This window comes from Atractosteus spatula, chromosome 15 (genome assembly GCF_055471065.1).
Source record: "Atractosteus spatula isolate fAtrSpa1 chromosome 15, fAtrSpa1.hap1, whole genome shotgun sequence".
Lineage (NCBI taxonomy): Eukaryota > Metazoa > Chordata > Actinopteri > Semionotiformes > Lepisosteidae > Atractosteus > Atractosteus spatula.
Window position 1 is genome coordinate 22,659,306 of NC_142720.1, and position 143,187 is coordinate 22,802,492.

Genomic DNA, 143,187 nt, shown 5'->3' on the forward strand with positions numbered 1-143,187 from the left:
GCACAGCCAATACACTCAAGTTAATCCCTTTTTGAATGGCTGCATTCATTTTTCATTATGGTAAGCAATAATAACCACATTCATCTGCTTGGGAAAGCTGAATTTCTGTCTTCAGTTAGGTCTGTTTGATGGTTAAAATGTATCGGTTGTGCTGTGTTTTTTTTATTTCAATACAATGGTATTTTTTAATCATTTTCCTCCTGTTGTCAAATAAATCAGTTTTTGTAAATGTTACCCTTGAAAGAATAAAGTTGCGGAGAACTGGTTGTGGAGAATTGAGGGACAGGTTTCAACAAGCCTATGGCATTTCAGAGTCTGTCATTATGAACAGATCCTCTGAGGGTTAAAAGGTATGGGTAAAACAAAATTGCTTGTTGGCATCCCAATCATTTACACAATGTCCAGAGAGTGCTACTGTGTTGCAATACTGTAGGCATGTTTGTGCCAAGTACAAGATGATCAAATCAAGCTTCTGGCCTTTGGAATGAATTTGCAGAACTGCTTTAAAATCAGTACTGAGATTTTGCATTAGACTGTTCTTTTGAATATTAATACTTTTACCGTGAGGATCTGTTTAACTTTTGTTTTTATTGCTCTTTAAGTAGAATAAGAGGCATTAGTTTCTTAACACTTCTGTTGATGTCTATTGTCCGAAAAGGTTAGACATTTAGAAGAAGAACCGACAGGTCAAATCAATACCTACTGAGAGGCACTAAAAACACAAATTTTCCAATACTAATTTTTTGCATTTTTGATGCCTTTCTGTATACATTTAGTACCAGTTCTTGCTGAAACAACTCAGCCATTAAACTGTGATAGAATGAGATTCTGTTTGTCACTTTAAGAAATTTTTGAGTTACATCTTAAGATTTTTCACTTAAAAAAGTGAAAAATCAGTTTCAACTTTCAAATCAGAGAAGTTTCAACAGTGGAAAAAACAAATCATGTAGTAATACAAAATTCATAACCTTTTCATTGAAAACCTTTTCATTGTTCCATGTTTTAGTTTATGGAATAAAAGCGTTGTGGATCTTGCAGTTATCAAATCAGACAACATATCTGGATGACTAACATAATAAAATGGTTTAATATGTGAGCTAGGAAATGCACCAAACTAAACAAATACACCTACAAACATTTGCAATATCAAACACTAAATAAGGACAAAAGAACTGCTGTTTCATTTCTTTTTTCCAACATTTGATTTTTGATTTTCCATAACCTAAACTATGAAAAAGATCAAATTGTGCATCAACACAATTTTCTTTAGCAGTTTAGGCTTAGATTCATGGAAAAAACATTCCTCTTCGGGGAGATGGAACTTTTCAATGTCTATTAGCAGTCTTGAATTGACATGCTATTTACACTTGTGCACACAGCAGGCAGACATTTTAAAGATGGTCACGTTTTTAAATACATATTATTACCCACTTGGATTACAAATTACTGTGGCAGTTAGCCCTTGTACCTCACAGGTGTTTGGTCAAACTGTGGAACCTCCGTGTGGAGTTTGCATGGTCTGTCCATGCTTCTGTGGGTTCTAAAATCATACTGGCTAGGTTACCTGGTGTCTGTAAATTGACCTTATGTTTATGTGCATGTGTGCCCACAGCTTGTGATAGACTGGTGTCCCATTCAGGGTGTAGTCCTGCCTTGCTCCCTGTGCTTGTGGGATCAGGCCAAGTTACTGTGACCCTTACTAGGAATAAGTTGCTTTCTAATAATAGATGGTTATAGTGCACTCACTAAAATAAGGATGGATTTTTATTAAAATAAATAGAAATGGCTACAGAGGTTGCACAGTACTAGGGCCTGGGTTCCAGATCTCGGGTGCATGGAGTCTGTATGCTCTCCCTGTGTTCACGCGGGTTTCCTCCAGGTGCTCTGGTTTCCTCCCACAGTCCAAAAACATACTGCTAGGTAAATTGGCTTCTGGGAAAATTCACATCAGGTGTGAGTGTGTTTGTGTTTCTGCCCTACAATGGACTTGTCCGTCCACGCTGCACCCTGTACCCTGTCTTGTGACAGCTACAACTCCACTGCAACCTTAATCTGAAAGATGCAGAAATGATTTATGCTTTCAAACATGCCTAATTACTTGTCATTATTTTTACTTTTTAATTATTTGTCATGAGAATTATTTGTACTTGCACTTAGCATCTGTACTGCTCAAGCCTGTCACCCGACTGGCATCCTTCACCCTGCGGCTGCTGAGCCCACATGATGGCTGCAAGCAGCCAGGTGCTTGCCTGTGAACACCACTCCCAGGCCTGGCTCCAGGGGTGGGTCCCAGTGTTCCTGATCCGGGTTTTTAATGGAACCAACATGGGAGTCTAGTTTGGATCACTGTTTGTCTGGCCCTTCACCTTAGACCAATTTGCCGAGGGTAATCCTAAGAGGAGTGCAAAGCTGCCAACAAAATGCCAAAGCTCTAGCCTCCCTGGGACACTACAGCAGGACCACAATCCCAAGGGGACACGGGAGCTTGCCTTCCCTGTCTACACATGCTTTCTTGCAACTATGGTCACTAGCTTTGGGGAGTGACCGAAAGAATGAGGTACAAGCAGTGGAAATGAGCTTTCTCTGCAGGGCTGCTGGGTTTACTCTCCATGTCAGGGTGTGTAGCTAACCAGTGCAGGAGGAAATTGGAGTAGAGTCCCTGCTCCTCTGGATTGAGAGAAGCCAGTCGAGGTGGTTTGGGCATCTAGAGTAGATGCCCTCTGGGTGCCTCCCACTGGAGATGTACCAGACACAGCCCAATGGGAAGAGACCCCAAGCAGACCCAGGACAAACTGGAGGGGTTTTATCTCTCAGCTGGCCTGGGAGCACCTGGGAGTCCCCCAGGAGGAGCTGCTGTTTCTGGGGAAAGGGCAGTCTGGTCTGCCCTGCACAGCCTGCTACCACCATGACCCTCTCCAGGAGTGAGTGGTTAGGAAATAAGATGAGATCAGATTTATTTAGAGTATAGCACCACCAGATTTATATAGCACCACATTTCATTTAGATTTGCATCTCTAATAACTAAGCAAAGTTGATTACATTTTCAGTGTTTCTTTGAATTGTCTTGATCTTTCCTTGTCAATTTTTCTTTTGAGCCATTTTAAGTTTCTTTTATTAACCAGGCACATTGAATGTGTCAAAACAAGATCACAAGATCAAACAATTTTATACGTAATGCAAGACTGCATGCAGAGTTAAAAAAATAGAGAATGAGTTAAAATACAAAACCTGCTCGATGATGACAGCTGCCTCTATGAAACAGATATCTAGTATTGTGTGTACAGAATGTGGACTTTAACCATGTGCTGTATTGCAGCTGTAGATGGTATTTGAAATCTGAAAAATCTACTAGTGTTATCACTGTCTGTCGTTACTTAATTTCCTTCAATATATCCAAACAACCTTGGCATTATCATTCTGTAACTGCTAGATCAGCACTGTGAAAGTTACCCTTGCACCAGTTTAGATCAATATTCAAGTAACCCATCTAGTGCATCACATGTGAATAATTATATTTCTTAGTTATGTCTGCATATGACATTATCCAGCAAGATCAAAAAACCTTCTGACCTTCTGGAATGTCTCCTATTTCCAATTACAACATGCAAGTTCAAAACAAATTGCAAATCGACATCATTAATCTAGAATGGATTTTAAAAGCAGACCAAGCAATCTCCAGCCCAGGTCTTGGAGAAACCCAATCAAGTTAGTCTGACGAATTGATGGAATCAAGCAAGATCTGTTCAATTGAGAGAACTCTTAAGCTTAAGAGATGAAGAGCCCTTAGATTTCAATCCCAAACAATATCTAAATAACTTAATTTAACAACTGGTTTAATGTTAATCATAATGGAATTGTTCCATCTCTTTAGAAACTGGCGATTTGATTGGACCTACAAAACCTGCTGGATTGGGACTGGTTGTCTAGGAACAGGGCTGGAACAGTCTGTAAACTACACAGACATGAAGTGAACTCCTCATCTCTTGGTCAGCCTTGGCAACGATTGCAATCCCAAGACTTCACTGCAGCTAATTCTTTACCAGGTCATTGGTGGCACCTGTGTTAATAAGTGTCAACTGAGATGTCATTTACTGGAAGTTTCAAAGTCCTGCAATGACATGGAATCCACGATTGTGCCAAGATTGACTCCCTTGTCTTGAGATCATGTAACATGGGTCTGATACTTGTTCCAAAGGCACCAACGTAAGTCAACTGTAACCAAATACCAAAAGCTGCTGTGCTGCTTGCCTGCAGGACAGAATGTAGAAAGCCTGGGTTGTTTTAATCTGAAAATCTACAGCACAATCTGAATATGTCTTTCTTTGTTTTGACGTATTGTAAACGCAGTACATTCTTCTCACCGACCTTACCTTTCATTATCTAAAGCGTGCAGGGCATGTCCAAACACAGAGCAATGTGGACAACCACTACGATTTTTAAATTATATTGCTTTGATCATAAAATCATCACGGTGAATAAAAATCAGGAATTGCAAAAACGCAACCACAAAAAAAGATCTCCATTCTCACAAGAACTGTCACAGACCAGGGTACACTGCGTGACCACTCTGCTGGAAAGGCGTGGACCAACTCCCCAGCAACTGTCATCCGCCCTTAGCAACCAGCACCTCAGGAAGCCACGCCTTAACCAATCAGCGCCGTCGATATTAGGACGTGCAGCGACGTAACACTTCCAACATGGTGTCCATGAGGAGGCGTGTGTGACTTTGTAGCAGGGAGTTCTTGGGGGTGTAAAAAATAAATACAAATAAATGTAATCGCGATTATTACTAGATTATAGTTGGGGAAAACAGCTACTTCTTTGTGGTGGGGAAAATGGGTCGGTATTCGGGTTTGTGTAAGACAGTATTAAAGTAATAATTTTTGTGATAACTTGTCGACTTCCATTATTTAAATCCATGGTATTATATTCTCTTTTATAAAGATTGTATTTTAGTTAGCTTTGCGTAGGGGGACTCCGTACGAATGCATATGTGAGAACAGCTGTGGGTGGACGGAAATTAACTGTCTCCATGTCGTTTAATAGGGTCTCTTCGGCGTGATCCTGGCTGTCAACTTTTCACAGTTCAGATAAGCCGAGACGAGCGAAAGGGAGGGCGGGCGAGTTTGGCTTCAGGAGATTAGGGTCAGGGTTGTTTCAGCGGTAGAGGAGCGCAGCCGGGCAGTTGTCTCTTGAAAATGCTGCTGTCCTTGGTTGTCCACACGTACTCTCTGCGGTACTGGTTTCCCGCCGCGGTGATGCTGGGGACTGCCCCCGCTTACCTGCTGTCCTGGGTCGCCTGGCGACTCCTGTCCTGTGTCCTGCCCTGCCGCTTCTATCACGCCATAGACGACCGGATCTACTCCGTTTATCAGAGCATGGTCCTGTTCTTCTTTGAGAATTACACGGGGGTGGAGGTGAGTTTTGAAATGATTGATCCTTCCGTTGATCTATTTATTTTTTTTGTCTTGTATCTTCATCTCCAGTATTGTGTGGACAGGAGGAGTACTTTTTGCGTCGCGTTGTGTTTAATCTATAATGTAATAATACCGTAGGAAGGGTCTGTTCATTTTCAGAAGCGGATTAATGCTGTTGCCGAAGTACCTAATCACAATTTAAAAGTTAGCCCAATCTGTAGTCGGGGTCTGTGAAAGTGATTCTGGATTTTACTTTTAAATTCATCTTGGTTTACCAAGAGGAAATGTATTGTCGACTAGTCAACTTGTAGTCGTAATGGTAAATCAAAAGTACAGTTTGCGATTACAGTTCCTGACACACCTAAAGCAACTATCTAGACTATGTAGGTGTGAGTGGAATAACGCAAACATTACTCAAGATGTATTCTGAGGGTGGCACACTCAGTCCGTCTATACAATGTGTGAACATGGACAGGGATTTGACCATTACGGTCTATTAATGATACGATTTTGGAAAACCAACTCGTTGTGTATTATATGAAGTTAACCTGCTTCATCGGAATCTCGCTAAATCTGGCCCTTTGATTTAAAGAAGAAAGAGCACCTGACAAGGCCACTCCATAGTCAGGACTCTTAGGCCTAATTACTGTCCGCCAGGCCTGTGTTGTGGAAACACAGCACTGAAGTTGCAGCCCGGCTAGGAATTCGTCTTTTTTTCTAGAAAAAAAAACTGTACCTAAAAATAAGTGTGAAATATTAAACTTGAATTTCACAGTCTACTAAAAATAGTTCACGGCGTGGGGAAATCGAAGTGATTTCTGAACCGCCTTACCTCTGTCCACTCTTGACAGGAGCCAAGATGTGTGGGCTTTGAGTGTCGTTGTTGTGCGGGGTCAGTGCTAATAATCCCTCTGAGTAAGGAGCCCACAGTTATACTGGCCAGGTGTAGGAAATCTTCACCGAGCTCAGATTTGTCGTTTTGGGGTAGTTGTAGTTACATTCGTCCCCTCCCCAGAAGCTAGTGAGCTACTACTCAGAGCAGCACTTGCAATAGAAATAGTGCATCTGCTTTGGAAACTAGGCTACCGTGTCTAATGCAGTGCCTGTCGGTTTTTCAACTTTGAGAAGCTGAAGGGGGTATACTGTACTCTCTGTTTTGAGTCGCGTCAGTTATTCCACATCTATGTTTAGTTAACATACTGTACATTTTACTATAGTTAGATCCACAGACTGGCAGGCTGTAGATGGTCTGTACATATGACAGCATCCCATCAAGTTTGCCTGCTGTTGGAAGACGTCTGTGGTGTTCGGCTCTTCAACCACGATTTCTTCTGTGCTTCGCGCGTTCATGTGTTACAAGTCCCCTTCGCGCGGTCACGAATTCGCCTGCGACTCTGAGTGGCTGTACGGACCTTGATGAAGTTTAGTCCTTTTTATTTACATTTTTTTTTTTTGTTTTAGAACATCTCTTAAGTTTAAAGAAGTTATTTTGAGTTATCCCGTGCGTATTGGCTACATGACATTGACATTCATATGAGTTTTTGAAGGGCTTAGTATGAGAGGTGCTATTCAGAATAGGGTGAAAGTACAGAATATTCAAATCAATTATGCAAAATACTAATAACGATATCTATGGAGGGGGCGTCCGTTATATCCAAATAAGACAAGTAGCTGTGTCCTTTGTACTATACAGTGAAATTGAATAGGTTGTTATTCTGAACCCCTTGAGCATAGGATTTCAGAAAGCTAGTAACTAGTAATAAGCGTTTGGCCTGCTGTATGCCATCACAACTGCTCCTGGCGAGCTTCAGGGTTGATATGTAGCTGTTGCTTGAATGGACTGACTCTAATAGGAATCAGAAGAAAAAGTCCATCTTAAATTCCTTCTTCGACTGGATTGCAGGAAAACCAAATGCCAATTATTCACACCTTACATCCAAGTATTCGTCTTTCCCGATATTAAGTGTTCAAATGTTATTAAATTGTCCTTTTATGGTTTGTGTGAGCCTGCTTTAGATATAACATTAAATTAACCAGTTTTATAGCCTGTTCAACACACTGGAATCTTAGAATAATTAATTCAACATAAGTTATTCTCTCCTGCGTCAATAATGTTTACGTTTTTTTTTCAGATTTTTTGGAGGGAAGACGGTTAGTACTTTGAATTGGATTTTAAAACAATAACCAAAAACTCATCAAAATGAAAAGAAAACGGGAAAATGTAATCATTTCCATATTCCCAGGCTTTGTGGCTTGGAGTTTGTAGAACAAGATTGAGTGTTGTAATTGAGTGTTGGAATTATTTGCTCACTAAGAAACATTTAGTATTTTCTCTGGTGTGGCTGTAAGGTATCTCTTGGTAAATAATGTAAGACATTGAGGGGGAGCTGCTAAATCTGTCCCTTTGACTATGTAATTAGACCAGTTAAAATGGTAGAAGATGATGTTACCTTCCAAGAACCGTCTCCTGCAACAGGAGCTTAAGCAGTATCTGTAGTGCGCTGTGTTACCTGTACAGCAGGTCTGAGATACTGGTGAGATTTCTGGTAGATACAAACATGAAGAGAAAAGGATTAATTTTGCCTAATATCCAGGGCAAATTCTCCTCAGGCTCTAGCTGGGACTCTGAAGTGGTGGCACGAAAACAGCTTTTCAAGGGTTGATTGTCTGTAAACATAATAGAAGCACCTCCATCCATTTTCTGAATGCTTCTTCCAGTTCCGAGTCGCAGGGCAGCCAGTGCCTATCCTCATAAGCAGTGGGCACAAGGCAGGAAACTCCCTGGAAGGGGCACCAGTCCATCGGGACACCAGGGCTATGTTCCTAAGAAGTCAATTACTCTACCAGCATGTTTTTGGAGTGTGGGAGGAAACCCACGCAAGCACGGGGAGAACATACAAACTCCACACAGATAACTTCCTACCGTCCAGAATTGAACCCAGGTTCCCAGTATAGCACCACAATATAATTATGTAGCTCACCAGAACATTTGAGCTACTACATTCTGGTATTAATTTAAGTTGAATGCATTTTGCAGATGTCTTACTGACAAGAAAAATTTAACAAAACATTCACATTTATTGCATTCAGTAAACTAGTAAATAGTTGTTTCAGACAGTGGGGCGTCAGTGTATGTGCTTGCAGCTGTATTTTGATATGCTAGGATGAGAGAATGTCCGGTAAGGAGGCATGTCATTGTTGATTAAGTATATTTTGACAATTTGTTCCACTTAGATTAGGGCATAATGTTATGAGATATCAAGTTTAGTTCCAGGTTTTGTTTTTCACCTTTGGTACACCCTTTTTATTCTTTTCATTTTTCTGAGTCATGGTAACTGGTACACTACAGGACTGAACAAAATCAAAAATGTTTCTATCTGGATAAACAGGATCAGCAATAGCAGGAAAAACGAGTTTGGAATGATGTGCCTCAGTGAGATCTCAATCAAATTAGTAACAGCATGATTGCTGTTTAGATTTGTTTTAGGGTACGTGTCCTGCATTCAAGACAAAAGTATAGTGGAAATTTATTTTTATTATTTTAAGCATAGGAACAGTATTTGTAGAACAGATGTGGATTTAAAAGAATGGAAAATTAGTCCCAGTCTTCCCCATCTTTTTTTTTTTGTTTAGCCTTGTGTCACCTCTGTCAGGGAGCATATTTGGGTCAAACAAGCATGATCTAACACTGGGCTTGACTTTACTTGATTGAATTGAGAGCCAGTTTTTGTGATCATCTTGTATCTAGAATGTCACTACTTCATATTCCCTGATGGTCAGTGAGTGGTATGTTGAAAGATGTTCTCCTTTTTTTCTAGAATGAGACCACTGGTGCATATGTTTAGAATTTGTACAGCTGCTAAGTCTTACGTACTGCTAAGGACCCAAACACAGCTGTGTTTCTCCATGTTCAGTTTTGGGATTTGGAATGAAAAATGTATTGCCCTGGCTGGGGAGGGGGAGGGCTTCTTAGGCAAGAAAAAGCTGATTGTCCTGAGACAGTGAGGACTAGATCTGTTTCATAGTCCGCAAATCTCTTCTGAGTACAGCTCAGCCTTTAAGGTGTGTGTGGGAGTCTAGGTCATTCTCCACAGAACACTTGTAAATTAATCTCGTATTCCACTGGTCTTCAGTTAAATAGTTTGCCTCAGTATTTACTTTGTGAAGCAGATGTTTGTTTCCTTATGATGTATCCGAGACGCTGATCATTGAGGATTATATCGTCAGTTCCACACTTTCGTACACGTTTCGATGTGTACTTGGTGGTGTAAATTTTCCTAACACTTTAATCTTGAAATGTGCAGTGGCATTCAGCAGTTCCACCAACCAGTTTAAGCTTTGACAAACAAAAGAATCATGATAGATGTGTAATGCCCGTATTAACGTATTGCATCAGTCCTTACTAACATTATGAGCACATGTACATAAATGATCTAATGATAAATTGATGTTTTAGTATAGTAAGGAGTATTAGTTCTTAATTTTGCAACAACAAAATGTATTCCAAGGCTCACTGTCAGCTGCAATAGTGATCACAGTGCACATCTGAATGGCCATTCCTGTTTCCTCTTGAGTTGATCTTGCTTAAGATGGGTAGACATTATGTTTGGCAGTTTGTCTTGCCACATGTTTTTGTCTTTTGTACCAGTTTGTACTGGTAACTCAGAGTACCAGTAAATACTACGCAAAGCAATTCATTCCTGGAAATTATTCCCAGTTGTAAAAAGTAAATATGGAATCCAAGCACCCATTGACTTCCAAACCTCAGCAGCATAGCCTTGCTGGAGATGAGCTCATCATCATTATTTGTTTAAGAAAATATACCTGGCTATGTATAAAACATTTTGAGGATTCAAATCTGCATTTGTGGGTTATTATCCGTAAAGATATTATTTCTATCAGTGAAGCATTCTAAATATTTGCTGTAACATGATACTGCAAATGTATTCCATCTAACCTTGTTAGGGAAGACAAGCCCTTCATACGGCCTGTAGTTTTGGAATGTCCAAAAAAGTATCCTGTTTTTTCCATTTTTAGTCATTTTAGACATTTTTGTGTCGAGTGTTGTTGAATGCTTTGGTTTCAGTGTTCATTACTTTCTTGCCTACAAGAGATGTTGAGCTATTTAGGTTTAGTGGTAAGTTATTAAGCTGCAGTTTCAGTCTATTACACAAGCTTTCGTATTGCTCCATATTGGAATGTTTTTTAACACACAATTTTTTATTTTATTGTAGGTGGTTATATATGGCGATATACCAAAGAAAAAAGAGAATGTGGTCTACCTGTCCAACCATCAGTGTACAGGTGTGTGTTTTAGTTCTTCATTTTCTCAAACTGCCTTAAACTTGGAAGCAGTTTTGTTTTGAGGGTTTTCAGACTTGTAATTTCCATACATTTTTGCTTTCCAGCCATGTGGCGTTTTGCCTGTATTACAGCTTGGATGTTTAAATCCTACTCAAATGTCTATTGAAACCGATCTAATAAAGACAAAGAGGTGTTTAAACTAGCTGAATATACTGTGACCTGTTTTTTTTTGGCTTTTTCACCTATGAATTTCTTATTTTGAAGACTTAATAGCGAAGGGCAAGTATTTTTATCTATTGGAGCAGAGAAAAAATAGGACTTTTTCATATTAACACGAAAGGCTTACAGTCCAGTACGTCCACAGTGCATTTTGCTTTTGAAGAACAATAATTTGGTCTCATTAGCGCTCTTAAAAGCTGACTCCATATTTTAAGGTCTGCATACTTTCCATCTTCCTTTGCAATAGTATTTTAACCAACACAAAGTTAAGTCTGTTGAGTGATTAATGTTCTTTTTAAAATGCTGTTTCTGCATATAATGGCATAAAGAAGATTCTGCCCATCTTTTCCTTCACTGTCTTGTGTTTTCTTTTTCTGGCAGTTGACTGGATAATTGCGGACATGCTAGCCATCAGACAGGATGCCCTGGGCCATGTGCGATATGTTTTAAAAGATGGACTGAGGTGGCTTCCTCTGTATGGATGGTACTTTTCTCAGGTATGCCACGCGAGCGATGTGCTGTATACAGAATATTCCCGCCGAAGAGGGCAAATGGCTCAGTGACAGGTGTTTTGGCCAGTGGGAATCCCTGAAATGTTACACTGTTATAGTGAAAATCAGGACTCGATATGTTGCAAAGACTCTGTGTAATGTTTATTTCTTGTTTCCCAGCATGGAGGCGTGTATGTGAAGCGTAGTGCCAAGTTTGATGAAAAAGCCATGAAAAACAAGCTCCTATCTCAAACAAAAATAGGAACTCCTGTAAGTATTCATGTTTGTTTCACTATGGCAATTCCTTAGCAGGACGTTGATTGTGTTTTTACAAATCAGGTCTTCATTCTTAAATGAGAAGCACAAGGTTATGCTCTGTGGGGTGTTATATTCCAGAAATCGTAAAGCACAGATCTCTTTCTGCCAGTTATGGAATGTACCAGTTTTTAGTAATGCATGCTCTGGCTGGAATCTCTCAACATAATAGAAATTCAGGCTTTTGCTACTTTCGAAAATTAAACATTAGCCATTTATGGAGATGTTTTTTTAAAAAAATAACCCAAAGCATTTTGTTTTAGAGGAATCTTTTTAATTTCATTGTTACCAAGGATTCCAAATTTAAAAATTGTTTCTTGTCTAAGTAATTAGAAGATTGTTTAAAAAGCATGGTATTTATAAATGAGGTAGTACAGTTGTTACTCAGATGTCAATCAGATTAATCATTGTGAATGTTGGTTTCGTGAATTAGCAGACATGCCTTCTAAAGATATTATTTTTTTCTATTTGTAAAAAGGTATTTCTTGCCAAATGACTTTTTCCCATGACACTTGGTGAGCTCCATGGCTCAATGACTGGGGACCTCTCCAGTGCGTTCTGCTAGATTACAGCCTTGTGTTTTCTATCTTGGGCTTACAATTTTACAGTTCATGTGACAACACTTGATGTATCCCAGTTGTTTCGTTTTTAAATAACTTGTTTGATTCGTAAGACATATAGGATATATTGTTTAAAAGCCAAGTATGATTGAGCTCAGTTGTTTGGTTTTATCTCAGTTCAGATCTTTTTGTTTTTTTGCACGTGATGGTAGGCTGGGTTAATCTTTACTGTATATGGATTTTCACATGGTCCCCTGATTTAAGCTAAAATTCTGAAAATGTAGCTAATTCCTTATTTATTTTGGTGATGCTTATATCCAAAGCAACTTGTATACATATATCATCCATGTGAAGTGCCCTGGGCAAGGGTATAACATCAGTATCTCCCCTGGGCTTGGATCTGATGAAATATCATTGAAACTTTACTAGATAAACTGATCCTCTAGATTTTTTTTGTTTACGGTGAATACACAATATTACTTTCTACAGTGCATAGAAAGCTCCTGGGTACTGTCCTGTAGAGCAACTATGATGATGTTTTTTGTATCTTTCGTAACCCTACAGATCAATATTTTGGAACACAGCAGTGCCGTTCATCTTGTGATTTAAATTTAATCCAAATGTCTGGTGTAATTCATTTCAACAGGGTACACAGTAGCTCAGCAATCCTTTTTTTTTAGTGAACATGTTCACACTCTATACTGCAGAGGAATTGCTAAATTCCTTTTACATGCAGACTGAAAGATTTTTCCAGTGTGACATGTAACATGAGTTCTAAAATTTCGTGTCTATTTACTGATATTTTAATTACAGTAACGTAAGTCTTGATTCGATATTATTGGTCCCAGGAAATAAATCCTGTCCACTCTCTTAAACCTGGGATCGACATGTATAAGCACTGTTATTTCTGCTTTTCTTTTCCTCCTAGATGTATCTTGTAATTTTCCCAGAAGGAACACGTTACAACCCAGACCTCCGAAAAGTGATAAGCGATAGTCAAGCTTTTGCAAAAAAAGAAGGTATGTCCTTAAAATAGTGCGATTCAAAGTCTCAGTCCTAGTTTCATTAATGAAGTAAGTGTAAAAATATTTTTTTCCCTTTTGCATCTTCATTGTGGAGCCAGTAAGTTGTAAATAGAACTTCACCAAATCTCCTTCAGCACCAAAGAACAATCCAACAATTGCCCACCTCAGTTTTGAAGGTCTATGCTGATGTAGTATTTTCATAATCAATTTCTCAAGAAGAGCAGGTCTGTGGTTTGACGGGGGCCTGACAGGGTACTTTCTATTTAGTTGGTTGGAAGGATTGATTTTACTTCAAAGACATTAAATTCCTTTTCTTGGTGTGGCTGGAGTTATCATTTTTGGTCATCAAGGCACATGTCGTTATACAGGATATGTCTGTACTGACACTGCACCCCCAGTCATAGTATGAAGCTGTTTATAAGTGGTTCCTTAGTAGATTTACAAATGAGACTGTGACATACAGTACTGGATATGATGTTTTAACTGGCCTCTACAATTTAGTGACCCAGTTGCAAATAACAAAATTGTCGTTTTCCCAGAACTTGGTACTGCAGCAGGGAATTGGGTGCAATTTATGTAGCTGTGGAGCAAGGTAACATTGTTTTAGTTCTAGTTTGCTTTGCTTGGCATTCGTAGCAAAATCTCATGACCTTAATGTTTGTTGATAGTGTTAGAATGAAACCTCTGTCAAAATTAAAACCAGTTTATGGATTTTATTCTTCACTGTTGTCAATGCACTACAGGCAGTTTGCCAGATCTCTAAAAGATCTCTCAAAACTTGAACCAGTGAATTGGTCTTAGTATAAAATATATATAAAATATATACTAAGTATTGACTTAAAATTATTTTGATTACTGACATGAGGAACAGTGTGATACATGTATAAATGTGACCAGAAGACTGGTAAAGTTAACGTAAGTAAGAGTAAGTTGTGGAATGTGTAATGTATGTGCTCGTACTCTAAACGTATTAATTTTTTCTGTGCGGAAAATGTTTTATCTTCTGAAGATCACACAAGTTTAAAACTAAAACATATACCACCTAACTAAATTTAGGCCATTTTAAAGAATTACTGTAAGACAGATGCACTGAGTCGGCCAGTACCTACACCTGCATGTAGTGTAAGATAGATGTTTTAGTAGAAGGCGAGGTAACGAGCGCCATAAATTTAATCCTTAATGTTGCTATATAGGGCTGTAAAACCTTTTAATCATTACAGCCATATAGGCTTTGAATGCCAAGTTCTATGTACAGTAATTAGAGTATATGTGAGATTGTCTTTGGAGCTGTTGTATGTCACATGATTGTTGGAGTACTAGATTGTGTGCCAATACGTAGAAGAGGTAAAATGTTTGTCAAAAGCTTTGAAATGTCCTCAAGTAATCATGTAACAGTTAAAGTTGCAGCTTGCTTTTGTGGTTCCAAAAGTGCTTTTGTGAACTTCCTGTTATTTTGTAATGGAGGGATATATGTAATTGTGAACATTGCTAAGACACTGAGCAGTGTATTAAGATTATTATCGCCACTTTTTCAGTATGTGTGCTGTAGAAAATGTACATTTGGAAGCTTGTGTTGACGTTGTTCCCTTCTATGATGGAAATTTAAGCAGCATGATACAACACGAGTCTGGCTATGTGAATCTCAGGACAAGTATTATCTACACCTTTAGTGGAAGTGTTTTTTTGCGGAAATTCAACTTATTTAGAAAAATATTTTGTTTGTATTTCTGAAAAGATTTTAAAAATATGCCATGTCGGTTCCATCAACATCAGGATGTGGTTGCTAGTTACAGTTGTCCCTGAGTTTGCTTGGCCCCCAAAATTTGTGGTTCTTGGCCTGAAATCCAACTGATAGTTTGTCCATGGAGAATAACTGCGCTACTAAAAAATGAGCTGTCAATTATGCACAGTGTATTTAAATCATGTACGCAGTGTACATACTCTGCGATCTAAAAAAATTTGGATGAAATGCAGAAATCATTATTCATTTGAAACAGGCTGGTGAAAAGTTGTGAATTTGCATTGCAGCACTGGGAACCACATACAAGACAGGAAACAAGAAGGTTTCCAAAGCACATTAATAAACCTGACAAAAATGATTGGACAGAAAGCAATGTATGGTAGAACTTAGGGGTAACGACTGACTTTCCTGTGTTGTCATTAAGACTCCACAGGGTACGTTTTTATTATCAGCTATATTTTCCAGATACATCCAGCCACCTCTGTCAAAGTGCTCATTAAACTTACGCTTGTGACATGCTGTGCGTCTGTTATATTCCACTCATATGATTTGTGTTCGGGTGTTTTTCATGTGAAGGACTTGCAGTTCTGAAGCACGTACTGACCCCCAGGATGAAAGCAGCCCATATAGCCATAGAGACGATGAAGGGTCACCTGGATGCTGTTTATGACGTCACCGTCGCGTACGAAGGAACTGTAGACGCCAGGGGTCAGAGGGGGACTGCACCTTCCATGCCAGGTAAATGCCTTGGAGAATTTTGATGACCATTATAAGTTTCTTCTGAGCTTGTCTTCTTTCTGGTGAGCACGTTCAATTTGTCATCATTTATTTCTGGTTGTTACAAGAATACATTGTTTGTTTAGCCTTTTCTTTGGTGGAATTGCATTAAACCTCTCACCCAGAACATACTGGGAAAAAAAGAGAAATTCTGTGGCAGTATTGTACACAATTCTGTGAGCGAAGAAATGATTGGATGCTGTCTGACTGCTGTCCGAAGGAACAAGAGGTTTTTACAGCAACAGTTTTCTTTTCTCCTTTATTCAGACATTTCCTGTGTAGCCTCAATGTTCGTGTATTCCACACACACTGTCCAGGGTGACAGCCCAGCGCTGAGTATACATTATTATTGCAGTAGTCAAGAGACTGTGTATCTTAGTTCCTCGGCAGCTGACAATGTATGCAAAGTTTATGTTAAGTACATGTACAAGGGAAATGGTAGATACAGCATGAAAGTACAGTAAAATTATAATGACAGTAAATCACATAGTTTGGTTTGTTTCTGCTGAATAAAATGTGATCTGTACAACTTTTTGGCAAAAGTTTTGATTGTTCCATTTTAAAGTATTTTTATTAGCTCCTTCTTTGCAGTGTATTGGAATCACTGCCATGTGGAAAAGTGAATGAATTAGAAAATTTCCAGATGGAGTTATAGTTATATTGTCCATCAGTATGTTTTTCTTATTTAGCATCCTTTCTGTGCAAATTATTTTTCTTACTTCTAAGGCTGAGAGACATCCTCAAACAGTCTGCAGTCCATTCCTTTACTTCACCCGTGTCTACAGACTAGGGTGATAGTCCAAATAATTCTGACTTTACCACTACAGTAAGTTACTAGATCAATTAAAAAAGAAAACTTGAATGGTCTATAGCTCTAAAGGACTGCAGTTCCTGACTTAATTGAACAAATTAACATCATTGCTGAAAAGCTCACATGAGCTCCCAGTCTTGATTAATACTGTAACTCACAAGAGGTGCTGCAATGGTGCCTTCCAGGACCAACAATGTAATGTTCAACCAATCTTCTCTGAAAATGTTTTCATTCACTCTTTTATTTTTATTTTATTCGTTTGGATGATATATCCAGAATGCCTGGATACGGTAATATGAAATTTCCTATGACATGGTAAAGAAGCAGGCTTGTCTGCTTTTCTCTTTTATTCCAGTAGAAATATTGCTCTTGATTTCAAGACGGCTTTGCCGACAAACACTACTTGCTAATTAACTTTGCATGCAGATCACGTTGGAACATTTCTGCGGTGAAATGTCTGCTGCACAACCTGTACTTATTCACTCGTACATCACAATTACATTAGTCATGACAGTGACTAGTGAGCAGGAAGGACCACATCCCATCACAGTTCGTGGGAACTCTTTCTCGCCATGGCGAGACCGGGGGTTTGCGACAACATAGCAACTTACAGTACTTTCACAAAGTTCACAATTTTGTGCTTAATTGGAAATTTGTAAAAATTTTCTATACTGTCAATTTACTTATTGTGTTGCTGAGATTTAATAACCGTTCTTAGGAATTGGGACTACAGTTCCCCTTTTAGTACAGTTTTTAATATTTTCATGATGTATTGAGATAACACACTGGATTGCCGCTTGAAAGCAAGGACTTCAGAGTTTGTGAGTGAGCTTTGTGATGCTTACTGGACTTTGATTGTCATCTGTTCCAAAAAATTGGGAGCTTTAAATATTGGTTTTGGCTTTAGAGTTGTTTTGAGTGGCATCCCTGTTCTTTTTTTGATCTTTGAAAAATGTGGTTTCTTTGCAGCATTGCAAATAAACTCCTAAGCTGTTTCCATCATTATCCAGCCTTCGTAAATTTCAGAATTCTAAAACTTTTTTAATGTGAAATTTCGTTCTTCAATTAGAATGATTGGGGTTAGTTCTGTGATTGGCTCCTGGTTTAATTTATCAAGCATTTTTAGTGGTTTCTAAGTTCATTATTTTGTTCTCATATATTGCAAATAACTGCATGAAGAATAAAAATAAGTGATCAGCAAATATTTATGCAACTTTTGTTTCCAACTTATATAAAGTATAAAAGCAAATTCATAATATCTTCTAATGGCATCATGATCTGATATGCATGTATTTGCGTTTTGTACTGCAAAGGCTGCATCATCAATAAAACCAAACGAGGACGGCAAGAAAGTTTTCCTTTGGTAAACCACTAGCCCAGAAAGATTTATACTTCAAGAGGTCTCTCAAGATAAAGGAAGAAAATCTCAGCTTTACCCAAAGCTACTCAAATCATCTCCAGTTCACTGGCAGCAATCCTATTTGCTCAAAACCTAGAATAACTGCTACTAAGAGTTTAAAACGTGCTTGAAACAAGCATCAAGGAAGCTTGAAAATGAGCTTGCCTAAAACTGCTGTAAATTGTGAAGTTTTTTTTATTAATGTCTTTAGGCAGAAAAAGGTCAACTGTTATGTGTACTTTGACTAATTGATAGCATTAACCAGAGGTTAGAAATAAGACTAACACCATGCTGGCCCGCTTTTGGGAAATTAAGTGTGATTCTACAAGGGGAGAGATGCCTTTTAAAGGATAGTCTTTGACTTATGTGTGCCACATGATTAGCATATAGCTGTAAAACCTGGTCTCCGTATGCAAAAATGATACAAAAGGTGGAGGCTGTGAGTTGTTAGATGAACCCAAATGCAGGACAAGAGGGAGAACAACAAAGTTGCTAGTTGCATTGCAGAGCAGTGAGGAGCATGCAGGCAAGCGAGGTACAGCTGAAACAGTTGATTCGAGGTCAAGGCAAAGTGTGATACAAACCCGGAGAGAGACTGAGCACAGAGCACTGCAGCACAGTGAAGGCGCGAGGGGAAGAGGTGTGTTGATGTACTTCGTCATCAAGCTGGAGTTCTCAGTGTAATTATGAAGAGAAGCGAGACCTTGTTTTGCTTCTTAAACCTAGTTAAACCCTTAAGCTACAAGTCACATATCAATATAGCTGTACAGGTTCTGTTGCAATGATACAAAAATGTGAGAAAATTAGTCAAAGTGTTTGGCTGTAGTCTCTTGGCAGCTTACTCTGGCTGGCTGCTGAAGTGTTAATTTCTTTCCGCGTATAAAATAATTGCTTATCGTTTATTTAGATTCATAGTTAAAAAATGGGATCCTAGCAGTGGAGATCCATTTCTGGTGATGTGAAAGATCAGGATTAGAGTTTTTTAGTAAGCACAGTGGGGGAGAGTAAGGTGTATTCTTTTTCAAAATAGTGTACAAATTAATGGAAGCTTGTTTCCTGTGCTTCTCCACATCTGGACACTCCCAAAATATGTAAAGTTTCTTTATTGCTTTGTGAGTAGAGTATACAAGGGACTACAGATAATTTTGAGATAACATCAGCAAAGTTCTATGCATTCTGTGGAACAAAATTTAAAGTGAATCATCTGACATTAAGAATTTTGGAAGCCACATCTGCTGGGACCATATACATTTAATTAATATTCACATCCCTGATCCAGAGAGTAATGTGTGTGCGGTTTACTGTATATGAAGGCTCTCATAGAAAAATGTAACTAGAGGAAACCTATTGTTTTCTTTTGCCCCTGAAATCTAGCAAATTATTCATTGGATGTGCAGATGACACAGGGATGTGTAGCAGAATAAGCTGAAAGTTTAAAAAAAAGAACGCCTTTTAAGATTCAGGATCTTGGAATAAACAAATGGCCATTCTTAAAGAATATCTGATTGTGTATCCTTTGTTAAGAGGCAGGTCTTGGGACTTGCTTGACTACTGCAGTGCTTTGCTGTTCAGTTGCTATCAATTGTTCTAAGTAGAGTTCTGTAGTCTGTTAGTGCTGTTGCCCAGACTTCCCATTAGCAACCCTGCTGTGCACACCAATCAACACATCTATTTGCATGTCAGACTTAGGGATACCTATCAGAATGGTTTATGCAACATTTTAATGCATCACTAAAACATGTTTCCACTTGAGGTGACTTTGTTCAGCCTTCAACATTCAGAATACAAGGAGGTGTCATTGTCCTGATTAGAGAGACTTATTCATTTCAGTGTTTTCCTTTCCTGATCCTCAGCACACTACGTCACCAGATCACCTGAGCCTGGGCAGCTTGCTCAAGTGAGGTGATTTTCTCATGATCAGAATGAATCGGAATAAAGCCAAGAACATTTAATCCATTTCCAAAATAGATATACGGGTTCTAACAACCTAGATGTATGAAGGATTTAGTTGAAAGCCAGAGTATATATACAGTCATGTATGTATACTGTAGATGTCTTAGTTGTATATTGTATTTTAATGTCCAATAAATTAACATTTGGCATTATAGTTAAAAGAAAAAAATCTAAATTAACTTTAGCATATACAGGAATTGCGTCAATGTCGTTAACAACTTTTTTTTTTCTTGTGGACCTTAAGGAAAACTGATGTAATCTTGCTTTTTAAATTACTGTGGTTGAGATAACCAAAACATTCTATACAATAAGCTTTGCTGAGATTAGCAGTAATTATATTCCTCGGAATAATTTAGAAATTGTAGTGGAGTAATCAAGATATTACGTTAATGGCGCAATGTTTTGTAAATCACAGGCTGCTTGAATGGTGTTTTCAACTAAATACAAAACAGTTCACGTCTCTTGCTTTGTACATTTAGTATTTAATAACCATTTCTTGATGGAAAAGTTTTTAGAACTAATTAAAAATAAACAATTTTAATATGGGAATTTTAATTTCATTCAGCTTCCTGTAAACAACGTTATGACGTGATGTTTTTGTGTAGTGTGAATTCTCACAGAGCTATACCGAAAGTTTTGAAGCTAAAAATGTGAAAACATCCTGTTATTGACCGGAATAAACATCAGTGGCATGCAAGGAAGAGAGAATTCGAAATTCTTTCTCACTCTTCCATTCATGACTCCCTTTTGTTTTGTATCTCTGTACAAAAGCCTTCATTTAATCTTGCATTGCATGACATTGGCAGGTGGTTTTTTGGTTTAATTACTACTAAAGCACTCTGTAATCTAAAGTGACACCCGGTGGTTAAAGGAAAAAAAGGCAGATGAGCTCAATCCGTATCAGTCCAGTCCTAATTAGATGGTAGGAACATTGTGGAGGTACTGATTTCCTAAGGTTGTTCAGCATGCATAAGTACACATATAGCTAGTTTAACAGCTTTGGTATTATTTATCTGCAGTATTTGCATTCATATGGAATGTGCAGCTTTCTTAAAATCTTCTTTTTAAATCGGCAGAAGAAATGATGGAATTGGTCAGCGATAACACTGATGTTCAGTTTTTATGACCAAGCTACAGGAGTAGTATTGCTGATCTTCTGAGTCAGGTCTTTGTGATTCCATTGTTTGCCCTTTTGGTCTGTTGATTTTTCTTTTTTTTAAAAAAAGAAATGACCTCCCAGTTTAGCCAATACAGTAATTAACTAATCGGAATCATTTTGTGAGCAAAAATTGCCACTTGGCCTGCCATGGTTTTTATGCAGTTTAACTGTATTATCTATAGAATGCTGATGATAGGCCAAAGGGTCATTGATGAGGAGGAACTACGTTTCCAGGCTTTGCTTCACCGTGAGGTTGGTGGCCTTGTGTGGGCAGGAAACTTAGTGCAGTGTTTCCCAACACTGAGGCAGTTTAAGTTGCGAGAGCAACCCAACAGGTGTGTAGCCATCGTGGTTTATGACAGAGCGACTGTGGCTCGGGTATGAATCATAGTTTGCACACAGTGATGTTTACCGTCCACGGTAGAAATGGGAGGGATTCATCCTGTAATGCGAACATTGACGGTGACCGCAAAGAAATGGCAGTCAGGTGGCCATCTCGTTTCCACAGAAGCCCGTTTTCTCCCACATTTGTCCTGTTGACACTATAACCATACTGATCAACTCTTGACTGGGAGCAGTGTGTCGTGGGTCACAATAGCCTTGAGTCATGTCATACTTGAAAAAGCTATTTGAGTAGGGAGCTGCGTCAGCATGTGTAGGGTTGCAGAGGCACAGGTGAAGGCTCATTCCCTGCAGTGAACGCGGTGTTTTGGCTCTGGGGCCTGGAATGCTCCTTTACTGTTCCTTTTGAAAAATGTATGGTGGATGAGAATAAACCTTTACATTTTCTTAACAACATTGGTTATCTGTCTCGGTATGGCCATGTGAATTGAATTAATTTTAAACTGCAGAAATTGGCAAACCTCTGTACCAGAGTTCTATTCCATGACCAGGACAGGGAAAAGTTTTGCGGAACGGCATGGCCTTGATTTATTAAAGCAGCTAGCAAGCAAAGTGGCTATAGCCTTTATTTTATTCTAATGCTAATTAGAATTTGCTAAGGAGTCCAATATGAAGACGGGATATAAAATTGCTAATAAAAAAAAGAAAAGAAGATCACTCTTTTTTCTTTTGTACTGCCAGCATGTACTTTATCCGGTCAGCAGTCCCTGTTCAGTTCATTCTGTTCTACTGCACAGACGAGCCAGGAAGTTGCAGCAGATTTTTTTGAACAACAGCAAAGTGTTGAAGTCGCCATGACCTCTGTCCCAAGTGTGGACTAGGTGGAGTGCAAATTGCAGGAATCTGTCACCTTTTATTGCAAGGCTTCAGCAATTAACCATAGGAGCAAGTCCTGACCATTTATTTTTTGATTGTAAAATGTTTTTGTAGAAATTGAAACACTGTCAAGTCAGTGTCGGTGTCTTCTATACAAGTAGATTCATAATGTCTTACTGCCTATACCGTGTTTGTAATAATACACATAAAATAACCAATACAGGGAGCTTTTATTGGAACATCCCCTAAAACAACTTTAGATTTTGCTTTGTCTGGTTAAGGAGTATCCAGATAGCAGATAGCTCACATACCTGCCACTCACTGTGGGTGATTGACCAGTCTCCTACTGTAGGTACTACTAGTGGGACATGTGGGCTTAATAAATACCATTTAGTTTACTTTCCTGGGAAACATCATCTTAGAGAGCAGAGCTTCGTGTTTTTCAAGGCCTATAAAATGCACTGGCTTTCATGGGAATGTAATCTATAAGAACACCAGTTTTGAGTTTAATATATCTTTTTAAAGAGGTATTTTTACTTTCAATAAACATCCACATTTTGCATATTTCTTGAATGTATTAAAATGCAGATTTAAGTGAAGTTCACCTCCAATGCATCTCCATTGAGGATGATTTGCTAGTACGTTTGTAGTGAACATATTGCTGCTTTAGATTCCTTCAGTGCTGAATTCATTTGTAAATTGGTCTTATAAACTGTTGCTAGTTCTATTCAGACATTTAAAGCAGTGCTACGCATTTGATATGTAAGTTTAAAGGGCAGATTGTTTACAGTTGAGTTTTGTTAGCCTTCCAGCTTAATATATGAAGTGTTCATTTAAGTTTTGCATTTTTTTGCAATTTAGAAATTCTTTTCATGTTGACATTCTCGCTTTGTGGTTTACAGAGCCATAGTCACAGAATGGCTGCAGCAAGGTTTGATTTTCTTAGCGTAATTGCTTGACCTCTGGGGAGGTTCAAGTGATGTGATGTTAAAGTTTATGGGACTGCCCTGTTTCTCATGAGGATATTGTGATAAAATCCAGCTGTTTCAGCTTGATACCATGTAACAGAACAAATTGCCCCCATCCACTAGGATGCATTAATGATTGTCCTAGAGATTGGATTAGTTGTATTCAAAATCTGGATGAATTGGATAATTAAAAGCATTTCCTTAGGGTCTTCACAAGAAACCTATGCTTTGTAAGTGAAAATAAGAAATGACCTAATTGTTTCAAAAACTGACACTAATTGTTAGGCGGTTTGTCATCCTTTCATTAACCAACTAAAATAAGCGGTGAAATGAACTAAAAACAGACTTCCTAAGATAGCCATCCGATCATACGTGACAAGTTTTTTGTGTGATCTTTTAATCTAACCTACGTCAAGTTCTTGATTCTGGCAGTCACAGAAGAGTGACCAAAGATTTGGTGTGACTTAATCAGTGTTTGCAGTGGTTCACAAGTTGATGATTTTTTTCGTGTCAAGGTATGTTCTAGAAACAATGCTAAATTGTTTTTGCTTTACTGAGCACATTTTCATATGCTGATGATTTGTCTTCAAAAACGGAGTTCTAATGTTTTTTTTTCCATGTTTTGTCAGAATTCCTGTGCAAGGAATGCCCCAGAGTTCATATTTATTTTGAAAGGGTGGATGTGAAAGAGGTTCCTCAAGAAACGTTGTTCTTTCGGCGATGGCTGCATGAGCGATTTGAGATTAAGGACAGGTGAGTTTATCTAAAACATTTACACAAAACAATGACCTTTATTTTACAAGATTCTTGTCTATGTGCACAGTTGTACAAACTAAAACCCCATTTTCAATCTGAATGGGAAACTGGAATCCTGAGATTAAGGGCAAACGTGTTTATTTAAGAAATATTTACACATAATGGTGACATTTATTTTGAAAGTTTACTAACTGCCTTGGAAAACATTCGCACAAACTAATCCGAAACTCCCATTTGCAATACACGTGTGAATGTGGAAGTCTTATTTACCTTTTTGTCAGATGTTGGAGTCTAGCTATGAAAAGATGGTGATACAATTAAAAAAGAAGATGTTAATATCTGTCAAGAAGGCTTTTGTGAGTGCAGTTTAACTATAATTTTATACAATCTTGAAATATAAAAAAATGTAATCTAGAACAATTGGTTTTCACCATATTGCTGTTCCAAATCTGCACTACTGAGGAAACTATCAAAGAGTCTATTTAGCAGTTTAAACTTCAAAAGCATTAGTTTGTTTTCCCCATTTTTGTCATGTTTCATTTCGCACTTCTCATGACTAAAGACCATAACTTCCATTATGGTGCATGTTTATATAACCCTTTTCCTGGTGTCACAATAGCTGGGATAGTTGTCTGAAAATCACAGTATTAAAGGCTTCTGATAAAACTGCTTTTTCACTAGCTTTAACACTTGCGTTTAGTAATTAAGCTTCTGACATTTAATTTTTAAAAGAATATCAATGAGTTGTATTTAACTATAGCCATCATGCCTCATATTTATTCAGTGTGATAAATGCATTATGTATTTGAGGGACATACTGTAATGTTTTCCCATAGTATTCATTTATTGATAGTTCTTGCGTGAATTACAGCATTAATTCTTTAATTCAGTTAAGGTGAACCTCACTTTAATTCATCCCAAAGTCATAAAAGATTAATAACTGCTTAAAAGGGATGTAGCACAATGTTTTTATACAAAGGGATTTATAATCATTGTACTCATTAGCCCATAATGGCTAATTTAAAAACGAAATCTGGTCATTTATTATAGTATTTTTACTTAGCAGTTATTATTGAATTATTCCTAACAGGACTGCATCACTTTCTGATCTTGATAGGGTTTCTGTTTGAGAACAGATCTCATCACCTTTACATTTTAAACGTTTGAGTGAGTGTAATTGCAGGTGATTTGAACTGGATGCATTGAAGAGAAGGTCAGAATGTGTTTTTCTCCCTGACAGGTTGCTGACTAGCTTTTACGAGTCTGAAGAGCCTGAAAAAAGGAACAAGTTTCCCGGAGAGAGTTGCAGATCCCCTCTGAGTATCAAGAAGACTTTGCCATCATTGCTCATTTTGGGTGGCCTTACTTTGCCAATGTTATTAACCGAGTCTGGACGGAAACTGTACATCAACACCTGGGTTTATGGGACTTTGGCAGGATGGCTGTGGGTTAATTTTAGGCCATAGGAGAAACAAAATCTGTAATGCAGTTTCTAACCTGTTTCAGAATGTCCAGCCCTCTTTCGTTCTTTAACTGGAGAAAGATTTTTTTTTTATAAGTTTCAAGCTTTAAAGACCTTTTACATATAGGTGGCTTACGGTGTACCTTTAACCTTGATAGATTTAGGGGGATAGCTTATCATTTTCTTTATTTGCAACTTTCTTGATCTTGATCTTTGTGCAAGTCGTATAAAATCCCAGCCAGTAAACCGTTCAGCATGTGGCTGGAATTTCTACAACGGAGCCAAATCCCAAATTCTGTTTTCCAAGTTCAGAAAGACCTACTGCTTAAAAATGGAAATTAAAAGGGTTCCATAAAACTTTCAGTGTTTTGAAATATTTATGGGTTTAGTTTAACAGTTTGTACATGGATTACTTTAGTCATTAAACTGCTAAACTGGCCTGCACTGATTAGCACTTAATGTAATTGAAAATGAGTTTATATCATTGTCACTCTTTAAACAGGTATGCCATTAACTTGCCAGGCAAGTTAAACAAGTCCAGGCTGTTCAACTTGCACATGAAATTTCCATCTTTTCTTTTAACAGTAAGGGATAACTGGTAAAAATCAATTGGTAAAGACGAGCTTTAAATGCTTCCAGGCATAGCTAATTGCTGGCAGGTTTTGTCATTTTTTGGGTTTTATTGTTTTTTTCAAAATCAGAAAAATGTGTCTTGATCTCATTAATCTGATTTCAGTGTTTGTGTGGTTAACACATGGCTTTAGTTAAATGCAATTGGTGGCAGCTGTCTAGTTCATTCAGTCTCAACTGTTTGAGATGCAAAATATAAATGTTTGTGTGTGCTTTTCAAATATTGTCGTACGGAAACATTTTGAAATTTGTTGCCATACCTGATATTAAGGAAAGTTCATGGAATTTAAAACTTATCAGTATATCTTATTTCATGACGGAAAATGTCTTATTTGCCATAGCGACTAAGATCCATAGGTTACTGCTTCCTTTTAAAGCTCATTTTTAAAGTACATGAGAGGCAGAATATCAAAAATGGAAATTTACCACCACGAATGGGTTTTTGTGTAACATGCATTTTACAGAAGTAGATTGATGGTCATTTCCCCTGCACCTTACTGAAAGTGAAAGAAAAGGGAGAGAAATGTGGTAATATATAATACGCCAAGTAAAGTGTATTGATGTCGCAGTTGCTGTTTTTCTTTATTTTTTAAGTATGTTTCATTATTTCATTACTTATTCCTTTTTGATATTTTTCCTGATCTCAATATGAGAAGTGATCGCTTTTTCAATAATGGCTTTTTTTAGAGCATGCGTGATTTGATGTTTTAAAGGGTTTTCTTTTTTTCGCTCTTAACTCACGCCATTAATAATGTAAGGTAGTGCTTTGAATGCTGATAAACTTCAGGAGCTTTACTTGCATATCATTTTATAGGATAAAACAAATGCTGAATTTGGAGCAGTACCACAAGAGTCAAGTATGGAAATTCTCAGCAAAATAAATTCAATCCAGTGTTAAATTATGGTCTTTATGCAATCTGTAGAAGTGAAAAAAGTTTATAAACTATCAGAAAAACTGATAGAAGCTATTTTAAAGTGCCATTTTGATTCAGAGAGTATGTGCCTTCTGCCCACATGGGGTCAATCCTCATCTTACATACTGAGGACAATCATAGCAGAAAACTATTTAGAGGCTACTAACAGCCAGAATTGTTTAATATGATAAATGTGCTGAAACTCCCTCTAGTGGACTAGTTATTATCATCATAGCACAGTCTGTAATTAATGTGTATTTTTAAGAAATTGTTTACAGTACGTTACACAAATAGGTTTGATTTACTATTATGAATCAGCCTTTTTACACTTGGAAGCCAAACAGTTCGTTTTTAATGGCATGTGCACGGCAAGCTCAATATTTGAAGGGAGGAACTAAAGTACAGGGGCTAGGTGAGGGGCGGTATTGATCATGCTTCTTTGATTATTGGTTTCATTCTATCTAAAAAGTCCCGGAGCAGAGAACTGACTCGTCTCCTTAAACTCATAGTGACCGCACTGAAGAGGAGGGTATCTCATAAGTGTATGGGCAGGCCCTTGTGTTCTTGCAGGTTTAGAAAAACCGCACAACTGCGGAGTGTAACCAGCTGTTAAATATTAAATGCCTGAACTGAAATCTCCCCCTTTTCAAACTATACATACAGTATGCTTAATGTGATCTGTCTACAGTATGTTGGTTATGAACCCCAAAATAAGATGGGCTCACTCACCCATTGCACTACCAAATCTTTATTGCCAATAGCGGCTTTTGCCTGACTCTTTTTTTTTTCCATGAAAAAATAAGATACAGAAGGATAACTGCCTACAGGTGGTCTCCCGACATTTGTAGCAGCTGTACTTGACTCGGAAAAACTACTACAAGACGCAGCAGAGCAGATTCTCCCTTCAGATGTTGCAATAGAAGTAATAGTAAATTTGACAGCTGCTTGTGTTTTGAGAGAGATCCTTTGAGTTTGTACAAGCAGCAGGTGCCAAGATGAATTCTGGGCAATGCACACTCCCTTCACAGTTGTCTATCCTTAAAAAAGAAAGAAAGAGAATTCTTATCGTTGCTTCTTGTGTTTATTTCAAATAAATCTGTAACCCAGAGATTAGATTGAGCCCATGTCATCCTCACCCTCACCCTCTGTGAGTTGATGGCTTTAAACATTTGACATAAGGTTGGCATGAAATGCAGAAACAGGTATGAATCTACAATGGTCAAGAGGGTTGAACCAGACCTTTTCTTTTGTTTAAATCATTTTTGTCATTTTATATGTGGAGTAAACAGACATCCGTCCTTCGGATGAGATGTAAAACCGAGGTCCTGACTCTCTGTGGTCATTAAAAATCCCAGGGCGTTTCTCGAAAAGAGTAGGGGTGTAACCCCGGCATCCTGGCCAAATTTCCCATTGGCCCTTACCAATCATGGCCTCCTGATAATCCCCATCTCTGAACTAGCTTCATCACTCTGCTCTCCTCTCCACTAATAGCTGAAGTGTGGTGAGCGTTCTGGCACACTATGGCTGCCGTTGCATCATCCAGGTGGGGCTGCACATTGGTGGTGGTGGAGGGGATCCCCATTACCTGTAAAGTGCTTTGAGTGGAGTGTCCAGAAAAGGCGCTATACAAGTGTAAGCAATTATTATTATTATTATTATTATCATCATCATGCATCCACAAGTAGAAAATGAATTCCACCTTGTTTCTGCTACTTACAGTACCTTTCTACAGTATTGTTGCTATTTTTGGTTTTGTTTATACTTAAATTCTGCTGCCTCTAAAATTGTTCATCATACCTTTTTTTGTAAATCACTTTCTGAACACATCATACATGATTTTTCAATAAACCATGTCAAATGAACACTGATATGCATTAACTTTATTGAATGCCATTTTAATAGTAAATTTTAGATGTCACACTGGCTTTTGTGAATTTTCTGTTTTCTTCTTCTTCACAAGCTTCAACTCTAAGAAATATTTAGTAAATTTTCAAAATTAAAATATTTTCCCAAATGCATGCATTTTCATTTCAAATGGTCAATTTCCCTGTCTACTTCTGCATACAATTTAGTTCAGAATTCATTACAAAATATTTCCACCCATAGTATGCAAATTAGATGTTTTATTTCTGTTTTCAAATAGTACTTGTCTACGCTTTTGCGGTAAATTGGAACAAATTAAATTTTTGTTCACTGTTGGATTTGGTCACAAGGTTATTTTTGTGCATGTTTACAGGCCATATACAGGCTTATATTTTCAGATCTTAATCGAACATCTGATCTTTTGGTCCCATTGGAAAAAATGTTTCTTCTAGTATAAATAGTTGTATTATATACTTCTCAGTTGAATATGTCCCTTATATACTTCACTGGCAGTGCAGCCAAGCTGTACTTTCAAGCAGCAGGTTGTGCCACACTGTGACTAACATCCTCAAACAGAAATTTCAGCTCCACTCACTGAAATATTAATGCAATACAGAAGTTATAAGGAACTGTCTATCCTAAACATTTTTTTTCTGAGCAAAGTTGGCTTCTGTTATGTTTAACATTTTTTCATAATTTTACTACAATTTGCAATGCAAGTGCAGACAGCACTTCTGTGTTTCTTTGGTTTTCATTAGTTGTGCTTTTGAGACCAAGTTAGTTTGACTGAAAAACATGGTTAGAACAGGAAAACAGTTAATGTGAAATATTATGCATGGACCCTTTTGGCATGGTCATCTTGAAATATCTTCCTTATGAAGTCATGAATTGGGATGAGGAGTGTAACATTTAGAACATGCTACTGGGAAGAATGGATTGGTTTCTTCACAACCAAAGTAATCTCCCAGATCTGTGATCTTAGTTTTTCATGGAAGGTGAATTTCCTTTTGCTTCTGCACTGCAGGTTCCTCCAGTAAATGGATTTTGTATAAAAAGCTTAGAAAAGGGTGTTGAAATTTGTAGACTGGGAAGTATTTTAAGGACAGAGCAGTGGCACTGTGGCTAAGGATCTGCGTCTGTGGCTGGAAGGTTGCCGGTTCAAATTCTGCGGCCGGCAGGTGAATCCTACTCCGTTAGGCTCCTGAGCAAGGCCCTTAACCCCAACTGCTCCAGGGGTGCTGTATAAATGGCTGACCCTGCACTCTGACCCCAGGCTTCTCTCTCCCTGTTTGTGTGTCTGTGTGTCTCATGAAGAGCAAGCTGAGGTTTGCGAAAAGAAATTCCTAATGCAAGATATTGTATATAAAGTGATCTTAAAAGCTCAAGGAATAGCCTTCGGAATGGCTGAAGGTTGATCTGCAAGAAGTAGGCCTCGTGGATTTGGACTCTGGGCCATGGCACTAGCGGACTGTGGTTTGCTTTGGGGGGGTTGGCCTCCCGGGTGCTCGCAGGCTTGGGGTGCTGTTGGGGAGGGATGTGCCCGTCCTCCAGCCAGCCCTGAACTTCCGGGACAGAACGGTGGTGCCTGTGAGGTGTTAAAAGGCCAGTGGCTCAGTGTCTGTGTGTTGTTTCTTGTTTCTTTACCGATTACAGTAGTTTCTGTAATCCAGTACCTGGAGTTTAGAATTGTTTTTATTACACTGCTCTGTCATAATTCCTCTTGTTGGCTGAAAGACTTTTTCTTGTTTCTGAGTTTGAGTTTTCTCGTCTGTTAAATTTATTCCAGTCTCTTTGTGGTAAGGTCTAAAATGTATAAAATTAAACCAATGTTTAACATTTTGAATCAATTACGCATTTCTGCCTCTAGATATGACTAGCATCGTTTTTAAAGGGCTAAAATTTCTTGGCCTCGCAAATTGATTAACTGGGTTTTATTGCTCATGTATTAATGCCTGAACTGGAGACTTAAGAAATTACTGCGGAAGTACAAGAACAAAGTAGAGAAAAAAAAACTTCTGCGAACATCTTAACCATTTCACTGTTCGTAGACTATTGGGGAGACCTGTTTGTGTGTGTTGTTAATGGACGAGAGTCATTACTCACTTAAGTGATCAGATGTTTAAAAGTATAGCTTCACACTTGTTTAATCCATCACCTTAAGATGAACTTTTCACTAACCTTGCATCTGTCTTAAAGACCGTTCTTGATTGTAAAAATAATGCTGTTAAGCTAATGGCTCAGAAGACTTGTGAAAAGCCCCTCGGCCCCAGTCTCCTTCTGTAAGCACCTCTGTATCTTGAATGCCCGGAGTCCATCCTTCACCAGAAAGTCACCTGAGATGAGACACCTTGACATAAAGGATTTCAGTGAGTCAATGAAACAACATCTGAAAAAAGTCCTTTGTATTCACAACAAGTCAAATGCATTTATATGACGCTCTTAAAGATGAGCGTCTATTTTATCCAAAGCATGCACAGGGCCACAGTGAAAAAGCATCCAGTCAAGTGAGCAAATCTGGTTATTTGAGCTGTACTAAACAGGTTTTTATCTGATTTACCTACAGGTCACATTTTAGTGGCAGCAAGAATTGGAATTGGAATCTCTCCAGTCCTTAGTTCCTATAGATCATGGAAAAGAGAGGTTTTACATGGGTTTCATTAGCACCGTCATTTGCTCTTGTTAATGGTAGAGGCTTCAGAATTCGTTTTAAAGGTCACTAAAACCTTTGTTACCTTTCTCCAGTAGCAATAAATGGCACTCTTGTGTGTATACAAACCGATCCAGGAATCTTTATGCTTTTTCTAATCCTGGAATAAATTGCTGTTCTCAACAGCCTGTCAAACAGAGGGGTCAAATATGGTCATTATAAATACAGTACTTCATTCTCTGTTCCTGAGAAAATGCAGATTAAAATTTACACAGGAAAAATTTAAATACCCTTAAAATTTAAGTGCCCTTTTCCTTAATTAAGTTATTAATTTCCTTATTTTAAATCAGACTTCCAGAATCAGCAGATCTGTGCAGCCCTGCCAGGTCATGCTGATTTTAAACCACATCCACTTTCGCCATCCCCCTCCTGCCTCTGTTTCATGCCATCATGACTTAGTGACGTTTATTTGTGTTTTCTCAAACTTGGCATTACCATACTTCACCACATGCTGTGCTTATTAGACATGCACTGTGAGGAATCTGCATAATAAAATTTAAATTATAATTTGGGATCGTATTCATTTTACTCCCTTAGGTTTTCTCATAGTAGCATATCTCAAAGGCCCTTTTTGATCAGTAAAAATATTTTATTAGAACACAAACCTATTTCCCAAGCATTCCTCTGTAAAGCTAGGCAGTAGTTGCATAGATTGCTTTTTAAATTAATTTTTTGTGAGTTTTACACCATTTCCATTGCTGTTGTCGGAGGCCTTCATTGTCTTCATTGTATTATTCTGAAATGCACTCGGGCCAGGTTCTTAGGAGCCTGATTCAAAAGAACAGGCTGTGTCAGTGTCCGGACTGAGCTTGAGAAGCATGGGGTTGACTTCCATAGCTTTCCCTGGTCTGAACAACCCCTACATCTCAATCCTGAAAATCAGTGCATGAACACTCTTCCACAATTCCACTATTCCTGCTCATCGCAGCCTCGGTAAACATGATCCTGTGAGAACAAGGGCATGGTACTGCTCTACAAAAATGTCAGTGTCCAGTGGATACAGGGCATGAGCTGTTCAAGCCATCTTGCTGTTCAGTGTGAAAACATCTTGCTTTCCGAATATTCTGGCCAGTGAGTCTAGCTACACAGTGCCTGCTACGGTCCTGAAATACTACAACTGCAGTATATTTAATGAACGATTTCGTTTGAAAATATTTGAAATTACCATGTTGTGCAGGAACGGGGTGATCTGCCCTTGAAAAATCCAGGTTCTTAAACTTGGCTGTCCGTCCCGTTTCTTGTCAATGGATTAAAGTTTGAAAAACCGCATAAGGTTTTCTCAGTATGTCCGGCTGCAGACTATATTGACACTGGATGAATTATATATCTTGGTACGTGGTGTGCTCTGATCTTCAGAAACTGGTGCTGCTTTATAAGCCTATCCTTGCCATACTTGTGTAATGGACAAATGTAAATTAAAGTCATATTAAAATCAATGTTTTTTTGATCATTATTGCATTAATCTATTACTTTCCTTATGTCATAGGCCATTTTGTTCTGTAATACAGCTATGTAATATTTCATGATGCTGACTGGAATCGACAGTACCAATTCAACTGTGTTTTGAAAAATTCTAAATAAAATAATTTTAAGTAACATGAATTCCATCACTGCTGAATTGCGTTTTTTTTAATCACTAAAGAGTGGAATATGACGCTCGAAAGCTAGTGTCTTTCCGCCGTTTATAATAAACTGCCTCAGTTATGCAGTACAGTATTTTACATCTTTAATCGGTTGGCGACTCAAAACAGTCCGCGCTCTGGGTTTGCAAATGTATACGAGTTGCATACTCTAATAATACTCTCACCCCTCTTTTGGTAAAAAAAAAGTCATTGCAACTACAGCACGTTACAGAAGTTGCGGGGCAGGTTTCTAGCGTGTGGTACATCCCTATACGACACGCAAAACGACCAATTTTCATAGCTCGCAAACTTGTAATTTGGCACCACCCCATATTTGTATCAAGCACCGATCTTTGTTGTTGATTTATATATATATATCCTAAAGTCAAACTACTTCACACAGCACAGATTTGGACCCCGGTACTCCCAGTATACTGGGGTAGCAGACAGCCTTCAGACACACACAACATGGCGCAGAAACAGGTCCACCTTCCGTTTCTTAAAAACCCTGCTGCTGTCCTCAACACGACCAAATTTTTTATTTTTTTTTCCCGGAAAAAAAGTCGTTATAGTGGGCAGTGCACCTTTAGGGGGGAAAAATTAGATGCATTTACAGACAAATTAAAAAAAATGAGGTTACATCACAAAGGTTAAAGGGCGAACAGCCGATTGTGCTCGACAGGTACAGGGCGCTCTGCGTTTGTGTGGGTCCGTCTCGTCCGCTTTCTTTTCTTTGCGTCTTTGTTAGCTGCTTAGTTTGTATATTTTTTCTGAGACTTTGTAAATGACCCTTTTTCACGTGAAATTGATGTGCCGTTTAGTTAGGTTTTACAGCCCGGCGGGCTCCAGGCCAGATCTAGACTTTTTTTTTAGCTCGGGTCTGTAGCGCTGACCCCAGCGTACATATCTGGTCAGTAATAACGACTTGATTTATACACATCGTCATGCAGATATCCCACTGTCTGCCGGTTTAAAGTCCATACCGCTGGGCTGTTTACCTAATTCAAGGCATGAGAATAAACTTCGTATCACGTAAATACAGCTGGATCTGGCTTCGGAGTCAGACTCAACCCGTTTTAAGCTACCGCGGTCATATTTTGAAAAGTTGACCAAATTTGGGTTGCTGTGTGGGTATATGGTAACTTGAAAACCCCCCCAAAAAAAAACACCGATGAAAATTTATTTTGGGTTGACGTGTTTTAAAGAAGCGATAACTGCAGTGGGTAGCAAAGGCGTGCACGCGAATAGATTGGCCTCCGATTTGTGAGAACAGCGCAACGACACGGAGCGACACAAGATGGCGCTCTTTCCAAAATAAACGAACATGAAGGTGACTTGTCCCGATTAGTCTGGAACAAGCTGCCCATCCGTGTTACTGCAGCTGCTGCCCTGGCCCCTCTCAGCAAGAGCCTTGGATCAGTCAGCTACTAGATAAACAAAGGGAATAGATGGGCTGCGTGGTCTTTCTTACATTCATGGAAGTCCTGTTCTTCCCTTTAAAACACACAATAAATGCACTTATCAGTTTTGTTTTGGTCCAGTTATTGGTGATATATCCCTCACTAGGAGTGACGTGACTTGGTCAAATTGCCCTTCAGACTGTACCTCTCTAAGTAAACCCCTCTGTGACTTTCTACGTAAAGGAACACGGTAGCTGAGATTTCAGGCTTGAAGGCCCCTGCACATCAGCCTGCTGTCCTGTCCTTGCTGTTCCAGCGCAGTCATGCCAGTGGACTGGATTGGGTTTGGCTATGCGGCGGCGGTGGCTCTGGGGGGCTTCATGGGGTACAAGCGGAAAGGTACGTGCCTCCGTTCTCGTTACTGTTGGAGGCTTCAAAATGTATTTTAAAGGTCACCAAAACCTTGTAGTGCAGAAAGGTACCAGCCACTCTTGTGCGGACACAAACCGATCCAGTAACTGTAAATTGATACGTCTTTCTGGGGTGGATTTGTATAGACAGCTTGATAGGTGGCTCCAAGTTTGAAATAAAAATTGCTGTAAAATATTGTCCTTCTGTGGCACGAGTTCTAGCCTTTTGCTTTGTGTGCTCCTGCAGGCAGTGTGATGTCACTGATTGCTGGTCTGCTCTTCGGCTCCCTGTCTGCCTTTGGGGCCTATCGGCTGTCGATCGACCCAAGAGACGTGAAGGTTTCCCTTGGTGAGTATGGTGGGCATCTGCCCCAGCACCAGAGAGGGCTGGCGGTCCGGGAGACGGCTGGGCGGGCTGGCCACACGAAAAGGAAGGAGGATGTTCCGGGCTGACAGTACTGAGGCCGACAGTAACCACTTAAAGACGAGAAGGTTCTGTGTGATTTTGCAGGTGATGGGAAATTTCGAAATGGAGAACGGGCACTCTGGGGGGCGGCACGGTGGTGCAGTGGTGCTGCGTCCCGAGGTTCGGTTCTGGGCCTGGGCTGTCTGTGTGGTTCCTCCACATGCTCTGATTTCCTATATGCTGGGAGGTTAACTGGCTGTTGGGAAACTGGCCCCGGTGTGAGCGTGTCTGTGTGCGTCCTGCAGTGGACTGGTGTCCTGACCAGGGTGTACCCTGCCTTGCGCCCGTTGCTTTGCAGGGAAAGGCTCTGGCTCCCCCGCGACCCTGAATTGAAAGAAGCGGTTAGAAAGGGATGGATTGAAGAAGGTGTTGGTCATTTTAAGCCCCTAGACTACTTAGGAGTCTCCCTGTGTAATAGTTGTGTACATCTTACCTCAGTGGCAGCAAGGCCTGTAAAGGGCCTCGTCTTGAAACACTTCTGCGGCAACAGCCATCAGTCTTGGATCAGTGAAGCAGTGCGTTTCCCTTATCTGTCTCTTCCATTGCTTTCACAGAGCCCCACTTAGCTGAGACACCCCTGCTAGTGTTGTAGCGCGCTGGGTCCTGAACAGGGGGAGGGCCAGTTCTTTGCTCGGAAATGAAATTCACTCTCTTTGCAGTTTTTCAGTTCCGTGATACATGTGCAGTATGGAATAACTCTCTGATGTAGCTGTCTTTCTGTGCAACACAAAGATAGGAAGGTTGTGTTGCAAGATAGCAGGGCAGCTCCTTGAGCAGAGTTTGCAAGCATTTGTTGACATTTAGAGTATGTTGAGACTCGCTGGTAGTATCTCCTCTCACGTTCTGCGTGAAGAATATTGACTCGTGCTTTCAAACAGCAGACGTTTTAGTGACTGTCAGTGTAGACTTGCCAGAATGAGTAATTCTTTCATCCCATTCTTGATAAAAGCACTCAATATATGAGCTCACAATAAATGAGTTATGGTTTATGGGCATGTGCATGTACAGTACAATCAGTGGATTATGTGCAAAATTGCAGGGGTAATTTGTCATTATTTGTTTTCACTATAACAAACAAAATTATTGTTGAGCATGTAACTGAAGGTTGATGACTACACTTCAGTGTGTAGCAATGTATATGCAATTATATATGATATAGTAATATATTCATATTAAGAATTTTGCTATGACAAAACATGCAAATATAAACATATTATATGAAATATGAACCTGTTTTTGCTGTAAGAAGCTTTGATGAGCATCCTACTGTTACCTTAATTATTAGAGGTTTTATTAAAGAAAACTGTTCCATGTATTGTTTAGTAAGCTTTGTCTACCTTAACTACTGTACAACATAAACATCATTTAACACATGGTAAGTGGTCTGTTACGTTAACTAGGTTTAAGGGGTCAGTAATTAACATAAAGAGATATACTGTTGTCATTTTAATGCTTTTGTACAACACAGACTTTAGTTTGAAAATTATTGTGACTTTTCTGAGATTGGGGAACCAGAAGGTGAGATTTACATGTAATCTTATTGATTTTCGATTGTTAAATTTTCACTTCATGAACAGTTCTCATGGAACTAAATACCATCTTGGGGTGCGTGTACATCACATCAGAACAGTGTGCTCACAGCCTGGGCTCCCATCAAGCCCACATGGCGATCAAGGTGAGCTCAGGCTGCAGGCCCATCTCTTGCTCTTCAGGGGCCTGTGCTGGCTGCACTAGGCTGCTCTGGAGAGACTGCATGCTTGAAGCTTAAAGCAACATGACATCTGTTCCACAGCACTTACGTCCAAGACCTGAGTGAAGCAGAAATTCAGGTATAATTTCTTAAAGAAATCCACACATAACATGTTCTTCTGTTTCTTGCAGTGGCTTCATTAGTTCTGTCTGTTGTGATGGGAATGAGGTACAAGAAATCTGGAAAACTAATGCCTGCTGGAATTATGACTGGATTAAGGTAACAGCACCTGTAGTTTTGTTGACTACATTTGTACACAGGCAGCCTGCATTTCACCAGTGGGCTCATATTGTTCTGGAAAACTGAGCAGTTGTAAATGTGTCATTTAGTTTATGAAATATAGGCCATTAAAACACAAACACAAATCCTGCCCACCAGTACAATAATCCAGTAAAATTCCCTCATCATCATTATTTTATTAGTCCTGAATGTCTGAACCAATTTCCCTGAATTTTTAAAATAACAGGGCAGTGAAACTGTCTCAACACTGAAAGTTTAAATGCAACATACTGGGTTTTGTGTAGTGTGTCTTTTAATACCTAACTGGAAGACCAGGGATGACTTTGTGTGAGAGTGGATATGAATGTATATTTTCTACCCGCCTCCGGAGAATAAACTCCACAGCTTCACTTTCCTTTCAGCGTCCTGATGGTGCTGCGAGTCGTCTTGCTTCTGCTGTAGGTTCACAGCACAGGGCTGAGCGCCACGGGCCCATGCAGTGTCCGCTGTGGAGCTCAGCTCACACAGAGCACTGCGCGCTGGCTGTGCTTGAAAACCAGGACCAGATGGCTGTCGTGACGTGTTTACTTTGAGATATAATGAGCTTAATCAATCTTTAATTAAGATTGAAGAATTAAAATGAATAGCATTATGATGGAGATGATAAAGACTCAATGATTGAATAATTTAGAATCATTCTAAAGAAATGTATTTTTTCAGTGTTTGCCATATAGTAATCAATATAATTCCACAAACATTATCTGTTGAAAAGCAGAATTATAGGACCTTTTATTGCAACAAAATAAAAGTAAAAATATTACTGAGTTACAAAACTGTATAGCTGTAACATTTGTATTAAGTGCTATTTTACTATGTAAATCAACTTGAATTACCACTTAAGTGTTGTTTAAAATGTTGTACATTCCAAATAAAGTCAAATGCTCATATTATTTTGTTATTTAGCTTTGTGAGGCACTTAAAAAATAAAATCTTTTTTGAAAAAACTTGCCTTTGAAAGAAGGCTTAAAGAATAGATTTTGTTTTGCAATTGCTGAGATTGTAAAGCAATATCTGAAGTGAAGAAATATATACTTTAAAATACTGCTTATTTCTCACAACTAAGGCTGTCTACAACATCCCGTTTCAGTCAATAAATGCGCCAGTGATCTGGCATGTGTGAGTCTTCTGGAGCACTGTATGTAACGTATCTAGCTCGACAACTAGAGATCAATCACAGAACCGCTGCTGAAGCCAGGCTGAGTTGTATATGAAGGCAAAACACTGATAAGTGAGAAACAGCTCTGGCCTTGTTTCATTATTATCAGATCTGTAGTGGTTTTAACTAGGAACCACACACAGCCAAAGTTTAAAGATCAAAAAGTTCCATCTACCCATCCATCCATTCTTCAATTCAAGATCAGGGGGATCTGGAGTTTATCCCAACAAGCAACAGCCTTAAGGCAGGATACACCCTGGAGAGTGTACCAGTCCAACACAGGGCACTCACACACACCAAGGCCCCAGAAACTGAACCCAGAGTCCCAGAACCACGAGGCAGCAATGCTGATCACTACGCCACCATGCTACCCTCAGCAAAAACTTGTTAAAAATAAAAACAACAATTTCTTCCAAATGTTCTGTTTAATAAAACTCATTCTCACAAGAATAATTGCATTTAGTGGATGGCCTACATACTGGGGTAGCAGTTGAATTTTCAGAAATTCAGAACTTTTAGCACAGTTTTTACATAGTTTTCATCAGGCTGTGGCTTCCTCTGACTGTTAGGCTGCAGGAACTTGTGGATCGCTGGCACACTTTCAATTCTGGTCTGAAAAGCCTGAAAGAGAGATCAGAGCATCTCAATGTGGTTTTATGCTGGAATTAAGAACACTTCAGATCCGAAGAAACAAACTCAAGTCACAGAATCCAAGAAAGCCACACAGACTGTCACTAGCCCAACCTTTCATGTTTGCGTATATAAAGTGTTTCAGAGGAAGCAGAACTACAGTGTAAGAAAAGAGTGAAAACCAAAAACACTCGAGACTTCCACAGGGGTTCTCGCGTCTTCAGACATGATTTCTTATGTGATGGATTTTGTGGCTAAAATGAGACCTGCTGCCTGTTTTGAACCCTATTTCTATGCCCCTATTCAATTGTTTCTCTGGTTTTTACATTTGTGACTAACATCGTCAATGTTACGTTCAATGTTGAAACATCTCTCTTCAGACGCATTAAGATTTTTTTCCAACGGTAAGGGAATATAAACCTTTTTTAACGACACAACGACTGCTGTTAAAGATGGAATTAAGTTCCGTGATTTAATTTTTCTATTTTTTAGCACTGTCTCTCAACCATTCTGATATCATTTGGCATTTCCGAACTACTTCTATTCAATGTTTACGTGCCTGAAATCCCCCACCCCATCTCAGTACGAACACAATACCGCTTAGGAAGAAATATCCTGACATGTAATCATCCTGTCAGCACTCGCACTGATAGCACAGGAATTATATCCGATTAAAATCAGAGTCGGGGAAAACAGTCTTTATATTACAGTAAAGTCACTTTTAGAAATAAAAAGACAAGCAAAGTTCATTACCTGCAGATGCGGGAAGTTGGAGAGGACTGAAGGGAATTTTTCTTCCAACATCAAAATAGCTTCAAGCAAGTGAACATCAGCACAGCTTAGCTGATTGCCAACCAGATAGTCAGATTCAGCCAGAGCCTGCAAAGAAGACAATAATGACTATTCCCTGTAAATGCCAATATACAGTACACCCTGTAAATACCACCAGGTTTTATCTAGATACATTTTCTTTTTACAGTTTTCTGGCTGGCTTTTCTGTTAGAACAATTTCTTCTAATTATACGTACTGTAACTGTTCTCAAAAAGACACCTGCCAATAGCGTTAGTATTTACTGTACATTGACAGGCCAGAACGGTGAGGCATAGGTCTCTGCCTTGTCCTTAAAGCAGAAGTACTCCACACTTGCTGTACACAGAAAAAGCACCTTCTCATAGACAGGAAGATAGCGCTCTGTCGCCTTGCTACAGATGGCCTCCAGGTCACTCTGCTTTTGTGCTTCAGGTAGGAAAGGATGGTTCACTATCATTTCCATCAGGTCTCTCAGTCCTTCGGCATACATGTCAATCCTGTAATCGGACCAGATGTTTTAACGCCCATAAGAGTGGGATTCTGTCACACTGCACACACAGGAAAAGGAAGGGAATCTAATGATTTGGGTCAGGGCTTTGTAATCAGAGGTCCCCACAAAGGGAAACATTTCACCCCAACATTAGCTGAAGGTAAAATTCTCTCTTACATAACAGATTTACTCTCTAAATCCAGACAACTCGTGCAAATAGGATCTTATTAAGCATTACATTTTTATAGTGCATCAATGGCCCTAGATTTTCTGCATCAAAATAGGTGTAACCTCTGAGTAACCCTTCAAAACTTAGCCTGCCCATTCTATTCCTAGACAGCATGTTTGAGTGTTGAGAGTTATGAACCAAGATTAGTTTCAAATCTTTATCACTACATAAACGTGTGCTTCTAAATTGAGGACACACTTACATTCATGGGCACAGATAGACTGGCATCCTGTCTCACCTTGCGCTGTGTCTCCAAGGTTTTGCTCCAACGTGCTCAATAATAGCAAGGATATGCATTGGAGAACCTTTGTTAAACACCCCTGCCAACCCTGGTCCTGGACAGCACCAATCCACTAGGTTTTATAGATGACCATTAAATTGCTCATTTCTAAAAGCTTGGAAAACGTGTGACTGAATATGGATGATTTGTTCAATTCTATCATTTACAGATCATTTGGAACAAACACAAATTCTTAACCCTCAAGGTCCCAAACCTTTGACTGAGACTGACCTTTTACTGGTTCGGGGCTTTCCGGAACCTCAGAAGCCCCTGCTCTGTAGGGTGCCTTTATTCTGCTTGTCTCAAGGGTATCATTATCTAAAAAAAGGATGTTCGCCTACCAAAACACTCCTGGTGAGAGTAATAAAAACACAACTCCAATCTGTCATTCTTACAATAACGTGCCTGACTCCAGAATGACCTCCAAGCACAGTTTGTAAACCACATCGAAGCAGTGAAGGAAACACACCTGAAAAAGACAACTCAATCTAAAAAGAAGGTCTTACATGACTCTCTCTTTCAGGTCTTTCCCGTACAGATTGTGCTTGGCAGATATATAGTTCATGATGGCTTTGCTCTGCACAAGCTTCATTCCATCCATTTCTACCATGGGAACCTGCTCAAACATCAGAGATCCATCTGGCACAAAGACAATGGAGCACATGGTTAACTAAATCACTCATTAAAAACCATGAACAGCAACTCGGTTTCTTAACTTTTATTTCAGTAGTTTAAATTCTAATGAATGCAACGGACAACAGATTTTTTTTTTGGAAGAGTGTATTAAAATTTGGCATAACTTTTTATGCCAAGAAAATGGCAGCGTCACCATAAGGTCAATTCTGACAAAAATCCCTAATTTCCGAGGAATGAGTCAGGGAGCGGCTCCAAGGGTGCAGACGGAATTAGTCCTTCGTACACCTGATCCACCTATTTGAAAATTCGAACATGTCTCCTGTGTTTATTTCTTTATTCTGTTTATTATTTTCTCCTACGGGACTCCAACTGCCTAAACTGTGGAGCCTGTATATTAAGCAGAGAAATTTCCCTACCTGAATACTGCAAAAATGAAATTCCACCCATTTTCAACTACAGAGCTGCCTACTGCTCACCAACGACCAATTGATTTAGCATGTTTTGAAGATCCCTCTTTGGCACAGATTCAATATTGCTCAGATAAGGCTAAATAGTGAAATAATTAAAAGATGGAAAATTAGAGTCGGGTTCTCAAATATGAGGAACCTACCCTAATTGTCCCTAACAGTTCTGCAATAGTTTCGACATACCTTGCAGCAGCTTCTCATATTGCTCTCTGGTCTTTAAATGTACCTCTTCAAACTGTGGAAGGTGGTTCGTTAAAGGCAGGGTCCGGTGACATCGCATGGAATGAAGAAATAAATCATCACAAGGGAATCCCAGTCCAAAAACACACTGATAGGTTAACTGGCTTCCCGGGAAAACTGGCCATACTGTGTATGTACTGCAGTGGACCTGGTGCCTGTTTCCTGTCAGGATAGGTGTTTCAACAGAAAACAACCTACAGCTGCATTTAACAACTCCGGAGAGCCTGTCGCGTTAATCCCCATCTCCCCCCTCTGGCTAAACCGGGTAGAAAATTGATGGATCGGTGGAGAGTACAAGCATTTTAATTATACGTAGTATAATACATCTAGTATATCTGTTTAAAAATATTTTGGGGATTGCATCCTGAAATTGCGCAAGTAACACAGCCGCGACTAGAGTACCCTCGATATTTAAATAATCACCAATGACGGGACAGCCAACACATTAAAACAACTTTCAGTATATAAAACAAAATCGTACGCAGTCATGAACAAACAGAAAACAAGCAGAACAGACCTTTGTGAGTTGCTCACCAAGCGCTCATGTTTGTGTGAGTTGGGGAAGATTTATTGTAAACTGTAATGTTGAGAATGTGCGACCTTCTGCCCGATTAAAAACACGCTGTATTACATCCCAGCCGGCTCGCTTTTAAAATCATTTTGCACGGACACGCTGCTGTTCCTAATCGCTCGTCCTGATCATTCTTGACGATCTTTGAACTGTTTGCGAAATCTAAACTGATAGCAGGACCGATGGAGCCTAAACTGACATGCGAACTAATCATAGCATATACAGTATATAGTTTATTATACCTGCATTTCATTTTTTCAGTTTTGGATTTGTTTTCGTTTGTATTTTAATTTTCGCTTCCTTTTTGTGTTTTGGTGTTAGTAGTTTGTTGTCTTTTTTGTTCACACTGTAAAGGGAACTAAGCAGTTTTCTTCACCTGTAGACGCATTTCTGGTCGAAGGGGCTAAAGCTGTGAATAAAGTTACTAGTGAAACGTCAACAATAACTTGCGTTTTTATATACAGTATGCAACTATTTATAATAATGTATAGCAATCATAACACAAACTTGCGCCAGTGTCAATATTGCACTATTACAAAATCATCGTTCTCCCCAAAAATCTAATTAACTAAAAAGCCTGTTTAATAAATGTTTCTTACCTCCACGCCAGCAACTGCTAACAGCCACCTAATGGATTCCATTTTCCCTCTTCCATCGAAATAATACAGCTTTACTTTCTCTGTCATACTGCCGCTATGCGTGGTTTCCCCTGAAATTAGACAGCAAAACACCTCACACTTTACGAGAACGATTTACAGTTACATTTAACAGCAAGTGAGGACGCGCGCACTTTCATTACAGGTAACGTTATCGGAAAATAATGAAATAACTTTATCTTTCGAATGGATTGCATTCCTTCTAAATAAACCAGACTTACCGAACTTCACGACGCAAAAACAGAAAATGTGGCCAAAGTGCCTTTTCACAGATGCAACTCCGCTCGTGCCCCGCACTGGCGTCACGGGAGCTGCGGCGTTATGCAAGCGCGCGCGGCACAGCCCCGAGGACACTACCCAATAAGCGCTCCCTACATTTGCATAGAGCCGCGCGGGCTGCTGGGTTCCTGGAACAGCCCGTAAAAACATGAAGAAAAATCAGGCATAACCGGGCAATTTTGGAAACAGAAATGATAGTGTCACCGAGAGACACGTGTAGACAAAAAGAAGGAAAAGATTTTAAAAAAAAAGAAAGAGACACACAGGCCTCACTTTACTCACCCTAGACCCATTGCAATAGTAATGCCCGGTGTTTATATACCAAGGAGACACACCCTACGTTCTCGGATGTGAGGGCGATCTGGCTGCGACATCTGTCACCCCATTGATCGCTAGGGTCGATTCGGCTGATCTGGCTGGCTAGGCGGGTGTCCCCTCCCTCCCTCACGGCTCCATGTGCGTCCCTCCCGAAGCCCTGCGCTCGGTGGAAGAGGACCGGCGTCCCGGTGGAAGAGAATCGTTCCGCGGTTCAAGGGTTTACGAGTAGCTGCGCTCCCCTGCTAGCACCTCCAAACAAGCTCAAGGCCCATTTGTAGGAGAGACGTAGGGAAGTCGAGCTGCGAGACTTCACGACACATCCAAGTGAGGCACTGCACGTGGCAGCCTGCCTTCGTTTTTAGGGTGGGGGGAAAAAAAGAAATGCGCCATTTTTTTCCCCACCACGAAGGACCATTCTGCTGGTCAGTAAGTTGCAACCAGTAAGTTGGGAAAAAAAAAAAGAAAGTAGTGCAACTCCGTGGGGGGAGCTGCGTCAGCATGCGTAGTCTGCGTAGTAAGAGGTCTGTTCCATGCTGAAGAGAAGAGAAAAAACACGTTTCGGCTGTAAAGCCGTAATAAAAATTGTCACGACACCTGAAGAAGGCTTCACAGACGAAACGTTGTGTTTTCTCTCTGGTCTTTTCAGCATGGAATAAACCTATCGTTCCTTCGCAGTAATAGGACTAAGTCCTCTGCGGTTGTATCTTAACCTGCTGCTGTAACGTGTCAGAAACTGAAATTCATGGACTGGTGCCATATAACACTGCAAACAAACTATAACAAACTGAAAAAAAAACAGTGAACACCAGAATATTAACACATCACATTAAAGTTAATTAAACTGCATGGAAATTATCTCAAATTATGTTTTTACAAATCCAAGACAATCTGAAATATAGCATTCTTTTAAATCTAAGGAAAATAGTCTTTGTTCAGGTGATGACTGTTATTCAAATAAAATAAAATACAGAAGGCATACAGAGCAACAAACACACTTCCACTGTGGAAAAGAATAGTTTATTGCTTATAACAGAGAAACTTTCCGTTATCCATTCACACCTGTAAAAAAGCTACAGTACTCAGAGCTCTGGAATATCTCCTAAAACAAACAAGCTCTGTACATTTATTTCTGTATACAAGCTAAAAAATTAAAATGACCACAAAGTTTGCACAAGTGTTGGTGCTATTCCATTGTAATGTTTGTGACATTAAAGCTTCTTGTGTTTAGATAAGAAAGCAAGTTCCATTTTGGGGGGTTATGAATAGGTTATGTACCTTGAAAGAGGTTTCCAAAACAAAATAAAATAAAACTTAAACAGCATGGCATTCTGCAAGTTAGACTATATTTAATATTGAGATTTTAATATTCGTGGTGAGGGAAGAAGGAACTACATTTTTTAAAAAAGCACAGGAAATTGTTTTTCACGAAGAAGGTAAAGTTTTTAAAACAATGCAGTAAAAAAATATTTCTATGCAAAAGCTGCCAGTAATCAATGCATTCAAATACTTATTGCATCTAATTACAGGCTTTGTTTAACATAAATAACAGCTGATAATTATTACAGTAACCCTTTAAAAAAAGTGGTTCCTGGTCATGAAATTCCCATAAATGATAGTATTATAAACTACAGAAGACTATGTACAGCTCATCTATTAAAACTCATGAAAGGTACAATAATATCAAATGAAAACTAAACGTGATTAAATTACTATCACTGGCACGTGAGTCAGATTCATGTAAACTATAGCATTTAATGGAAATAAAAAGGAAATTGTTAGGACAGTTATTGAAACTATACAGTAAAGCCCCTAAAAACCTGAAATATCCTTGCTTTTTAATCTTGTTTTCCAAAGCACAGGTTATCAGGAAACAAGAAACAAAAAGCCAAATAAATCAGTGTTCCACCTTTCGATAGTCTAGTTTCTTATTGATTTGAAGGTATATAATGGCATATAATACACAATGAGCCCTGTTGCTACAGTGGGGAATAACAATTCTGAATGAAATTTAATACACCACTGCAGAGTGCACAGTAAACAGTCTGTATGAGGTCCATGTTAATCCAATAGAAAAAAAAGAAAAAGGTTGTCATAATTTGATCAGTTATTGAGCCATGTGCTTAACATTTCAATTTGGGCAAGCAAAGACTTTGGTATAATTTAAATGAACAGTCCCAGCTTCAAAACAAACATGGGTTGCGGGTGCGATTAAGCCGTGACTGAAGTGTGATGGACACGTACCTCAGATCACAATGTTTCACTGTCAGTGGTGTTCGGGACAGTGTAGCAGGACAGAACAGAGAAGTGCACTACCTTGCTGAAATGCACAGACAAGCTTCAGTACTGCACTCTTAAAACAAACGCTTCTCTTGTGTTTTTCTTAAAAAACTGAGCAGAGACCAAAACAAGCTTGAGTAACAAAAGCTGCTGCAGAGTATATTAATAACATATCAAAACCGAGCACACATATAATACATTATATACAGAGACAAATACAAAAAGAACATTATTGCTGTATATTACATGTTATCTACACAGTTCATGACAGAGTGCCCCTCTCTCCCCTCTCCTGAGTATCCAGGGGCTGGCGGTAGCCCGCTGTCCTGCAGGGGGCACTATCGATGCCCATATTTGGCGGCCCAGTCTATTCGCCCGTGTACAGGCTGGACAGGCTGTGCAGGGGGGTGAGGCAGTACCCCTGGGGTGCTCTTTGAAGGTGAAGTATAGGATGGAGGCGCAAGCTGACTGCGGCCGGATTTCCACGTTGCATAGTCTGTAATTAAAAAACATCAAGCTCGTCAGCAGATCCTTCAAGAGTGGCTGGTTAGTTTTCATTTACTCTGTATTTTCTAGGCTACATTACACCGACACCTTAGACATACAGTAAGCATCGAGAGCTTCCTCGTTTAAATCAGAATTCTGGCACGGTACAGATATACAGTTTAAAAGTCTGGACTGGAGGCAGTACTGCTCACTCAGAAGGTTGATATTGACCAATCTGATACAGATAGGACAGCTCTAGTCAGCTTCAATGTAATGGACAACACCCAAGGAAGTCTTACTAGAGGACGGTGGATCCACCAGGGGTGCGAGCTGTACTCGCTGGCCAGCAGAAGCTACTTCCTTCTTATAAAAAGAAGGAGCATAATCACGTGGCAACGTGCTGGGACCTGCAAAGAACACACAGACAGAAAAGGAATCAGTGCAAGTTCAAACTAGTGCTTCCATGTTCCGACAGCATCACTGTGGCACGGCCACGCTTGGCAGGTGTACACCTCATTAAACACCTGCATGACCCCATTACTGAAATCAGAAACCTTACCAAGAGAGCTGCGCCCGTTACGCTCTCGTACATATTCTGTGAGGTACCCAGCTAAAGACACATAGTGTCTGAGGATGATCACTTCCACCTTCTAAAGAGCTTATCTGATCACGAAACCAACCCAGTGTTAAGGGTATTTATACTTATACCTGTGTATTAAGAGATTTGGATGTAACACAGTAAGAGATCATCTTCTACTTTATTTCAGTTTTTTATGTGCATTGATTTGATCAGCTTTAGATGAGAATATTTAATAATAAGTAGACACTCATTTCAGACAGCACTAGTTATGAAGGTACATTCACATTTAACGGGAAGGTCAAACTACTGTATTGCTTTCTAGGCAGTGACGAAGACACCAAGATGCTACAGGTGGCCTCCCGAGACTTTGGAGAACAGAAACAGTACAAACACTGCTTTCTGACCCTGGGTTGTTCTTCTCCCCGGCACTGTTCCTCCAACGCCCAGAGGAAAGCTGGCACTGCCCCACTGGCCATTCGCTGGACAGTCTAGATTTAAACTTATCGCCCCGTTCTTCTTTGCACTGAGCCCTAAACAAGAGGTAAAGCAGAACACCTGAACAAGCGAGGAAGAAAATGTACAAAACGAAATGCGTACAGAAAACCCTCGATATAGCAGGATTCTCATATAATTTGTTTTTTTGTCTGAAAAATATAATTTGTGATTTAACAGAAATTCTGCAATAATGGAAACCCCTTCCTCCCTACTAATCCATTAAAGTGAGGATTTACTGGACTGCTGATTCATTTATTTCTGAAAAAGGAGAAGTGCCCTACTAGTTCACATCAGCAGAAACTCTTTACTCCTGGAACTGAACTCCCCAGCTTCTTTTCACCACAGAAAGCATATAAACCAGGATCCCAGTGACAGTGGCACAGTAATAAAATGAATACCCACCTGGCAAATACCTGGATTGTTTCAAGTAATGCTGCTTAGCTGACGTTATCCTGGACAAGGCTGGCTCTTGGCAGGAAAGGGAGCCATTCACGCTGGGAGGATTGCCTATTCCTCTACCGTTTGCCGGATCCAAATTCAACATGCTTCCAAATCTGAAAGACATTTGGAGCTTATTTTCAGCATCTGCACAAAAATCAAAAGGCCTCAGAAATAAGCAGAGGAGAACTTCACCTGCTCAAGGCTTCATCCCCATGTCTCCTCTTGTCATTGGTGACCTTCATTTTGCTCAGTGAAGAGACTTCTACATCCTCAAAGTCATCCCAGTCGCCGGAGCTCTTCAGAACCCCAGAGACATGAGCCCAGCGCCGCCTGCCAGCCTTGGGCTTGGTGTGGACACCCTGGAGGACGGCCTTCTCTGTGGCTTCAGGCAGTCTCTGCCATCAAACAGCCACCCATCAACAGTCAATAATAACTCTCAGACCTCAGGAGCACCTCTCAGTTTAACATCCAGGAAAAAACAAACACAATCGCTCCCGATAAAGTCTGGCTGTACATCAGCATCTTACTTAAGCCACCAAAGCAAAGCAACCTGTGTGCTACCTGTTACGATAAAAATGTGATGCTCTCTGTGTTTAAGGACAGGACAAAAAGCAACATGCAGCAAACATACAGTCACTTACTAAAGAGCAGAAGCCAACACTATACAAAACACAGTGATAAATCACCATTTAATCATTTATACACACCCGCCGCACACACTCTCATGCTTTCCCACACACACCCGCCGCACACACTCATGTGCTTTCCCACACAGTCCCGCCGCACACACTCGTGTTCTTTCCCACGCACACTCATGTTCTTTCCCACGCACACCCGCCGCACACACTCATGTTCTTTCCCACGCACACCCGCCGCACACACTCATGTACTTTCCCACGCACACCCGCCGCACACACTCATGTTCTTTCCCACGCACACTCATGTTCTTTCCCACGCACACTCATGTTCTTTCCCACGCACACACACACCTGCTGCTGCGGCGCCTTGTCGTGAAGCAGCGGGAGGAGGGGCTGGCGCTCGCGCGGCTCCGGCTTGGCGGCGCGGGGCAGCGGTCCCGTCCCGGGCTGGGGCGGCTGCGGGGGCCGGGGCGGGGGGCGAGGCGCGGGCGTGGGCTTCAGCTGCTGCGGGGGCACCCGGGGGTGAGGCTCCCCCTGCTCCTGGATCTGCTGCGGCGCCCCCAGGGCCTGGCCCACACAGAAGTAGGAGTACCGCAGGGCCTGCGGGGGGAACAGGTAGGGCTCTCATTGTCACACTTCGCTCCCTCAGATGTGGTTTCGGAATATTCTCCAGTCATCACACCTTCCAAAAGGAACTACAAGAGCTGAGATCTGGGCTTTCACGCTGGCTGGATGAATAACGAGGAGAGGACAGCCCTAGAAGGTACCGGAGGACGCACAGCAGCCCGTGACCCCAGGGGCACCAGCCAGGCTCCGGCGCTGCCGTACCTGACTCGCTGCAGGTCGCTTCTTGGGGTCCCACTGCAGCAGGTCCCTCATCAGCTGGATCCCCTCGCTGCTCGCGTTGGGGACAAGGGTCTTCAGGTTGCTGGGGACGCACTGCGGCCACCGGAAATTCATCGCCGCCGCCAGCTGGTAGCCCTCGATCCAGTCGTTCTGCCAGAAGAAGAAGAGACACTAGCCAACGCTGCCCTCGCCAATAAACCACATGTGGAATAAAGGAGAAGGCGAGGGAACAGGCCTGCGATTCCTTCTTGCCTGTTGACTGTGTGCAGTAAACCTTCAGGTTAGCAGACTAAGCAGTCTGCCCACCCCTAGACTAATTACACCAACTGTCCCACATCGTGTCCATTATTGCAGGAAAAGGCTGGGATTTCTGATGTGACAGACAAAAGTCCCCTGTAACAGATTTTGTCCATTGAATCCGAAGTCCGTAAAAGCAAGGGTTTACTATGCAGACAACGAAGTATCAGCGTACCCTCCGTCATCACCTTTATTGCTTCTGGATTTTTTTTTAAGAGGCCAAAAAAATCTAGAAGAAAAACAAAATCTGAACTACGTAACAAAAAGTAAGAAGTAAATGGACAGCTGTCAGGGAGCCCTGAAGAAAGGATTGAGCATTTAATTTATTGTATCGTATTCTATTCCCAGGGTCCGCCGTAGTAAATGCCAGGATTTTACTCTCTCCCCATATACGTCAAGATGCGTGAAGCTGTTATGAGGGAAGCTTTGATCGTGATGTGCCTTGGCCAGCACATTTGTCAAACCTGAGTTTCTGTAACTTTTTTTTTTGGTGGAGTGCCTTCAGTGTACCAGAATATCTCAACGTGACAAATCCTTCAGAGCTGGTGGATCCAAAAATCCAGAACTTTAACCAAATGTGCTTATATTCTCAAAAAGAATGGTGTGTTAATTAAAAAAAAGTTTATATGTGGGAACTAAGCTTTAATTCTTATACCTTATAAAGGCCAAGAAAACCGCTCATAACACAAGCAAAGTGCAATAAAAGCCCTTCCTGAAGACACTCTTTGAGGCTTTAAATATAATGACCTTTTTCGGCGTTCCCAGGACCTGGCAGATCTTGAATATCGTATCTACTTCACTTGAGCCAGGAAACAGAGGCCGCAGTGTGTAGAGCTCAGCCATGATGCAGCCCACTGCCCACTGGTCGATAGGGGAGCTGTAGCTGGTGGACCTCAAGAGAACCTCAGGGGCACGATACCTGAGAAACACAAAGCATTTGATGTTTTTTTCATATATTTTCTGCATGTAGCTACTGATGTCAATAAAAATGCTTTGATCTCCTCCTCGGGATTTTGTTACTTAGTTGGAGATTATCGGAATGAATGCCTGCTTATTCCTGCTAAGGATCACAGCAACCTGTAACCTATCCCAGAAGTTTAGGGTTCATAGATGTCCATCTCAGGACACACGCATCACACAGGGGCAAATTTACAGACATCAACTGACTTACTGTAAGTTGACAAAAGCAAGAATACAGGGAGAACACACAGATTCCACACACCAGGTTACCCAGTCCTAAAACGAACCCATGACCCAATTAGCAATGCTTGTCACATTTGGACATGGCTGTAAAAAAATGGGTGTTTCCACTAGGGCCTATATTGCATCACTAACACATTAACTGTTATAACCATTTTAATATTTTTGGGACTTCAAAGTGCCACGAGTCTACAAGTCGGAAGTGACTAAAAGCATATGTACTGTGAGATATTAAACACACTTAAAACAAATCACAGCTTTCAATGTTTGAACTACAGCCTTAAACAGGGGTAACTGGGATTTCACACAACAGGTACCCAAGAGATTTTCTACCTGTGATGACTTATCTAAGACATTTCAAAGACCCCAGTGCTCTGTAAAATAAACCTTGTTAACTGACAAAGTAAAGCTCATTTCATTCTCAATTTGTTACATTTGTTAGCACAAAACTGAAGACCCATACAGCTGCTCGTTGTTTTTCCTTGGTGTACTATCATAATGGTTTTTAGAAGGTCTTATAATCAGCTTGTGCTGCAACACAAGCACTGCCAACTTCGGCCATCTTGGGAAGGAAATAAAAACTCAAGGGACATTTTTATTGGCCTGGGCGGGCCTCAGCCGTGCCAGACTGGCAGCAGACTCGAGGTGTGAGACAACTGTGTACTGTATAAAAACCCCAGCCTCCAACAAATGCAAGCATTCATAGTCTTGCTGTAAAACTTGCTCTTAAGCACAGAGGTATTTCCAAGTCACAATGCCCTTTCCACTCAGTAGTACTACGGTGATTCTTCTTCCAAACACACATTTAGAACTTGTCACAGACCTGTCTTGACCCATGCAGAGGCACAGGTAACCAGTCAGCAACAAAAACGTACCATCTTGTAGAGACGTAGTCAGTGTATGGAGGTCGAGATCTTATTTCCCGTGCTAGGCCAAAGTCTGCTATTTTAACAAGTTCTGGTCCCATGCAAAGAAGATTTTCGGGTTTCATATCCCTGTGGAAAAACCCTAGGATGAACACAATGGTAAAATGAAACTAATCAGTGGGAGAACAAAGCACTGGCAAACATTATTATATCAATAATTAATTCTAGTTAATGAAGGCCTAAACCATTTTGGAATTAATTTCACAGCGATACATTCAACTGCAATGAAGAGGACAGTTTTTATTATCACATTCCAATTAATTATTATTCAGCTTCTTTATTTAAGAGTTACATGCCAACCCAAGTATACAAGAAGTTATGTTTTCAAGCGCGGAGGGAACCATACCATGTTTATGAATAAATGCCAATCCTTGTAGTATCTGGTACATAATATTTCTCACAGCAGATTCAGGGAACAATCTACTCCTATAAATGCAAAAAATAAAGATAAGAGTTTATTTATAATTTATCTGACTGCTTATACTGTACAGTATGTAAACTAGAGTAGGTGAGGAGCTGCGTCAGCATGCACAGGCTGCAAAGGAACAAGTAACAGGTTTATTCCTGCTGAAAAGAGAAGAGAGAAAACACAACGTTTCGGCTGTGGAGCCTTAAGTTGTGTTTTCTTTCTTCTCTTTTCAGAATGGAATAAACCTCTTACTTGTTCCTCTGCAGTATGTAAACTATGTGTGAATTAATAAAATTATATCCTTACTTGAAAATGCGGAAACAGGGGTATGTCCAAAGGCTTAACGCATTCTTTGTGCTAACAATTCCACATTCATTACAATCGCTGGATTACATTTGTGATTTATATTAACTATAGTGACATCAAAATATCTATTAGTTGAAAAAACGTTATACTCATCAAAAGCTAAATAAATATAAAAATACAATATAAATACAGTAAAAACACATTTCACGTGACATCAAGGGACAGTAAAGGAAAATCTTGATCAAAATACCTGTCTTTCATCAACTGGTAAAGGTTTTCCTTCATATACTCAAACACAAAGTAGAGTTGGTCATTTTCTCTGATGACTTCCTTCAGTTTGACTACATTAGCATGATTCAGTTTCTTCAGGGACTATAGAGAAATAATAAAAGCCTTTTTAGTATCAGGTTTACATGGGCTGCATAAAATGTAAGGTTAAATTTACAAATAATATGGCACTTGGATGAACCATTAGTACTAAAACTGAACTAGGTGTGCGCTGCTTTTTGACCACAAAAATAAACAAAACTAGGCACGCAGAAGATCTTCTGGAACATCTTGATTCGTACCAGAACATTACTGCTGACGGAGCTGATGTCAACACACAGGCACACTGCTGGATCCCTTCACAAGTCGCCACAGCACAGGGGTTATGCACTGGGGGGAGGGGAGGGTGGGCGGTTCACAATCACATGCCTATGAATACAGCTCTTTGTCACGTTTTGACTGCTTACTCGAACTTGCAATTTATTTCCGAACTGAGCCATTTCAACGGAATGCCAATGTCTTACAAAATTAAAAATGCAACCATGCAGAACTGAAAGATGGGGGGGGAAGAAGGTACGCCAAGTGGCTCCGCGATCAGGAGGATTTCCCATGCACCCGAGCGCTGATGAGCTTTAACGCGGACATGCCATGACACAGGGAGGTGAAGTCACACAGGCTGCAGAGAGATGAGGAGACAGGAAGGCATGCTGGGTAGGAAACACCCAACTGCACTGCAGCAGCTCCCACTGAACAGGCACCCCTAAAACACCCCCCCAGGCCCCCTACCGCGGCAGGACTCAAAGGGGGGGCACTGTCTACGGAGTAGATTCACCCCATGGGAGAAGAGGACCCAGCAAGACAAGTAGAGCTAAGGGTTCACATCAGATATCTACCGTATTCTCTGTGCTGGTTTCTGGGATGTGGTGACATTTAAATGGAGCATTCAGAATTGAAAGAAAAAAAGCACATACATTAGACATTCTACATTTATGACCTAGTATCTGTTTTTTTACCCCACTTAACACTGGGCCTTAGCTGCCATATTTTTAGTGCCAATGTTTTTAAGTTCAACAAAATGTGATAACGGACCTATTACAACAAAGAATGAGGAACTTTACTTTCTGAATTTTACCTAACACTTTCACCACCACTGGAACATTCATGTTGTGGATCACTCAGACATTTACACACTGCTTTTTGACAGAATGGACCGTTCTCACAATTTACAGTTCTCCCAGCAGAAGTATTCAACCTTGCTTGCAGCAAGGACATTTTATTGAGACGAGAAAAAAGAAGGCTGACAGTTACCTTAACCTCTCGCAGGTTCATGCATTCTTCCCAGGAATAGAACTTCCTTTTCATTCTAGGGGACAGATTAAAGCTGACAGTCAGGCCATGTTTTCAAAAAAAAAAACCCATAACAACCTTGATAATGACAGCATGAAAAACATCACATCTGTATGCATGGTCTTTGGAAGAATATACTTTCACTCCCTGTACACATACATTCTGCAAACTTCAGTAACTAAAAAGAAGATGTTTACTGCGAAAGGTACTGAACTTACAAAATGCACTCTGAGCAACAGCAGGAAATGTAGTTACAAACTATGAGCTCAGAACAGATTACAAACAGTAAACTTGCTTAACTATTAAATCAATTATTCCTTTCATACCTTTTGATTATTTTATTCCTAAACTGCCTTGAACAAGATTTCATGCAAAGATTTTAGAACTTTTACAAGTGTGCATGTTACACGTATAGGTGAGAACACTGGAACACATCAGCCCAGATATGGAGCTGCTTCTAAATCTAAGACAGACCTCGTGTGTAAATCATGTGATCACATAAACCTATTCATGAAAGGCCAAAATGGCCATAAACATCATGCAACATGTTGGCTATTTAACCTGAAGGCCCTTCGTATTCTTTAAGACAAAGGCTTGTAAAACGAGGCTCACTTTGTGATAAAAAAAGTCTGTCAGCCTTAAAATCATTTATTTCTCCCTTTATATGACACATTTGTGGTATCTGACTGATTCCATTACTGAAAGAGTTGATGCCCTATTCTAATCTGAATGCAAATACAGTGGCTCTGTATTAGTTGCTGCAAAACCCATTTAGCCAGTGCTGTATTCCCAGCTGTTAGCTCAGACACATGCTCCTGAGTGGACAGCGATGATTTATCAGGTAAGGGGGGGGGGGTTCTATTTCAATATTTCATTGGAAATGTGGTGACACTCATTTTATCCCAAACTTCAAATTGATTATTTTGCATGAGGCATCTACCCCTCAAGGCTAATCTACAACAAGGGCAAAATTAAAGGGGTCACATTCCAATAAGTATTTTTTTAATTATTTCCTTCATGCTCAATTCTTATTTATATTATGTTTTCTGTATAAATAATTTATCTGTCATACTTGTTCCTCTTCCAGACTCATCCTTATTAAGATGTAGCAGTCTATGAGGGAACAACAGCTTAATCTCAGTATATTACACACTGTAATATAGACCACTGAGCACTGGATGAGTGCAACGGCCCTCAACAAAGACTTATATACAGTATGTATGATCTTCAAACATTAAACTTGCCTTCATCAAAAACAGTTTACCAACTCAGGAAACATCAATTAAATCAGGGCAGGGCACTCACTTCACTTACTGCCAGACAAAATCAGTACTTGCCAGCGTTACGAAAAAATAAAATACAGAACAGCTGTTTGCAGAGAGGGTATGAGTGAAGCAAAAACAGCAAACCCTTTAAAGTCAAAATTACGCCCTTTCAAATGAGGTGACATTTCAATAAAAATGTGACTGGGTCAAAATGTCCTGTTTTACTGTTGACACTATTTCCGGGGAGGGGCAAGAATCTTTATAGAAACCTTGCTTGCTTACTTTTTAATAGCAACCAGTTCTCCCGACTCCAGACTCCTTCCCAGAAGAACGGACCCATAGGTCCCGTCTCCCAGCTGCTTGAGAGTCGCGTATCTATTCATGGCTCTGTCAGCATCGCCCAGGAGACGGGGGTCTGCTTCATGGAGGGCGCTCTGCTCCCTCCTGTTGAGTGCAGCCAGATCTTTCTGTGACAACAGCAGTGGACAACAGGCCGGGCTGCACACAGGACTGCAGAACTCATATTTTCACAGGCTGTCCTGGACCTGCAGAGACGAAACAGGCACAGACAGGACAAAAGACTTGACAAGCACAATCAAAAATGGGGTTTATTCTCTTATATAAAAGTACCGTTAAATCTTCACAATATATTTCAATATTTCTAACAAACACCCTGCAAAGTGACACAAATGGTGACAGTTCACATTTACACTCAAGTGCTACAAAGCTAATGAATATGAAGGTTTCCTTAATAATAATGACTTACTAACAAGTAAGTTACTGTAATATCAAGTCTCAAGTAATACTCTGGTTCATTTATTACATACAAACTCTATACTACTATGTAACATACTATTACATACTCTTTCACAGCACTAAAAACCACGCTCTCATGTTTCAGTGATGGTAGCACAGAGATAAGGCAAGCAGATGGCTCTGAAGCCTCCTTGAAGTGATACCAAATGTTTTCAGGCTCCGATCTAGAATATATTATGTTATTTTTAAATCTGGTTATAAAACCAGACCTAGCAGAGAACTGTACAAGTACGCATTTCTAACACTTATCAGCAAACAAAACTACAGCTCAACACCTTCATGATCAATGACTAAACCCAAGGAAGAAATCCAAGATAACCATCAGACCAGTATCAGAAATACCCGATTCCGCCAGTACAGGCAATGTTAATCTTGTTTTTGTATTTCTCCCAGGAAATCATGTCTTGTTTAATGCAATGTTTTCTGGAATGCAAAATGCTAATGTTACTCCTCAGGAATTTTCTGCAACATAATGAACAATACAGACTGCTTCTCCCCGCCATGCTAATGCTGAAGAATGTGTCCTTACAATCAAGTTAGAAAAAAGATGTCTTAGCAATTCAGGAAAATGACTGCATGACACTCAGTTCTTGATTCTGGACGGAGACAATATTTTCACAGTGTCTTCAGCACACACATTTGCACACTATTCTCTGTAGGACACACTGATACTATCCAGGTTACTCTTTATTGCAAAGTCTCCAGAGAAACACACTTCTGTACTAAATCTATCTGGAACGTGGCAACATCCTGACGTTTCTGGGGTCAGTAATAGAACAGCCCTGGGTCCCACATCTCTCTTTAACAGTGTCACAGTGCAGGCCAGCACCACAGCTGGAAACAGCCTGTAAGCTTCAGATACCTTGGAACCATTCATTCATGTTTAACACTAGCATGGGAAAGGATGTCCGAATGAGCAAAACGATAGAAAGGATACTCTTTACGGCTGGTCTCCAAAACAAACTGGCTGTGCTCTGGAGCTGTAGCACAGGAACTGGGGGGACTGCATTTCTTCCCATTTTCATTCTGCATCTGCTCATTATTTACAACTCCCCAGTACTGAACCATCTACTACTTGGCATCCATATAAAACAGGTGGGGAGCTCATCAGCATGCGTAGGCTGCAAAGGAACAAGTAATAGGTTTATTCCATGCTGAAAAAAAGAAGAAAGAGAACACAACGTTTCGGCCGTGGAGCCTTCTTCAGGTGTGACACCTGCACTGTGACACTGTTAAAGAGAGATGTGGGACCCAGGGCTGTTCTATTACTGACCCCAGAAACGTGAAGTCAGTAATAGACACCTGAAGAAGGCTCCACGGCCGAAACGTTGTGTTCTCTTTCTTCTTTTTTTCAGCATGGAATAAACCTATTACTTGTTCCTTTGCATCCATATAAAACTACCGATTTTCGCCCATGAGAATGGTCTGTAGCCCCTGAACACTGAACATGGTACTGTACGTGGTGTGATTATCTGCAAAGACACCACAACTGTGCAGCCCGTCCGGGCGCATTTCCTTAATCTCGAGTTAGCGTTGGGGTAGTTGAATTCTGTATAGCAACACTTTCCCGTTTACAACAAACCAGTGATGTTCTTGCAGTAAAAACCAAACAACCCCAACATGTATTTGTTTCTGTACGCTACGTCCGTTCTACACAATTCCTAAAAATAACTCATTAACTCGGCTGCACCTATTTCCTTGTTGGCAAATGCTAACATTTCAGATAACAGAGTTAAGGAATAGAAACGCAACACCCGTGCTTTACAAATTTAACAAGGGTCTCAACAGAAAAGGACAAAAATACATGACAGAAAAGAACAGCGGGATTATCAACAGACAGATATCACAACGCAATGATATTTTTTTTTATTCCCGTTACTTCATTGTTAATTTTTTTAATATAAAAAAAGCTTTTGTTTCGACTCCAGGAAACAGAGGCTCAGCGAAATCTCATTTCGTCTTTTTTTTTTGGGGGGGTACTCACACGGAGCTATGCGTTTGATCAGATCGGTGAGCCCCGATTTATCCTTCGCCTCCAAATTGCATCTGGACAAAGTTTGCACACTTCTGTACGTCTCGACCGAGTCCTGTATTATATCACTGGATCTTCTCCAACGCTAACGGAAACGGGGCAGGCCCCCTTCGTTTGCAACGTGTAGCACCTACCTGCAGAGTTTCAACAACGCAGCGCACTGACATTGGGTTACACGCCGCTGAGCACCAACACACCCAAACAAACCCCTGGTCTTCGGGCGTCAAGCAAACATGGCGCCCGGGATCCCAGCGGCGGAGGGCGGAGCCGCAGCGCCGCCTGCCCGCCTGCCCGCCTGCCTGCTCCAGCAGCCCTGCCGTTTCTCCAGCACAAACCTCACTGCCAAGGAAAAAATAAGGGGAGGGCGAAATATCGCTGAACAACGCCCCCCCCCCCCCAAAAAAGCACATGCACACGGGGGGGAAAACGTTAAGGGACCCTTTGTTGTTCCAGACAAAACAAAACCTCTAGCCTTATTTTTAGCTTTATGTTCGTATTTTATACACATGATATGTATACAGTACAGTATATGAAATAATAGTAAACTGTATTTTCTAAAGCGACCTTAGAAAGTGGCTTCTCAAAGCGCTTTACGGTAAGAAATACAAAAGTACGCAAGGAGAAGGGAAAGGGGGAATTCAGCTATTACAGTAAGGGTCTGGAGTACAGCAGGAAGGCAGACACAACTAGAAAAAAAAACAGTCAAAGACATAAAGCAATCATCCATCCATTTTTAATAGCTTTATTGAATACAGGGTCACCGTGGAGCTGGAGCCTAACCTGGCATGTAAATTGTGCAAAGCGGGGTACACCCAGACAGCCAGTGCCAGTGCAGGGCACACACAGACACCAACACGCACACACATATCCACGGCTCCACGCAGGAGACGTCTTTCAAACACACACACATCAGGACAAGGAACATGCCGTTTGGCATCCTGCAATCTGTTTTATTTCTCTGTAATAAAACACACGGGTGTGTAAAATCACAGGCTTCAGTAGCAGACAGCTGTCTTGGGCGCAAGTCACAGTCAGTCTTGACCCTTCTCAAGAGCTCATCTCACCCGGGTGTCCACACTAGTTATTCTCTGAACCGATTCAGAGCACTTATATGGATTGTGGTATATATATGCAAAGGAACAAGTAATAGGTTTATTCAATGCTGAAAAGAGATGAAAGAAAACAGCACGTTTCGGCCGTGGAGCCTTCTTCAGGTGCGAGCACTGAACTAAACCTGAACCCCACCTGAACGATTTATATACATGTCCAAGACGGAATATAATATTCTAAATGAGGTATTAACATACCTTTCCTTGATTTAAATTCTGTCTTTATATATCCTAACATATGGTCTTCTTTAATCGCTTTCTCACAGCGTCTAGAGGCGAAGAGAGACATTTAATTTTTGTTTAGGGTTTCTTTTTTTTCTCTAACCTGTGAATACGCAAGACGCGATTACATTGTGCACCGCTCAGACCCCACGCGTCCCCCGGCGCCCTGTCCGGCGCTCTGCGGGCCGCTTCGCGTCGCGCTCGGCTCTGTGTGTCCGCGCCGGCTCGCCGTCCCGCCCGCTTCCGCGGAGGCGCCCTTCCCCTGCGGAGCTGCGCCGAGCCCCACCAGCGACCGTCCGACATGGCTGCAATGTGGAGAGCTCGCAATTTCGCCCGCTGCGTCGTCCGCTTCTCCGACCGAGAACTGTACTAGACTGAGCCCGCTGACAGAGAGAGGGGGGGGGGGGACCGACAGGAGACGCTCACGGCTATATCACGCAATGGTAAATAATAAAACCTAGGTCGTTGCTGCGGCTCAGGTGTAAATTATAAACCAACTGGTGGGTCTGCATGACGTGTAGCTAGGCGGTGTGTCGGTCACCTGGTGTTATTTACATCTCGGATAACTATAAAAAGTAACACTGTTCAGCCTCGTACGCCAGTTTCTGCAGAGGTGCGCCTTCTGCCAGTGTTGTTGGTTATTTCCACGCCATATGTGTTTCGTTTTGAAGTGAATGCGGAATTGAGTTCGTACTTACAGTGAAGTTGTACAAAATAGTTGTTTGTGTAACTACATTATCTAACGTCTGCATGTTTCCCACTTGCAAGTCCAAGTAAAAACGTCCTTATCTGAGCTACCAGATACTGGTAAACTGCCGGACATGTCTGCTTACCTGTTTACGCTACTGAATATTGTTACAAAAGAATGAGGAAGCAGAATATATTCGTTGTAACTTTGAAATAGGGGAAACGTAAGCGGTTTTCGTGCTTTCCAATCAATACTATTTACAACTTGCAGATTCGAGTTTCAGCAAACTCGCTCATTTGATGCGGGGCAAGTAAGTTTAAACAAGCGAGCACCTACAAGTATCTTGTTCGAATTTGACAATACTGTTTCTTAATTTACTAGCAATTATTAATACTAAAATACGACCGAAACCAGTACAAAGTAGAAACTGGGAAAGAAGATATACTTTATTACAACAGTTAAGATGCTTATCAGAGTGAAGGTGCTTATTATGTCAGACGTCTCTTAAGAATAGTTCGTTTAAACTCGACTATTAGATGAGTATTTAACTTTGCACGTAATTACAACAAAAATTACTTAATTGCTGCATTGCATTAAAAAAAACAAGAAAAAGTCCATCAGCAGTGAAATCGGTGAATATTTAATTTGCAAGTGTCTTATAAACGGGTCGTGCATTAGGTTTGTTTTCTGTGCTGTTGACAAACCTTGGTACTCTGTTAGACATGGATTATTGATGTGATATTCTAGGAAATACCTGTACAGTCGCAATCAATGAAAATATATATACTCTTTGTTCAACCAAATATGTGATTTGGAAGCTGTTTCTCCTTTAAAACCGCCATCTGGAGAGTAGGCCCGACTCTTTATATTGCAGGGCTTGTGTGGCTCAAGGGACCTTCACCTGAGGTCTGTGTGTTCTCTATCCTCCCCCTGGGATGCCCAGAGCCCTGGCCACTAACATGTGTACCTGTAACACATTGCATGTTTGCAAGCTCACATGTCTTCATTTCAACAGGCAGAGGGTGAAATCAACTCTGCTGGTACTGTAGAAGTGGAAGAAAATGAAGAGTCGGGTGATTCTGACCTTCAGGTTAGTACCATTTCATTTTTAATGTCATGTGGTTCTTGAAATTTCTCCGTGTTCAGGCATGCATTCTTTATTAGGAACTGGTGTAAGAAAGATTCATTAGCGGTTCAGAAAGTGGTGCTGTTGTAGGTCTTTTTGATCTTGCTTCAGTACAGTCTGTAATACAGGTAAATATTCAATAAATTATCCCAAACATAGAACTAAACAACATTTGTTTGGAATTCCACTATAAAGCTGGAAATGTTGTGTTTGAGACAGATCAAAATCTAATATTGGCTTCAAGGCTAGATGTCTTATAGCCCTGAACTGACACAGGATTTTCCAAAAAATGAGCAAAACTCAAGTTTTCCACAATTAAGAATCAAATAACTCACCTGTACTCCAAAGCAACTCTTGAATTTCACATATACTTCTTCTAGCTCATCGTGTAGAGCTTTGGTAGTGGTGTTTGCGGTGTGAGCTTCCACTTCATGGTGAGTGTTGGGCACGGATGGCACTGCAGAGTCCTTCTGGAGATCTTGAGGCACCTGCTTGTACTTCTTGGGTTGTCACCTGTAAAAAATACTTAGAACCTCAGATAGAAAAGTCAAGAAAACTGACTTACAGGGATGTGGACTGAAATGTGGACAGCGACATGTCACAGAGCGTGGATCGGTTAAGTGGCACTAAGGGTGACGCTGTGGTATAGAAGTCGACCCCCCGGTGTCTGGTGTCCGCAGGTGGAGCTCAGTGCCTTCCGGGCACAGTGGATGTCTGAGCTGATGCCTCCCGCCGGCTCCAGTGGTGCTAACAGGGGTCCGCTGTCACGCTCTGCGGATCTGAAACGGAAACAGGAGATGGCCCGAGAGGAAAAGGTAAAAGCAAATCAAAGCAGTTTGGCTTTCTGAAAAAGTATGTATGCATGCTGTACTGTATGAGCTCCTGATTGAGGAAGCATTAACCCAGCCTCTGGCCTGGTCCAGCGGGCCGTCAATTTCTTTTATATGATAAATAATACGATTTTATTATATGCCCGTTACACCCAGGCGGGTCAGGGATTATTCAGCCCTCCCTGTCCTTGGTTTCCCCAGGAACCAATCCCATTTACACGAAGGGCTGGACTCCACCCTCTCTCAGCCATCTGTCAGCACTTAACTAGCAATCAACCAGATATTTAAACCCCAGCTTGCCACTGTCCTGGTGCTCTGCTATTGAGCAGCTGTTGGTCTGGTGGTGCTCATCACACTAAGAGTTCCTGTTTCGCGTAGGAAAGGCAGTTTACTTCTCTGTCTGCCTTAACCGATGCCTGTCCCAGTCCACAACTGGGACAACTGGGATTATCCTGATCCCGCCCACCCTGTTTTCTGAGTGCGCACCAGGACACCACCGGGCTGTCCTTTGGGTCCAGTCAGTCCCCCATCACCACTCTCAACCAGCCAGCCTTTCCATCCCTTTCACTGTGTCTCGCAGATGAATCCCTTTTTCCCTCAGGCAGCCGCAAGCTAGCATAACAACGGCAGCCTAGCACAGCAAGTTCCCAGTCCACTTACTGGAAAATAGTTTTGCTTTGGTCACTGATAAGCAGTTGTTGGGACATAACGTGTTTGATTATATAGGTTGATTATGTGCCCTTTCTCAGGCCAGAGAGCTGTTCCTGAAAGCAGTAGAGGAGGAGCAGAATGGAGCTGTTTATGAAGGTGAGTTAAGCAGTCCAGTTTTCTAAATGGGCAGCACGGTGGCATTTAGTGCTTTAGTAAGTGCTGCTGCCTTACAGCTCTTGGGCCCAGGGTGTGTTTCTGGATTGGGATCCCTTTTGAGTGGAGTTTGCATGTCCTCCCTCTGTTACAGGCTTTCTCCCGGTGCCTCCTGCCCAGGGTGCAGGCCTGCTTTGTGCCCTATGCTTCTGGGACAGGCTTCAGGGTGGCTGTGACACTTGACAAGAAAAAACAGCTTTCTGGTGGTGGATGGATGGGAGTTTTCTAAATGAGATTTGCTACCGAGAGACAGACATCACAAGTAATGTTACACCAGTCAGAGACACGGCTGTCTGAGGGTCTTTAGCATGGTTATCAACATCTGATGTCCTGTGTTTTCTCACATATTACTTGTGAAATCTGTAGAATCAAGATTGTTTAAACATGTTAAATGGGTGTTATTTAACCGTGTGTAAAATCTTGTGGTTTCAGCTATCAAGTACTATCGGAGAGCAATGCAGCTTGTGCCTGACATTGAGTTTAAAATCAACTACACGCGGTCTCCAGATCCCGATGGAGTTGGTGTAAACTAGTATGTGAATTTATCAGTTATTAAAGGCATATTGAAAGGCTGTCTCTGGTAGAGTAATTGTAAATTTGTAATCATTGATGGTTTCTGTCATTGCAAATGCTAAAAAACCAACAAACTAATAATCTGAAATATACTGTACTACTGTCATTACATTATAAAAGTGATTTGTTTTTAGGAGCATTAGTATTTAATATGCTGTCAAACTTAGTATTTTTAATGGCTGGCCTGTGGGATATGAAGGATACACAGATTTATACTATATGAAGATCTGGGACAAATACACTGAATGTTACAGATGTTGTAAATAAAGAGTAGTCTCTACTTTTATAGAAATGCAGTTGGAACTATTGATCAGTACTGATGTAAGAAAATACATAGTGATGAAGTGTGCTGGTGGTATCACTTAAAGGGGAACTGCAGTCTGAGAAATTTGGACTGGTTATTAAATCTTGGTAACAAAATAAATTCATTGCTGTTATAAAAAATGACATACTTTGAATTAAACACAGCATTTTGAACTTTGTGAAAGTACTGTAAGTTTACATGTTGTCACAAAGCCCTGGTCTCGTCACGGGCGAGAGCGAGAGTTCCCACGAATTGCAAAGCACCTCAGCCCTTCCTGCTCGCTAGTCGCTGTACTGACTAGTGTGATGCGATGTACGAGCGACTTAAGTACAGGTCGTACAGCAGATATTTAACCACAGAAGTGTTCAATGTGATCTGCATGCAGAGTTAACAAGTAGGTTCCTTTTTTTCGGGAAAAAAAACATCTTTAAGTCGAGAGCAATATTTTTAATGGGTTAAAAGAGATGAATTCACAAGTTTACAATGTAATAAGGCCGCATCATGTCACTGGAAGTTTTGTTGCCTCTTTCTGAGTCGCAGAACATGGGGCTGTGCATACCTGGAAATTTTCTGCTTTGTGATGTAGTGTAAATTGGAGGTTTTAGAAGTTACTGTGTGCATTTTAATTTTATTGTGGTTTCTTTGTAACCCTGAGATATAACAATAGCATTGCAGTTCCCCTTTTAAAATAACCAATTATTTCAAATTGGCAAACTGAACAAAACATGCAAAATGGTTAACCACTTGCTGTTAAAATAGGGTAAGCACTAACCCTTTAAATATCCAATTTTTATCAAGTGCCGTGAAAAATACACTGCAAGATATATCCCAAATAACATCCTCTTTTAGCAGAAGCTCAAACTTTTTTTCCCCACTGATTTCCGTATTTGTTTTGTGGTTTGCAGCATGGACGAGAATGAAAGTGATGGTGAGGTAGCTGATCTGCTGACCTATTTCCAGCAGCAGCTCACTTTGCAGGATTCATCTCTGAAGATCTGTCAGCCAGAAGCTGAAATAAGTCAGATGCACATTTCAGGTAAATCATCACCTATTCCATGAGTATCTGATCACAAAAACATAGGAATTTTGTTTCCATTCTACACTGTATGTCAATCAGTTCAATGTAGCAGAAAAGTGAAAAGACAGAACTAAAGAAACTGATTTATGAATGGAAATTCAAGTAAATATAAAGGTGTATTAATATGGGCGTTTTGTGCATATGTAATATACTATGACGTTAAGGAGGCTTCTCAAGAGCTGCATGAAAGTATGCCCTTTTTCTACACTGTAATAACTGTAATACTTTATCAGTACTTTGGAATTGATTCACAGTCTGTTACACATGTATGAAACATGATTAGAGCACTTTTAAGGAGCACCTTAAAATAAACGATAAGTGTTGTTTTGCGTGTTTTGATGTAGTATGTGTTTGTGTAAGTTACTAGGAGGCTGTGTGGTCCTGTGTAGTTGATTGACGATCCCACTGGTTCTGTCACCAGCTCTGCCGTTGGAGGTTCTGATGTACATTTTCCGCTGGGTTGTGTCCAGTGACCTCGACCTCAGGGCGCTCGAACAGCTGGCGCTCGTGTGCCGTGGCTTCTACATCTGTGCCAGGTATAAGCATTCGCAAATCTTGTCAACCACTTCTGCGTTAATGTATACAATCGGTGATAAGAGGTGTTATCAAGCAGCGTGGATGGAAATAGAGGGGATCTGGTGCACTTTAAGAACAGTGAAAGCAAAGTAAATGCTTTGCCACTCACTCGGATGTTTTCTGCTTTAGTGTTCATGGTAACAGATGCCGATCGCTTTAGAAAATATTTTTTAATCTTTATTTTTTCAGGGACCCTGAAATCTGGCGTTCAGCCTGTTTTCGGGTTTGGGGACGGAACTGCACCAAAATTAATCCATTTAACTCCTGGAGAGAGATGTTTTTGGAGCGTCCCCGTGTGCGGTTTGATGGTAATGTAGTGGGAGTTCATATTTTAACACGGATCTGAAAGCAGATGATTGATTCAATCATATTTCAAAAATCAATTTTTTTTGTCCTACAGTGGCTGAGTGTACATGATGTGACAAATGTGCAATAATTCACTTGATACCTCAGCAAAGTAGAACACAGGAAAGTTAAGGTGATGGAGCAAGGAATTAACCCAGCAGCATTGCCAAAATGTCACAGAGCAAAGGAAAAGGCGTCTGTGGCACTGTTGATATCTCCTTGGTTAAAACTCAAGTGGCAGGATGGCATGACAACTACAGCTCCCAGATCCTGGGTTGGATTCTGGAATGGGGTACCTGCTGTGTGGAGTTTGCGTGTTCTTTCAGTTTTCACATGGATTTTCTTTGGGTGCTCTCATTTCCTCAGATCTTCCAGAGACATTGTAGTAAGGTTATCTAAGGTCTCTGAATTGCTTGCTCATCTAGGTGTGCTTGCGGTGCATGTTCTGTGATTGGACAAGCGCAGTGGTTCCCAGTCCTGGTCCTGTTGACCCACACTCCTGCTGGTTTTCATTCCAGCTGAGCCCTCAGTTACGCAGTCAGTCCCTTCGTTGATTTAAGAGTTGTTTGTTCCGAGCTCTTAAACTTGTTTGAATTTTAACCGTTGTATTTTGTAAGTGAAATTCACCAGGACCAGGACTGAGAGCAGCTGGACTAGTGTCTGGTCAGGGAATCAGTATCACCTCGTATCCTGTACTTCTTCGATAGGCTACAAGTAGCTGTGAATAAATGAGTTTCTGATAATAGATGGTCAAAACCTAACTAGCTGCAAAGGCCTTAATTTCGTGTATCCTTCTAGGTGTCTACATCAGTAAAACAACTTACATCCGCCAAGGAGAGGAATCCCTGGATGGATTCTACAGGGCTTGGCACCAGGTGGAATACTACAGGTAGGCTTGTGTAGGAGTGAAGGAGCTGAGTTACCTTCTTCTTTACTGCATCTGTCTTCAGCTGGTTAAAACTGTGAGGAAGACCTGACGCTGGTAACTGTTCCTGAACAGGTACCTGCGCTTCTTCCCTGATGGCCAGGTGATGATGCTCACCACACCTGAGGATCCTCTCAGCATAGTTCCTCGCTTACGTAGTAGAAACACCAGGTAAAATGCATTTAGACCAGTGCTTTAGCTTTAGCAGAATTTAGGTGTTGAATGTATGTAAATATATTTAAAGAGAAGAGCTTTGTATTAATCCTACAGGTATTCTAAATGACTAACAGCATAAAAAGTCAACTTTATTTTGTGTTGAAAGTATTAGTTTCACTATTTTGATTCAGAATGTTTTTGGGTGTTCTGGGAATTGAGTATTGAGTTCCTGAAGTTATTCTAGATATATGAAATTCTGCAGATGCCTTTTTTTCTTTGACATGTTTCTCTGAAATTTCTTCTGGAAACGGGAACTTCTTCTTGACAGGAGTTTGATAAGTGAGGATTAGAGACACACTAATAACTCACTTGTTTCGCCTGCAGCACACCTACCCAATCTAGAAAATACTTTGTGTGATGATTCTTCAGTGGCAAAAGTGTTGCCAGCCTTCCGCACACTAAGTGTGCTTCTGTTCTTTTCAGAATGGAATCTGTCCTGCTTGGTCATTACCGTCTGTCCCAGGACACAGACAATCAAACCAAAGTTTTTGCTGTCGTTTCCAAGAGGAAAGATGAAGTAAGTGGAAAGGCCTTTAGCTTTTTATTGACTAGTTTTCTGAATAACCAAAAACTAATCTCCTTCGATACATAGAGCTTGCGTTTACTGTCATTGATTTGTGAAGTTTAAGCAAACCTTGTCTATTAGACAACTAGAATAAGAAGAGCTTAGGTTCACCTGAAATATGTTAATTTTGCCAAGAAATACTGAATACTGTAAGGCAGTGGTTTAGTAATGAATCTTGTTTAAAATTAAATTAAAAAGTAAAAAGAAGCTCCAATACAGAAAACTAGTAAAGTAAACTTTTTTTTCAGATTGCAAATAGATACATAATTTCATAAGGTGTCTTGCACTGACTTACAGAGATGTAAACTGTGTACTTAATCCACAAGTTTCAAATAATTACTTTGCAAAACAAATCGCAGTTCTCTTCATTCTTGTTAAAACCTTTGAATTTAATCATAGGTGAGCTGTGGGCACAATTTTGAGATGTATTTTTAAAGAGCAAACTGAGGGCATGAAGGTGTATACAGTCTTCGGAAGATGGATGGCTCTCATTTACTTCAGAAATGAGTCCCATAACATATTTGTCCTTAAAACAAAGAAGCCCTTCAAGGTTATCAATATATGATGTAAAAGATGCGATAAACAGAAGGAAAAGAGCTCTCTACAGAGGGGCCAACATTTGCCAAACAGAGAAAGTGAACAGAGGCACAAGTAAAAACAGCATTTTAGATTGAATGAAACAGAAGGGAAGAAAATTGCAGGAGAGCTAAAAAACTTGTGCTCGCCAACCTTTCTTTAGCCAGTTGAGATGTTTTGCTACTTTAAATTCTTGCATATTTATAGTTATTTTGACTTCAAATTTTTCTTTAGGATATTAAAAACATTCTCATTTTCCACGCTTCTGTCCTGAGAAGCTCCTTGGTTGTGTTGGCGTACGTTTTGAGTCATTATCATGCTGCTTCTTGAAGCGTAGCCCAATAAATATGGAGAAATGATCTTCTACAAAAATGTCTGAAAAACTCGGAATTCATCCTGCCTTTCCCAGCATTAGTTACATCAATAAAGACAAGTGAGTCACTTTCAGAGGTGGATATGCATATTCTTAGCGGGGTGTGGTGAAGAATATTGAGATGGGATAAAAACAGAGATCCATCTTCAGCTGTGATAAGTCTGATTACATCAAAATGAGGAGTGATATTAAAAGAGGGAGGCCTACTTCCATGTACTCCAGAAATTCCCTTTAAAAATAAATTGCTCTGAACTACCCTTACTCACTGACTCTCAGAGAACTGGGCCCTAGTGCAATCATGCAGAGCTGCTGCTGGTAAACCTGAGGCATTCCTGCTGATGTTTTTCCAGAAACCTGCGGAGTATCAGAAGAGCCGATACTTTCGCCGCAGCCCCGTGCAGGACACGGAGCACAGCTTTCACGTGGGGCTCCAGCTCTGCTCCGGGGGACGGCAGCGCTTTAACAAGCTCATCTGGATCCACCATTCCTGCCACATCACCTACAGGTGAGCTGCTCCCCACCTGGCCCTGCATGAGCAAAGCCGTCGCTGTGAATGGAATCCTCTTTAAGTTGTCCAGAATATCGGAGAAATGTATAGTAAATTGCCCTTTATCATTTCGGCTGGGTGGACAGCAGAATGAATAGCAGAAACTTTGAAATATGGAAACATGCCGTTATTTTTTTTTTAATTGCTGTTTCAGGTCAAGTGAAGAAACGGTCGTCACGGCATTTGAAGTCGACAAGATGTACACACCTCTGTTCTTTGCACGAGTAAAGAGCTACACTGCACTCTCAGAAAAGCCTCTCTAATGTGAGGAAGTCAGAAGCTTTGCATTGCATGAGCATTCGCAGGCAAAAAAAGAAGTTGAAGCTATACCCCTTGCAAAATTCAGTTGACTGTCCCTTGTTTTATGCTGGATTATTATTTTTTGATGAATGTATAATGTGAATTTTTTGGCTTCTCTTGATTTGAAAAGTTTTAAGATAAGTTAGTTTTAACTTAATCAGTATGCACGCACAAGAACTTCTGGAGAACTTACAGGAAAAAGTCATTTATAATTCATCTGATTAACGTGTTTGTCACTACACTGAGCGGTGTCTATGTGCATCAGAATGTTCTGCACGTAAAGTCCACATCTTTGTGTCCTGAGGAACAGTAAAGTGCAGGAAACGCCAGTAGCTTATAACGTCTGTCCACTTCATTCATACTTTGATTTTTTTCATATTAAGGATTGACTTTGCTATAGTCAAATGAGTGTAACACTGTTAATAAGTCCAGAGGAGCATATAATAAAGTTTTATCGACACAACATTCTCTCTTAGGATTTTCTACTTCAGTCTACAGGAAGGGAAGGTCACAAATTAACTTTGTTTAGAAATTAAATGTGAAGGAATTAATATTAATGAATACTAGTCACTTAATGTCACATTATATAATATGCACAAATATCAGGTGTTTAAAGGAAAATTTTAAACAACTGACCAAATTAAAACCGGCAAATTACAATGAAGAGGCACCTAATCTCGTAGTGATTTATTTTCTGGAGGGGTGGTGTGATTTTGCAACTTCATCACTGACTTATGCCACAAAATCTTATTTATGACACTCTCAATGGAGGAAGTGGGATGTGTTTTGAACTAAAAAAAACAGTGTATGATCCGACAGTGTTAATAAGCTTGAAGATATAGTTGGAGTAGAAACTAGTTTTAAATCCAGAAACAAACAGACCCTCACTCATCACAGGAGAATTGACAGCAGTCATACAGGGATACCTTCAAGAAATTCCTTTCATGCCTTTCACACTACTTATTTCTCTGTCATAATTGTGCAGTCATCTGAATCAGATCAGGCTAAACACTAAGGCCAAAATCATGGTGACCTCACTCTGCATCTCCTTAAGGCTTCCTGAATCACAGCAGTTGACTTAGGTGCTGGGTCTGGTGCCCCTTCCTGCCTGTAACCTGCATTGCACCTGTTATTTGCTGGCATAGGCTCCAGCTCCTCGTAACCCTGGAGTGAAGAAAGCGGTTAGTAAATGAACAGAAGGGTGGGTATTTTCATAGGATAAGCCTGTTAAAATAAGCTTGTGCAATGCTAATACTGCACCGGCACCTCTGGCTTGAACGAATCATGCCCCACCTGTCATTTTGTCACCCCTGAATAATGTGAATTTTTATTGTCCTCACTAGAACAGTATGCCTTATTGTAACTTGTTGGCTCAAAAGGAATTTAATCTACTGTACATGCTACTGTAATACCGAGCAATTGCTCATACTGTGAATGAAATTTAAGATCTTGTGCAAATGTTTGAGAGTGAAACATGAGGAATATGTATTTTTTTGAGCTTGGCTTAAAACACGCTCTGTATTTTTACTGTTTATGATGCCTGCATTGGTTACATGTCCACAGGCCTGCATTGGAATTGCTTTGTTTAGACAGCTGTAGGTTAAGCATGAAGGCAGCGGTATATTTTGGGAAACAAATCTGCACCGAAAGGCTTAGGAAAAGACAGAGTACATCTGGATTACACACAGGTGCGAGAAACTGTCGGGCTGGCAGAATGGAATCCCAAAAAGTCCGTGGAAAGTCACCTGGGAGGTGGTGATTGTGCAGCCTTAGCTCATGCACAGTATGCAGAGGAACAGATAAAGGTTAAATTCCACGTTGCAAGGCAGAAATAAAAAAAAACATTTGGGATTTTGCTGTGAGCAACTTCAACACCTGAAGAACTCTCAAGAGCTGAAACCTTATGCGGCTCGTTTCTTCTTTTCAGCGTGGAATGAACCCGGTCTTGTTCCGCTGAAGCTGACGCAGCTCCCCACTCGCGCCTCCAGTGCGCGGCACGCCTGTGTTACCCAGTGCTTTCACCAGGTGGCGCCAAAGCAAGCTGTTTGATGTGTGGGGTTTACACTAGTGGTTTATTCCAAACTTTTGTTTTAAAAATCTTTTGAAATAAACAGAATTCACACAACTAAGCAGATAACTAAAGTATTTAAAGCTGTTATTCTGGAACAAATAATTAGAAGCTGCAAGGTGGTATGTTTAAGTATGCGGATAGGATGTACTTCTTCACACTGAACAGTGTTTGGAACCCTGGGCCTTTCTGTAGAGAATCAAAAATAATTGCCAACATTTACAAAACTTAATGACTCATGTTACTTCATTTGATAAAGTTGGTTTATCACAAATATTTAAAGCTCACAGAGCTTTTTCTTAAGGGTAGATTGCATGTGTTAAGTATGAAAGTTGGGTAGTTCAATAAGCGTGACCACCGTATTGCAAAAGAATGATAATGAACTGGTCAAGAGAGGTCAGTTTTCTATGTATTTAATGTATTCTTAACTTTCTCTTAAATGTTAATGATTCCCCACAGATTTTCAGCCGTGGTAACCCACCTATTTGTAATTTTAGCAAGACTTAGTTACCTAATTTAGCCACGTGTGCTAAATTAGTCAAGATTAACATGATCTTTAGTGACTGATTGAGCTGTGAAGCCGGGAGGATCAGAGCTGTCACTACAAGGGACCATTTCCATGATACCAACACTAGGCTGTCGTCAGTCATTCGTACAGTGTGAACATGAGACATGGAAGAGGTCAAAAGTTCACATCCTGCTCCCTCACCACCGAACCCTTAGTTTCTAGCACAAAGCTCAAAAGTAGTTAAACGGGAGGAATTCAATTCTATTTTGTAAGCCGACAACTGATTGTAAGGCAGATTAGGCACCAGAGCCATTCAGCCGTGTGATGCTACCAGTCATCACAGAGACCTCTGGAGCCATACCTCATTGTTATGACTGGATCTCTACAGGAATAATACAAGAACAGGGATGAGCAAACAGCCACTGAGAGCAACAGGCCGATCCTGCAGGACGATAAGGAAGAACTGTAATACAAACACACGTAATCTTGCAACGCACTGACATTGATTAATGTTTCAATAGATGAATGTTTGATTGTGGTCTGCTCCTACTGTATAACAAGTACAGATTCTCTAGGTTGAAATACTTTACCGAGACAAACTCTTTGTGTCCAAGACTTGCTTTCAGGCTTCAGTTAGCGGTGTGCTCTTGTACATTTCTCCAGCCCAGACTCAGTTGTGATTTTCCCATTCCTTTTGAGACCTTTGCCGCTTACCCACAGGATGGCTCGCTTCTGCCCACACGCCTGCGACTCTTGATTCCACCATAGTCTCTAGACTACATTGAAATTCTTAATTCTACTAACACTTTACTTGACTGGAGCTTTTGGGTGTTTTCTTTGTACTCATCTATATATCTTAACTTCCTGGTGGAATGCAGTAGTTGAAAATGGTCACTTTTTTTCAGAGCCGAAAACAAACAGTTTTAAATTAATCCTGCTATCACGTCAATTAAATGTTTGATGATTGGACTGAGAGCTGGGCTGAAAAATCAGTGTTGGGGAAACCCATGATATTTCCTGACTCGACTGTTGATGTGTATCAGTGCCAGTTCTGAGTGAATTTTAATCAACAAAATTTAGCCATGTATCAGATTATATCAGACGAAAGTGTGGGAAAGAGCTTTGACAAAAAAACACCCCCTTTTTACCAACAATCATGGGAGAATTTAGACTGTTTCTTTATGACGCAGGTGTTCACTGCATGTGCATAAATGCATACAAATGTGACACAGCTTGGTCCGTGGTCCCTAAACCAGTTTTGCTGGCTTAATGTAAAAAGTATGTTTTCCCACTGATGCTCTGGGCTGATAAGCAGAAGTGCAATTCAAAACAATGGAATCTCCCCTCCTCCTGCTGTGTTCACATTTCTTCTTGTCTTTTCTTATCTTTGGTGTCGGAGTCTCAAAAGTTGTTCTGTTGACCGTGCATGGGGGGGAAACGAAGCAGCCAGCATTCTACCTCTGTAGCATATTTTCACTTTTGCATTATAAATGTGCCACTTGGGTTTGGTCGAAGATGTCTGTCCTTTGACAAAGTGTTTCAGGGGAACACATTGGGTGTTACTTTACGTGCTGAAATGACTTTTAAAGCCAGAGCTCATCCCAGCTGCAACAGCATCACACTTACAGAATTGGGTGACTCTGGTGTTGTGTGCGCCAGCCCCCCACCACATCTCCTCTCTGTCCCTCAACAGACCACAGGATATTGGAAAGGTTTTGTTGATGTGCAAGCTGGGAAGGTCAAAAGGTAGTAATGATTAATAGTAAGAGAGATATGGTATATACCCTTCATTGTGACACAGAAGTGAATTTCAAGGTGACAATTTTACCGAGAAGAACATAGGGTCTATTCCTGCCTTTTTTTCCCTGGTCGCTCCAGAACACACCTGAATAATCGGTGACGTCAGTGGTTCAGGTGGAGGTCTCTGTGTGCACATTTATTAAACACAACAAACGCGATACAAGACAGCACTTAAATCCTTCATCATCCAAGAATCAAAAACAACTCAGAGTGTCTGTCAGATAAAAGAGTCCATTCAACCTCTTCTGCCAAGAATCCAAAAGCATGAGATGGTGATGGAAGGCAATAGCACAAACATCAGTTCACAGCTGGCTTTTACCCACTATTGCAGTTGCCAGTATGTCTTTCAGAAGTGGTTTAATGCACAGTGAATAATCTAGAGCCTGAGTTTCTTGGCTTCATTTGAGAAGAAAATGGTTTATATTTTTCAACCGAGACACCAATGAACTCCATTCCATTTGGCCAATTCAATCTCTCTCATGGGTGTCTGACATCTGACCGTATGGAAAGATTGGTTTTGCGTGGAAGAAAGCCAATAATACTGACAAACAGTAGGTCGGGTATAATTTAGAATTAATGAGGAGAAATGTCCTTTCTCAATGCAACACCTAATTCATCATACTGCAGTGTATATACAAAAAACCATAAAATACATTGGCAATAAGTACATGATTTAAAGCAAAAAAATGCTTTTCCCTCTTAAAATTAATTGCATTGTGTCAGAGTAATATTATATTTAAGTGTTTTTTCCCATTGGGGTTTTGCTTAACTCACAAAGTACGCTCTTTCCTCTGTGGCATGGTAAGTACTGGCAAGTGTTCCTTCAGAAAAGCTCTGCTCATTTGGTTTCATTATCTGCAAGGGTGACGGGGATATTGAATGGCTGAGATTCTGTTTCTGAAAGTACAAGTCCTCTTCAAGATGTCTGTCTGTGGTGAGAAAAGTGCTGTCAGGGATCCAGAGCTGTTTTCTCTCACACTCACCCAAACTGCACAGCGGGCCAAAGTCTGAACTCGACCCATATAAACTGTTTTTTGGTACAATGGTCTGAATATTCTGTAGTGAGACATCTAAGAAGTTTTGTGAACCGCTAAATTCATAAGTGCTTCCATAGTCCTGCACACGTCCATGTGAGGGTTTGCTTGGGCCAGTGTAGGTTTGGGCTATCTTACTCCAGGGCTCCTCATAGTCATGTCCACCTGCATACTGGACACAGGGACCATAACACCTGCCAATGTCCATTTCCAGTGGGCTTTCAGCTGTGTAAGATATTATTGCGTTCCCAAAGCTCCTTGGGCAAGAAATACTACGTCTTTTGTCCACATTGTTTTGATAGTGGTCTGGGATGGGTGATACAGAGCAGAAGGTAACATCTTGACTTGGTGCCATACCTGGAAAATGCTAATAAAACAAGACAAAGTGTCAGCTGGAATCACGGCACCATGTGCTCTTACTGGCCAAGGAATCACATGAACAGACTGTTGAAAACTGCTAGAATGTGGATGTCTCACACACCATCACTCTGATCACAATCTGTGTCACTCACAGTGGGATGGGATTAGGCTGCACACGCCCCAGAACACTGCAGAATACAGGATTGCAGTTGCTTGCAGAAGCCCACTGTGTGGTTTAGGTGAGATTCCTAGTAGTTTGGCCAGTGAGCGCACAATATAAAATTCACTGTCTGCTCTCTTATCCATGTGCTTATGACTTGGCAGTTGGAGCAGTACACCTGTGCTTGTGTGATCTATTCTGTTCACTTTACAAAGCTTTAGCTGACAGAATGCAGCATCTTTGAAGAGTGAGACAGTCAGCCTCAGGGAAATGACATCCTGGTGACAGGGTGAAATATGTGAGTCTCCTAAAGCTTAATTATTTATGGTGAGAGAAAGCCAGTCAAATATTTAAAAATTCTTAAAAGTGAGTAAATAAACATTAAAGCAGCCTACACAAATGAGAAAACAGCACATACAATTCAAAGATTTTCTAGAGGTCATGGATGCCCAACATTCCTGCTCGGCTGAAATGAAAAGTTCATTGATACTTGTAAGACCTAACTGCATCGTTTTTAAAGAACTCAGTTTGATCATACCTCCTGATCCAGCATTTTATTTAAATTAGAGGACTTCAAGGGGCTGATCTTTCTTCGACCCAATTTTCTAGCCTCTGCTTCCAGTTTAGATTCCGGCTTGGGGTGGTCATGCTGTCCTTTGGACTAAATCGATATAAAAAGGAATACTGTCATAAGAGCAACTAACAGCCATGTACCTCACTTTTCACACCTCTAGACATCTTAATATAAAACTTTCCTGATGCAATACCCAAAATTGAATTATTTGTGGTACAGGTACATCCAAAATATTTGTGAATAAAATGGAACAGTAAAAAGCCACAAACATATATTTTCCTAGCCCACAAAGTAACCTTTGTTACATATGAGAAACGTTGCCTTTTCATTTGTAGAATTGTTGTTGCACTAACAGCACAAATCAATAATCCTGGGGATCAATTTGTTTCATTGCCCACCTGAAAAAATATATATGGTCCTTCTTGTCTCCAGAAATTGGTGACAGGGTATCCGCCATTTCCTTTACAGCACAGTAGTCTCAGAGGTGCATTGCAGTTTGGACACTCCTTTTCTAAAACAGAGAAAATGAAATATTTAATCATTTTAGACCAGAATGATTCCCCCTCTTCAGCAGGTGCTTTTTACATGTGTATTCCTATCTGAAGTTATTTGCTAAACAAAGGGCACTAACATTGGCCCCTAGAGATTTTCTCACTACACCTGTCTGAGTTGAGGACGTGGCTTCTCTTACTCTGCTGCTTCTGCCTGGCCTTGTCGCAGATGGCTGGCCTCAGGTGGATCTTCCTGCTGTGCGCGGTGGTGCAGTTGTTGCTGCAGACCACCACCCCCAGACAGGACTTCTTCAGGATGCGGGAGTTGTGGTTGTTGGTGTTCTTCATCGCCCAGCCACTCAGGTGCCTCTGTGCGTTCTTCTCCTCTGAGCTGTAGACCAGTTTCACATAGGAGTCTGTCCACTCCTGGAACACGTCTGTCTGCTTTACATCCTTCAAACAAAGAGACGCTGAACTTAATCCTGCACCTGGAATGAATGAGTTCATGACTCACGTTCCTTTTCTTGTTTTTTGGTCTGGTTTCAGGACATTCCGGCTGAGCTTCACACTTCTCATAGGACGAGAAAGACAAATTCTCTCTTATTTGTCCTTTCTGTTGATGTAACAAAACATACTATTTGACCAGGGTTATAGTGGTTTCTATTCTCCTAGTTCTGAATGTGTTATTTCCATCTAGATCAAATAATAAGTATAAGATCATGAGAGGGCAGAAGGGTTTGCATTAGTGCCTCGCAGTACAGGGGCCCTGGGTTCTGTTCCCACTTTCAAATCTGTGTGGAGTCTGTATGTTCTTCCCGTCTTCGAGTGAATTTCCTCTAAATGCTGCAGCTTCTTCCCACAGTCCAAAAACATACTGGTAGGTTAACAAACTTCTGGGAAAATTAGCCCTGGTGTGAATGGGTTAGGGTTAGGGAAGAAGGCTCCACAGCCAAAACGTTGTGTTTCCTTTCTTCTCTTTTCAGCAGGAATAAACCCGCTACCTGTTCCTTTGCAGCCTGCGCATGCTGACGCAGCTCCCCACCTGAACTGCTTCAGCCTGGTGTGAAAGTGTGCATGCCTGTGCTTGTTTCTCTGTGTGTCCTGGCATGGACATGGAAGTGATTGAAATGGAAGAACCGGTTAGAAACAAGATGGACAGAGGAACATAAGAAAGACGGCAAATAAGAAGGGCCCCTCTGACCCCTTTGGTAGTTCAGAGCTAAATGATGCCAGGATCTCATCCAGCCATTTCCTGTAGGAAACCAGGCTGTCTGCTGGGTATCTTGTTCCAGACTTCCACAACCCTTTAGGTAATGAAGTGCCTCCCGTTCTGAAGTTTAAAAGCACTCCCACATACTGTACAGTAATTTCCACTGGTGTCCACTGCTAAGAGTATTTTATTTGTCATTTTGATTTAATATTGTTCAAAATTAATACCCAGTGCTGTTTCTTTAATTTAATATGGCTTCAACAACATAGGAACAGTTACAGAAGAGAGGCCCATTCTTGTTCATTTGCTAAAGAATATTTGTCCACTGTCTCTGTAGCCAGATGGCTTAACTACTCTGACTTATGGAAAAAAAATATTATTCCTTTTAAATTGGACATTTAGGGCTTTGTAAAGTTATGCTGAAGAACAAGTGTAGTAGAATCAAAAACTAGTGTTTGACAAGGGCGTGGTTTTGTCAGAGGAAGTCACAAATCCGTGCGTCAGCTTCCTCAAGGTGTTTAAATTAAGCAGCAGGGATGACATCGTCGACACTGTCTCCTTGTTTAGAGAACAGTGGTTTTGCTCAGCTTCAGAAAAACAGAACCCCAGAAATAAACGAGTACCTTAACCAGTACGCGTTAGCGGCAAACCCGGTGTGAAAGGCGTGTCAGATGTGGCTGAACTGAAGGAAAACAGACAAGGTAATTAAGAGTATCTAACCATTGAAACAGAAGCTTCCGGAAAGGGAAGGGCTTTCACAATCAGGAATACTGTATAATTATAACTCATTCTGTTTATTTAGTGATGTTGTCGTTTCACCATCGTTTACGCCATCATTAAAGGCCAGAAGGGGATTTCCGAGCACAGTGAAACCCCACAAAATCACCCAGTATCCCAGAATTACCCACTCGTCCAGTCGACAAATTGTCTTGGGGATTTAATTTATTCAGCAAACAGGACTTAACGTCAATTTAAAACAAAAAAAAAGTTTGAAAAAAAGTAAGTACTAGTGTTATGAACTCTTTATGGGTAAAATTGGTATATGTGTCTGAAACGTCCGGTCGGTATGATTCGCATCTGTATGGACCCCCCCCCCACACACACACACTCTCTATGACAATATAATTAACGATTACAGCTTCTTGAACATGATCCGTACTATTGTCACCTGGAATGAAAATGAAGGACAGAAAGGGCCAGGAATATAATTTGTAATGCACGAAGTTTTCTGCCATGTTCCTTGTCGTTTCAACACAATCCGACAAGGTGCCGTTCAGTTTCAAGGCAGAGCGACTGGCCTGAGCCGCTGGTAGGAGACGCAGGAGCAGGGCTGTGTGCGAGTCCACGCCGAGCTCCCGCAGGCGTCAGGGTGCGATGACAATCTAAGACATTTTCACTTTTATTAGGGGTGGAAGTGACATATTTGTAAACGTTATTTTCTTTATTTGATGTAAAGGAGCAGTATAGCTGCTAGACATTTGCTAGGTTCCACTCGAGTTAACGCGAGTTTGATAAAATGCCGATGTTAATATTTCTTGTGTTTTGGTTAGTGCGATGCAAATCGAATACCTGTTTTGTAGCTTTTACTCCTGTTGGCTTCCACGTGAACCTTTTTTTTTTGTGAGCCAAGCGATAAAACCTGCATTAAATCTTTAAAGCCTTTGTAAAGCAATAGCTGTAGAAACGTAGCACGATACTTTCCCCTAATATTGTTATTTTTGTACAGGTAAGATTTATTTAATTATGCCTTAATATTTGATTAAATATAATGGTCCCGTAATCTGTGGGTCCATGATTTTCTTAAATACTTCTTTACGATTTGTTCTGTTTTTATCTTAGTGATATGATATGAAGTGATGAACATGACCGATTTATTCTATCCAAGTAAAGCAAGATTCATGGACATTTTCATTACCACTTTTTTGGTATTTATTTCTCTTAAACTGCCTGTTTTGCTGATACTGGTAATTTATTTCTTAATTAATTTCTAGACAGGAATGTATATAGTTCTTTATTTGGAAATGTGCATGTCTAGTTACAGAACTATTACAGTTTCAAGACAGTGTGGGCAAATTTAAAAACCCTTTTTAAGCAGAGGTCAGTTACTATGCTGCACATCAAAACATGCATAGAGCCCTTTTAGTTTAGTTTTCTATTTTAATGTAAATTCTTGTCAAAGAGTCTGCAGCTGGGTAGCAGGTTGTGTTGTACTGTACTCACCTGAGGGAGGCTGATGTCATTAATGTCCCAGGTTCTGTCCATGTGTGAGGGAAATTGCTCTGTCACTGTTATCTCACCAGCACTTTCTGACATGTTCAAACACAGGGCTCCACAGTTAAGGAAATAAAAAGAAATGTATGACTGTGAAACTCCACAACTTCTAGTCATATGATACTGATAAGCATAAACAATATTCTGCATGCAAAACCTGTTTGGGTACTTGACTTGTAAACATCTCGTTTTTTTTTCCTCCAGAGAGTGACAGACTTTAGAATGTGAGACAACATCAAAATCAGGCACTGGTTAACTTGATAACAAGTGCATAGGGCTTTCAATGTATGGTATAGACCTTCCTCTTAGAAACCCAGAAAATTCAGCAGAAAAAACTAATGTCATTTTTTAATGATTTGATCGATAACATCTTTTCTTTTTAGTCCCTTCATATTTCTAATGTGAGTCACTGCAAAAAACATACAACAGCAAAAGGAACTGAGATCCTTTCACTTCAACACAACATTGGTAACACTGTGAATCCCAGATATTGGCCTGGTCCAGAATCTGTCTGTGCTTGCAATCAAGTTCCATGAACCACTTCAGCTGTGCCAGAATGACAAAGTGTTGTTTATTTATTTTTATTTTTTTAAATGTGCCATCTACCACAATATCAACAGTGTTACTTTATCATCAAACAGATTATGGTCAATTGCTTTTGCCAATTACTAAAAAAGCTACGATAGAAGCTAAACTGCATTACATTTAAGGCTGGGCTAGAAAGGCTATGATAGCACATTCCATAAACCCCCAATTTCAGTGAATTTACAGAAAACATCTCTTTGCGCACTTCAAGACATCGCTGAATGAGATTCGGGATGAGATGAGGACATAGCTGATGGAAAAACAAGAGCCAATCATTTCTGTTTGAACTGGTTTCATTTTGCCTGTTCTCGTAGGAGGACAGTGTACTATTTAACAGTAAGTATCTATTAAAAGTGTTCACACAGTAGTATTGTAAATCATGCTGGTACATACCTCATTTATTCAGATGATGGGGAGATTACTGTCTCTTCTTGAGAATTCAGACAGGGATATCTGCACTCACAGGCTCCCACCTGGAATGATTACAGTGCTCTTACCTGTAGGAGTCAAGAAGGCTCATTGCCCTGCCCATCAGGCTGTTCTCAGATTACAGCAAGTGCCTGCAACTGGGACACGAGTGACAGTCCAGCTCTGCAGCTCCTTTCCATTTCATTTGAAGATCAGCATTGAATGTGCATATAAGTGTTAAACAACAATATACAGGTACATGCTGAAATAATGATGACGTAATATTATCTGATTATTAATGATTAAATGAGAGGTCTGTGACTTTGAGAAGGATGTACTTCTTCTGGAAGCTAGCATTAATGCTTACGGATGTAGACAAAAACATAAAGGCATAAAATAAATTATCATGGAAAAATAAAAATGACTTTTTTTTCTTCTTTTTTTAATTATAAAGATATCCTGGAATGCAATGGAATATAACTCCAGAAAAGTACCTGTATCAAGATCTGTTGTGTTTTGTTTGTAGGAATAAGGTAATCTATAGTAATTTATTTTATGTGTATTAAAAAATACTAATATATTTTTTGCTAAAAAAATAAATAGTGAGTAACATCAGTATAGTACATCCACCTTGTCTAAAGGCAGGGCCTGGTATTTGCATTCACATAAACGTGAGCTGAACGGCAAAACAGGACTAATTAAGGATTCAAGAAAAACGCCTATCTTTTCTGTCAGGATTAAAACAAGATTTCTGCAGTACCGCCAGAAAGAAGTGGGACTGAATCTAAATCTTTGGCAACCAAGAGAGAAAATGAAACGATCTAGCAGAGCCAGTGAAAAGACAAGGTTATCCTGTCCAGACATGAACCTCTGTTCATTTTATTTTCTTTTTGAAACTTCTAGGAAAAAAATTGATTCTCAGGAAAGACTAGGTGAAGAGGGGCGTTTTCTTTCAGTTACTATATGCCAGTATATTAAAATGAAAAAAGTATATAAAATAAAAAGCATGGAATGAAAACATAAAGCACGTGTATGAACACTAGTCAAAATATCACACTACCTCCTAAAACTGTTGGTCCCAACTTATTAATTAAAAAAAATCTCTTTAAGTAGTAACTGTAACTGATTCCTTTTTAGAAGTCCATGCATCCATTTTCTAACCTGCTTATCCAATACAGGGTCATGGGGGAGCTGAAGTCTAACCTGGCAGGTAACGGACACAAGGCAGGGTAGAAGTAGGGTACACCCTGGACAGGACTCCAGACCATCGCAGGGCACACACAGATACACACAGACACACACACTCTCACTTTCAGACCAGGGCTAAATTATTTTCAGGGTCACTGACGTAGTGACACAATTTAGTTGTTCTGCTCTCTTCAACAACGACATCTGAGAGAACAGATGTGTAGAAACTAATCAGTTTCTCTCTTAGTTATATAAAAAAAACTCTGGGTGAAGTTACATTTTCCAGATTTACTAATTTCTCAAGTGGGAATGTATATGCAATTTAATTCATCCAAGCACCTGTAATTGTGAAAAATGTTTTATTATATGTGATCGTGTCTTAAACTGGCATTGTACTTTGACGTTGCAATCAGAAGATTTATAATATTTTATGTTTGTAATACCTTTAGCCTATTCTCATTTTCTCAGATTTCTGTCATTTGTTTCTGTATCCCATGAAAAGAAAATATATAGAGAGAGAACAACACCACCCTGCAGCTTTTAACTTCCTGGCAACTACACTATCTCAGTCATAAGTTAGATCATTGAAACTAAAATCACATCAATTACATCCTGTTCTGTATCAGCAATATTCCAAAATCAGTAATGAGTTCCTCGGCAAAAGGTACAGTGTGAAGTATCCTCAGCTACTGTATTTTTGCAAACCCAAATCAAAACACAGGCTTTTCTGTTTGGCATGTGAACCATTCATGTGCATTACTCAAATGATGGGTGTCCGAGGCCGGAGGCACACTGACATGTTTATCTGTTAGCGTGGCGTTAGTCATCATTTTAAAGGCAAAGCTATTTGTCAAAACGACTTCAAAGTTGTGCGATTCCTTAGTATGAGACCCATTGAATAGTGTTAATCTAATATACATTTTTTAGTTGCTATGTTTAAAATTTGGTTAGCAAAACCTTTAAAGTAAATACTGATGTACACGGTATGTTTTAGACAGGTTCTTAAGTGCTGATTGATGATGACACAATTACAGGCACCAATGCTATTGCTTTTATTTCCTCTTCTGGCTTAATGGTGTGAGTGGTGGAGCCTGTTGGAGTCTGTATTAGGTTACAGCCAGGAGTCATCCGGAGCTGGGGTGGAAGATCACCACCAAACACAGGTGAAATGATTTTTAAACAGTTGACGGTTGACGTTTCTTTATCAAAAATTGCTGCATTTCTTAATTTTATGAAAACCCACATGCTTGAAAAGCGAAACATCCAAGACATCTCACAGGGCCGCCCGGGGCTTTTGTCAGCAGGAGAACTTGCTGAGCCCTGGTCACCGCACGCTTCTCAGCCTGGCTTCCTGGCACCTTAAACACCGTCAGTCTCTGATCCACCCCTCCTTTATGATGAGGAAGTTAGTGCCGGGGACAGGTCTATTCAGACAGCAAAGGATGCAAGAAACAATAGGGAAAAAGCTGGAGCAAGAGGAGAAAAGTCACTCAAATATGGAAAGAACTGCACACTCCAGGCAGAAGGTGCCATAATCAAGTTCAGAGTCCAAGAGCTGTGAGGTGGCAGAGCTAACTCTGAGGCCACTGCTAACTCAGTCTCCTCCAATATACTGAGACAGTAATATACACAAATATCATAGTGGCTCGACATGAAAAGGAGGGGAGGGATACTGTGGTCACATAGAGGATATTTATATATTTAATCTAATGAATTAAATTACGTCAAAGGCGTCAGTTCTCGTTTTATAGTCAATTTTGTGGTTCACAGCGCCATCTGCTGGTCAGATGCTTAATCGCGTTAAAGTAGAACATATTTTGAGTCACTTTTTACAACTGCTTTGTGAAAATTTTGGTGTGATCTTTGTTGCCTCGTTTACAATACCAGAACTGTTATCTTATTTTCGTTTACACAATCATAAACATGTTATTTAATAAGATTCAATGGAGTCTTTAGGTAGCCGGTCACATCGGGTCCAACCTCTTGCAAAAATGCTGCAATGTGGGTCGTGCTTGTGAACTGGGCACCCAATACCGCCGGTTGGGCGGATTACACAATACGTGTGCATGCCTCCGCAGCGCAAAGTACAGCTTTGCGCCATAGTTTGTTAAAACAACACCTCAATGTCGAAATCGTACCTACAGACAAAACCGAGCTGATTATTTACAGAGGATAGAGGGTACAAAGGGTAGACTTTGAGCATTAGCATTGTCAACTCAATGCAGCCTTTCACCTTCATCTAAGAGATATACTGTAGTGTCCTGAACTACTGGAAGAACCATGAATCTAAATTACCTCTTAAAATGCGCTTTTAAAATATTTTTATGACCAAGACTAAAATTGCATTTAAACAGTGATTATTATTATTATTATTATTATTATTATTATTATTATTATTCAGACTCTTGGCATTAATGCCCTTTTAAAATTATATACATATTCTATTTATGAATGACTGCTCCAGCTGAAGACTTCCAAGAGGAAGATGAGGGACAGTAAATGTTTAGATAAATTAAAGAACAAAATTGTAAATTGATAATGTGTCCTTGCACTTCTATAGCTCTTTTCTGGACACTCCACTCAAAGCGCTTTACAGTAGTGGGGATCCCCTCCACCCCAACAGTGTGCAGCTTCACCTGGCCAACTGGATGATGCGACTGGCAGCTAGAGTGCGCCAGAACTCTCCCCACACGCCAGCTCTCAGTGGGGAGGAGAGCAGAGTGATGAAGCCAGTTCAGAGATGGGGATTATTAGGAGGCCATGATTGGTCAAGGCCAGGGGGAAATCGGGCCAGGACACCGGGGTTAACTACTGTTTTCGATAAATGCCCTGGGATTTTTAATGACCACAGAGATGTAGGACCTCGGTTTTATATCTCATCTGAAGGACGGTGCCTTTTTACAGTACAGTGTCCCCATTACTATAGGCATTAGGACCCACACAGACTGCAGGGGAAGCGCCCCCTACTGGGTCCACTAACACCTCTTCCAGCAGCAGCCTCAGCTTTCCCAGGAGGTCTCCTTTGCAGGTAATGGCCAGGCCGACCCCTGCTGAGCTCCAGTGGGCTGCAGGCTGTGAGTTGTAGGGTGATATGGCTGCAGGGTATACAAATATGCCCATTGCAAGTATTCAGATCCCTGAAGTAAAGATATGGTGGAAGCACCTTTGGCAGCTGTTACAACCACTATGTCTCAACCATTTTTTTCCATTCTTCTTGTCAGATTTGTTCAAGCTCTCTCAAGTTGCTTGTGGACAGCAGTCTTTCCAGAGACTCTTCCTGTCTAGTTCACTCAAAGACAGTCCCTTTCTTATCCTGGAGGGCACTGCAAGAACACTGCAGTGTAGCTCTGGCCATGTGCTTTGGATCATTGTCCTGCTGAAAGGTGAACTTTTGTACCTGTTTAAGGTTTATCTCTAAGATTTGCCAGTTCTGTACTCCCTCTGTGTTCACATCAGTCCTGACAATCTTCCCAGTCCCTGCTGATAAGGAAAACTCGAATATAATGTTGCCACCACCATGCTACTCAGTAGGGATGGTGTTGACTGAGTGATGTGCTATGTTGGCTTTGCATCGGATGTAATGCTTTGCAATTAGATTAAAAAGTTCCAATTTTGTTTTATGGGACAAAACCTTTTGCCACATTTGCAGTATCACTTAAATGTTTGGCTGCAAACGCCATGTGGTATCTGAGATGGGTTTTCCACTCTGCCATACTGGCCAAGTTTGTGGCGTGGCTGAGATAGTGTTGTCTCATGCACATTTACTCCCATCTATGTCACTGAAGGGTGTAACTCTTTCGAAGTCACAGCTGGTTCACAGTTGCATGTGTATCCAATTTCCTCCCTGACCAGCTGCTGAGGTGGGAGGAACAGCCAGATCTAGGCAGTGTCTGGGTGCTATGAGACATTCCACTTCTTGATGATCGACTTTATTGACAGGCATAGTGTTTTTGATTTTTATATCTTTCTTATGATCCGTGGTTTTCTACATCACTATCCCTGGGTTGGTTTGAGAACTCCTTGGTTTTCAATTTGAATTTTTGCTTGAAATTCATTACCTGACTAATTGACTTTACAGGGATAGGTGTGAAATCTGTGAACCACTATTACTGCACACAGTGGCCACTTATCTAATTGTGTGGCTTATTAAGGTAATTATGTACACATACATTAATGTAGCTTTTCCACAACAAAGAGTTTGGTAAAGTCATGATTGTATTATGTATTCAATTTTTCTTTCATAGTGTCTGTTAACTTCTTCCTTTTCTTTTTTTGCTTTGAATGGGTTGAGTAGACTGTGTACATAATCTAGCATATTTGAGTATACAAATAGTAATTTCTACTCGAAGAGTCATGAGTCATCATCTGCATCTAGTCATTTCCCTTCGCTGTACTGATTAGGCCCAAACCTGCTTTGGTTCCGAGACCTGATCCGATCAGGCTTGTCACACTGCAGTTGAATTAGCTTCAGAACCAGGGGAGCTCGCTCAGGACAGAGCGCAGGGCCTACAGACCATCTGCTGCTGCTGTCCGGTGTGAACTTGGCTGAGGTTCCCAAAGGGGGCTGCTCTGTGGAGTACATGTGATGTCGGAACGCTGTCAATGATAGGTGCTCCGTTCCTCTGGCTCCGCACGGCGCTGGGCAGCAGGGAATGCAGTGAGTGCGCTGGATGAAGACCCGGCACAGGTGAGAACTAGTATCCACTGCAGGGGAATAACAATGCGATACCCGCTGGGGGGAGGACTTCACTCCAAGCACTCTACAATTACAATTTTTAGTGTGACATTAACACCTTTTATTTATTGAAATTCAATGACATTACAGTTACATTACATCAGTATTCCCTTCCATTGCAGTACTGTTAGGTGGTTATCACTAATCTGGCTCCATTTAAATCCCAGGATCTTCTTCCTCTAAGCAAAGATGTTTTACTACCACTGCACGTTATATATCCACATCCAGGGAACTATATGCTTTTTCTTACTTTTCAGCATGATTGAGGATTTAACATTTCAGATACACTGATTTTCCATGATCACAGTAAGATATCAAGTTTATCCAATGAAAACTAACAGTGCATGTCAAGACTATAGCATTGGCTGTTCTGCAAGGGCTGATTTACAGGTTTATGAATATGAACAATGAAGCCGTCAGTCAACTCTACTCGATGCCAAGTTGTTAATGTAATGGCTCTCGCCTCTCTACACAGGCTTTAGAGTTTCTATTTTGCATTCTTCACTCGCTGACCCCTGCAATTAATCTTTAAGGCATAAGTGTATTACAATGGACAAAAACACTGTTAAATCTGTGTTACAGTAGCATGCTTTGACAGCAACGAAAACAATCTTAGGAGTTTTACTAAAAAAAAACTTTTAGAACATGAAGAAGCAGCACCTACCAGGTAATTCACTATTAAGGCAATACTTAGTGTACAGTCTCAAATCAAGGTCATTCATTGTGATGTGACAGGTGTTTCCAGGCCTGGTCCTGGAGCCCCACACCCCTGCTGGATTTATTTTCAGACCAGTTCACTAACAGTTTGTGTGACTGGAATATTTGCAATGTTTTGCACTCCAAACTTAGGCATTTTATATTCCTTATAAAATATAATAGTTAAAGGCAATCTGCTTTAAGAACCGAAAACAGTCCAACAGTTCACATGAGTTGTTTATTAAGTCAATTAAAGATTAAATTATGTAACTGAGAGCATATCTGGGAAGAAAACCAGCAGGTGTCAGGCCAGGACTGGGACCCCCGCTCTACTGTGGCAAAACCTGGTTCTTCCACAGCCTGGAAGTGATGAACAGTAAGATGATTAATATACTTTAAGGGGAGCAACATTTGCCTTCAAACATCACAACACCAGAAAACAAAACTCAGTTTAATGAAGATTGTTTTTCATGAAGGTAAGCAGATTTCAAACCAAAATCTAGTTTTTGAAGTGCTTCCACCTGTGTGTCTCATGTCATAATTGGGGAATAAATGGACATCTCTGTTTCACCACTTCCATATGTGTTTGCACTGAAGGATTCGAAAATGCTCATGGCAACAAGGGACATGATTAGAATAGAAATATTCTAAGGAATTTGACATGTGGGAGAGAATGCTGGCTCATTAATTTGTTCTTAGATCTCCTGTGGCTACAGTTCCAGATATATGGCTTAGATAGTGCTGCTGTCCTAAACGCTGAAAAGAATAGAGTGAGGTTTAGTGTTTTTGTTCTGTTTTCATGTTTGCCGCCCACTGTACATTCAATATTGATCAAAACAAAAAAAATGTCCTAGACTTAACCAAGGCCTTTAAAACGGGACAGTTAATGGGGACTTTAACAGCATCAAGAATCTTAAGAAACACATGTGCAAATGTGTTTAAGAGTACACCATACTTTCTCAGCTAACATCACTCCTTTCTAAGATTTCTACGATTCTTAGACTAAAGTGCAGCTGTAAACCAGTGCCTCCTTAAGCTACAGCATCTTTAAGGCCAAAGAAAAATGTCTAAAATTATATTCAGCTGAGCCCTCCCACAACACTGTATTTGCTGTGAGCCTAATTACCACCACTTGATATACGGTATATTAGTAAGGACACTGAACAACTGAGTTGAAGACCACCGCTCCCCTGAGTACAAACAGCTGAAGTCAATAATGCACAATACAATTATTAGTTACACTTGAGATCTTTCTCTGTGCTCACCCATTTTCAACAACATGCCATGAGTATTTAGAAACTTTTTATAGCAGGTGCAACTTGACATTTATCAAGTTATTAATAGAAAAACTGCATGCTAAAAAACATAGCTAACTTCATTTATTCATTCTTCACCAATGTATACAGTTAATTTCCATCTTACATACCGTAAACACTCTCAGAGGTTAAAAACAGCTTTCTAGTGTTAACCTAATTTACAACCTTCTTTCCCTAAAATAAATAAGAGACCTGGCCAAATTAAGATAAAGACTTATTAACATTTAAGATAGATTGGAGAGTAAATGTTTCATGATCAATCCTGGTCAATCCTGGCTTGAACTTTGCCAAACTTTGCTAAAATAAGAAATTTGACTAAATTACGTTACTGCAACTCCAGACCCTTATCAATTCACCGTATTCTGAAAAGCCCCACTCACAATATGTCCTCTAAGATGTACATAAGATTCCACAGACATTAATTAGAAACGTGATATCAATAGCAGAAGTAACTTTAACCTTTAAATGGTAGCACTATACTATACTGCACAATATAGTATGTATACAGTATGATACTGGTACAGTATGTACAGGTAAGGTGTATTACAATGGATTCCACAATAACACAGCAGGGGTCCCTACAAGGAGAGTGAATAATGATATGTGCTATTCTACTGTCATTCATTTCATGTTGGACTACTTTTGACATGGCTGCATTTCCACATTATTCAAACTACTGTTTATATAGCATCTACTTTTCTTTAGCTGGTTAAAGTATACTCTGTACTGCATACTGTACCTTATCCAATGTGCAGCAGGTGAAAAACATGACTATTATCTACCAAGAACACTCACTTAGTGGTCTAGGTTGGGCAAGAATTGTATTTGACATTTCAACATGATTTTGAAACCTTTTGGAGGTTAGCACATAAAACATGAAGTGAGCCAGAGAGATGCAGTTTTTTAGAGAATGAACCTGTCTAGTTTCTTTTTTTAACTAAATAAAAAGGGCACAATATATACAGTATGTATAAACATTCACATACTGTTCCCTTAACCATAATGGGCTCGATTCAATATGAATAATAAACAGGTTGTAATGTGCAAACAGTCTACAATTCCTTAGCATTAGAATGGCTTTGGTTCTTTATCTAAATGGATATAATAGGGCAATCTAGAAATTTAAAATACAATTTAAAATCCTCTTCCTAGCAACGGTACCTCTAAGTGTGCTAGTTTTCAGATTGTGAGATTTCTGCAGGGCAGGGGACAGCACGTCAATCCCCTCTGTGTTTTCTGTGTTTCACCGTCTCTGCCGAGACTCCTGAGACTCCATTCGAGTGTCCATTCATGGACACAGCAGAACCATTCTGGTGCTCTTTCCTCTGGGAAGCTCCTTTCTTATTGTAGGTCTGGGCAACAAAAGGGAAATACAGGTAGGTCAAAGACGAATGAGACTCTATCCAGTGTTTTGACAGTCATTCTTCCTTGTAAAGGAACACGTGAAAGTTAATTTACTTTCAGGACACCTGAAGAAGGCTCTAGAGCTGAAACATTTCATTTCTCCTTTCTGTTTATTAGGGGGAATTAACCTTTAATCATCCCTTTGCAGCCATTGTATGCTGATGCAGCTCCCCCCTCGAACATCCTTTCCTGTACAGTATTTATATTTTCCCATCGCCAGGTATTTCAGTTCTTGTTTTGGATATGGCCAGCCGATATGAGATCGGTGTGTTCTTCAGCTGCGATCCCTGTGACAGCGCGCAGGGGGGCGGGGCAGCTGCAGACAGACTCCTCCCACTGACCTCCTTCAGGCCCCTCCCCCTCTGACACACCCCCAGGCAGCACAGCCCAGCGCAGGAGGTCTGGTGCCGTACCAGCAGGACCGACAGCACCCTGAGTCTGCAAGAGCCTGGGAGGCCACAGGGAGCGCTCATTCAAATCCCAGTCACAGCTGGCTAATAACATGACCCTGGCCTCGAACCTGCATTTGGGTGAGAGCCTTTACCAGCTGATCCACTCAGGAGGCCCTGTTGATGTCATTGCCAATAGAAATGTATTGACTTTACTGTTTATTATTGCTTTCAGTGCCCATTTAGAGACTTGAACAAGTCTTCACACTGTATGTGTGAAATGAAAGCTGAAATGAAAGAACTCTTTCCATCTACATTTTCTGCTTAAGCCAACTGATCTCTCACCCTCACTCCATTTTCTCTTTGTTTGAGAAAGTGCACAATGGCTTTCTTTCAGATTCTGCATTCACCCAAACAGAAGTAACTTTTAGACTCTATTCTACGTCCACTCATTTAAATTCACTACAAACAGAACTGCCTGCCTCCTGCCTTGCAAACAGAAAAACCAGTACCAAAAGTTTAAGTGTGTGGTTGAGGTAACCCTGGAATTAGAAAGTAATCAACAAGACAACAACTACTGAACAATTCAGAAGGTGTTCTTACCTGTATGTAGAAGTTGGAGAAAAGAACGATCAGTGTAATCATGTAACATATCTGGAAATACAGCCATCCCATAGGGAACCCACATGGCCAAATGACAGCGCACACAGTTTGGAACATAGTTAACACAAACTGAATCTGAAAAAAGGAGATGGAAAAGCACAAAGAAATGTATGTTTTTAAATGATGAGTTAAATGAGCTAACACTTTAGAGTAAGGTACTGAGGTTGTGGTTTACTGTAGCAGTAAGAGCATGCATAAATGACCAGTTCAGAAAGAACAGTGAAGAACAAGCCAGAGGGCGCAATCTGGAAGCACATTTAAAATCCAGAACAGGAGGCGTCCTTCAAGAAGCAGCTGGAAGAGATCCTGGGATCAATTAGCTCCGCACAACCAAACTGGCTCGATGCGTTGAATGGTCTCCTCTCATTTGTAACTCTTGTTAGGTTCTTTAATCAAGCAACTGCTTCTGTTTTATCTTAATCTTAATGTCGACAGTAAATGCTCCTTTCAAACTTGTCTTTCCAAACAGAATGCACCAAGGCAGGCGTGTTCGAGGTGCCCCCATGAAACCCCTCTCCCCCAAGGTGAGAGCTGACATGAGGTTTATTAGGTTTACTAGGTTGAAGACCACAAGTATAAAAGGCAATCAAATGCTAAGCCCTGCATTCGTATACTAAAGTAACAAAGACAAGGCCTACAGTAAATACTAGGTTATGCAGTACTTGGGCAACATCCTTAATGTTAATGTTATGAAGAAGCTACTGTATATGAGTAAGGTAAATATTCTGTCAATTCAGTTTAGAGAACACTGTTAAATGGTCCACATCTTGCTTTTCTTTGCACTGTCCTTTCGCAGTGATTCAATTTCAGCTCCCTTAGCATCTCCTTTCCTTCAGGCTGCTGCCTACATTTTCTTTAACAGAACCAGTGTTGACAGACTGTCACGGAAAACACGACAGAACTTAATAAAAACAGAACTGTTGCCAACATAATCACATTTGACCTTCATTAAATAAAATACCATGAATTTTCCATGTTGAGAATTTTCAACATTTTCCGATATAATATATCCTCAATCAATGTGCCGTTCTTTCTTGTGTTCCTGCTTTATCTGCAAATGGCAGCTTGTTTCCTTGACCTTTTTATATCAACCTTAATTTTTAATCGTTTCCAATTAACACTGAAAATCGATGCTTGTTAAACTGTAGAGGACAGCCAGCCTGCAAGCCCATGTTTCTGCTGGAGAAAGCATTAAGCTTTTTGCTGGTGTATTCAGAATTGTCTTTATACATGTTGTTCTGTTTGAGTGCAAGAAATCATCCGTCTGCATTGTGTTCATTTTTGGGTGAGCAGCAGCGTGACTATAGGCACTGAAACTCACCAGCTGTCCCTGAGTAATGTATTTCTTCCACCACAGATAGGGGCGCATTGCTGGGATGGCGGAAAGCCCATAGTAGGAGTACATTAAGACGTGAATGAAGCTGTTGAGAGTTGCTCCAAAATATGCTGAATGAAAGAATAAGGAAAAGCAAAGCAACAATGAATGGTACTTATTCAACCTTACCATGCTTAAATGTGAACAAAAGGAATATTTCTCAAAAATACCTCTGTCACCTGTACTCACTCCACAGCTAACCTTCTAAAGCAAATAATTAATACAAGCTTTAAAATGAGCAATACTTCTGCCCTGGGTGGATCATTTACAAGACTATAAGATCAAGTGGTACGTTTTGACTTACAATGTCCGCAAGGCACCCAGTTCATGACAAACCACCAGATGTTCAGCATGCTGGCATGATGGTAGACGTGCAGAACTGTAATCTGGTGGTTGTTCTTGCGTAAAATGAAGAAAAATGTGTCCATGAACTCAATAAGTTTGGAGAAGTAGTACCACCACAGGACGTGTACAATCTAGAAACAAAATGATGAAGAAACCATAAACAGACAAACAGTGGCTTCAGATTAAGAGCCAATGTGCTGCACCCCACTAAACTATGTCTCCCAGGACAGGAAACATCTGGAAAGTCTCCCATCTGGCCTTGGTTCAGGAGTCACAACCCTTCTCTCACTCATCAACTGGAGCAAAATGAGCAAAGAGACCATTCTGATTTTGGAAATGATTATTAAACAAGAAAATAACATACTTTGGTGTCCAAATAATCAACTATAATCTTCAACTTGCAAATATGCACACAGGGATATACCAAACAATGCATAAATATAAATACATAATACACAGAAAAAAGGTAACAAGGCCTCAGTTAATCCAAAACAAACGATTTTAGGGGGAATGAATAAATATAGCACTTTAGCACCAAGTTCTTGGCTGTGAGCCCAAGTGTGTGTCCATGGTAATGCCAAGCAATATTTACATTCACATTTTTTCATCTGGGAGACACTTTTATCCAAAGTGACTCACAACTGACACAACTGCAGTATCAGATTAAAGATGGCTAGTCTGGAAAAGTCATATATTGAATAGCGCAACCGATTCAGTCAATCTGAAATCAATGGCCATCCAAATCAATTCAGTCAATCGAGCCAGAAGCACGTTGTTTTTATCCAGTAAATTCACAAAGTCTGGGTTCATAAGGCTGACAGCTAAAACAATCTTGCAGAAGACTGTTGGACTGCTGTGCTAGCTAATGTAAAGTATTGTCTAGGTTGTCTGCATGTAAACTTCCAAAGGGATCTCTGCATCTGAAGTACTTGTGCGTGCAGTCTGCAGTTGGTTATGATAATAATTACATATTAATATAAGCAGGTCACTCCTGGGTGGCTCAGCTGGTAAAGATGCTCTTCTGAGCAAAGCCTGAGCTCTAAGATCACAGATTCGAACCCGTGTCCAGTGACTCGCCGAATGTAGATGGGATTCCCCAGGCAGCAGTGCCCTACTTACTTCCTTTATAGTCCCAGATGGGAAATTTGCTTTGTAGGCAGATAAAAGACACAATACAGAATCCATTAAACACAACATGTACCCATTGACAAATAAGAAACGCTCGTGCATAAGATGAGAAAACAAGTTAGTAGCTTGAGTAAACGTCACAATTTAGAAAAATAAATAAATCATGAAATTGGGTCATCAGAGCACGAGATACATACATAATATACATGCAGGATGAGTAAATAAGGTCAAATATACAATCACTTGTCAAACGTAAGCAGGTTAACAGCCATGGGAATAAAGGGCAACTTAGTTATAGTGCACTTAACGTGGGTAGTCTAACTCAACACCCAGATGGGAGGAGCTCAGTTTCACTGTGTGAGGGGAGTCGTGACAGTCAGTGACTATACTGACCTTCTGCACTATTTGTTTGATGTACAGTAGATGTTTGCCAGCTGTAGCTGTTGTGCACCTGTCATTCTGCTGGCTATCTTCGCTGTCCTGCTCAGTCTGTTTTTATTGTATATATTCAGGTTATTAAACCAGGCTACCACAGTGAATATTAGAAAAGATTCAATAAAAGTTTCGGCAACTGTCTGAAATGTGCTTAGCAAGGCCTCAGTAATGCTACTGTGCTGAAATGCAATTTCCCTTGTGAAAGATGTGTTTCTGAAAATAAGCAAACACAATGACCTTAACAATCTATCACATTTCAAAACACCTGGAGAACAACGTAATCGTTACTACAAATCAGAATTATTCTGCTGAGGCAATGTAAGCTGACAGCTAGTACAATAAAATTCAAGTCACAGGTGCTGCAATTCTCAGTGTTCTGCAAGGTGAGGGCCTGGTGCTCTTTCTCGCTGTGCATCATAAAACCAGCACAAAGGGATGACGACTCTGGCCAGACAAGAATGCTTTGGTAGTTTTGAAAATGGAAGGGGTGATAAATGCCGGCCACAAAGTGGCAAGTATTTCTGGTCAATATAGTGGTGCTCTATTGTTGAAAGATACCCAAATGAACTACGATACAACACTGCAAAAAACAATCTCAAGGAGCAAGAAATCCTTGAAAAGTGCTGTAAGAAAAAAGTTGTGTGGTTATTCATCCGCATGTTGTCCAGATCTCTGTGGTATTTCATTATATTTCGATCTTTTCACCCTTTTCCTACAAGCAAGTCTGAAAAGGCGACCCTCACTGTTCGTACCCCTAAATCTGTCTCCAAGGAAACAGTTATCTGTTTTGTTACGAGCGGCTTTTGGGGGTGGGGGCTTAGGTCAAGTAACTTTTTCTGGCAGGCAGACTAAAAACCATTTTTCATGATATTATCTTGAAAAATGTACTGCAAGGAATGAGGTGATAGGCCTGCACCCTATGGACGCCACTCATTTCTGACTTACCTTCGTGTCAGCCTCCCCTGCACTGTGTGTGTCCTGGCAGAAGAAATTGTACCCTCCTTGCCACACTCCCACGACAAGCTGCGCAAACAAAAGGTCACAGCATTTTAGAATCCTCACCACCAAAAGCAGACCCAGCCGATACTCATGAAGCAAAGCTGTTTCCTTTCCTAATGTCTCCCTGCAAGGCTGAACCCACTAGCTATGTTTACTGCAGAGATGAAGATCTCATCCATCTTGGAATAAAGCAGGGTGCTGGCTTCAACAGCATGGCTGGGTAACCTGTTCCACAATTCCACCGCCCGGCTTGTAAAGACGTCAGATAGAAATGGAAATAACGTTCAAAGTCATAAGAATATTATTGTTAAGGAATCATGGCATCAGCAGCACAATGTAATTAATATCTCCTGACTCTTCTGCATTCAGAACAGACACATTTACATCACTAAACTGAAGCCATGTGTTCAGGTTAGTGGTCAGTATGCTAAGTATACTAAGGATGCCCATGTCTTTGCAATTTCATGTTAATTCTGTACAACAGCCCTTGAAGCTGCTATAGGGCCACAAACGCACCCCCCACAGACACACACAAACATATTTAAACTGTCATTAAAGTAATTCGGTTTAGTTGAGAGTTCTCTTAAATACCTGAAGAGAGGAGTTATAGTACACGTCTTTGTGTATGTCTTCTATTTAAATCTTTTTTGCTTGTTTTTTCTGAAATTACTTTTTCCAGGCGAATGCATTACTCCAACACTGAATGAGAGAAACGACTTGGTGAAGTTTATTAGTGGAATACCAGTCTTAAAGTTCTACGGTGTTTTTCTAAGCAATAATTGCTTTCACTAAACAACTGCTGCCTTAAGACGACTTAAGTGTTTCTTCTAACTTCTGCTGTTGATTAATTATATTACAATTTATTAGCAGTTTTAGAAAAAGTAAGCTTTCAGACTTTTCCACCTGCCTTCAGCAATTCACACTAAAAGAGACAAGGTCCTTAAATCATAATAAAACACATTATGTACATAACAGAAAACAGACTGCTGACGCTAGTAGTAAACTAGCCAGTAAAACTAGCCCACTGTGTTTCAGAACTTTGCACAGCAGTAAATAGCTTCCCTTGTGCCCTTCCTGACAGTCAAGGCAGCTTCCCATATAGTAAAACAAGAGCAAAACATTCCTCAAGGATGAAAATGAGAATCATGTAATAGGGTAACGCAAACTAAATAAACAATTTACAGCTTCTAGGTCCCCACATACCAGTCTATACACATATCAGTGGGCTCCAAGAAGACTTCATGCCTCTGGCATGTGAGATAAAAAATGCAATTGTCATCCGCAGGGCCAGACGGTTAAAAATGCAGTCTAAAAGCTGAACTTAAAGAAATCTCTCAGAGTAAAGGACGCTTGCATCCATCGTCAGTGAATAATACAAAGTACTTCAGTGCTTGTCAGCTCTTGTATTTTCTCTCCTTCCTTTAGTATGGAATTTCCTTTAGTTAAAGTTAAAGTGGGGCGTCTTCTCTTGCATCTATTCCAGGCTGTGGGCGGGTGTATCATTTCTACTGCCTGTGAGTCATTCTTAACTGTTACTCACCACTTCCTCTCCTTTCGGGACAGCCCTGGACGGACATAAACGCTGTCAGGCCAATTGTGCAAATAACAGACAAAGTGAAGAGACCAAGGCTTTGTATTACAGCAATCTGTTGTCATAACAGTGAATAGAAAATATTTGTTGCCTCATATGTTGCATTTATACCAACCCTGTGCGTATGTTCGAATTCTGGAGACAGACTCTGGGTAAATCAACCAGCTCCAAAGGACTCAAATATCTCCTTCACAAAATCCTTTAAAGAGCATCAGCACTCCAATCCTTATCAAAAAGCACGTAAACGATTTTTATTTTCCTTTCCGCTGAGTGAAACACAATGAGGGCAGCTGTCACGATACTAACTTTCATGGCAAGATTTTAACATCAAAAAGACAAAAGTAGAGATAATGCAGAAAATAACAAGTCTGATTCATACGCAGGTACTAAATTAATCAGGTTTATAAATACACGTTTAGTGCGATTCTGCAGGATAGAACAAGAAACACCTCAGGGTCCAAACCCAGCAGATCAGATTTGTCTGCTGATCTCCTTCATTAATACAGATGTGTACAGTTCAGATTCTGTAACAAGACTATTCTAAGGTCAGACAGTGTTTCATATTGTCTTTCCAAATTAGTGTAGTTGTAAAAGCATTAATTTTAACCATTAATAAGCAGATTTAAAAAGAGACCTATTTAAGAATTCTAACCGATATAATATGACCCCTCTAGTTTTTAAATTCGTAAAAAGCTTTACATTTTTATGGCACTTCCTTTTATTCTAAGTGTCTTAAAATTAATCACATTTAGGTGTTTTTATGGATATATCTTTCTTTATCTACTTCAAAATATGGATGCATAGGGTAATAAATATTTTACTTCACAGTAGCAGTGTGTTTAAGCGTTAAGTCGAGTCCGACTCTTCGTGACCTCATGGACTTCAGCATGCCAGGCCTGTCTGTCAACAACTGCGCCTCTGAGCTCTTGCAAATTCATATTCATTTCTTCAGTAATACTGTCTATCCATCTTAAATAGTAGTAGCAGTAGCAATGGTAAAATACTACACCAGAATCATGTGGCTCCTCACTGAAAGACAGGATACGATCTGGTGTCTGTGACCCAACTTAGAGTTAATATCAGAGCAAAACTAATCAAGCAGTGAGTGTCCTTTCCAAAGACGAGGTCAGCTTATTTCTACTTCCTCAAGCATCTCCTCTTTTATACCAAGTGCGATTTCCATAGCAACCATCAACTTGTGGCTCCTCTTTGTTCACTGTTGTACAGCTGTGTCTCTCAAACTCCCAAATGTTGTTGCTCAAAGGAGCTCTTGTTCAAATGTTGCTTTAATTGAAGGTTTCAAACAGTTATGTTTTTAAACCCATCTATGTCAAAAATAAATTACCCAACTATTACTCAGGAAGCCATATATGGTGAAAGAGCCCAGCCTAGTGTATTAAGTTTTATGACAAAATAATACTCTCTTCACATTTTGTCTTTTGAAACTTGTGTTAACAAGAACCAACTGGTCATCAATTGTTTTGTTTTGTTTTTTTGCATGCAGTAGTCTGCTCTTCAGTTTTGACTAATGCTCTCCTAGTTAAGCAACAAATACTCAATACTCAATTGCTACCTTCAGAGGTAGGAGAGCATATTTTGTAACAGTACGCTCTTCCCCAGCAGTCTCTGGGGGCATGTTGTTTATGCTGCCATTAGGTCAGATTCATCATAGGTGTGGAGTCAGCTTTCACATCTGTGCTGATTACACTGAGACTTACAGCATGTTCATGCAAAACAGCCTGATGAAACAGGAACAAAAGAACAAAATGATCACTTAATATAAAGATTACACTATAATTCTTTTTAGTGTTTTAAAGGAATACATGTTGTCCAATCCATTATATGATCATTTCTGTTCCTATTTCATGAGACGTATGAATAAGTCTACAGGGTACCACAGGTGATGTTAAAAAACGGATTCAACAAAACCTTTTACATCTGAACTCTGACGAAACCTAGATGTTATGCTGTTTCCCTCTCCTTATGAACTTGGCAAATGTGTCAACCTTAGTTTTGACCACTAAGTGCCCTATAATCGCTCCAAGTAGTCTTGTTGGGAATCTTGTTGGGTGCTGCCTTTAAACATGTTCTGAAAGTGTCTTTTTTGTCATATTAATATTTTATCACAATAGTGCTGGTAGCCAATCATATCTCCCAGTGTGAAGCAAAACAGACACTATCTGTTATTGTGTTTTCCAGGCTTGTTTTTTGTCATGCAGCGTTTACTAGTGTCTCCAAACATGATCTTAACAAGCTGCTGTATGCTTAATGCTTAGCTGCTCGGATCTTTACAATGTGATAGCACCTACAGTATTTTCACTTCTTGCACTGACTCCCTGTGGATATCAAATTCAAATCACTGCTACTCACCTTTAAGAGCTTGAGCAGTTAGGCTCCTGACTACAGTGAACTGTTAACTACAGTTATCCATTATTTGTGCTCTCTGGACTCTTTCTGGTCCTTCTTTCAGTTCCCAAAATTAAGTTCCAAACAGTGTGAAACAGTGACTTGCATTCTGTTGCTCAAAGGCTGGGGAATTATCTCCCTACTCATATCAGATCTTTTAAATTCAGGCCTACCTTCACTTTTACTCTGACGCGTCCGTATAAAAAAGGTTGTTAAATATGCATCTGAAAAAGAATTTAAGAATTTGCCTCTTAACACAATGGTTCAAGTGTTTCATCAAAAACAGTGAACCAGAATGAGAATTGTTTCCCAGAGCTGTTACATTTTTGGAAAGCAAACAGAGAGTGCCGAAATTGAGTGTGATATGCAAAGCATGCAAAGGGCCACTTATTCTGTTGATTTCATATCCTGTAGGGAATTTCCATTCAATTCATACTGCAACTGTTGCACTGCAGTTCATCAAAGACAGCAGTATATAGGCCACCGAGTCACAAAGGGGCTCGAGCTTTCTATTTCGGTAATGAGGAGAGTTTATGCTATTAACACACAAGACTTGAGAAAAGTTTCTTTTGACTGGTCCACTGATTTCACCCACTTTCCCAGCAACACAACCTAGATCACCTTCACAGCTCATGTAGGGTTTTTGTGAGACCTGTCCCCAGCAGTACATCATTAATACACATTAAAGACCCTAACTCCATTAACAACCAGTATACAGCCATACTTTTGATACAGTATGAAAGTACTCAAGGTTATGGTATTAACTTCAGTAATTAGTACTTTAAGCTACAGTACTTGTTTATTTCACCTTAGCACAAATACCTTATTTTCATGAATACATCTGTCTGCCCATAGAATCATCTCTTATGACAAAGCAGTATTTTGTAAGCAATAAATGACAAAGATCTTTATCTGTTCACAGCAGAATGTTAGAAAACTATATTATTATAATTTGTAGAAGACTTTTTTAAATTCAGATTGCCTCTAATGCATGAAGTAATACTTTTACAACAGACCACATTGAAGGCTGATTGCAACAACACTGAATTGATTGTAAGGACTGGAGACTGAATGTGAAATCCCTGAACTTAACACATCTTGTAAAATCTAATGTGTCTATTAGCTAAAAAGCTGAATCTGACAGTGACTCTGCTGACATCAGTATTGGCTGCCAGAGACAGTATATCACAGTTTGAGGTTATAATTCAGTTTTAAACCTTGACAGATGTCAAGAATTTCTAAATCATCTGCTGTACAGAAAACTACTAAAATCTATTACAGAGATCACTCTACACTGGATTTGTAAAATACTCACTGTCAATAGTGAAAACGTAAAGCTCAATGGCAAGGAAATGTGCAAGCTGATGAATGCCCTCCTCATTAATTTGTCATCATTGCCAAAAAGCATTACATAATCTCCGGTAATTCCCCTTGCTAAGTAATGCTGCCTAAAATCCTTTGTCTCGTATTCTACAAAGAACAGGCAGTCTACTGCTGTGCAGAATTGTAAAAACATGCTCTTGTGTTACTGTGTACAAACTGTACAAATTGTAACCTGTTATTAACACAACACACTAACACTAATATTGTACACTAGTTAAATTAGTGACCCAGTGTCCTTCCATATAAATTTGAAAGAATCATGTCTTGGCACTTAATTAACAAAATAACCCCTTTTGTACTTGTAACCCTGATACGGATGTATTCTGTTTAGTCCTCTGGGAGAGTCTTACTTTGGTCTTATGGTCTTACATCAGACCACCAAACTGAAGGCCAGCCAACAATACAATAGTAGAGCTATGCGAGAAGATGCAGGGGTTAACTTGTTTGGACTTTCCAAAGGAGCACTTTCCCATCAGCAGGCAGAGAAACTAAGCCATGCCACACTGAAGGACAAGACTGTAGACCCACTCCTGTGTTGTGCTCATGCAAAACCCCCATGTACTACACAAAGACAGTGGTGTAGTACAGGTAACAATAGCTTTTGCATGAATATTGTATAAACATGGTCAAATCTAAACAGGGAAAAACTGCTTGGAGGAGTGAGCTACCCCTCATTGCATGAGCTTCTTATTTATAATTCAGATTCAAAGAAACAAACGGCTATTAATGTGCATTTATGAAACACGTAACTAGATTGTTCTCCTAATTCCCAGGACTCAGTGATAAGTTTGTGCAGTGTTCTACTTTCTCCATCCTCACTGACTGAGCTGAAGAGTCTGCTTCTCCATGACAACGACACGAACGCTTCCCGGAAACTCGCAGAGGGAGAGAGGTGGCCAGATACTGTGGCCCAGCGCTGCCTGCTGAATAAATCATCAACTACCGGGAGAACACAGAAAGTCTCCTTGGGATTCCAAGACAATGACTAAAAAGGACAATCTCCAGAGGACATCTGCAACACAGCACACTTCTCTGGGAAGATAAATCCCTAAATCAGCTTCAGGTGACCTTCTGCTAAAAATCGCACTGCTCTTTTCCCTGTTTGAAAACAGCAATGTCAGAAACAGTGCATTCCTTTGAATACACAGCAGTCATCTTATCTGGTTACAAGACAAAAAAACAATTAAAAAAGATGTTCTAGCTATTATTACATTATTTTGCATTTCAGATTAATTTAATTCTAATATATTTAATCAAATGAAACCACCAAAAATACAGGTCAAAGCATCATTATATGTTTTTGTTATAAAAAGTGACATACATACTGTCACAATGCAAAACATTGATTTCATCATCATCATTTTCTACCCACTCACTCCTGGTGAGGGTGGTAACAGGCTGAGCAGAGTAGACCAGACTCCCACGTGAGCAGGGAGGATCTAGACTGACATTCATTTTAAAAATTAGGCAAAGTTAGTATCGCGTATGGCCTCCCAGAGCATCAGCACGGTCCAGGCTCAGACCTGATCTGCCTCTGTGTAGACTGCTGTGGGATGTCCTGCTACTCTTCCCGGGCGGCTACAGCCAGCTGGCTAAGGCTAGCAGGTTACAGCTGTCTCCTCTTGCATTGGCCCCGCCGGAGTGCTACTGGAGTCAGGCCAGGCAAAAAGGCCAGCCACAGAAACGTCTCCACAGGACAGGCCATTGCAATCCTCGCACTCTGCGGACCTGCGCTGTCCTGCTGGGAGATCAGTGCTTGTGGATTGGCACACAGGAATGCAAAAACTGCGGCAATGCAGCTCAAGAGCAATGAGCTTGGCATTATTTCCCAGGACATCCCTCTCACATACTGGTTTGGTTACGCCAAACGCAACCAGGCAATCTTCTCTGTTGAACTGGGCTGTATCATTTTGCTGTTCTTTTGTTAAATGAAATCATGTCCTTTTGAATGTCTGCTTTATGCAAAGCTATTTAGACTACAGGATAACATTGTTAAAGCAAGACACATTGTCCAATCTTTTGTCCATTTTTTGTTCCTATTTCATCAGAGATACGAATAAATTTCTTTATTAGTACTGCTGAGAACCTAAAGAGCATATTTTTATTAATTACATGCAACACATTTCACCCTTATATGTGACAAATATCATATTTGTATTAATAAATTTAATAGGAAGGTTAATAAATGTCCACGCTTTATGAGAATTGTTCTTTTATGCAGAAAAGAAAAAATGTACTTGTGGTGGGTTCAATCTTAGAAGCTTTTCAGACCCACAGTATTCAGCAGCACAAAGATTCAATTATTTGTGAGGTCTGGCATCTAATGCTGCCTGTCACTGCTGAAACAAAGCCTTTAATCTTCAGACTCTTTTTCCTCTGTTGAGCAGATTTGTGGGACAGTCAGCCCTTCTCCTGTTGCAGTGAACTACCTAGACTTTTCTTCCATAAGGACCGACAGACAGTTAAAGCAACGAAAACAGCAGAGCAGGGATATGGGAGAAAGGCACTGCAATGTCACATCCACCAAGCTGTTAAAACAGCAAAACCACAATGTTTTACAAATATCTGACTCATTTTCCTCTTGTGTTCTGAGCAGGACTCTAATTAGAATATGAGTTACCAGCAGCCCAATAGCTGACCAATAGCAAAAAACAAGCACAGAGTTTAGGACTGGCAGGGATTTTCCCCAACTACCTATGCTTAACAATCACAGAATGTTTTCAGCTTACCTCATAGAACATGTAAAAAGACAGCAGCGTCAGACCCAGGTTATAGACGACAAGAATACCCCTGCAAGAAAAGGGCTGTCTGTTGTTCATGTATTTCGGTCCTATCCAAACAATGACGAGGTACATGAGTGTAAGCAGAAAGGTAGGGGGATAGTTATCAAGAAGAAACCACCCTCTAACCCTGGGATCTGAAAGACAGAAAACCAAAAAGGCTGTTAGTGTTTGTTAAGCAGCAGGCAATATCTCGTATCAACCACAGGCAGTGTAAACCCCACCAGGTGACACCAAAGACAGACAGAAAGCGGAAATTAAATTAAACACAGGTGATGGGTCGCAGACATTAAATAGAGGTGATGGGTCACTGACACAGGCAGAATCAGAGCTGGCGCTGTGTTAGAGACACATACATCAAGACACAGAGCCCAGACATGGCGAAGGATAATGGGACACTGACGTGTTAATGACTGTAGTCTGTCAAAACCATATTTTAGGAATTTCTAAGGAAAGGAAAATCCACTAACAAAATATTACAAATCATTAAGCATTATTCATTAACGTGCAGAAATAAAGCATTTATGATTTTTTTAAAATGTTTTGATCTCTGGAAACGTATTTTTTCTCTGTTCTGTGTCCTGCGCACATTTATAAGGGGTGGAGTGTTTTTAATACCCTGCTCTTGTGCTACAGTAAAACACAACAGTTGTATAATTGTATAATAAGGCACCATTGAGTTTGAAACATTTTCAACATTTCAAGTGACTCAAAAAATCAAATTTTATCTCTTTTTAATCTTGAATAACCATATGCCTGAAGTGATGTAGCTAAGCAACAAATTACTAATGGGCGCAACATGAGTTCACGCCACAGTTAAACATATTTCTGAGAATAACAAGCCAAAACAATGTGAACATGAAGAGTTTACACAGGCCAAACTACTTACTAATAGTTATCTGCCTTTTTTTGGTTTCTACATTGTACTGCTGTGTGATTCCTTGTTTGGGCTTTCTGATCTAGTGTGGGTACTTATCAACACTCTTGAGCTATATTTTTCTATTTGCAGTCACAGGCACTAGGAAAAGGTTTTCATCTCCATTAACTTGTACTTGAATAGAGTATGTTAATTCTGGCATTCCACATACAATGACGCTTGTTAGTATTTTTATAAAGTGTTTTTCTTTCATCTCTGTGTAGACAATACAGGTTAAATACAGGCCTTTTTGAAAGCTAAATTCGTAGAAGAAGGCACTGTTACTTTTAAAAAGCAAAAACATATAACGGTCTTATAATAGCACTCTGACATACTAATGTAAAAAGGTCCTTAACAAATTCAGCTTCTGACAACACTTGTGAACACACTGGGGATGGTGTTGGAAGACTGAAAAGTGCTGAAATACTGTTGATGATGGCAGCCATAGGAAGGATAAAGTAAGGCATACAGTACTAATAATATAGAGGTATTATTTCTTTTAAATTACTGACAAGTACAAATCTTTTAAGGGCTTTTTAGGCTTGTTATTTTTATTGGTGTGAACTATTCCAGGTTTATAATTGTGTATGTATAAGAACATGTATGTATAAGAAAATCAATGTATAGGACAGGTGAACAACACAGGCAAATAATCTGAACATCATTTGTCATACTATCAATTGGTCAGATAATTAAACATACTGCAGATACTAGCAGTGATTCTGCCAGAACACTGTATGCTACCTTCTCATACAGTAAAATGTAATTATTACAAGATGGGATAAAGATACCTTTGAGAGAATACACAGCCTGGGTTATTATTTTCAATAGACTACTTGGTAGAGAACACAGTGCAGTTTTTCACCCTTTTAGACTGTTCAACTGAGAATATTAAAGACAATTTAAGCCTTTTTAATATAATACATGACAATGAAAACATAAAACATTCAATCTGTGTGCACGTCCGTGATCCTAAACTTTCCTTTTCTTCTCTCCCCATATTGCACACCTTTGTGGTGATACTTGTTTCACCTTTTTTTGGGTTAAAACAGGTTTACTTCTGTTTTTTTACAATCTGCTCAGTACACCTCACTGAAGGAATCCTTAGCCATTCAATCTATTATTCAGATATTCTGTTCACAGAGTTCAATTCTGATAACCACAAAGGACTACGGTGGAGCAGACTGACGAGACTGTATCCTGAGTTGACTTGTCAGCACCATCTTTAATGATTAATTACATCAACACATACAGTACATGTCTTTGTTTATTAATAGCAGTTAAATTACAGTATTTTGTGTATGTCCTATCAATGCAGCGCTTTTTTTCAATGAAGCACAATTTTGGCAGACATGGAAAAGGAACTTGCAATCCTGTGTTTTTTTCACTGCAGCTATTACAGCCCTGACTGAAAGAGCCAGAAAGAACTAATATAAGGAAAGAGCTCCACAGGACCCTGGTTTGAGTCTCAGTGCATTTTGGTTCCTTTGTAGTATCTGTAAAGCTGACGAGTACCTACATTTCCTCATTTCAATATCTGTAACTGGTTTAAATATTCACTCTACAGTATAAGCGTATGAAGTATATTAAAAGTATAAATAACACTGTCATCAGCTGAGCTTATTTGAAAACAAAACAATCTCATGACCTTCCACCTCTCTACCAATATTCTATTCTGTCTATTATTAAAATGCAACTAGTATGAACCACGAGCACTCTTACAAAATGTAGAATAAACATTTTGTCTGTTCTGTTGTATGTAAATCAGATCTGCAAATTTCCGAGAACAGGACTGATTTTTCTCGTCTGACAAGAGCTGTTCATATGCTGAGCTGAAAAGCATGTGGCATGATCTGGGCACCAAGCAGGTGCTTATTAACAAAGTGTGTGGACTGCAAGCACAGGGGCAAATTGAGATTAAACACCTACAGTAGGTTCAAAACTTACCTCTTGGTCCCATCCAGGAATCTATATAAACACTGGTCGCATGATTAATGGCCTCCATTTTCGACCTACATGAAAGAAGAAAAACAGCCTTTGTTACAGAAAACACACCAGTAGCAGGTGAATCACTTTACGTGCAGTATCTCTTTCTTCATGCATTTGGACAGATGCTGCATTAAAGGCTTCTACACTGAGCATCAAAAGAAACTCGTCACTCTATGTTTGTAGGAAAATAAAGTATATTTTAGATACGGATTAATCCAGTGTCACCTGGATTAATTGATCATTCGTGACTGACAAAGATACACCCCAATGAATTTGACTGTTGCATAAGCACTGAATCTCCTCATCAGTGAGAGGTGACTGAACCTGTGTGCCTGTTCCACACAACTGGCCAGCTGATGGGTAACTCCAAGTGTCTGCAAGAATCAGGGCAAGAATGTCTAGTCACCAGAGATCTCCGCTTGTAGGGATTGTAGAGACTGACCAGGGCTTGGAACCACATCTACTGAACTACAATGCATGTCCTCTCGCTTCATGAATAACAATGGCTTTCCTTAGAGAGGAGTTGACGATTATGCTGTGGAAGCCCTACTTGCCACACTCAAACCCCACTGGACATTTGTGGAAACAGCTGGAATGATGTATAGCATAGTCTTGGGCACAAGGACCAGTGAACCAACACACCTGGCTACACAGGCTACTAACGTCCACAGTGGACCTTCTTGATGACAAATGTTAATCACCATAACGAATTAAACCGTGTGGTGGCTGTTCAATAAATTCTCAGGGTGCCTGTTATGAAACCAGTTGTCATTTTCCTGATAGATTTGATGCTTGGTACGCAGTTGCTTGTGAGTTTCTCAAACTTTCTGTTCTACAAACTAGGTCCCTAGAAATAGAAAATACACATCTTTCAGACTCATTTACAGTACTGCAGGAAAATGACTGTGCCAGGTGGGGGCAGTTCAGCAAGCTGCAGCCTGTACCTCAATTTTCATATGATCAAAGCAGAATGCACATGATGCAGTGTAATGCTTGTAACCATATTTCAGAAAAGGCAGAGTGCTTGTTGGTAATGCAAATGAGACACAGTCCAGATGTTCTCTGATGCCCACTCAATGTGCATCACGTTCACAAAACACTGTTAGGGACAGGAGAGTCAGGCCAAGAAAACAACAATTTAGCCCAGCTAGTGCCTCCCTCTTGAGTATCTTGCATGGCAATGATCATTATAACACCTTTTTAGCAGTGCTGTTGTACTTTGTTTAATGGGTATCAGCCGCCCTATTAGAGGTCTGGATAAAGAACACTGTTTGATATAATTCGTCTAACATAAGAGGAACCCCCAGAAGAGGAAGCACCAAGTTTTCATTTTTTAACTGCAAAACCCCTACAGAGCTGGATGTTCAAGTACATTCAATGAGGGAAAGTCTCTATACTGAAAGATAGCAGTGCACTAGGAGATAAACAAAGAACAGTTTTTTTTTTAAATTAACAAGAAGAGTTTATGATCAAATAAATATAAAATAGAAGTTTAAAATAAAGCTGTGGTAGTGTTGAATCTTCTGAATACTGTTTAACTGGGGGAGATAAATAATCGAACTCCGTATCTTGTTTTTCTACCCATTTTAGACACAGAAATGAGCCTTTAATGGGGGGACCAGCTCTGAATAAGTAGTTTTGTTAAGGATCCCTTCTAATGGCAGAGGCTGGTGATGATCTGACTGCTTCAGCCTGCTCGATCGGGCAGGCCTGTGCAAATCAAAGTGATGTAACCCAACAGAAAACAGGCGGCCTCTTTACAACACCGATGATTTCATTTACGTTCATTTTAAGCCGTAATGAGCATTATTTCACTTTAGTGGGAAACTAAAGTTCATCTAGTCTTAAAGTACTTCAAAATTATGGGGTTTACTTCTAATCCCAGGCCTGGCAAGCACATACAGTACATGATGCTATTTTTTCATCAGAAAATAATACAGTATGTGTATTTTGTACAAGGTACAAATGTTCTGATAAAATTTCTATTCATTTTCAACCCTCCTGTCCTGGTGGGAGTCCTGACAGCAGTGTGTCCAGCAGAAAGGATGAGGTATCTTCTTCCTCTGCAGCCTATCAGCTCCCCCTTCAGGGATTTCCAAACGTTCCCTGCCAGCCAAAAGGTACAGTCCTTCCAGCTTGTCCTAGGTTGACCTCAAAGTCTCTTCCCGGTGGGACATGTCTGAAGGGCGGTATCGTTACGGGGTTCCTGAGCCACCTTGTCTGAACCCTCTTGATCCACAGAAACAGCGACTCTAATCTGAAGCTCTCCCTGACAGCCGCGGCTCTCACCCTGTCACAGAAATCCAGACCAAGTGCCCTGTGAGGAAGCCTCATTTCTGAGCTTGAACCAGCAATCTCATCCTTTCAGTTATGACCCAGAGTTCACGACTGCAGGCGACGATGAGGACGTAAAACAAACCGAAATCTCGACACCCACTTTACCACCATAACTCAGTTCCTTTACTGCAGTCAAATCAGGCAGGACTTCTCTTCTGCAAAAATGTTGGAACTTGAACCCAGTTCAGAGAGCAAACATGTTTTACATGGCAACATGTTGCAATTACATCTTCAGCCAGGTTTTGCCACCCATATACACCGTACGTCAAGTTATTCATTTATACCATAAAATTGCATAATTTACAACACTGCCAGCTGTTATTGATCACTCCTATATTAACAGTTTTCATACAATGAAATATTAAAAGAAATGAATCAAGTCTGCCTCTTTAGTGGAAACCTGGCTGTGGTTACTCTGGTAATAAGTAAAAAATAGCTGTGAAAGAAGTAATATCCTGTTCAGTGAAATCCGCACTGGTGATCTGTGTTTAATTTTCACCTTGATAAATTGCGCTGGTCATGTGTTTCTATCATTCTGTGGTTATGATGGCTGTGGACCAGATAGAACACACCATCCTACTGCAGGGCAAGAGTTCAGCTCTGAGAGGAGAGCTGTTTCTTTTGACAGATGGCCACTCTTTCCCATGTTTGCAACGCGCTCAGTCTAGCAGGATGCTGTGTGACTTTTCTATTATTGGTGCTTATTTTTTTTCTTTTAAATCTCAACCGCTTTTGCCTTCACAATTGTGCGGAAAAACAGCGGTGCACAAACAGAGGGATAGTTTCTATGCTTTTTTTGACTCCAGTCTCAAGGTACCAACTTAAAGCTTATATTTCCTGTTCTCCCTTGATACTGGTGCCCTAAGCTTTCACTTTTTGCACTACAGCTGCAACTGCACTTTCTGAAGCCAGAACGACAAGTTGTTACAAACATGAAAACTGGCTGTGTTTTAATTGAGCTGTTGAAAACATGATAGAGCAATACAATCTCATTACAATTCTCAATACAATCAATACAATCTCATTACAATTCTGTCATATCTTAGTTTCCTGGATTGGAACAAGGTTTTCTCCATGGTTTTCAGCAAGGAAGATAAACAAATTAGTGGGAATAGAGCAGTCAAAGCTAAACATAAAAACACTACCTCATATTTTATTTTAGATACTGTGATGTGACTTTGATAGTGTACAAACACTGCTGTAATTGTACCTTAAATTCTGTAGGCAGGCTTGACAGCAACAGAAATAATGGACTATTATACTATAACTATTCTTCCCTTATCATCTGGATAAAGTCAAGTTCTTTCATAGGCATAAAAACAAAGGCCTATTTCTGCAATGAACAAATGTAACCTGATATTTCCCAACGTTCCCATGGTGCTCTAGGAGTGCAATGCAATGTACTTAAACTCTGAACAAAGTCTGATAGACATATATGTTAACAAATAAGGATCTAATCTCCTTAGTGGTATAATGTTTTACATTTTTACTTCACATTTATTTCAAAAAGAAGACACAATGTAATAAATAAGGAATGCCTGAAATTTACTGTAAACTTCATATAGATAAGAGAAGAGGATTCTGCTGTTCACAGTGACACAAAGTACAGGGTGTGTGTTTCACTCGTGAACCCAAACATAAGGAGCAGCTTCAATTAAAAAGATTTATTAAATTAAAATGATTACCAGATTGGCCACTGATTGACAAAACGTGTAGTCTCTTGTTCCATCTTGGTGCCACCAGCTACTGTGTTTTATTGACAGGTACAGTATCTCAAGACCTCAAGGGTATGTCAGTGTACTATGGGTGATCAACAGAATTGTGTTGCAGTATAAGATTCACAGTCCAAAACTGAAAGCTGTGGAAGTGGCACAAGATACAGCACCCCAGAGCTGGTCCTGGGAGTAAAGGCAGACCTCCTAATAATCCCCATCTATGAACTGGCTTAATCACTCTGTTCTCATCCCCACTGAAAGCTGGTGTGTGGTGAGCGTACTGGCGCATCATCCAGGTGGGGCTGCACACTGGCGGTGGTGGAGGAGAGTCCCCGTTACCTGTGAAGTGCTTTGAGTGGAGTGTCCAGAAAAGAGCTAAACACTGTAAGTGTAGGGAATTACAGTCAATGCCACAGGCACAATGTAGACACCAAGTGGATGTTGTATGAAAGCAGCTTCAACCGGTTCACTGCTTTGACACAGATTCCTGCTGTGACTCTGTAGAGGTCTGTGAAAGGCCTGTGTTGCATTGCGCCCTACATTTTAAAGGTGCTTCTTCTGCGATCAGGACTGATGGTTTTCATTATGCTCCACTATCCCGCCTGTTTTCCAGAACCACTGAACTACCTTCCGTATCCCAAGTCCGGAAACGATAAATAAAACATTCACTGAATGCCAGAGCTGTTTGAAGGACCACAATGATGTCGAGAACGTAAGGAAGGATAAGAACAACAGGAGGACATTCAGTTCAACTAACCCATTTAGTGGTTAATAACTAACTGATCCAAGGATCTCAGCATGGCTCGGTAGTTTGTTCCATACTTCCACCCTTTGTTTCAAGAAATGTCTCCTGTTTTGATTTACATAAATAATGTACTTTAATGGAGTTTCAATTTATTTTAATACCACTTGTAAGGTTTAGATTCTTCTGCTCAGACAGATACACGTTTTGCTGGTAAACCACATTTTATATAATTGTGGGATATCTAATTCATCACCAACAGACATGTTAAAATGTTTTAGCTCTACATCACAATTACAGTACATTTCTGGGCAGAAGCATTAAAGAACTTTAATCCTGTATGTCAAAATGTTTCCAAAGAGATCTGACAGCTATTAGCTTCATATCAATCGAGCACAGAAAACACATCGAGAACTTACAATAAAATACCATATAAAACCGCTTGCGAAGAGTAAAAAACAGTGAAGGGAAGTTTTAAAAAATCCAAGTGGTCTCTTTGCCTTCAAGCTCTATGCTGTGGTCATCATGCATGGTATCACATTCACCCAGAGTGAGAGCATTACCATAGTTCACATTTCTCACTGTCACACTGGCATCTCCAAATCCTTTTCCTATTTAGGAAGATGCAGGCAATTTTGTATAAACACAGTGAAATATAAATTGTTCTTGTCCAGCATTACAATTTTATGGCTTCTCTGGATTCTTGCCAAACACTTTATAATGAATTCTCAGGGCTCATTAAATACAATAAGCCGTGGGTGAAAGCACAAAGTCCCAGACCTTCTTTTGTCTCACTTTTTTTAGAAGCACAATGTTTGACTCAACCACTATTATGTCAAACCCATTAACAACATAAACACCACCAGCTATGTTAAGCATGTAAGAATGGAGTGGGGTTCGGAAAAAGCAACCAAAGCAAAGCCCTTTTTCATCAGAGACAGGTCCCATGGCGATACAACTGAAGTGAGCAGGTTCACATACGAAGACAGTTCTCTTTTAAGTACAATGCAGGACCTTATACAGTATGTTGTGCTTTTTTCACCAATTAATTAGTTCACAGATTAAGTTTTGTTATACCTGTGTTCTGAAATCCTGAAATTGCGTCAGAGGTATTCATTAAGTTTCAGCCACAACTCAAAACAGTTTCAACCTCAGATTGCTCAATTCGCAAATATAACTCTGCTCTTACAACTGGTAATTAGAACTTGAAGACCATTTTAGGAGGCCATACATTCAACACGTTTACGTTTAAACAAGGAATGTCTCTGAAAGAACAAATTTCTTAGTCACAAATATACTCATCTAGCAACCTAAACCAACAGTCCATCCTAGCCAACAAAGAATAAATTTGTTGCAACCTTTGTTACATTACTTGTTACATAAGGTACTGTAATGTAATCATGCTTAAAGGGTAATATGGGAATATTATAATCTGGGAAGAGTGTAAATCAAAATGACCAGGCTGTCTCTTCTGAAGCTGCTATCTCTACTTCAACAGAGCAGTTTACAAAAACCTTCCACATATTAATAATAAAATGATAAGCCAACAAATATCATTTTAGAAATCTAAATATATAGTAGAGAAAATATTTTTTGTTAAAGTATCCTTTATTTTCTAGATAGTTTTGTTCCTGGTTTGAGTGGTCATTATATGGTAAAACTCTTTGGTTTAAGAAAGTTATTAAACTATTCATCCACTGCCATTTACTCAAATGGATTAGAGTTTAGCAGAGGGGTTTAGTCTTCTAAAAGAAACACATGAAAGGATTATTCTCTTGTTAATGAAACGTGTATCAAAATATTCCTACTCCTTAGAAAAAAGAGATCGAAATCACCACGTACTTGGGACGGATTTGAAAGTAGTATAATGAACCACAAGTTGGCCACACATCTTTAGAACGAGAAGGACTGCCAGTTCCATTCAAAATACCATTGTATGAGAAAATTAAAAAAAAATCTGTTGGATTGCAGCAATGGTGTGTTTATAGGCAACAAACAATACATTTGTTGCTGCCTTCGTTACATTAGAGTAACAAACGCTTGCAGCAGGCTTGAAGGCGAATGTGCATGTGCAGATGCGGGAAGGGAGCAGGCTGTCTCCTCGGAAGCTGCCGCACAGGGCGACTGTCCTGCTGCACTGCGCTGGGGGTCAGTCGTGTGTGTGTGAACCCCAGCGGGAATGAGCTGAGGGGACACTGTCTGCCCTGCAGTTCTAATGTAGAAGTGACAGCTCAGACATTCCCGGAAGAAGGTATTCTTTCACTTTGTTTTACACCTGCACCTGCCTGGGTAATACAACTGCAGCTGTATTTCCCTTATATCATTACTCACAATACTCACACTTCCCCTTAGTACGCATTTACGGTTTTACTCAGGATACTATTCAAATAAAACACAACAGCTCAGCACTCACAGGGAACACTGCATTACATCTTTTCTTCTATTCAGAATAAAATATTTCAACACACACTTATCTGCTGTCTTCTTAAGTCACCATACACAGTATGTACAATAGCAGGAGCAACTAAAGCATTTTGCAAGGCCGGTGCTATTCCGAATGGAAATTTGCAAATTTATTCAAGCGCTTTTCCTATAACGCACAGTGCAGGACCTTCCTTATAGATGTACATCTACCGTATGGAAACTAGCGTCGGGAGACGGTTACAAGCTTCACCTGCTGTGAGACAAGAGGGTTTTGCGGGCGTTCACTATGAAAAGCGATGCTACAAAGCATATCTAACTTCGGTGACATTTCGACAGTCTCGATTGTTCTGCCTAACCCCTTCGTGGGTACCAAGGCTTCGCACGGCAATACTGATGTACCAGGAAAACCTCGTTTCAAAGCACATAAAAACGCTATACTGCAGGGCAGAATGTGTCCACAGAGAAAGAGAGAAACGAATACTGCTCAACACATGACCAGTCGAGATGTAAAGGTGCCAGTGTCATACAGTCTCGGCTACGGGCTACACTGCCCAGCCCATGCGTGATTTGCGTACGCGAGAAAGAACTTCCAAAACTACAGTGAAAAATAACACATCGAGGAAGCGATCAGAGATGTTAACTCCGTTTGTGCATGCAGAAGTCCCCAGCGGAATGCTAATTAAGACAACATGAGTAGCTAACAAAGACGCTCCAGTTTTTTTTTTTTGCCTTTATGTAACTGGCACTAGACTCCCCTTGAATAAGAATAAAAGATCAAATCTTAGCTTTAACCCACGGACGACAGGTAAAAAAACAACAACAACCAAGTACGAAAATATAATTTAGAAACAATTACCCACGAGCAAGTCTTCGCGTGTTGAAGTGAGTACCTTTCAGCCTTGCAGGGTGCGGAGAGATCGGATGCCCAGCCCTTTAGCAGTGAATGAGCCGCTCGACTAACTTGCCTGTGGAAACAGAGAGAGCGCAAAGAGGCGCATGAAGTCTCTGCCCAGAGCTCAGTCCGGCAGAGGGAGCGAGCATGTGACGCACGTCTTCCACAAGCATAGGCTCTCACTCAGACCAGCACATCTGGCGAGAAGTACGCGACAATACTTTTTTTACTTCTTGAGCTTTTTTTTATGTGATCATGCTCAGGCAACGATGCTCCTACGGAAAATAGTGCATCTTTCATTTTAGAGCCATTCGTCTTCGATCTGGATCACCGTAGCTGCGAATACTGCTCCGAGGAGATTGGGATGCGTGCCAATGTAATGAGCATCTTAGGAGAAACACGCAGCGTCGGAGTGGTTCTTTACCTCTGACATGGTGAAACTAAAGCATGCATTTCTGCGTTTACGGATTGCTGAGGCTTGGTGGTCTGAACGAAACATGCCGCACAAATTTGGAGACCAAGCAAGCGAGCGCAAAAAAAAACGGGTTAACTAACGACTAACGACGTCTATTCAAAACAGGAACACGAACAAAATAATAATAGGTCAGATGTGTATGACAACCTGCAGTGGTAGAAGCCACAGCGTTTGCAAAGTTGTGATCTGTTAATACGGCCTTTTATTGGCGTGTGTTGCTGGACTTCACGTGTAGCATTTATTTTATCGAAGTCCCGTGCCCCCGAATGTCACACTGCTCCTTCGTCTCTTACCTCTTGAACTGTATCGGTAGGTAAAAGTGAACTTTATCTCATCTCAGGGAGCCCACGCTAGCCCAGCCCCCGACCTCCCCATCAGATGATATTCAAGCCGAGGAGCTCGGCTGCCGCTCATAGGCTCGGGCCTGAACTGTTCCGCTATGTCACCCCATTCATCTGGCGTCGGCGCAGACCAATCACAGGGCGCACACATGCGGCAGGCGGAGGCGGGGATCGCGCAGGCAGCCCACGTAATCCCTTTCGGGGTGACCTGCGGACAGGAGGGGGAACAAGGAAGTCTGAGAGAGGAAGGCCGTTGCCTTGCGCGCTGGAAACCGAGCTTCTATTTGCTGTTAAAATGAACGCAACTCAGGGTGCAGATCTGAAAGTGAGAAAAAAAAAAATGCCAGGGGAGAAGCCCAGCCGCCAGTCCAGTCCACTGGTCATCTGTCCGGTGTGCACGGAGCAGCTGCGCTCTGTCGGGCCCGGCCCTGTCGGCCACAGAAGATACCGGGCTCCTCTTGCACAGGCAGTGACAACAAACGGGACAGGTTTCCAAACGGTTGGACTCCTGCCCTCATCTGTTAGCGGACAGCGGGTCCTTACCGTTGTGGATTTCCTTTCAAAAGCTCAAACGTGAGAAGATTTGTGAAAATTGTATCGGCGCTCCCGAGATCCCTAACTGCGTTACTTTAGGTGGTCCCATTAAAGTGGATTTTCTAAGTTTTTTAAATTCAAAATTACAGGCTTTAGGAAGGGGAAAGCACAATTCAAAAGAAAATGATGTGATATCGAAAGGATATAGTTGACAATCCATTCGCAGTTTACAGTGACAACTTTGAGTTTTTATGTTTTTTACAAGGAAGAGTTGGCATCCAGTGAGAGTGTTTGTGTGGAGAGTGGAAAATGGGCAGACGAGCAAGCCAATAATTACTTAGGGAGGACAAATAGACGCCCAGATGAAAACTGTGAGGCAATACAGAGAAACAGCCTTTGTTCCTGTCTTAATTTTTCGCATCTCTACACAGATATTAGGGGCTCTCTGCTATTAGGGAACTCTTGTACTCTTGAGCAAAGCACTTCGACTTTGCTCAGATTGCTTCAGGAAAATGTACCTGTATTAGTACAAATATAAGTTACTTTGTATAAAAGTAATAACCCAAAAAATAATAATCTGGTCAAAGGCACCAGTCAGAATTCAGACTTGTATGGAAATTACTAGGGAACATTTGTGTACTTATATGGGCTTTTTGCAATTGGGGGAGTACATTTCCAGGGTTCTGGTATCGGTTTGTGGATTCCTTCAGAACTTGGTGTGAAAGTTATATGTACAGTATGGGTAGATGTCTGGTTATTGTAATATTTTTTTTAATGTAATGTTTACTTGTCCTTCGGATGAGATGTAAAACAGAGGTCCCGACTCGCTGTGGTGCTTAAAAATCGCAGTGCGTTTCTCGAAAAGAGTAGGGGTGTTACCCTGGTGTCCTGGCTAAATTTCCCCCTGGCCTTTACCAGTAATGTCCTCCTAATAATCCCCCTCTCTGAACTGGCTTCATCACTCTGCTCTCCTCCCCACTGAGAGCTGGTCTGTGGGGAGCGGACTGGCGCATCATCCAGGCGGGGCTACACACTGGTGGGGGTGGAGGGGATCCCCATCACCCGTACAGCTCTTTGAGTGGAGTGTCCAGAAAAGCGCTATAGAAGTGTAAGGACTTATTATTATTTGTACTGTTTGTATGTTTTGTAAGTTTCAGTGTGTGTAAAACATAGCTGCTTTGATGCAAGACAAGGTTTGGAGAAGTGAGACAATAAAGTATTATCGTATCCTACATTATATATGTTCAAAAAGTAGGTGAGTGTGTTGATAGACTAAAAGAGCTATTTTGTACAGTAATGGTTTTAAACCAAGAATTGTGAAGATGACCTCTGAAGATGTCCATGCTTCCTGTGTTGGAAAACATGCAATAAAAAGCACTCCCTGTCTGATAAAAGTTGACTGGCAAAACATGAGCACAAGAGAAGACTCGGGTAGGAAGAGAGTCCAGTTTATTAAAGATGATGGAAGCCATTTTGGGACATTGGGGCATTTCCACTCCTGTTCTGTCACCCCAGTTCTGCATTGGTCACAGAACCTGGAACCTGTTAATATTAGAAAATATATTTCTGTCAACACTTCAGAGAAATTACACTCGATCGTGTTACTTTTAACAAAAGCACAAGAAATGTTTAGAGCTCATGATGTGGTCATTCATCCAAATTGAAACGGTCTTCTTGTGTTGATTATTGTTTTATAAATTGTTGTGGTGTTGTAAGATAGCTAATAGCTTACCTGATAGCCTGATAGAACCTGATAGCTGTTCTGTCAGGCCATGTGCAAGGCATGGCAGTATTTCTCTAAAATTCAGGGGTTGGTCATTTGGTCAATTAGTTGCACTAATTCAAAATCCACATTGTGTTACTCAAGCTTAAAACCAGAACTCAGAAGGTTCATACAGCAACACAGGTCATGGTCTGTCAGATTACCATCAGTCTGCTCAGGGACAGTTTCAGAGAGATTGGTGGTCTGGCTGAAGAGCCGAAGACCAGTCCATCCATCACCTTTACTGCAACTTTCCATTCATGTCTACCACTTTATCTTACACAGGGTCGCTGTAGAGCCAGGGCCTATCCCAGCAAGCCACGGGCACAAGGCAGGATACACCCTGGATGGGACGCCAGTCCATCACAGGAAACACACAGACACACACAATCACTCTAGGGCCGATTTTCCCAGAAGACAATCGACGCACCAGTATGTCTTTGGACTGTGGGAGGAACCCGGAGCACCCAGAGGAAACCCACATGAATATGGGGAGACCATTGAAACTCCACCCAGACAGTACCCCAGGAATTGAACCCAGGGCCCCTGAGCTGTGAGGCAGTAATGCTGACCACTGCATCACCACACAGACCGGTCATTAAGGAAATCTGCCCACTTCACAGGCGCTGTCATGTAAATTTCTTCTTCACAGGTGATAGATAATGTGAGACCATTTTGTGAGAACAACACCGGGCTGCTCCTCAAGATGAGGCGCCAGTATGATCCCAGACCTCACCTGGATTTCGCACCTGTACACAGAAATAAGGAAATACGGGATTCTCAAACTGGTAAAGCAACTTGCTAATCAAGCTTATTCATTGCAAACAGGGAATATCTACCTACAGGGTGCTTACAGTACATCACTGCACTGTATCTGTGCTTTCATCATTCAGATTATTATAATGTATCACTTCCCTTTTGTATCTGATTGTTTTTTGTACTGACACCCATACATGTAATGTACATTTTTTATATTGAAAATTCCCCTGGATAAGAGAACCCGCTAAATAAATGAATCACACTATTTTTAAACTGTTTCTAAAAACCGTTTACTAAGGAAAATATCATAGAATGATGCATAGTGTAAAATGAGATTTTTTTAAATGATTGGTTATTTTTAATAGTTTTTAAACTTTGTGGTATTGAATATTGAGAATAGGAACCAAAGTGCATCACTCCATAATAAGAAATTTGCATATTTCTGGTAAGGATTTCTCCCAGTGCTCATTTGTTAAATTTTTAATTCCTTTCAGTATTAAAAGCCTGTTTTTGACATCCAGGTGGATGCTGCACATTGGTGGTGGTGGAGGGGAGTCCCCATTACCTGTAAAGCGCTTTGAGTGGAGTGTCCAGAAAGGCGCTATATAAGTGTAAGCAATTATTATTATTATTATTATTATTATTATTTGTATTTATATACGATGTGTAGTAAACACACGATAAATACAGTAAGTATTGAAACCAATAGCATTTGTTTTGTGCTGAATGCCTCTCCACATATACTGTATACACTTCTGAAAGTCATGCAAGTCATACAAAGAACGGCAGCACGTCAGAGTTGTGTAATGATCTGCTCAGTCAGCATGGTACCATCCTTGACAGGGCCTCATGGGCATCTGAACAATTATGCTTTCTAAAACCTTTTACTTTAAATGTGGTAAATCAGACAAAAAATACTTTTATTTATCTAGAACTCGGGTTTTTTAATAACTTTTACAGGTCACAGGTGAACTACTGTATCTGTAGCCTTCGTACTTAAAACTGTTGAGGCAGTAGTTTGTTCTTCTTTCTTATCTAAGGTCACCTTGTGGTAAATTTGTTGTCACACTTCTTTCCCTCAGATAAGCTGATCTGCCGTAGATATACAAACCCTTTATTTACCGCAACGTTTCTGAGCGAGATCCCCTAATTTGAGAGCTGCTTTGCAGGATACGCTGAGTGTTACTTTGCACAGTGGTAGAATTACTTTTTATCCCTAAAGGTTTAGAACTTGTTAGTTACATCATGGTACTTTCTTTGAATGACATCAGATGACGGGCATTGAGATAAGGCAAAAGGTAAAAGGACTTATTAAAAACTGTACCGTGCTTCCGATCTCTACAGTAGGTTGACTTCGTAAGACTGTTCATAGAGAGCGAATTAATTCTAAGCTTTTCTAAATAATGTAAGTTTTACTGTTGAGCTTTTGGTGACGATCAAGGTTTCAGTGGATGTTTTTCACGTTATGTTTATTGAATGGATGATGCAGTCTAACTAGCAAAGTTAAATATATATTTTGGCGATATTGCAAAGCATAAATATGTGGTTTTTCGCACGCATTGTACGCCTTCTGTTATGTGTTACGTATTGTCTGATTTGAAATGGATTGCAAATTGTATCCTTATTTATATTTTTAATTGTATAGTATACAAAAGATGGATGTTCATAGGGTGAACATTAAAAGTCTACTTCACTTATCACCGTGTACTAAACTAGTAAAAACGGGACCCTATAAAATTATTTTATATTCGGTTCTGCTATGAAGCGCTAGTCTGAAGTATAAAGCAAATGGAATAGAATGCAGGTCATGGTTCGGGGAAGCTATACGTATCTGTAGGAACACTAAACTGAAAATCTACATATAACTCGATTTAAAAGTTTGTTTTTTGGTAACATGGTGTACAGTAATGGCTTCGAGTATTATGGATTATTAATATAACTCCAAAATGCAAAATAAAACATAGATACAATGCAGTTCTGCTGTGATGTCCTGTCCCTCCTCTATTATTATCTGCTTTCTTTAACAACCTAAACTTATCAGGCGTAGTTACGTCGTGTAAGAGTGTTATTTTTACTTATTCACTGGATGAATGTCAGTAAGACACTACAACGCTATTGAAAAAGTACACATATTACATAACACAGCAATTTGTATCGAAAAACACAAATCCTGATTCATAGTTAACGGTTTGTGTAAGGCGGTACTGTGTAACTCGATTATAAAGTTGCAGCTGAACTGCATCTAGATTAGCAAGCGCTTCTGAAGTGATACAAGTAGCATAAATAACGGTGACAGCACTCGACTTTTCAGATCCATTACTTTCGGAAGTGCTGGGTGGACCAGAATAAGTATATGAACTTAACCCTACAGTATGTAACAATAAGGTACATCAAGTGAAATGTTAGTCGTGACGTAAACCTTTGCCCTCAGAAGACTTTGTCATTGGATCTCACACGTTGATGGAGGTGCGTGGCGTTTCAAGAATGTTTATTTTTTGTTAACCTTTTCTTTACAGTTATTATTGTAATTTTAAGCGGATGTGGGGCCTGACTAGGGATACAGCTGGTGCCATTTCTTCACGTTTTTTCTGTTTTTCATTAGCATTAGCTACAGATAAAGCAGAAGAAAACGGCATGAGCTAGACGAGAAGGAGCAAGCATCCAGTTTATGTTTAAAAACAGACAACCGAATATTGTACAAGGAAAGTATTTCTTGGCATTCCTGTCCGTTTTAGGACAGTACCTGCTAACACAAGAGGAAATATAATCTTTTAAGAGATCAAAAGTGAAGTGAAAAATACATGTTGCAAATTTGTGTTGAGTTCCTCGTGATATACATGTAGTAAACTCTCTTTCACCACCTAGTGGTACGTTAAGCGAATTATTTTACAGCGCAAAGATTTCTCTAAAAGACGTTTTTTTAAACTGTGAAGGAAAATAGTGACGTATTTTTTTTTTAATTGACTACACTGAAAGGCCCTTTAATATTATAAAAGTTTAGGAAGCATCATGTTATTCCAGGAACACTACGTGATCGATTTTATGCTTTCAAGAGTATGGCGTTAAAAATGCTTCTACTAGAACTGCTTTCTTTTGCAGCAAAAGCGAGAATGCAGTATCTTCATTAATGCCGTGATGAAAATTAAAAAACACCCTTTAAAATTAAAATTAAAATTAAAGCAGTCCTACAAAGAACACAAGAAATATGGATTTGATTAAATTCAAGTAGGGAGCTGCGTCAGCATGCGTAGGCTTCAAAGCAACAGCCTCTTTTCCGTTCAGCATGGAATAAACCTTCACCTGTTCCTTCGCAATTGGATCTCATGTAAATGTAAGATGACATTTCTGACCCCATCACTTTCTACAGAAAGCTCAAGTCTGCATTTCTGGGTCCTGACTTTCTGTGCTATTTGTGCGAGAGGGAACGATTAAATTAGCTTCAAATCACACAAGTAAAACTTTCCAAAGAATTAACTACAATGAAATGAAGACAGAAACATTCAAGAAACAGAGCATCTCCAATTTATTTCCATGCCTACTTTCAATCTCTTCACTAAAATGCCAAAAATATTGTTCAGCTTCACCTGATTTTCTGGTACAGTGCTACTTTTGTGCAAGTTATCTATACAATATCAGTAGAATGGACAATATGTGGAAGTATTTATTTACCACAGTGGTTGAGATTACTGTCTTCAAGCCAGAACATTCATCTGGAGGAGTTTGAACAGCAGCAATGTCAGAACAAGTCAAAGCAGTTCAAAAATAGCCCAAAAGCATAGACTAAGCACAGTTAAAATTAGCAAAGCAGGGAAACGATATTTACAGGTATGTATAGGATAAAATCTTTCTAATATACACCTTCAAGTTTTGTTACATTTACATAACCCAAAGAGATCACTTTGTTTCCATATCAATAGGAAAATATGTACATAGATATTGTTTAATATTCAGTTTTATGCTATTAAAATATTTTGTTATTCATAAAAATCTGATATTATATACAGGTTTGATAAAAACTGTGCCAATAATTCTACTTTGTTCAGAAGACAAGGTCAATCTGATTGGACCGCTGTTAGGTTCATGTATTTGGTCTTCACTTCATGCAAGAAGGGCCTTCATCATCTCCAATAAAACTCTCATTAAAACGGTGACATCTGCTCCACTCCTCTATTTTGCCCTGTTAATGGGGTTACCAATGAGCTCCGGGCACTGCGCTGCTCCCTTTGCAATCCTGTCGCACAGCAGAAGGAGGTCGTAGTTGATTTTATCAGTTATCACACTGTCCTGCTTGTATTCTGGGTGCTTGGAAACAAACTCCCTCATCCATCGGGCCATGGTCATTAGCTCCCCTAAGCCACCAAAAAAAAGAATATCACTCAGGGATCCCATAAGAAAGCAAATGGCAAAACATTTCTAAAAACTCACATACAGAGAGTTATCCATCCATTATCCACAGCTACTGTACTTTACCCTATAGAAGTCCAAGGTTAAAACAGTAAAACAGTAGCTTCACTGTCAGATGTTTTTAATTACCCCTTTATTTTACCAGGTAAGTCAATTGGAAAGATTTTAATGGACAAAAGTATTTTCTGGAGGAAATTTAAGAAAAGCAGCTTGCTCAAGAGTACAACAGCAGTATGCCACGCAGAATTTGGACCAGTATTTCGAGTCCAGAAGACTAGCTTCCACTGCACACTATCAATAATGAATATTAAGAGCAGATCTGCAGGCAAACATATCCACCAGCAACGTCAGGAAAAAGTCAGTGAGAGTGCTAACCTTACACACTAATAGACTGGGGATGAAACATTTCCTCTCAGATTCTGAGGCTGAAAACTTTCGATTCACTTCAATGATACTAGTCACGTACCTGAAGCTCTCTTCTTGATCAGTTTCAGATAGTTTAAGATGGTGCACCGTGTCTCCACGTCCACCTCCATGTTCTCCAGATAGCAGTTAAGAATTGGTATTAGGCCTTGAAAGACACCTTCCTAAAAAACACCAGGTGCAACAGTGAAGAGAGTTGCTTTCGCCATCCTACAGTTATTCTTTATCGTTTGCTTGTATTAAGGTTGCATTAATAAGCCAGTGGAGGTTACCAACCTTTCCATTTATGATTGTGTCAATGCTCATCAGGGCATATTCCTCAGTGTCACCGTTGAGCCCATTCTGGGTGGTAGCAGAGCCATCAGCTATAGGATTACAGCCTGTTGGACACACACAGAGAGACAATTTATGTACCCTATCCAGAATAAATGTTTAGTTGCAAAACATGCTGCTCAAATTCAAGTTGACTATGTTTTTTTTAATTAAATTTGGATTTTTACAATTATGTTACAATATTTTCTTTATCTTGACAATTATATACTTAGCCAGCAGAGGAAAATAATACTAACCAGAAAACAATGTTCTGTATGTTGTTCCTCATATACAAGATCAGAATACCACACATACTGATAAAAACAACCACAACATTTCTCCAGGTTTTAAACCTATACTTATCCAATCAGAAAAAAAGTGTAATAAAAAGTGGACAATTATTGATAATACATAATAAGTACCTTTGAAAATGTCCTTTCGGAAGTAAAACTTGCCCTCAAGCACAGCATTTCGTTTCTGAGCAACCTTCATGTTTTCATCAACCTAATGTAACAAGAAAGATTGCTGCAGTATTGCAATAAGACTTCAGTCAGCACTGTAGCTCTGCACATGTTCATGGTAATTTCTCATTTTTCCCCACCCATCCATACATCTTAACTACCACTATACAACAGGACAGGGTCAGTACTAGGATGAGACAACTATGTGGAAAACCATGTGGCTGCTTTAAATAGTACTGGTTGACCAGTAGGTGGTGTTTTTCCCTCTGGGCCCTGTAACATTGCAATCGTGTCTCAGCCATCTGTGATGGTCTGCGCTGAGGGTGTGTGGGTTGACGGACTATTCAGAGACAGAAGTGCAGACGTTCACAAGAGATAGCGAGGGTAAAATCAGCTGTGGTCTTGTTCAACCATTCTCCTATTTAAAAAGGTTCAGCACGCAGGTCTTAATGTTGAACTGGCTAGTCATGAGGTTCGACCGGTGTAAGAATGACTCTTAGAGCAGGGGAAAGTACAACAATGTCCTGCAGGCTGTAAGGGAGAAGTGGGCTAGTGCTCTTGTAGTCCTGTAGATTTAAAAAGGAGAAGCAGGACTTGCTTTAATGATAGAAGGGAGCAGCACAATGCTGCTCTCCGATCATTTAAATATGATTGTGACGGAGGAATCCAGTAAGGAAAAAGCAGGTTAAGGGCCACGTCAGGGTGAGGAGGTTTTTACATGAGAGCTTGTCCGACCTCAACCCCAGTGTCTTAACTCCCCACAGATGTTATAAAGGATACAGCACATAGGAAGCAGTTACTCTGTGAAAGGGGGTACTTATGTGTAGATTCTTCAAGCCACACTACCAGGTTAGAGGAATCTGCCACAGACCAGCACTTCTACAACCAAAGCCCCAGCATATTGCCCAGCGACACACCACTGTAGAAGGTGCCATCCTTCAGATGAGTCATTAAACCGAGTTTGTGACATCTCGATCATTCAGATCCCTTGACACTGTTTGTTAACTAATCCAGGTGTCTGGGATACATTCCACTCTGGACTTTGCAAAAAGTGGCTGCACTACAATGGCCCCCATTTATATAACACATTGGAAACCACTTGAACTAAAAGGTCTACATAAAATACAATTAATCTGCATTCCACTGCTGATTAATGAAAGTCGTTACCTACCTTTGACAGTGGAATGAGAAAGTCTAGCTTGTATGACAGAATCACACGGGTGAGTAATACCACAAAAACAACGTATGCAGAGTTTTCAAAATCTGTCAGCTGGACCTGGAGAGGAGAAAAATGAGATGCATTTCGAAGTCCAATAAGTTCTTTGCTCACCTGGTTTTGAGTTCATGTGCAGAGTGCAGTGACTCATACAATGTGGGACAATGCAAAAGAAATAACTATACTTTCCATTCTTCTCAATACATCTGTGGTGAATAGCAGTTTCTTACCTCCATTGGGCGAAACTCGACTCTCCATCCAATGTCCGAATTGGGTGGAGGTGGTTTAAACCTCATTGTCTGCCAGTTGGTTGACTGAATGTTCTGTAAGGAAAAAATCGAATATCAGCAGTTTGCTGCTTTCCTGCTTGCACGTTTCAAGATGAGTGTGTTCATGTGCTTAGAAGATGAATCCGAGCGAGAAGGAGAAGGAACTCAGGCACCACACTGCATACCCACACTTCAGGGTAAACTGTACCTCAAAATGGTCAGACTCATTTTTATCATCCATGTGAATTTTCTCCTCAAAAAGAGTCAGAGGGTCCCGGATGAAGAGATGGGCTATATGCTGTGCCAGGAGCTTGTCGATCCCTGAAATACAAAGCAGATAAAAAATAAAAACACTCAAAGAGATTATCTACATTATAATGAGGGTGGAGGTACTGTATGCATTGATGAACACAAGTCATTTTTAAAAGGACCTCCCATTTCACATAGTTACCTGCTTCCAAAAGCTGTTTTTCAATCTGCTCATCCTTGGTTAATTCTATGTCATTGTATTTCTCACCACAGGGGGAGAGGTAGCTGTCAATGGAATCATATCTTGATTTATTGATCCGAAATTTATTTGTTTTCAGGGGCTGCGAAAATGGAATAAGACATCTTTAAGTATAATGACACAATTCTAAAAAACTCATGTATGACTGCACAGCATAACCAGAAACAGAAAAAAATACTGAGCATTAACATCTTGATGTATCAGCATAGAGGGTTTGATCTTGGCATGCTCTTTTCATAAAATATCTGACCGGCTGTTTAACCTGGGATGTGTCACTGGCTCTGTTCATGTGTTTTACAGGACAAGTAACTGTTCAATATCGCTTCTTAAAAGTCAAGCTTTCCTAACAGTGAAAATGCAGAGCTCCTTTTGTGGAACACTGACACTGTATGGCCTTCCTAGCTTATAATTCAAAATGTCATATGAAGGGCAAGTTTTGTGAACCAATTATTAGCTGTCAGAATGGCAAGCAATGTAAGGATAAATTACTGTATTGATAATTGGCATGCAACTTGACTAAAAAACAAAGGGAAAGGAAAAATGCAGAGTGTGCAAATTGCACATTTATGTCAATGAATATGGGAATTTTGTGAAGGAGAGATCTGCCACCGATTCATGTGTGGTTAAGCACACGGAAGAACGCCTGGAATTCTCTTCCTTACCTCCAGTCCCCTTTCCTCTCGGGTTCGGTCATCTACCGAAGCCGAAATAACTCCCCAGCGACAGTCAATGTCGGACACGTAGCCTCTATAAAACGGAGAAGCTGCGCTAAGAGCCATCTATAAACACAAAAACGAACAAAGCATTTATCACAACACTTCTAAGAGCACATTCACATTTTATTCCAAGCATGGTTAATAATAGACTCACACTGGTAGGACAATATCCTTTCTCAAAGATGATGGAGTTAGTAAAGATAAATGTTAAAAGAAAAATGTTTCCACAAAAAAGACTGCTAGGCCCATAATCTCTTTAAATTATGTACAGAAAATAAGGTGAAAACATGCATTTCTTAAAAACACAGAATCTATTTTTTTAATCAATGAACTGCAATGAATTGCTATAAGCTGAGTATTTTTTTATGCAATTGCATTTCTTTCTTTACAGTAGAGGGAAAACACAGCAATCGTCACCACAGCTTTATAACATGGAGCTAAAAAAAGGGCACTTACAACAATTGGGCAAATTGTGGCCAGTTGATCATATAAATATCTTGCTTCATAGATGCTGCAAGCTTGGAATGTTACCTGCCAAGACAGTAAAGCTTTTTAAAGCTGCTCTGCAAGGTGACAGCATATGTACAATTATGATTGAAAATAACAATAAAACAAAAATAACAAAACAGTAAGAGACAACATGCACTCTGGGCTTCGTTTACAAACTCATTTTTAAAAGTAATTCAAAGCTAAAACACCTTAAGCAGCGTCTGCACCAGGTTCTTGAACTCACCACCCAACAGTCACGAGTCCAGAGACTTAGTGTGAAGTCTCTGTTACACTATGCTACACTACACAGTCCCTACATACAGTACCTGGAGTATAATGGAATTACATTGTGATTTCTTCTTAATGTCCCTTTCTTCAGTAATTATTTAACTACACCCACTCCCCGGGTTCCTCAAGTTACATATGAGTGAAATAATAAAATCACTCAGGCGCTTCCCTGATTGCAATACAGGTCACTCACAATCTTAAGTGAAAAATGAGACTGAAGTCACCCAAACGGACCCGTGGTCGAGACCGCAGCGTGCTCACTCCGCGCTAATCATCCGCGGAAGAACTTGCCACACAACCTGCTCGTTACGAATTTTCTCCTTACCTACAAAACCTTCATTATGGGACCTCGGGAGGTTTTCATGTGGAGTCGAGTTTGTGTAAGTTGAGTCTTATGTAACCCGGGGAGAGAATTTACATAAATAAATAGCAGTATTGTGTAAACCTCTAGCTTCGGAACACAGCCGAGCCATTCGTTTCTGAAAACCACTCAAACTGAATGGCCGCACGGCGGTAAAAGGAATTTCACGAAGAGGACTTGCTCAGCGTAAGAAAATTATTTTATTTCGTTTGTCGTTGTGGGAAAACGACAGCATATTGCTGTGACGGTTTGCGCTGGGACCGTTTAAAAAGAGGCTCAGGCCTCGGAGTGCAGCCGGCGCTGGCACTGTGCACAGGAGAAATGCTCTTACTTGAAGGCAGCAGTTGCCCATTCCAAAGCCCATGGCGTCCATGTAGATATGGTCGGGCAGAGCTGCCCTTGCTGCCTCGCCATCGTCACCAGGAAATTTCTCAACAAAAGGCACCGCGGTGTGTCTGTCTTTAAAAACTGTGGAGAGAGACAGAGACAGCTCTTTGAGGAAAGCACAAAGATCCCGTTCCTCTGTCATGTACTCAGTGCTCTTCACAGCATGCAAATTTCACCCCCTTGCTTTTCTCCTTTCAGTACCAACTAGGATAGAAAAGCCAAATCGAAATCGGTCATGAGCTAGACCTCGCTCAGTTTTCCCACTGGGAAAATATTAACCGTTTCCAGTTCCATTACATTATAGGATAGCCTGATTACAGTGCGGATCATTCCTCACAAAGCATTCTGCTCCCAAAAAAGAGCACTGAAAATGTTATTCTGTCCTGGTTCATTAGCAGAGTTGGGTTAATATGCTCATTGTTCCATAACGTTCACGAACAGCGAGCCTGTGCATGGATACTCTACTGTCTGTCACAGTGGAACAGGAAATGTTAATCTCTTTTATACTCACTGGGTACGTTGATGACTACCTTCTCTCCTCGCCGGTGCCGGATGTTTCTCGTCAAAGTACTAGTCAAAACAGAGCAAAATTCATCTTGCCATTCTCCACACACCGTCTGTGCTCCAAACTCAGATTCATGTAGCACCTTACGTTACGCGATTTGTTACAACGGCGCTGTCAGGCTCAAGAATGTCTTCCTCCAGTCAATAACGTATCTCTGCAATAATATTTACACTTAAGTGCCCTTGACATAACTTAGAAATGTACATTTGCACAAGCCTCTGGGCCTCCCAGTGTACTGTATCTTAGCATGACCTTGACTGGGGTGGGATCCCTGAATGCTGTGTTTTGTTCAACCGGCTCTCTGTTTTGTACTCATCTGAAAACGCCTCTCCACAATACTGCACAGCATGTGTGTGCAAATAAAAGACCAAAGACTACATGCAGCTACTGTGGTAGAATAAAACAGAATCCGTTCAAAATGCTGCCTCCACACCTCTTCATGTTCCCACTGGCCCAGACACTGGGCTGTTACGATTTGTGGTACAGTATTGACTCTACTTGCCTAAACCTTGGGTGTCTGTTAATGGCCTCATCAGGGAAGAAAAGGGACTTGGATGCTCCTTTATCGACAGGCTTGGGTTCGTACTCTGGCAGAGTGAAGCCTGGGCAGCCCAGCCTGAAAGAAAAGAACAGCATGAAATTGAACAGTGTCAATATTTGGACTGTTGCCTGACAAAGGAACGAGAAACAAAAAGCCCTGCTATTTTCTCCTCATCGATATTTTATCACGTTAACACCCTGGAACACCATGTGACAGGGCACACTGACAAACCTGCAAGGTGTTCCCACACACATAAGCACAGATCAAGCTAGATTTCAATCACACATGTTAATATAGCAATAAGGCTAAGAATTAGCATCAGCCTTAAACCAGAAAGTCCCCAAGTGCTGCTGTCTGGCAGGTTTATAGTTTAACTTTCTTCAAGAAACGGCCAAATGGCCACCCTTTCTTCAAGGATGAGATCCACGCATCAATAAGCTACGAATTAAAAAAGGGCCCAGTGGGACAAACGGCCACCTCATGTTTATTAGCTCTCTGATGTTCTTATTTAATTCACTAATAAGCAGCAGCCAGATCACCCAGCAGCTCACAGCTGGCAGCTCACTGGAGCTCAGCAGGTGTGAGCCTGGCCAGTACCTGGATGGGAGACCTCCTGGGAAAAACTAAAGCTGCTGCTGGAAGAGGTGTTAGTGGGGCCAGTAGGGGACGCTCACCCTGCGGTCTGTGGGGGTTCTTAAGGGGACACTACACAGTAAAAAAAATCCTTCGGATGAGACATTAAACCAAGACCCTTGTCATTAAAAATCCCAGGGCATTTCTTGAAAAGAGTAGGGGTGTAACCCCGGTGTCCTGGCCAAATTTCCCCCTGGCCTTTACCAATCATGGCCTCCTAATAATCCCCATCTCTGAACTGGCTCCATCACTCTGCTCTCCTCCCCACTGAGAGTTGGTGTGTGAGCAGACTGGCACATCATCCAGGTGGGGCTCGAACTGGTGGGGGTGGAGGGGATCCCCATTACCTATAAAGTGCTTTGAGTGGAGTGTCCAGAAAAGAGCTATATAAGTGTAAGCAATTATTCTTACAATTTACTAGGATTTTACCCTGTTTTGATCAGTGTGTTTTAATATTTTCATCAATGAAAATTAAAGATTGCTACTTGACACAATAGAAATATATATATATAACTGTCGAAGAGGCTTTTTTTTGTAAAATTTTCATGCTAAATAATGCTAAATAAGATATCCAAGCCTTCCACAGTAGAGAAGATAAGAAATGTTATCAAGCTGTTTGGTAGTTAGCAGCTAATTTGACCTCAAACTATTTCTTGTAGGAAGCCATGGTACAGGTTTCAATAATATTGCTGATTAGGTCGATCCATTTGCCCACAAACTTTACGTAAAGAAGTGTCTCCAGTTGTCAGTTTTAAATGCTTTTTCACGTATATTTGGCTTGTTTCACTGTTTGGTCTAAAGATGTCCGCTGAGTTAACTTTGACAATGCCTTTGAGGATTCAGAATAGTTAAACACACATAATTAATGACATAATTAATGAAAGCGCTGCTTTCATCTCAACATGAAGTACTAATATCATACAACACATGTCTGTCAGCATTAAACCTGTCCTGTTGGAGAGGATATCCCATAAAAGTATAAAATATATAAAAGTGTCGCTGAGTTTTGCATTGAACTCGAACAGATTTGGCATTCCACAGCCAGAAGAAAAACTTTGCAACACCTGCTTCACAAGAGTGTAGAGAGAGCATTTTCAGTTTTTTCAAAGACATCTGATGGTAAGTTTATGACTCATCTGCAAAGCTCCCAAAGAAAGATTTGGTTTAGCTCTAGCTGCTTTAAATGTTTTTAAAGAAAAACACGAATTATAAGTTAATGTTTTGGGAAGTTTGGTCTGTCAGATAAATTATTTTCTAGTGACTTAAGGCAGGCTGACAATGTGTATAACACAGTACTCTTCACATTATATTCAGATCCAGGCTGAGTGCTTAATGTACCTCATTTTACTAACAAATATCAACATTTAAATAGTACACAAACCAAAGACAACAAAACATTTGTTTACTTTATATCAGTAGTGCAGCAAATGTGTTTTATGGTAGTAAAACTATTTGCATTCATCTGCTGTGCTGGGGTTGGTTTAATACAAAGGATTGTGTCCAAGAATATGGACACTTTGATGGCACAAAAAACTGCTTCTATTTGTTGGCTTCAACTTGGGGGTCAAAAGCATTTTCTAGTCTCCAGGACTATTAATTTCATTCTTAGGTTACAAACGACATTTCTAGCTAGTTAAATATTTGTTTCTTTCAGACCGTTGCACCGTATGCTAAAAACAGACAGTTATTACTGAGACTGCCAAATCCTAAGAAAGTGAAAGAATGATAAGAGTAACATCTATGCGCCACAAGATTACCACCTTGGGAATGAGGTGATGGTGCAGAGGGTCTCATTCTCTTTCAGTACTGAGGAGGCCTCCTTCCTGCGCTTGCCCATGTTATCTTCCACGGTGTTGAACTCTGACATTGTGCCCCCGTAGGGCTGTCCTGGGGTGCCTTCAATCATGTAGCTGCCATACTCTGGTCTCCAGAGAGTTGGGTGGCTGTAAGGAAAAGCAGGTACGTCTGTGAGCCAACGATATACCGCATCAGCAGTAACCAACATGCCACCCATAATTCCCGTCTTTAAATCCCCCCCCGGGCTGGTGCGATCTCCATGATTCTGGGCTGATGGTGGAGTACATGCGCACAGAGGCATTCAGCGGGAATGTTATCGTTTTTCCTCCTCGCCCTGCAGCTCCATCAGGCCGGTCTTGCCTCACTGATTCAAACCAGCTACATGGCTTTCAGGAGAGGCTGGCCAGCACTACCCGATACTGAAGGAGGGAGTCAGTGAGGCACCAAACATCAGAGACATTCTGAGGCCGCGTTTATCCCAGGCTCCAAGTTTCTCTCCATTTTTAGAAAGGGCTCCATAATAAGAGGACTAATGATTCTGTTGAATGTCGTACAAATTCTAATCTAAATAAAATGGGCTCTTTACACTTTTTTTTAGTACAGAATATTCACTGCACAGTTCTGGATACTGGGATATGCTAATGTTCCTTTTTAACTATAGCAAGCAATGTGTTTCTGAAATGATTTATTACTGCTTTACTTCCGAAACTTCGTTTGGGAAGTAAAGTGCATATATAAACATTATTCATTGTCTCTTGCAAATATACATTTATCAAATTAGAAATAAAAAAATATTTTAGTAATGCACTTTCTGGTAACATAACCAGCTTTGTATCGATTTCATCGATACAAAAAGCTCAACACAACAGAGAGCAACCTCTTATGTCTAAATATTTTTAAATGTTTTTACAAAAGGACAATCAATACTACTCAAATACTTTCTAGTTTACTGTGAGTACACACATCAAGAAATTATAATTATATATACAGTACAAATGCAAATTTCTGGGCCAATGTAAAAACATAACAGACAAAAATAGGGTCAGGATTTGGAGCACTTGACCTACAAAGTCTGTTCAGAAGCTAGCAATGGCTTTAAAATTAGCTTGCATTAGAATTAGGCACAGTCATTGGTCTGTTCCCACTGGATTAATCACTGGCCTATCTCTAACTGCAAGTAGAAATCTGTGAAATGTTTAAGGTAAACTCCTGTCCAGACCACAGATGAGATTCCTCATACTGAGCAATCTTACACTCTTACCCAAATATTGTATGTATCCATGCCCCTTCACAGCCCTCACACACAGATACATTTCAATGCATCTCATCAGTGGCCAAGTGAAAAAGTTCACAATTTCTGTGTTCATTAGCTAAGCCCAGCCTGACTCTGCGATGTACTTTTCTCTCTCATCACCCCACCTGCCCCCCGAGGCATCATGCTCCAGCCACCTGCTGGAACAATAGCCTGAGTACTTCTGGTCAATCGAGATTTCACCTACAGTAACTGGTTCCACTACTTCTAGGAAATTAGCAGCGGTAACAAGCTTTCTGTGAATCATGTTCAACATATTTTACAAACTTAACAAACCAGAAGCCCTAGATTTATAACCTGATTATGGGTTGCATGTCGTGTACTTGGCTATACCCAGTGGTTGCCTGGTACTCTTTGTTCTATTTTCTTCTTCCTGTTTATAAAGTATGATGTCCACAGGTTCTGATGTAGGTTCACAATATACAAACAAATCACGGGAGCTCAAATCTGACACTTCTAAACATTGATACCACAATTATATTGATGAGTGGAAGACATTCTGCTTCTGAAAACAAAGTGTACAATAATGGGACTGTTAGCCTAGGTTAGGCTTCAGGGACTGTGTAACCATGTCATTGATACACCGTGGAGACAACTGAGAGCTGTTTATTGAAACTCTGTAAACACCTAAGCTAGTGTGCAAGAATATGCCAGACACTCTTTCTGTGTGCTGTCCAGGAGCAAATGCTTGAAATTAACTCCTTGGGTTTATAACAAAAGCAAACTTCATTAAGAAGATCCAAAACTGGAGCACATAATACATTAAGACAGGCGCAAAACAAATATGAAGAAACATGAAGACACAGAAAATGCTTCTTCAGAAATTATGTGGTCACAAGGTGGTTTTGGCCGACTTACTTGGGGTTGGTCTTCTCCCCCTTGTCTTGCAGGGTCTGCAGGACCTCCCCTCCTGTCAGCACCAGCCGGACCTTCTTGTGCTCGTGGTCCATGGCGACCAGCATGTACTCCACCTGCTCGGGCCAGAGGCACAGTCAGGGCTCAGACAGGAGCAGCGGGCTGCATGTACGATTTATTTAAAACACAAAAACCAGGACAGCCACCATCTCACATTGAAAAATGTGTTTATTAGGGGTGGTCATGTTCCTAGAAACTGACACATTTAAATTAACCTGACAAATTCAAATAGAAGGCATCAAAGCATAACTCCAAAAAAAATTACATATATGCTGCGAAACTTCAAATTGCCTTTTTTTGCCCTCATAGCTGTTCATCATGACCAGCCTAAAAGTCACGTGCCCCTTTTTAGAATAAAAACAGAACATCACATCCTTTCCAATTCATCAAACTCTTTTTACTTTGTTTCTGTCACCATGTAATCCGCTGTCGGAATGCGGGATTAATCTAAAACAACAAAGGGCTGGGATCTTCAAAATCCAAGCACTGCACCCAGGCCTGAGGTGTTAACAGATAACCGAGGTGCACTGCTATGAAAGAGTAATGACTATATCATTAAAAACAACACTACAAAGCATGTTCTTGGGATTACAGAATTTCTACAATACCCTGTGTGGTAGCACTCTAGTTTCAGCACAAGAACTCAATGCATTGACTCCAGTTGTTTCTAATAAACATCACTCATAAGCATTGTGTGAGCAGTAATAATGTTACAGAGTAATACCAGGTGTGTTATTTAAAAACAATTTTTGGCAATAAGCCTAAAAAAGTCTATATGATTAAAGGACATGTATAATTCCAACGTAATGGCAGACGACTGGGATACAAAAGACCACTTTTAGCAGATTCTGTGAGGGAAATTGGTAGTAGTCTTCTGCATGCTCTAATAAACTCTGTGGTTGTGTCACAGCTCAAGCATTATGCTTTTTGTGTCCCTACATCAACCTTTCTTTTACCATATGACTAAAAGGACACTGGATTGCATACGATACACGTTGAAGCAGTCTACACTAACGACATTAGGAAGGTTCTCAACATCTACATTTTGTGCATTAATGTGATTCTTATTTATGTTTTATGTGTGGATTGTAAACTGAACTTGTAGTGTTGTCACAAATGTCCTTTTCCTTAAGAAACTGAATAACTTCTTCCTTTTTCTTCTTCTTCCTCTTTGACAGTCTACAGTATGCAGTATGTGCAATGTTTGAGCCTTCTGATCCTGTTTATCTAAACACATTTCATCTTAGTTTTCTTTATAATTTTTAGCTTACTCTTCCTGCAGGAGTGCTCCTTATTCATACACAATGTGAACTGTGTATTGTGTAAGCCAGACTGGATAATGGCTTCTGCTAACCATGCAATTTATTACTAGTTAATGAAACTAGGCCTGAACAAAAATGAAGTAGAGGAAGCCATTAGCAGAGTTAAGGTTAACCTTTGTCCTGAATGACAGCTCCAGCGTGTTCTGGCATTGATATTACACCCCTGTGCACAGCTTGTTGCATTAGTTAACCATTCAACCATTTTTCAGGTATGGACACCTTTAACTACCAGCTACAAATTACAAATTAGCATAATGTGCACGACCTTTGGGCCTCAATGCAATCACATCTACATTTGTTTTACAAAGCATAAAAGAAAACTCACTGAACTACACAAAACTGTTCCCACTGTGTGGTTATTCAGTTTAATAAATTCTGCTCAGAAATGAAGGGTCTTCAGAACACACAGGTAAGAAAGCTCAACAGGTACCTGTACTATCAAAGCACACTATCCAGAGATCCTCAAATCAATGCTTCAATTAAATGACAAATCGTCCTACACCCAGAAGATACACAAGGCTGGATCTGGTCAATACTGGGACGGGAACTCTCTAGGAAAAACCAGGCTGTTACTGTCATTGGAGGTGTCATACAATACAATGTACTGTTTGGAGGTGCTGTGCTTCAGGTGAGAGGTGAAACTGAGGTCCTGACTACGTGGCCAATAGAGATCCCAAGGAAAGAATAAAGCCGTGAGCAAGATTACAAAATCCCAAATAAAGGGAGGTCTTGCTATGTCATATTAACAGTCTTGCTATAATGCAGCCTATTCCAAGCTTGGGATGAATGATGTCTCCTCTGCAAAATGTTTAAAAAAATGAAACATGAAGGAAAGTTCACATCAAAACATTACCCTTTGTACTGTACCTAGCATACTTAGAGTAGTAAGAAAATAAGTAATTTCTGGGGCTGTTACTGCACTTATCAGACAGTAAAGGGTAAGAAATTTGGGGAAATAACAAACGTAAGAAATGAGGACTGAAGAGAAATAGCAAAAGAATCTGATTTCAACCTAATAAACCAGGTGGACTTTTTCAGAAATGATGGGTAAGGAGAATATTACGTTAAACAGCACATAGTGTGTCCTTCACAAGTGCTCAAAAATCACAGTCTTCCTCATTCTCACCTACAGTACGTATACACAGTGCTTCAGGGTTAGAACTTTTCCTAAGGACAGTCTGAGCCAGAAAATCACAGTATAAAACATGAAATTAAAATACTTTAATTTAAAATGGGGAATTTAATATGGATCCAGTAGTAGAATACCTAATGGGGCTGCATGGTGGTGAAGTGGTTAGCACTGCGTTAGCAATGCTGCTTCACAGCTCTGGGGCCCTGGGTTCAATTCTGGACCTTGGGGTGCTGTCTGTGTGGAGTTTGTATGTTCTCCTTGTGTGCGCATGGGTTTCCTCCAGGTGCTCCGCTTTCCTCCCACAGTTCAAAGACATGCTGGGAGGTTAACTGGCTTCTGGGGAAACTGGCCCTGGAGTGTGTGCGTCTGTGTGCGTCCTGCAGTGGACTGGTGTCCTGACCAGGGTGTACCCTGCCTTGTGCCCACTGCTTGCCGCGAAAGGCTCTGGCTCCAACCTGACCCTGAATTAGATGAAGCAGTTAGAAAATGGATGGATGTTGTGTAAGTATGTATATTATAAGTTTACAATAAAGGCACAGATAAAATAGGTCAGTGGGTTTTACTTCAACACAAAATGACTAGCGTTTCGACTGTTCACGAAATTTAATCATTTTAAGCTGATCATAGCTTTTCCCCCCGAGAGTTTTAATGATTTACTTACATTAGTGCACATGTCTAAAGCGTGTTTTATCAAGAAAATCTTTTGGAAGAGACCACACGTTTGTTGCACTGCAGCGTGACCTGCTAATAATCACAAAAAATGTTTTCTACTGGTTCAGACAGGCGAATACCGGCGGTCAAGTGTTGATACGAGACGTTCCCCTTTACTAATTTATAAGACAGATACCGGAAAAAAAATATTTTTTCCGCTTCATGTTACCTTTCATCAAAACCCCATGCAATGAGCTCCAAGAGTTCAAAGATGTGTGTCCAATGGGCTGCCTGTACACAGCGACTACAGTCCAGACCTCCAACTAAGTTCAAACTCTTAGGACACATGGCGACGCAAATACTTCCAGATGCAACCCTGCTTCATGTAAATCTACAGTACGCTCGACAGCGGAACACGTACTTTTTTATGCAGGTGAAAAAAAGAAAAAAATCTGAATGGGCTCGCTGACTGACGCCAAATGGCTAATCAAATCCCAACGGACCGCAAAATATTTCCATGTTTACATGCTGTAAATGAAAAAAAAAATCAGTGAAGCGTTGGAAGAACCACATGCATTTCAGAAGTGTAACTGTACTGTATGAAGCAGGCGGCGACTGAAGAAAATAATGAAGGCTAGTACCAACCGCTCACTTGGGCAAACGGCCTTCCTACAGCACACTCTGTACACATGGGTTATGTTGTGCCGTACTGTACACACGGATGTAACGGATCTTCTAAGAAGCAATTACGTTGTAATGCACTAGATGCGTACATTTACGGCACGGTGTCACTGCCTCATACCCTGTAGACTCAACGAAACACCCCCAGTTCAGTGCCTGCACCTGCGGATTGTACTACAGAGCACGAAATACAGTATATTCCAACTTTCAAGCTCAAGGGCCTGCGTCTATACATCACTCTGCTCGTCCCCGGCACTGCAACACCGCACCGCGTTTCCTCACTCGGAAAGCAATCTGGTGGTAAATAAAGGGTAAGAGGTTTGGGCATGATTCTTATTTTTTTTTAAAAAAAAAGCATCAAAAGGATACAAGAAGAATATCATACACCCGATCGCGATCGTTTCATTTACAGTCAACAGAACAAATGTTCAACAAGAGTCTTACCTCGTCTCCCCATTTGAGCACGTCTTTCTGTCGGTCTTTCACCTGGTTGTAGATGTTCAGAAACTGGATGATACCGTGTTTCCGAACATGATCTGCGTGTTTTCTGGTCTCTTCCCAGTTCAATGGCGATCCTAGTGACAGCAAGCCCATATCACCCTGAAACAGTGACAGCGAACTGCCCCGGTGCTTTTTTTCCCCTTCTTTATCACCTATCTGTAGGGATGGCAAGTTTGCAGCGTCCTGCAAATCCTGGATTTGTAGTCTCGGATCTCTACAGATTTCGATCCTCTGCGCTGGAAGCGATTTCCAGACGTGACCGGTTTACAGAGGGTAGTCAAAGCCACAGAACACGAGGCCTTCCCACGTAAATATTAAAAACTGTGTTTCTTAACGAACAGTTACATTAATTTTCAAGATTATCTCCCCCCCCCACCCCGGCGCGATTCCTGCAATGTGCTGCTGAGGTCGGAGACACAGGAAAAAGAGAGAGAGAGAGAGAAAGCGATCAGTCAGCTGGAGGTTGGGATGCCCGTCCCCGGATTCATCGGTGAGTGAGAGATATTTAAATAGTCGGCTTCCAGTCTATAAAACGCTCCTCTCTCCTCTCTCCCACTAACTGTATTGAATTAGTGAAACCGAAAACCCTTTTTCTTTCAAGCACTTTGCAATGAGTGGACACACGTGATCGTGTCAGGAGGAGGAGGAGGAACTGGACGTCATGGCGTGACTCAGCACTTTTCACAAAAGCTTCAACGAAGCAGCACAGCGACCCGGGTTCATGTGGATCAAAGGCATTTTCGATTCTTAGTTATATTGTAACTTCGAATTTCCTTCGAAATAAATGTAACGATGACACGGCATGGAAAAAAAAACCCACTAACATGTACATCTCTTCATTTTAAAGTGTCTAAGGCGTTTCTTCCCAGAAGCAGTGTGTTATACTGTCTTATCCCAGTAGCTATGTATGTGAGGCTGCTTTCGACAAAAGTATGATTTTGTTTTTTACAGTTTCTCAATTTTCAAGAGAAAAAGGGGTTTGTTACAAAATGAACAATCATACGGAGCGAGCACTCGGCGAAATGTAAAAGCGAAAAGACTTGCTTGTCAGTTGGCTGGCTTCAAATCTCTTCCCCGATGCGTGTACCGTTTAAAGGGGGTTATTCTGAGTTTATAAGTAAAAAGGTTTACGTTACGTTAAATTAGCATGTGTGGGACTTCGGCACACAGCGGCACTCATGTCAGAGAAATATTCAGATTTATTCCTCACCCCTTACACTTCATCTTTACCGTTTTGGCTGCTCTTGTAAAAATAAAACTCCAGGCCGTCAAGCAAGTATCCAACAGTCGACGGCACGACTACAAGCTTGTGCTGTTATGGCTAACTGACTAAACAGGATGAAACCTAACCCTGTGCAACACCAACACCTAACATAACATCACTTTATTAGCCCTATACACTTTCTTGCATTAGGAATTCATTTTTTCATGTACCCCAGCTTGCTCTCCATGAGACACACAGACAGGGAGAGAAGCTTGGGGTCAGAGCACAGGGTCAGCCATTGATCAGCACCCCTGGAGCAGTTGGGGTTAAGGGCCTTGCTCAGGGGCCCAAGGGACTAGGATTCCTCTGCCGGCTGCAGGATTTGAACCGACAACCTTCCAGCCACAGGGGCAGAGCCACAGCACCGCCCCACCTACTCCTACCACAAAATAAGTCATCTCAGGGAGAGAGAAAACAAATTTCCCTCAGGACTTCTGTAGTGTAAGTACATTTATTGAATCAACTCTAGGAAAAAGGCGACCTGTAGATTTTTATGTTTAAAATTCTCTTTGCACTATGTTACTCATCGTACCTTTGTACACTAAACCTTATCCAAGTCCCTAGAATAAGCTGAAAGTATTGAACAGGCTAGCCCTCACAAAAGAGTTTGACTGTTTCAACCCAGAAAACACACACAAGGGGGACAGAAAGTTCAAGGGATTTAGAGATCTTTTCAAAATCATTTCACGGGTGGAGTCGTTCCATGCGGTTGTGGAAAGGTGCTCATATAATTTTCTTTTTCTCCCTGTCACAGAAATAACAAAAGCAGTTGCCCAACCATTTCACATTTTTTCTTGAAAAATTGGCCTGGATGTCTTCAGGCCTGTTATTTCAGAAATGGTAGTCATTTTCTTTTTTAAATTTTGACTTTGAACTCTGACCTGGCTTCTGGAGTATATTTTTCTATTTGTTTTCTATCAGTCTGTAATTTCTCAAATTAAATCTAAAACCACTAAGTAAAATCTTGGTAGTTTCTAGTGTGTCACTGTCAGAAATAGGAAATCCTGTTTCTTGATTGACTCAGTTGTTACAGATTAAAAAAAAAACACCATTTTGGGTAGGACTGATTCTATAACTCACCAAAGCAGGCTTAAGCAATACCTGAATTCATGACAAATGTAAATCTTGTAGATTACTAAACTATAGTTTTGGGTAATAAGACATTGATTTGGCAATATTTTTTTATGTAACAGCACTTATTTGTAAAAGGCCTTGCTTAAATAACTCATTGGACTTCTTTGAACAAGCAACAACAATTATGGATGCAAACAGATCATTTAATAAATTAAGATTTTCTGTATGATTTTGACAAAGTTTCTCCTAAAAATCAAGTCTTAAATTGAGGTAAGCATTGAATATGAGTACTTCCATGTGTTAAAAACTGTTTAATGTATAGACAATGAGATGGGAGACATTAGGGGTGAATACTCAGATTGAATTGATGAAACTAGCAGAGCACCACAGAAATCTATTTTTGGACCATATCTTGTCCTAATTTTTGTCGATGATCTAGCTTCAGGCATCGTCAGTAAACTTTGGAATGTTCTGTTACAATTCAGTTAACCACCTCATTGCATATAACCTCTCAAACCCTCCAATCTGGCTTCAGACAACTGCACAGCACAGACTCTGCCCTGGTTAAAGTCACTAACAGTCTTATGACTTCTGATTCTGGTTCCCTTTCTATGATTATTCTTCTTTACCTCAGTGCTGCTTTTGACACTGTTAACCATGATATCTTCTTGAGACTGTTTGGAGTTTCTGATAGTGATTGTACAGGGTTCAAGTTTTACCTTCCTGATCGCTAGCACTTTGTCTCGCTTGGTGGTTTTAGTTCTGAAATTGGAGTCGTTGGGTCTGTAGTTCCTTGGGGCTCAATATTGGGCCCCTGCAATTCAGCATTTGCAGGTTCCTGTTTGATGAGCTATTAAGATCACGTGGTCTAAATTATCACTTCTACAGTATGTTGATGATACTCAAATCTACATCCAAACTAAACCTGACACCAAAGTCTCTGCTCTCTTTAATTGCATCTCCTACATAATAACACGGATGACTCAAACTTTCCTTCATTTAAACTGCAACAAGACTGAAGTCATGCTTCTCACTCTATCAACTATGTAAAGCCCGTGCAGTAACCCTATCTGTACTTTAACTTCAGTCTAAATTGAAGAACATGGGGGTGATTGATATTTGATCCAGGCTTGACTTTTGACCCACATATGCAACATAGTGTAAATGCATCATTCTTCCATCACAGAAATGACACCTCACCTTTTCCTATGTTGTCACTAACTGTTGCTTGAACAAACTACAATATGTCGAGAACTTGGCAGTCTGAATCCTGACCAGGTCTAGTGCAAGTGATTGCATTACTCCTGTCCTGGAATGATTGCACTGGCTTCCTATCAGGTTTTGTGTTGATTTCAAAATCCTCATACTCCCTATAAGCCTCTGCTTGTGGCTTGGCACGTCAGTACCTGTCTGAGTTACTAACATCCTATTCCCCATCTCACAACTTTTGCTTGTCTAAGTCTGGTCTCCTGTCTGTCCCCCAAGCCTGTCTTCATTAAGTGGGCATCAGGGCCTTCTCCTCCTACGTCTCAAAATTCTGTAATTTTATCCCT

At 40.4% G+C, this 143,187-nt stretch overlaps 8 protein-coding genes across 12 annotated transcripts; 3 read left to right on the top strand and 5 right to left on the bottom strand.

Annotated features, from left to right (window-relative positions):
• The first annotated feature begins 4,683 nt into the window (after window positions 1–4,683).
• agpat5 (1-acylglycerol-3-phosphate O-acyltransferase 5 (lysophosphatidic acid acyltransferase, epsilon)) lies at window positions 4,684–28,977 on the top strand. Its single transcript, XM_088933752.1, has 8 exons — window positions 4,684–5,417; window positions 10,652–10,721; window positions 11,322–11,437; window positions 11,612–11,701; window positions 13,235–13,325; window positions 15,649–15,810; window positions 23,987–24,110; window positions 25,354–28,977. Exons 1-8 carry the CDS (start codon window positions 5,199–5,201, stop codon window positions 25,577–25,579), a joined length of 1,098 nt encoding a protein of 365 aa, XP_088789878.1. The 5' UTR covers window positions 4,684–5,198; the 3' UTR covers window positions 25,580–28,977.
• A 4,981-nt stretch (window positions 28,978–33,958) lies between these two features.
• Window positions 33,959–38,503, top strand: tmem14a (transmembrane protein 14A). Of its 2 annotated transcripts, none has more exons than XM_088934218.1 (5): window positions 33,959–33,993; window positions 34,955–35,110; window positions 35,369–35,470; window positions 37,469–37,556; window positions 37,979–38,503. In XM_088934218.1, exons 2-5 carry the CDS (start codon window positions 35,035–35,037, stop codon window positions 38,016–38,018), a joined length of 306 nt encoding a protein of 101 aa, XP_088790344.1. In that variant the 5' UTR covers window positions 33,959–33,993; window positions 34,955–35,034; the 3' UTR covers window positions 38,019–38,503. The 2 variants fall into 2 exon arrangements, with proteins under 2 accessions (XP_088790344.1, XP_088790343.1); XM_088934217.1 differs by having other exon boundaries at window positions 33,960–34,019.
• Window positions 38,504–39,178: 675 nt separating this feature from the next.
• On the bottom strand, window positions 39,179–44,111 carry LOC148820266 (glutathione S-transferase 3-like). The gene is made up of 7 exons (XM_088933754.1): window positions 44,004–44,111; window positions 43,726–43,835; window positions 42,499–42,550; window positions 41,719–41,851; window positions 40,569–40,710; window positions 40,156–40,281; window positions 39,179–39,393 (listed from the first exon to the last, which is right to left on the bottom strand). The coding sequence occupies exons 2-7, from the start codon at window positions 43,810–43,812 to the stop codon at window positions 39,271–39,273; spliced, it is 663 nt and encodes a 220-aa protein (XP_088789880.1). The 5' UTR covers window positions 43,813–43,835; window positions 44,004–44,111; the 3' UTR covers window positions 39,179–39,270.
• A 1,268-nt stretch (window positions 44,112–45,379) lies between these two features.
• Window positions 45,380–59,349, bottom strand: LOC148820267 (serine/threonine-protein kinase ICK-like). The gene is made up of 14 exons (XM_088933769.1): window positions 59,142–59,349; window positions 56,442–56,704; window positions 54,856–54,910; window positions 53,531–53,652; window positions 52,912–52,991; window positions 52,515–52,647; window positions 51,187–51,358; window positions 50,125–50,292; window positions 49,648–49,896; window positions 48,851–49,053; window positions 48,620–48,771; window positions 48,127–48,252; window positions 47,442–47,549; window positions 45,380–47,152 (listed from the first exon to the last, which is right to left on the bottom strand). The coding sequence occupies exons 2-14, from the start codon at window positions 56,540–56,542 to the stop codon at window positions 46,995–46,997; spliced, it is 1,827 nt and encodes a 608-aa protein (XP_088789895.1). The 5' UTR covers window positions 56,543–56,704; window positions 59,142–59,349; the 3' UTR covers window positions 45,380–46,994.
• Window positions 59,241–70,893, top strand: fbxo9 (F-box protein 9). Its single transcript, XM_088934213.1, has 14 exons — window positions 59,241–59,325; window positions 60,483–60,781; window positions 62,042–62,116; window positions 62,833–62,967; window positions 63,732–63,789; window positions 64,279–64,378; window positions 65,629–65,759; window positions 66,223–66,337; window positions 66,567–66,685; window positions 67,521–67,611; window positions 67,723–67,818; window positions 68,287–68,380; window positions 69,728–69,882; window positions 70,079–70,893. Exons 1-14 carry the CDS (start codon window positions 59,241–59,243, stop codon window positions 70,185–70,187), a joined length of 1,662 nt encoding a protein of 553 aa, XP_088790339.1. The 3' UTR covers window positions 70,188–70,893.
• Window positions 70,894–74,712: 3,819 nt separating this feature from the next.
• LOC148820269 (chorion-specific transcription factor GCMa-like) lies at window positions 74,713–81,890 on the bottom strand. The gene is made up of 6 exons (XM_088934250.1): window positions 81,679–81,890; window positions 80,650–80,756; window positions 77,420–77,672; window positions 77,127–77,239; window positions 76,693–76,815; window positions 74,713–76,001 (listed from the first exon to the last, which is right to left on the bottom strand). The coding sequence occupies exons 2-6, from the start codon at window positions 80,740–80,742 to the stop codon at window positions 75,366–75,368; spliced, it is 1,218 nt and encodes a 405-aa protein (XP_088790376.1). The 5' UTR covers window positions 80,743–80,756; window positions 81,679–81,890; the 3' UTR covers window positions 74,713–75,365.
• Window positions 81,891–87,653: 5,763 nt separating this feature from the next.
• Window positions 87,654–116,447, bottom strand: elovl5 (ELOVL fatty acid elongase 5). Of its 4 annotated transcripts, none has more exons than XM_088933845.1 (9): window positions 116,310–116,447; window positions 115,506–115,614; window positions 107,390–107,454; window positions 104,476–104,663; window positions 96,313–96,390; window positions 93,764–93,935; window positions 93,406–93,530; window positions 92,025–92,159; window positions 87,654–90,980 (listed from the first exon to the last, which is right to left on the bottom strand). In XM_088933845.1, the coding sequence occupies exons 3-9, from the start codon at window positions 107,445–107,447 to the stop codon at window positions 90,846–90,848; spliced, it is 891 nt and encodes a 296-aa protein (XP_088789971.1). In that variant the 5' UTR covers window positions 107,448–107,454; window positions 115,506–115,614; window positions 116,310–116,447; the 3' UTR covers window positions 87,654–90,845. The 4 variants fall into 4 exon arrangements, with proteins under 4 accessions (XP_088789971.1, XP_088789972.1, XP_088789973.1 ...); XM_088933846.1 differs by having other exon boundaries at window positions 115,510–115,614; window positions 116,310–116,442; XM_088933847.1 differs by having other exon boundaries at window positions 115,540–115,614; window positions 116,164–116,319.
• Window positions 116,448–122,920: 6,473 nt separating this feature from the next.
• Window positions 122,921–139,932, bottom strand: gclc (glutamate-cysteine ligase, catalytic subunit). Its single transcript, XM_088934240.1, has 16 exons — window positions 139,240–139,932; window positions 134,953–135,065; window positions 132,746–132,928; window positions 130,314–130,427; window positions 129,758–129,816; window positions 129,191–129,327; window positions 128,178–128,252; window positions 127,668–127,784; window positions 126,949–127,087; window positions 126,706–126,818; window positions 126,459–126,551; window positions 126,184–126,288; window positions 124,974–125,055; window positions 124,516–124,619; window positions 124,283–124,403; window positions 122,921–123,761 (listed from the first exon to the last, which is right to left on the bottom strand). Exons 1-16 carry the CDS (start codon window positions 139,387–139,389, stop codon window positions 123,580–123,582), a joined length of 1,887 nt encoding a protein of 628 aa, XP_088790366.1. The 5' UTR covers window positions 139,390–139,932; the 3' UTR covers window positions 122,921–123,579.
• Between the last annotated feature and the right edge of the window lie 3,255 nt (window positions 139,933–143,187).

Coding starts and splice junctions, on each gene's coding strand:
- agpat5 (XM_088933752.1), top strand. CDS start 5,199: ATGCTGCTGTCCTTGGTTGTCCACACGTACTCTCTGCGGTACTGGTTT. Junction 11,702..13,234: donor AAACAAAAATAGGAACTCCT/GTAAGTATTCAT, acceptor TTTTCCTCCTAG/ATGTATCTTGTAATTTTCCC. Junction 24,111..25,353: donor CGATTTGAGATTAAGGACAG/GTGAGTTTATCT, acceptor TCTCCCTGACAG/GTTGCTGACTAGCTTTTACG.
- fbxo9 (XM_088934213.1), top strand. CDS start 59,241: ATGGCGCCCGGGATCCCAGCGGCGGAGGGCGGAGCCGCAGCGCCGCCT. Junction 66,338..66,566: donor GGCTTCTACATCTGTGCCAG/GTATAAGCATTC, acceptor TTATTTTTTCAG/GGACCCTGAAATCTGGCGTT. Junction 68,381..69,727: donor TTTCCAAGAGGAAAGATGAA/GTAAGTGGAAAG, acceptor ATGTTTTTCCAG/AAACCTGCGGAGTATCAGAA.
- elovl5 (XM_088933845.1), bottom strand. CDS start 107,447: ATGGAGGCCATTAATCATGCGACCAGTGTTTATATAGATTCCTGGATG. Junction 93,531..93,763: donor CTGGGTGCCTTGCGGACATT/GTAAGTCAAAAC, acceptor TCTTTCATTCAG/CATATTTTGGAGCAACTCTC. Junction 90,981..92,024: donor TCTCCAACTTCTACATACAG/GTAAGAACACCT, acceptor TTTGTTGCCCAG/ACCTACAATAAGAAAGGAGC.
- LOC148820266 (XM_088933754.1), bottom strand. CDS start 43,812: ATGACAGAGAAAGTAAAGCTGTATTATTTCGATGGAAGAGGGAAAATG. Junction 41,852..42,498: donor ATATGAGAAGCTGCTGCAAG/GTATGTCGAAAC, acceptor TCTTTGTGCCAG/ATGGATCTCTGATGTTTGAG. Junction 40,711..41,718: donor GACCTGAAAGAGAGAGTCAT/GTAAGACCTTCT, acceptor GTCCGATTACAG/GATTGACATGTATGCCGAAG.
- tmem14a (XM_088934218.1), top strand. CDS start 35,035: ATGCCAGTGGACTGGATTGGGTTTGGCTATGCGGCGGCGGTGGCTCTG. Junction 35,471..37,468: donor AGACGTGAAGGTTTCCCTTG/GTGAGTATGGTG, acceptor TGTTTCTTGCAG/TGGCTTCATTAGTTCTGTCT. Junction 37,557..37,978: donor GGAATTATGACTGGATTAAG/GTAACAGCACCT, acceptor CTTTCCTTTCAG/CGTCCTGATGGTGCTGCGAG.
- LOC148820267 (XM_088933769.1), bottom strand. CDS start 56,542: ATGAATAGATACGCGACTCTCAAGCAGCTGGGAGACGGGACCTATGGG. Junction 52,992..53,530: donor TACCAGTTGATGAAAGACAG/GTATTTTGATCA, acceptor TTGCATTTATAG/GAGTAGATTGTTCCCTGAAT. Junction 51,359..52,514: donor GACTACGTCTCTACAAGATG/GTACGTTTTTGT, acceptor TGTGTTTCTCAG/GTATCGTGCCCCTGAGGTTC.
- gclc (XM_088934240.1), bottom strand. CDS start 139,389: ATGGGCTTGCTGTCACTAGGATCGCCATTGAACTGGGAAGAGACCAGA. Junction 130,428..132,745: donor ACCATCACCTCATTCCCAAG/GTGGTAATCTTG, acceptor CTTTTCTTTCAG/GCTGGGCTGCCCAGGCTTCA. Junction 123,762..124,282: donor GATCAAGAAGAGAGCTTCAG/GTACGTGACTAG, acceptor TTGGTGGCTTAG/GGGAGCTAATGACCATGGCC.
- LOC148820269 (XM_088934250.1), bottom strand. CDS start 80,742: ATGTCAGAAAGTGCTGGTGAGATAACAGTGACAGAGCAATTTCCCTCA. Junction 76,816..77,126: donor GACCATATATATTTTTTCAG/GTGGGCAATGAA, acceptor ATATCGATTTAG/TCCAAAGGACAGCATGACCA. Junction 76,002..76,692: donor ATAAAATGCTGGATCAGGAG/GTATGATCAAAC, acceptor TTGTTTTATTAG/CATTTTCCAGGTATGGCACC.